The following is a 144,179-nucleotide window of genomic DNA, read 5'->3' as shown; positions in this document are numbered from 1 at the left end:
TTTTGGTTTTTGGAGACGGCATGCGTTCAATAGCTTCGATATTTTTCGGGTTAGCCTTGATTCCCCGAGTGGTAATCACGCGCCCCAAGAACGATCCTTCTTCCCAAAAACTGCACTTTAATGGTTTAAGCTTCATGTTAACGCTGCGCAGGGTATCAAAAGTTTTGAGGATGTCTGTTAGTAGCTGTTCCTCAATGTTACTTTTTATGACCAGGTCGTCGACATATGCTTCCAGGCTGTGACCAATCTGTTTAGCGAAAGTTGTGTCGATCATGCCCTGATAAGTGGCACCAGCATTTTTAAGTCCAAACAGAATTTTGTGTAACAGCATATGTCATGGTCCGTATGAAACGCTGTCTTTTCTTCGTCTTCCAGCGCCATGGAGATTTAGTGATAGCCATTGTATGCGTCTAAGAAACATTTAAATCTGAACCCAGTGAGAGACTCTGTAGTGACCCGAACTTTTCCATGATTATATATTAAATGAAAATTATATTTGCATGATTAAACGTTTCCAACATGTTAACCAATCAAACTTTTTAAAACTTGATTATTTGAAATAGGTTTCATGTAGTCAATTGACCACCCAAGTTGACCGGCAATTCACGAACGTTAAAACTTGTAAAAACTATATGATAATATATATATATATATATATATATATATATATATATATATATATATAGTTAACATGATATTATGGTAAGTAAATATCTCAAAAAGTATATTAACAAAGAGTTACATGCATAAAATGAGACTACTAAGTTAAGAAACTCGAAACGATATATATAACAATTATCGTTATAACAACGTCATACTAAATACATATGTATCATATTAAGATATTGTTACACTATATTTAACATGATAAGATGATAATTATATATATCATTAAGTATGTTAACAATGAACTACATATGAAAAACAAGACTACTAACTTAAGAATTGCAAAACGAGGCATATATGTAACGATTATCGTTGTAACGACATTTTAATGTATATATATCATATTAAGATATATTCATACATCATAATATCATGATAATGTAATAATTTAATATCTCATTAGATATAATAAACAATGGGTTAACAACATTAAATGAGATCGTTAACTTAAAGGTTTCAAAACAACATTTACATGTAACGACTAACGATGATTTAACGACTCAGTTAAAATGTATATACATGTAGTATATTAAGATGTATTAGTACACTTTTGAAAGATTTCAAGACACATATCAAAGTACTTCTATTTAACAAAAATGCTTACAATTGCATTCTCACTCATTTTCATCAACAATTCTACTTGTATACACTCGTATTCGTACTCGTACAATACACAGCTTATAAATGTATTTACTATTGGTATATACACTCTAATGATCAGCTCTTAGCAGCCCTTGTGAGTCACCAAGACATGTGGGAACCATCATTTGGCAACTAGCATGAAATATCTAACAAAAATACAAACTAATGGAACCTTATATTCAAGAGTAGAATCACGTTTTTCTTCACCAACCATAACACTTTCATTATTCAACTTTCATGCATCAAACTTATCTCTCTCAAGTTCTCTCTTGGTGTTCTAAGTGTTCTTCATCATTTTCAACAAAATCTAGCTCAATCTAGTTCATAAATCCTAACCTAGATCAACTTTCAAAACAACTAATCAAGTAAACTTCAAGAACACTTTCAAGTTTGCAAGTCTACTTCCAAGCTTTCTAATCCATTCTAAGTAATCATCTGAGATGAAGACACCTCTGTTATTTATAGTAGGGTATCATTCTAATTCAAGGTAATACTCATATTCAAACTTTGATTCAATTTCTATAACTATAACAATCTTAATTCGAGTAGAAATCTTACTTGAATTTGTTTTCGTGTCATGATTCTACTTCAAGAACTTTCAAGCCATCCAAGATCCTTTGACGCTAAATCATTTCTTGTCACTTCTAGTAGGTTTACCCACTAAACTTGAGGTAGTAATTATGTTCATAACATCATTCGATTCATATATATATAACTATCTTATTCGAAGATTTAAACTTGTAATAACTAGAACATAGTTTAGTTAATTCTAAACTTGTTCGCAAACAAAGTTAATCCTTCTAACTTGACTTTTAAAATCAACTAAACACATGTTCTATATTTATATGATATGCTAACTTAATGGTTTAAAACCTGGAAACACGAAGAACACCGTAAAACCGGACATACGCCGTCGTAGTGAAACCGGGGGCTGTTTTGGGTTAGATAATTAAAAACTATGATAAATTTGGAACAACCATAGACACTCTATATGCGATAATGTTCGAGTTAGCTATACAGGGTTAAGGTTGATTCCAAAATAATATATATACTTTGAGTTGTGATCGAGTCTGCGACTTGTATACACAGGGTCGTGGATTGATTCGAGATAATATATATTGATTTATTTCTGTACTACTAACCATGGACAACTAATTGTGGACTACGAACGTTGGACTGTTAATTTAATAAACTTAAATCATTAAAACATAATAAAACATATTGTGAATATATTTCGATCATACTTTGATATATATGTATATATTTATTATAGGTTCGTGAATTGACCAGTGGCCAAGTGTTATTTTTCGACGAAGTAATAATCTGTGAAAGTGAGTTATAGTCCTTCTTTTAAAATCTATTATTTTTGGGATGAGAATACATGCAGTTTTATAAATGTTTTACAAAATAGACACAAGTGATCAAAATTACATTCTATGCTGAATTATCGAACCGAATATACCCCTTTTTAGCTTGGTAGCCTAAGAATTGGTGTTTATTATAATTGCCATCAATTGACACGAATCCTAAAGATAGATCTATTTAGCCCAACAAGCCTCATCCGAGTTACAGATGCTTTAGTACTTCGATTTATCATATCCGATGAGAGTCCCGGAATGATGGGGATATTCTATATGCATCCTGTTAAGGTCGGTTGTAACACCCAAATATTTATGGTACATAGAGTTATAATGATGTACGTTTAGTGGGTGAAGCATAGTGTAAAAGTTAAAAGGTCAGAATCTGCCCAGACATGGGTGCGCGCCGCGCACCATAAGGTGTGCGCGTCGCGTACATGCCCAGCGACAGAATTCTGTCTTTTTCTATTTTAAGTTTAATGAGGGGCTTTTTGGTCTTTTCATTTGAGGCCGGATCTCAGGCCTTATCAGCTGGTTTGGATCCACTTTTGGATCATTTTCACATCCATTCATCACTCTCAAGTATCTTAGAGAGAGAGGGAGAATTCTAGTGAGAGAATTGGGGTTTTGGAGAGGAAGGAGCTTGAATTGATCAAAGTCTCGGGTTTTAAAGTTGTTAACCTCGTTCCTAGCTACGTTTTGGTTGTTGTGGTAAGTTCTAACTCCGAATTTCATTATTTGATTTGATATTCAAAGTTAGGGTTTGAACTTGATTTGTAGAGAAACCCATTTAAAACTCTTGAAGTGAGTTTGTTGATGCTAGTAATCGGGTTTATTGTTATTGTTGGTGGATTTTGGGTTGGCGAACAAATTGGTGTTGTAGCTAGTGGTATCGCAATTGTACGGTAAGCTTAGTTTTGCTTGCTATATGCTCGGATGATCCGGTATGTGTTATTTGATATTGTGTGGCGTGTCCATTTTATGCATATATATGTATGTAGTATATTCTCACTCACTAAGCGTTAGCTTACCCTCTCGTTGTTTACATTTTTATAGATTTGCTTGGAGACGGTGGCTCGGGTAAGCGTGGGAACTAGTGGACTCGCATAGTTGCTTTAGAAGATCTTGCTTTTGGATTGATTAGGATTGGGTAGCGTATCCCCAATCGCCATGCTCGGTCTTTATTTTGTGCTAAAAATCATGTGGTCGAAAACTTGTAGTTTGTACGAAAGTTGTAAAACGGCCGATGTGGGCCCGATCTCGTAAAACTCATTTTATTATTGAAACGTATTAGTTTTAACTAATATAAATTGTTGTGAAGAGCGTTTGGTCTAAAAGTGTCGGGAAGCAAGAGATCTTTTTGCTAAAATTGGAAAAAGTGGACAGCGGGCTGTCAGGCCCTGTGCGCGCCGCGCACCCCATCTGGACAGCTCAGTTTTAATTTTTTTTTATGCTGCGTTTTTGGTCGGTTAACGGGTTGGGTTGTTACAAGTGGTATCAGAGCATGGTCTAAGGGATTTAGGTGACTTGAGATAGGGGCCTCGACTTAGACTTTTGTGTGTGCTTATTTGTTGCGGGACTTGTAGGATTACGGGTCGGAATGGGTTATAGTTAGTGCCTTGTTTGTAAGTGGACTAACGTTTATATTAGTAATGCGGATATTATTAATATATTATTGTATTGTGATAATAATTCTCGCGTGTGTTGTTGTTGCGTGGAATTTGTTTGTCTTTGTTTATGACATCAAGCGAGGCGGTCGTTGTACTAACAAGTTGATACGGCGTGTAGGCGTAATAAGGACTTGCAAACCTCATTACGGGTGCAAATTGTAGTGACCCGAACTTTTCCATGTTTATATATATTAATTGAGATTGATATTTACATGATTAAATGTTTCCAACATGTTAAGCAATCAAACTTGTTAAGACTTGATTAATTGAAATATGTTTCATATAGACAATTGACCACCCAAGTTGACCGGTGATTCACGAACGTTAAAACTTGTAAAAACTATATGATGAAATATATATGGATATATATATATATAGTTAACATGATACTATGATAAGTAAACATATCATTAAGTATATTAACAATGAACTACATATGTAAAAACAAGACTACTAACTTAATGATTTTTAAACGAGACATATATGTAACGATTATTGTTGTAAAGACATTTAATGTATATATATCATATTAAGAGATATTCATACATGATAATATCATGATAATATAATAATTTAAAATCTCATTTGATATTATAAACATTGGGTTAACAACATTTAACAAGATCGTTAACCTAAAGGTTTCAAAACAACACTTACATGTAACGACTAACGATGACTTAACGACTCAGTTAAAATGTATATACATGTAGTGTTTTAATATGTATTTATACACTTTTGAAAGAATTCAATACACTTATCAAAATAGTTCTACTTAACAAAAATGCTTACAATTACATCCTCGTTCAGTTTCATCAACAATTCTACTCGTATACACCCGTATTCGTACTCGTACAATACACAGCTTTTAGATGTATGTACTATTGGTATATACACTCCAATGATCAGCTCTTAGCATCCCATGTGAGTCACCTAACACATGTGGGAACCATCATTTGGCAACTAGCATGAAATATCTCATAAAATTACAAAAATATGAGTAATCATTCATGACTTATTTACATGAAAACAAAATTACATATCCTTTATATCTAATCCATACACCAACAACCAAAAACACCTACAAACACTTTCATTCATCAATTTTCTTCATCTAATTGATCTCTCTCAAGTTCTATCTTCAAGTTCTAAGTGTTCTTCATATATTCTACAAGTTCTAGTTACATAAAATCAAGAATACTTTCAAGTTTGCTAGCTCACTTCCAATCTTGTAAGGTGATCATCCAACCTCAAGAAATCTTTGTTTCTTACAGTAGGTTATCATTCTAATACAAGGTAATAATCATATTCAAACTTTGGTTCAATTTCTATAACTATAACAATCTTATTTCAAGTGATGATCTTACTTGAACTTGTTTTCGTGTCATGATTCTGCTTCAAGAACTTTGAGCCATCCAAGGATCCGTTGAAGCTAGATCCATTTTTCTCTTTTCCAGTAGGTTTATCCAAGGAACTTAAGGTAGTAATGATGTTCATAACATCATTCGATTCATACATATAAAGCTATCTTATTCGAAGGTTTAAACTTGTAATCACTAGAACATAGTTTAGTTAATTCTAAACTTGTTCGCAAACAAAAGTTAATCCTTCTAACTTGACTTTTAAAATCAAATAAACACATGTTCTATATCTATATGATATGCTAACTTAATGATTTAAAACCTAGAAACACGAAAAACACCGTAAAACCGAATTTACGCTGTCGTAGTAACACCGCGGGCTGTTTTGGGTTAGTTAATTAAAAACTATGATATATTTTGATTTAAAAGTTGTTATTCTGAGAAAATGATTTTTATTATGAACATGAAACTATATCCAAAAATTATGGTTAAACTCAAAGTGGAAGTATGTTTTCTAAAATGGTCATCTAGACGTCGTTCTTTCGACTGAAATGACTACCTTTACAAAAATGACTTGTAACTTATTTTTCCGACTATAAACCTATACTTTTTCTGTTTAGATTCATAAAATAGAGTTCAATATGAAACCATAGCAATTTGATTCACTCAAAACGGATTTAAAATGAAGAAGTTATGGGTAAAACAAGATTGGATAATTTTTCTCATTTTAGCTACGTGAAAATTGGTAACAAATCTATTCCAACCATAACTTAATCAACTTGTATTATATATTATGTAATCTTGAGATACCATAGACACGTATACAATGTTTCAACCTATCATGTCGACACATCTATATATATTTCGGAACAACCATAGACACTCTATATGTGAATGTTGGAGTTAGCTATACAGGGTTGAGGTTGATTCCAAAATATATATAGTTTGAGTTGTGATCAATACTGAGATACGTATACACTGGGTCGTGGATTGATTCAAGATAATATTTATCGATTTATTTCTATACATCTAACTGTGGACAACTAGTTGTAGGTTACTAACGAGGACAGCTGACTTAATAAACTTAAAACATCAAAATATATTAAAAGTGTTCTAAATATATTTTGAACATACTTTGATATATATGTATATATTGTTATAGGTTCGTGAATCAACCAGTGGCCAAGTCTTACTTCCCGACGAAGTAAAAATCTGTGAAAGTGAGTTATAGTCCCACTTTTAAAATCTAATATTTTTGGGATGAGAATACATGCAGGTTTTATAAATGATTTACAAAATAGACACAAGTACGTGAAACTACATTCTATGGTTGAATTATCGAAATCGAATATGCCCCTTTTTATTAAGTCTGGTAATCTAAGAATTAGGGAACAGACACCCTAATTGACGCGAATCCTAAAGATAGATCTATTGGGCCTAACAAACCCCATCCAAAGTACCGGATGCTTTAGTACTTCGAAATTTATATCATATCCGAAGGGTGTCCCGGAATGATGGGGATATTATTATATATGCATCTTGTTAATGTCGGTTACCAGGTGTTCACCATATGAATGATTTTTATCTCTATGTATGGGATGTGTATTGAAATATGAAATCTTGTGGTCTATTATTATGATTTGATATATATAGGTTAAACCTATAACTCACCAACATTTTTGTTGACGTTTTAAGCATGTTTATTCTCAGGTGATTTTTAAGAGCTTCCGCCGTCGCATACTTAAATAAGGACGAGATTTGGAGTCCATGCTTGTATGATATTGTGTAAAAACTACATTCAAGAAACTTATTTTGTTGTAACATATTTGTATTGTAAACCATTATGTAATGGTCGTGTGTAAACAGGATATTTTAGATTATCATTATTTGATAATCTACGTAAAGCTTTTTAAAACCTTTATCTATGAAATAAAGGTTATGGTTTGTTTTAAAAATGAATGCAGTCTTTGAAAAAAGTCTCATATAGAGGTCAAAACCTCGCAACGAAATCAATTAATATGGAACGTTTTTAATCAATAAGAACGGGACATTTCAGTTGGTATCCGAGCGTTGGTCTTAGAGAACTAGAATTTTGCATTAGTGTGTCTTATCGAGTTTGTTAGGATGCATTAGTGAGTCTGGACTTCGACCGTGTTTACTTGAAAAATGATTGCTTAACAAATTTTGTTGGAAACTATATATTTTTAACATGTGAATATTATGTGATATATTAATCTCTTAACGCGTTTGATATTATGTGATAGATGTCTACCTCTAGAACAAGTCCCATTGACTCACCTAATAATAATGAAGAGTCAAATGTAAATTGGAATGATTCGTGGACTGATTCACAAGTTCCTGAAGAGGAACCGGAAGAAGAGTCGGAATCGGAAGAAGAATCGGAACCGGAAGAAGAATCGGAACCGGATGAAGAAATAGAACCGGTGGGGAAAATAATAAAACGGTTAAGTAAAAGAAAATCCTCAACCAACCGACCAAGGTTAATTATGGTCAATGGTGTTTCCGCCAAGGAAGCAAAATATTGGGAGGATTACCAATTCTCTGATGAATTGGATTCCGACGAGAATTCCGATGATGTTATAGAAATTACCCCAACTGAATTTAAAAAGGCAAAAGAAAATAATAAGGGAAAGGGCATAAAAATAGAGAAATCTAATTCCAACCCCGATGAACTTTATATGTATCGTCAACCCCCGAAGTCCTTAAGTTGTAACAATGACCCGGGAACCTCTAAACCACGAGGTTTTTCTAAATCAATGTGGAAAACGACGGCTCGTATTAGGGGAACATCATATATCCCTAGAAACTTGGCAAAACGAACCAAAACCGAAGAATAAGAAACAAGCGAGTCTGAATAAGATAGTTGTATTCGTGTGGTGTAATATATGTAATATAGTGTGCTTATGCTTTATGATATATGTAAAAATTGCTTGATTAATAAGTATTTTTTTTTATGAATCTAACTCTTGTCTATTTTACAGTATAAAAACACAAAATGGATAGACAACCCAATATTTTAAGAGACCTACCCGGAGACATGTGAAATGTCCCGTTCTTATTGATTAAAAACGTTCCATATTAATTGATTTCGTTGCGAGGTTTTGACCTCTATATGAGACGTTTTTCAAAGACTGCATTTATTTTTAAAACAAACCATAACCTTTATTTCATAAATAAAGGTTTAAAAAGCTTTACGTAGATTATCAAATAGTGATAATCTAAAATATCCTGTTTACACACGACCATTACATAATGGTTTACAATACAAATATGTTACATCGAAATCAGTTTTTTTGAATGCAGTTTTTACACAATATCATACAAACATGGACTCCAAATCTTGTCCTTATTTTAGTATGCAACAGCGGAAGCTCTTAGTATTCACCTGAGAATAAACATGCTTTAAACGTCAACAAAAATGTTGGTGAGTTTTAGGTTTAACCTATATATATCAAATCGTAACAATAGACCACAAGATTTCATATTTCAATACACATCCCATACATAGAGATAAAAATCATTCATATGGTGAACACCTGGTAACCGACATTAACAAGATGCATATATATAAGAATATCCCCATCATTCCGGGACACCCTTCGGATATGATATAAATTTCGAAGTACTAAAGCATCCGGTACTTTGGATGGGGTTTATTAGGCCCAATAGATCTATCTTTAGGATTCGCGTCAATTAGGGTGTCTGTTCCCTAATTCTTAGATTACCAGACTTAATAAAAAGGGGCATATTCGATTTCGATAATTCAACCATAGAATGTAGTTTCACGTACTTGTGTCTATTTTGTAAATCATTTGTAAAACCTGCATGTATTCTCATCCCAAAAATATTAGATTTTAAAAGTGGGACTATAACTCACTTTCACATATTCTTACTTCGTCGGGAAGTAAGACTTGGCCACTGGTTGATTCACGAACCTATAACAATATATACATATATATCAAAGTATGTTCAAAATATATTTACAACACTTTTAATATATTTTGATGTTTTAAGTTTATTAAGTCAGCTGTCCTCGTTAGTAACCTACAACTAGTTGTCCACAGTTAGATGTACAGAAATAAATCGATAAATATTATCTTGAATCAATCCACGACCCAGTGTATACGTATCTCAGTATTGATCACAACTCAAACTATATATATTTTGGAATCAACCTCAACCCTGTATAGCTAACTCCAACATTCACATATAGAGTGTCTATGGTTGTTCCGAAATATATATAGATGTGTCGACATGATAGGTCGAAACATTGTATACGTGTCTATGGTATCTCAAGATTACATAACATACAATACAAGTTGATTAAGTTATGGTTGGAATAGATTTGTTACCAATTTTCACGTAGCTAAAATGAGAAAAATTATCCAATCTTGTTTTACCCATAACTTCTTCATTTTAAATCCGTTTTGAGTGAATCAAATTGCTGTGGTTTCATATTGAACTCTATTTTATGAATCTAAACAGAAAAAGTATAGGTTTATAGTCGGAAAAATAAGTTACAAGTCATTTTTGTAAAGGTAGTCATTTCAGTCGAAAGAACGACGTCTAGATGACCATTTTAGGAAACATACTTCCACTTTGAGTTTAACCATAATTTTTGGATATAGTTTCATGTTCATAATAAAAATCATTTTCCCAGAATAACAATTTTTAAATCAAAGTTTATCATAGTTTTTAATTAACTAACCCAAAACAGCCTGCGGTGTTACTACGACGGCGTAAATCCGGTTTTACGGTGTTTTTCGTGTTTCCAGGTTTTAAATCATTAAGTTAGAATATCATATAGATATAGAACATGTGTTTAGTTGATTTTAAAAGTCAAGTTAGAAGGATTAACTTTTATTTGCGAACAAGTTTAGAATTAACTAAACTATGTTCTAGTGATTACAAGTTTAAACCTTCGAATAAGATAGCTTTATATGTATGAATCGAATGATATTATGAACATCATTACTACCTCAAGTTCCTTGGATAAAACTACTGGAAATGAGAAAAATAGATCTAGCTTCAAAGGATCCTTGGATGGCTTGAAAGTTCTTGAAGCAGAATCATGACACGAAAACAATTTCAAGTAAGATTTCCACTCGAAATAAGATTGTTATAGTTATAGAAATTGAATTAAAGTTCGAATATGATTATTACCTTGTATTAGAAAGATAACCTACTGTAAGTAACAAAGGTTTCTTGATCTTGGATGATTACTTGGAATGGATTTAGAAAACTTGGAAGTAAACTTGCAATCTTGGAAGTATTCTTGATTTTATGAAACTAGAACTTTTGGAATTTATGAAGAACACTTAGAACTTGAAGATAGAACTTGAGAGAGATCAATTAGATGAAGAAAATTGAAGAATGAAAGTGTTTGTAGGTGTTTTTGGTCGTTGGTGTATGGATTAGATATAAAGGATATGTAATTTTGTTTTCATGTAAATAAGTCATGAATGATTACTCATATTTTTGTAATTTTATGAGATATTTCATGCTAGTTGCCAAATGATGGTTCCCACATGTGTTAGGTGACTCACATGGGCTGCTAAGAGCTGATCATTGGAGTGTATATACCAATAGTACATACATCTAAAAGCTGTGTATTGTACGAGTACGAATACGGGTGCATACGAGTAGAATTGTTGATGAAAATGAACGAGGATGTAATTGTAAGCATTTTTGTTAAGTAGAAGTATTTTGATAAGTGTATTGAAGTCTTTCAAAAGTGTATAAATACATATTAAAACACTACATGTATATACATTTTAACTTAGTCGTTAAGTCATCGTTAGTCGTTACATGTAAATGTTGTTTTGAAACCTTTAGGTTAACGATCTTGTTGAATGTTGTTAACCCATTGTTTATTATAACAAATGAGATGTTAAATTATTATATTATCATGATATTATGATATATAATATATCTTAGTATGATGTATATACAGTTAAATGTCGTTACAACGATAATCGTTACATATATGTCTCGTTTCGAAATCATTAAGTTAGTAGTCTTATTTTTACATATGTATTTCATTGTTAATACACTTGATAATATATTTACTTATCATTTAACATAATTAACCAAGTGTATCAATATCTTAATATGATTCATATGTACCTAGTAAGACGTTGTTATAACGATAATCGTTATATATATCGTTTTCGAGTTTCTTAAATTAATAGTCTCATTTTTATGTATATAACTCATTGTTAAAATACCTAATGAGATACATACTTATAATAAAAACATGTTAACTATATATATAACCATATATATGTCATTGTATAGTTTTTACAAGTTTTAACGTTCGTGAATCACCGGTCAACTTGGGTGGTCAATTGTCTATATGAAACCTATTTCAATTAATCAAGTCTTAACAAGTTTGATTGCTTAACATGTTGGAAACACTTAATCATGTAAATAACAATTTCATTTAATATATATATATATATAAACATGGAAAAGTTCGGGTCACTACAGTACCTACCCGTTAAATAAATTTCGTCCCGAAATTTTAAGCAGTTGGAGGTGTTGACGTATCTTCTGGAAATAAAAGCGGGTATTTCTTCTTCATCTGATCTTCACGTTCCCAGGTGAACTCGGGTCCTCTACGAGCATTCCATCGAACCTTAACAATCGGTATCTTGTTTTGTTTAAGTCTCTTAACCTCACGATCCATTATTTCGACGGGTTCTTCAATGAATTGAAGTTTTTCATTGATTTGGATTTCGTCCAACGGAATAGTGAGATCTTCTTTAGCAAAACATTTCTTCAAATTTGAGACGTGGAAAGTGTTATGTACAGCCGCGAGTTGTTGAGGTAACTCAAGTCGGTAAGCTACTGGTCCGACACGATCAATAATCTTGAATGGTCCAATATACCTTGGATTTAATTTCCCTCGTTTACCAAATCGAACAACGCCTTTCCAAGGTGCAACTTTAAGCATGACCATCTCTCCAATTTCAAATTCTATATCTTTTCTTTTAATGTCAGCGTAGCTCTTTTGTCGACTTTGGGCGGTTTTCAACCGTTGTTGAATTTGGATGATCTTCTCGGTAGTTTCTTGTATAATCTCCGGACCCGTAATCTGTCTATCCCCCACTTCACTCCAACAAATCGGAGACCTGCACTTTCTACCATAAAGTGCTTCAAACGGCGCCATCTCAATGCTTGAATGGTAGCTGTTGTTGTAGGAAAATTCTGCTAACGGTAGATGTCGATCCCAACTGTTTCCGAAATCAATAACACATGCTCGTAGCATGTCTTCAAGCGTTCGTATCGTCCTTTCGCTCTGCCCATCAGTTTGTGGATGATAGGCAGTACTCATGTCTAGACGAGTTCCTAATGCTTGCTGTAATGTCTGCCAGAATCTTGAAATAAATCTGCCATCCCTATCAGAGATAATAGAGATTGGTATTCCATGTCTGGAGACGACTTCCTTCAAATACAGTCGTGCTAACTTCTCCATCTTGTCATCTTCTCTTATTGGCAGGAAGTGTGCTGATTTGGTGAGACGATCAACTATTACCCAAATAGTATCAAAACCACTTGCAGTCCTTGGCAATTTAGTGATGAAATCCATGGTAATGTTTTCCCATTTCCATTCCGGGATTTCGGGTTGTTGAAGTAGACCTGATGGTTTCTGATGTTCAGCTTTGACCTTAGAACACGTCAAACATTCTCCTACGTATTTAGCAACATCGGCTTTCATACCCAGCCACCAAAAATGTTTCTTGAGATCCTTGTACATCTTCCCCGTTCCAGGATGTATTGAGTATCTGGTTTTATGAGCTTCTCTAAGTACCATTTCTCTCATATCTCCAAATTTTGGTACCCAAATCCTTTCAGCCCTATACCGGGTTCCGTCTTCCTGAATATTAAGATGCTTCTCCGATCCTTTGGGTATTTCATCCTTTAAATTTCCCTCTTTTAAAACTCCTTGTTGCGCCTCCTTTATTTGAGTAGTAAGGTTATTATGAATCATTATATTCATAGATTTTACTCGAATGGGTTCTCTGTCCTTCCTGCTCAAGGCATCGGCTACCACATTTGCCTTCCCCGGGTGGTAACGAATCTCAAAGTCGTAATCATTCAACAATTCAATCCACCTACGCTGCCTCATATTCAGTTGTTTCTGATTAAATATGTGTTGAAGACTTTTGTGGTCGGTATATATAATACTTTTGATCCCATATAAGTAGTGCCTCCAAGTCTTTAATGCAAAAACAACCGCTCCTAATTCCAAATCATGCGTCGTATAATTTTGTTCGTGAATCTTCAATTGTCTAGACGCATAAGCAATCACCTTCGTTCGTTGCATTAATACACAACCGAGACCTTGCTTTGATGCGTCACAATAAATCACAAAATCATCATTCCCTTCAGGCAATGACAATATAGGTGCCTTAGTTAGCTTTTTCTTCAATAACTGAAACGCTTTCTCTTGTTCATCATTCCATTCAAATTTCTTCCCTTTATGCGTTAATGCAGTCAAGGGTTTTCCTATTCTGGAAAAATCTTGGATGAACCTTCTGTAGTAACCAGCTAGTCCTAAAAACTGGCGTATGTGTTTCGGAGTTTTCGGGGTTTCCCACTTTTCAACAGTTTCTATCTTTGCCGGATCCACCTTAATACCTTCTTTGTTCACTATGTGACCGAGGAATTGAACTTCTTCCAACCAAAATGCACACTTTGAAAACTTAGCGTACAATTCTTCCTTCCTCAATACTTCTAACACCTTTCTCAAATGTTCACCGTGTTCTTGGTCATTCTTTGAGTAAATAAGTATGTCATCAATGAAAACAATGACAAACTTGTCAAGGTATGGTCCACACACTCGGTTCATAAGGTCCATGAACACAGCTGGTGCATTAGTTAAACCAAACGGCATGACCATAAACTCGTAATGACCGTAACATGTTCTGAAAGCAGTCTTTAGAATATCATCTTCTTTCACCCGCATTTGATGATACCCGGAACGTAAGTCAATCTTTGAATAAACAGACGAGCCTTGTAGTTGATCAAATAAGTCGTCGATTCTCGGTAGTGGGTATCGGTTCTTGATGGTAAGTTTGTTCAACTCTCGGTAGTCGATACACAACCTGAATGTACCATCTTTCTTCTTGACAAACAAAACAGGAGCTCCCCACGGTGATGTGCTTGGTCGAATGAAACCACGCTCTAAAAGTTCTTGTAATTGGCTTTGCAGTTCTTTCATCTCGCTGGGTGCGAGTCTGTAAGGAGCACGAGCTATTGGTGCAGCTCCTGGTACAAGATCTATTTGAAATTCAACAGATCGATGTGGGGTAATCCCGGTAATTCTTTCGGAAATACATCGGGAAATTCTTTTGCAATGGGAACATCATTGATGCTCTTTTCTTCAGTTTGTACTTTCTCGACGTGTGCTAGAACAGCATAGCAACCTTTTCTTATTAGTTTTTGTGCCTTCAAATTACTAATAAGATGTAGCTTCGTGTTGCCCTTTTCTCCGTACACCATTAAGGGTTTTCCTTTTTCTCGTATAATGCGAATTGAATTTTTGTAACAGACGATCTCTGCTTTCACTTCTTTCAACCAGTCCATACCGATTATCACATCAAAACTCCCTAACTCTACTGGTATCAAATCAATCTTAAATGTTTCGCTAACCAGTTTAATTTCTCGATTCCGACATATATTATCTGCTGAAATTAATTTACCATTTGCTAATTCGAGTAAAAATTTACTATCCAAAGGCGTCAATGGACAACTTAATTTAGCACAAAAATCTCTACTCATATAGCTTCTATCCGCACCCGAATCAAATAAAACGTAAGCAGATTTATTGTCAATAAGAAACGTACCCGTAACAAGCTCCGGATCTTCCTGTGCCTCTGCCGCATTAATATTGAAAACTCTTTGGCGGCCTTGTCCATTCGTGTTCTCCTGGTTCGGGCAATTTCTAATAATGTGGCCCGGTTTTCCACATTTATAACAAACTACATTGGCATAACTTGCTCCGACACTACTTGCTCCGCCATTACTCGTTCCGACACCATTTGTTCCTTTCGTTCTATTAACCCCTGGTCCGTAGACCTCACACTTTGCCGCGCTATGACCATTTCTTTTACACTTGTTGCAAAATTTGGTGCAGAACCCCGAGTGATACTTTTCACACCTTTGGCATAGCTGCTTCTGATTGTTGTTGTTGTTGCGGTTATTATTGTTACTGGGATGATTGTTGTAGTTGCTGTTGTTGTTGTTGTTGTTGTTGGGCCGTTTGTTGTAGTTGCGATTGATGTTGCGATTGTTGGGATAATTGTTGCGATTATTGTTGTAATTGCTGTTGTTGTTGTATTGGTGATTCTTATCACCGTTTTCCTCCCACTTTCTTTTGACTTGCTTCACATTGGCCTCTTCAGCAGTCTGTTCTTTAATTCTTTCTTCAATCTGGTTCACTAGTTTGTGAGCCATTCTACATGCCTGTTGTATGGAGGCGGGCTCGTGTGAACTTATATCTTCTTGGATTCTTTCCGGTAATCCTTTCACAAACGCGTCGATCTTCTCTTCCACATCTTCGAACGCTCCCGGACACAATAGGCACAATTCTGTGAATTGTCTTTCGTACGTGGTAATATCAAATCCTTGGGTTCGTAACCCTCTAAGTTCTGTCTTGAGCTTATTGACCTCGGTTCTGGGACGGTACTTCTCGTTCATCAAGTGCTTGAATGCTGACCACGGTAGTGCGTACGCATCGTCTTGTCCCACTTGCTCTAGATAGGTATTCCACCATGTTAACGCAGAACCTGTGAAGGTATGCGTAGCGTACTTCACTTTGTCCTCTTCAGTACACTTACTTATGGCAAACACCGATTCGACCTTCTCGGTCCACCGTTTCAATCCGATCGGTCCTTCGGTTCCATCAAATTCCAAAGGTTTGCAGGCAGTGAATTCTTTGTAGGTGCATCCTACACGATTTCCTGTACTGCTAGATCCAAGGTTATTGTTGGTATGTAGCGCAGCCTGTACTGCGGCTATGTTTGAAGCTAGAAAAGTACGGAATTCCTCTTCATTCATATTCACGGTGTGTCGAGTAGTCAGTACCATTTCCTTCAAAATATTCAAATGGAACAAGTTAATCATACAGAATATTAAGAGTAGTTAATAGTATTTCGTAGCATAATATGAACTCATTTATAAAAGCTTTTTCTTCATATTAGCGTTTTATAAGTTTAAATTCGGGTAGTACCTACCCGTTAAGTTCATACTTAGTAGCTAATATACAATTCAACTGCTACAATTCTATATGAAAAACTGATTATAATAATATTTCGCGTTCAAACTTTTATACAATATTTTACAAACTTACAATACCGCTTATTTTACATAAAGCATGAAATATAGCACGTAATAACTTTGATACAAGATAGTTGTGAAGATAATTCTAGCTAGTACACAAGTCGTTCAGCAAAGGCAATAAAGACACGTAATTCATACGTCCAGAAACAAGTCATGCATTCTGGTTTTACTAGGATTACTTCCCATCCTTGGTCTTGTGGAACATAACCGTTATGGCCGTTGATAAGACAGCGTGTTGTAACGTCGTCAAAAGGACGGGGGTTACGTAATGTCCAACAGTCCCGTAACAATCTAAAAACCTCATTTCTTACCCCAATTACCGACTCCGTCACTTGTGGAAACGTTTTGTTTAATAGTTGTAGCCCGATGTTCTTGTTCTCACTTTGGTGAGAAGCGAACATTACTAATCCGTAAGCATAACATGCTTCTTTATGTTGCATGTTAGCCGCTTTTTCTAAATCACGAAGTCCAATATTCGGATATATTGAGTCAAAATAATTTCTTAACCCATTGCGTAAAATAGCATTTGGGTTCCCCGCAATATATGCGTCAAAGTAAACACATCGTAACTTATGGGTTTCCCAATGTGATATCCCCCATCTTTCAAACGAAAGTCTCTTATAAACCAAGACATTCTTGGAACGTTCTTCGAATGTCTTACAAACTGATCTCGCCTTAAATAGTTGTGCCGAGGAATTTTGACCGACTCTAGACAAGATTTCATCAATCATGTCTCCGGGTAGGTCTCTTAAAATATTGGGTTGTCTATCCATTTTGTGTTTTTAAACTGTAAAATAGACAAGAGTTAGATTCATAAAAAAATACTTATTAATACAAGCAATTTTTACATATATCATAAAGCATAAGCACACTATATTACATATATTACACCACACGAATACAACTATCTTATTCCGACTCGCTCATTTCTTCTTCTTCGGTTTTGGTTCGTTTTGCCAAGTTTCTAGGGATATATGATGTTCCCCTAATACTAACTGTCTTTGTCCACATTGGTTTAGAAAAACCTGGTGGTTTAGAGGTTCCCGGGTCATTGTTACAACTTAAGGACTTCGGAGGTTGACGATACATATAAAGTTCATCGGGGTTGGAATTAGATTTCTCTATTTTTATGCCCTTTCCCTTATTATTTTCTTTTGCCTTTTTAAATTCAGTTGGGGTAATTTCTATAACATCATCGGAATTCTCGTCGGAATCCGATTCATCGGAGAATTGGTAATCCTCCCAATATTTTGCTTCCTCGGCGGAAACACCGTTGAGCATAATTAACTTTGGTCGGTTGGTTGAGGATTTTCTTCTACTTAACCGTTTTATTATTTTCCCCACTGGTTCTTCTTCCGGTTCCGATTCTTCTTCCGGTTCCGATTCTTCTTCCGGTTCCGACTCTTCTTCCGGTTCCTCTTCGGGAACTTGTGAATCAGTCCACGAATCATTCCAATTTACATTTGACTCTTCATTATTATTAGGTGAGTCAATGGGACTAGTTCTAGAGGTAGACATCTATCACATAATATCAAACACGTTAAGAGATTAATATATCACATAATATTCACATGTTAAAAATATATAGTTTCCAACAAAATTTGTTAAGCAATCTATTTTTTTTTTCAAGTAAACACGGTCGAAGTCCAGACTCACTAATGCATCCTAACAAACTTGATAAGACACACTAATGCAAAATTCTGGTTCTCTAAGACCAACGCTCGGATACCAACTGAAATGTCCCGTTCTTATTGATTAAAAACGTTCCATATTAATTGATTTCGTTGCGAGGTTTTGACCTCTATATGAGACGTTTTTCAAAGACTGCATTTATTTTTAAAACAAACCATAACCTTTATTTCATAAATAAAGGTTTAAAAAGCTTTACGTAGATTATCAAATAGTGATAATCTAAAATATCCTGTTTACACACGACCATTACATAATGGTTTACAATACAAATATGTTACATCGAAATCAGTTTTTTTGAATGCAGTTTTTACACAATATCATACAAACATGGACTCCAAATCTTGTCCTTATTTTAGTATGCAACAGCGGAAGCTCTTAGTATTCACCTGAGAATAAACATGCTTTAAAGGTCAACAAAAATGTTGGTGAGTTTTAGGTTTAACCTATATATATCAAATCGTAACAATAGACCACAAGATTTCATATTTCAATACACATCCCATACATAGAGATAAAAATCATTCATATGGTGAACACCTGGTAACCGACATTAACAAGATGCATATATATAAGAATATCCCCATCATTCCGGGACACCCTTCGGATATGATATAAATTTCGAAGTACTAAAGCATCCGGTACTTTGGATGGGGTTTATTAGGCCCAATAGATCAATCTTTAGGATTCGTGTCAATTAGGGTGTCTGTTCCCTAATTCTTAGATTACCAGACTTAATAAAAAGGGGCATATTCGATTTTGATAATTCAACCATAGAATGTAGTTTCACGTACTTGTGTCTATTTTGTAAATCATTTGTAAAACCTGCATGTATTCTCATCCCAAAAATATTAGATTTTAAAAGTGGGACTATAACTCACTTTCACATATTCTTACTTCATCGGGAAGTAAGACTTGGCCACTGGTTGATTCACGAACCTATAACAATATATACATATATATCAAAGTATGTTCAAAATATATTTACAACACTTTTAATATATTTTGATGTTTTAAGTTTATTAAGTCAGCTGTCCTCGTTAGTAACCTACAACTAGTTGTCCACAGTTAGATGTACAGAAATAAATCGATAAATATTATCTTGAATCAATCCACGACCCAGTGTATACGTATCTCAGTATTGATCACAACTCAAACTATATATATTTTGGAATCAACCTCAACCCTGTATAGCTAACTCCAACATTCACATATAGAGTGTCTATGGTTGTTCCGAAATATATATAGATGTGTCGACATGATAGGTCGAAACATTGTATACGTGTCTATGGTATCTCAAGATTACATAACATACAATACAAGTTGATTAAGTTATGGTTGGAATAGATTTGTTACCAATTTTCACGTAGCTAAAATGAGAAAAATTATCCAATCTTGTTTTACCCATAACTTCTTCATTTTAAATCCGTTTTGAGTGAATCAAATTGCTGTGGTTTCATATTGAACTCTATTTTATGAATCTAAATAGAAAAAGTATAGGTTTATAGTCGGAAAAAGAAGTTACAAGTCGTTTTTGTAAAGGTAGTCATTTCAGTCGAAAGAACGACGTCTAGATGACCATTTTAGAAAACATACTTCCACTTTGAGTTTAACCATAATTTTTGGATATAGTTTCATGTTCATAATAAAAATAATTTTCCCAGAATAACAATTTTTAAATCAAAGTTTATCATAGTTTTTAATTAACTAACCCAAAACAGCCCGCGGTGTTACTACGACGGCGTAAATCCGATTTTACGGTGTTTTTCGTGTTTCCAGGTTTTAAATCATTAAGTTAGAATATCATATAGATATAGAACATGTGTTTAGTTAATTTTAAAAGTCAAGTTAGAAGGATTAACTTTTATTTGCGAACAAGTTTAGAATTAACTAAACTATGTTCTATTGATTACAAGTTTAAACCTTCGAATAAGATAGCTTTATATGTATGAATCGAATGATATTATGAACATCATTACTAGCTCAAGTTCCTTGGATAAAACTACTGGAAATGAGAAAAATAGATCTAGCTTCAAAGGATCCTTGGATGGCTTGAAAGTTCTTGAAGCAGAATCATGACACGAAAACAATTTCAAGTAAGATTTCCACTCGAAATAAGATTGTTATAGTTATAGAAATTGAATTAAAGTTCGAATATGATTATTACCTTGTATTAGAAAGATAACCTACTGTAAGTAACAAAGGTTTCTTGATCTTGGATGATTACTAGGAATGGATTTAGAAAACTTGGAAGTAAACTTGCAATCTTGGAAGTATTCTTGATTTTATGAAACTAGAACTTTTGGAATTAATGAAGAACACTTAGAACTTGAAGATAGAACTTGAGAGAGATCAATTAGATTAAGAAAATTGAAGAATGAAAGTGTTTGTAGGTGTTTTTGGTCGTTGGTGTATCGATTAGATATAAAGGATATGTAATTTTGTTTTCATGTAAATAAGTCATGAATGATTACTCATATTTTTGTAATTTTATGAGATATTTCATGCTAGTTGCCAAATGATGGTTCCCACATGTATTAGGTGACTCACATGGGCTGCTAAGAGCTGATCATTGGAGTGTATATACCAATAGTACATACATCTAAAAGCTGTGTATTGTACGAGTACGAATACGGGTGCATACGAGTAGAATTGTTGATGAAACTGAACGAGGATGTAATTGTAAGCATTTTTGTTAAGTAGAATTATTTTGATAAGTGTCTTTAAGTCTTTCAAAAGTGTATGAATACATATTAAAACACTACATGTATATACATTTTAACTGAGTCGTTAAGTCATCGTTAGTCGTTACATGTAAATGTTGTTTTGAAACCTTTAGGTTAACGATCTTGTTGAATGTTGTTAACCCATTGTTTATTATAACAAATGAGATGTTAAATTATTATATTATCATGATATTATGATATATAATATATCTTAGTATGATGTATATACAGTTAAATGTCGTTACAACGATAATCGTTACATATATGTCTCGTTTCGAAATCATTAAGTTAGTAGTCTTATTTTTACATATGTATTTCATTGTTAATACACTTAATAATATATTTACTTATCATTTAACATAATTAACCAAGTGTATCAATATCTTAATATGATTCATATGTACCTAGTAAGACGTTGTTATAACGATAATCGTTATATATATCGTTTTCGAGTTTCTTAAATTAATAGTCTCATTTTTATGTATATAACTCATTGTTAAAATAACTAATGAGATACATACTTATAATAAAAACATGTTAACTATATATATAACCATATATATGTCATTGTATAGTATTTACAAGTTTTAACGTTCGTGAATCACCGGTCAACTTGGGTGGTCAATTGTCTATATGAAACCTATTTCAATTAATCAAGTCTTAACAAGTTTGATTGCTTAACATGTTGGAAACACTTAATCATGTAAATAACAATTTCATTTAATATATATATATATAAACATGGAAAAGTTCGGGTCACTACAACATGATTGATGAAATCTTGTCTAGAGTCGGTTAGAATTCTTCGGCATAACTATTTAAGGCGAGATCAGTTTGTAAGACATTCGAAGAACGTTCCAAGAATGCCTAGGTTTATAAAAGGCTTTCGTTCAAAAGATGGGGGATATCACATTGGGAAATCCATAAGTTACGATGTGTTTACTTTGACGCATATATTGCGGGGAACCCAAATGATATTTTACGCAATGGGTTAAGAAATTATTTTGACTCAATATATCCGAATATTGGACTTCATGATTTAGAAAAAGCGACTAACATGCAACATAAAGAAGCATGTTATGCTTACGGATTAGTAATGTTCGCTTCTCACCAAAGTGAGAACAAGAACATCGGGCTACAACTATTAAACAAAACGTTTCCACAAGTGACGGAGTCGGTAATTGGGGTAAGAAATGAGGTTTTTAGATTGTTACGGGACTGTTGGACATTACGTAACCTTCGTCCCTTTGACGACGTTACAACACGCTGTCTTATCAACGGCCATAACGGTTATGTTCCACAAGACCAAGGATGGGAAGTAATCCTAGTAAAACCAGAATGCATGACTTGTTTCTGGACGTATGAATTACGTGTCTTTATTGCCTTTGCTGAACGACTTGTGTACTAGCTAGAATTATCTTCACAACCATCTTGTATCAAATTTATTGTGTGCTATATTTCATGCTATATGTAAAATAAGCGGTATTGTAAGTTTGTAAAATATTGTGTAAAAGTTTGAACGCGAAATATTATTATAATCAGTTTTTCATATAGAATTGTAGTAGTTGAATTGTATATTAGCTACTAAGTATGAACTTAACGGGTAGGTACTACCCGAATTTAAACTTATAAAACGCTAATATGAAGAAAAAGCTTTTATAAATGAGTTCATATTATGCTACGAAATACTATTAACTACTCTTAATATTCTGTATGATTAACTTGTTCCATTTGACTATTTTGAAGGAAATGGCACCGACTACTCGACACACCGTGAATATGAATGAAGAGGAATTCCGTACTTTTCTAGCTTCAAACATAGCCGCAGTACATGCTGCGCTACATACCAACAATAACCTTGGATCTAGCAGTACAGGAAATCGTGTAGGATGCACCTACAAAGAATTTATTGCCTGCAAACCTTTGGAATTTGATGGAACTGAAGGACCGATCGGATTGAAATGGTGGACCAAGAAGGTCGAATCGGTGTTTGCCATAAGTAAGTGTACTGAAGAGGACAAAGTGAAGTACGCTACGCATACCTTCACAGGTTCTGCGTTAACATGGTGGAATACCTATCTAGAGCAAGTGGGACAAGACGATGCGTACACACTACCGTGGTCAGCATTCAAGCACTTGATGAACGAGAAGTACCGTCCCAGAACCGAGGTCAATAAGCTCAAGACAGAACTTAGAGGGTTACGAACCCAAGGATTTGATATTACCACGTACGAAAGACTATTCACAGAATTGTGCCTATTGTGTCCGAGAGCATTCGAAGATGAGGAAGAGAAGATCGACGCGTTTGTGAAAGGATTACCGGAAAGAATCCAAGAAGATATAAGTTCACACGAGCCCGCCTCCATACAACAGGCATGTAGAATGGCTCACAAACTAGTGAACCAGATTGAAGAAAGAATTAAAGAACAGACTGTTGAAGAGGCCAATGTGAAGCAAGTCAAAAGAAAGTGGGAGGAAAACGGTGATAAGAATCACCAATACAACAACAACAGCAATTACAACAATAATCGCAACAATTATCCCAACAATCGCAACATCAATCGCAACTACAATAAACGGCCCAACAACAACAACAACAACAACAACAACAACAACAACAACAACAACAACAACAACAACTACAACAATCATCCCAACAACAATAATAACCGCAACAACAACAACAATCAGAAGCAGCTATGCCAAAGGTGTGAAAAGTATCACTCGGGGTTCTGCACCAAATTTTGCAACAAGTGTAAAAGAAAGGGTCATAGCGCGGCGAAGTGTGAGGTCTACGGACCAGGGGTTAATAGAACGAAAGGAACAAATGGTGTCGGAACGAGTAATGGCGGAGCAAGTAGTGTCGGAGCAAGTTATGCCAATGTAGTTTGTTATAAATGTGGAAAACCGGGCTACATTATCAGAAATTGCCCGAACCAGGAGAACACGAATGGACAAGGCCGCGGAAGAGTTTTCAATATTAATGCGGCAGAGGCTCAGGAAGACCCGGAGCTTGTTACGGGTACGTTTCTTATTGACAATAAATCTGCTTACGTTTTATTTGATTCGGGTGCGGATAGAAGCTATATGAGTAGAGATTTTTTGTGCTAAATTAAGTTGTCCATTGACGCCTTTGGATAGTAAATTTTTACTCGAATTAGCAAATGGTAAATTAATTTCAGCAGATAATATATGTCGGAATCAAGAAATTAAACTGGTTAGCGAAACATTTAAGATTGATTTGATACCAGTAGAGTTAGGGAGTTTTGATGTGATAATCGGTATGGACTGGTTGAAAGAAGTGAAAGCAGAGATCGTTTGTTACAAAAATGCAATTCGCATTATACGAGAAAAAGGAAAACCCTTAATGGTGTACGGAGAAAAGGGCAACACGAAGCTACATCTTATTAGTAATTTGAAGGCACAAAAACTAATAAGAAAAGGTTGCTATGCTATTCTAGCACACGTCGAGAAAGTACAAACTGAAGAAAAGAGCATCAATGATGTTCCCATTGCAAAAGAATTTCCCGATGTATTTCCGAAAGAATTACCGGGATTACCCCTACATCGTTACGTCAAATTTCAAATAGATCTTGTACCAGGAGCTGCACCAATAGCTCGTGCTCCTTACAGACTCGCACCCAGCGAGATGAAAGAATTGCAAAGCCAATTACAAGAACTTTTAGAGCGTGGTTTCATTCGACCAAGCACATCACCGTGGGGAGCTCCTGTTTTGTTTGTCAAGAAGAAAGATGGTACATTCAGGTTGTGTATTGACTACCGAGAGTTGAACAAACTTACCATCAAGAACCGCTATCCACTACCGAGAATCGACGACTTATTTGATCAACTACAAGGCTCGTCTGTTTATTCAAAGATTTACTTACGTTCCGGGTATCATCAAATGCGGGTGAAAGAAGATGATATTCCAAAGACTGCTTTCAGAACACGTTACGGTCATTACGAGTTTATGGTCATGCCGTTTGGTTTAACTAATGCACCAGCTGTGTTCATGGACCTTATGAACCGAGTGTGTGGACCATACCTTGACAAATTTGTCATTGTTTTCATTGATGACATACTTATTTACTCAAAGAATGGCCAAGAACACGGTGAACATTTGAGAAAGGTGTTAGAAGTATTGAGGAAGGAAGAATTGTACGCTAAGTTTTCAAAGTGTGCATTTTGGTTGGAAGAAGTTCAATTCCTCGGTCACATAGTGAACAAAGAAGGTATTAAGGTGGATCCGGCAAAGATAGAAACTGTTGAAAAGTGGGAAACCCCGAAAACTCCGAAACACATACGCCAGTTTTTAGGACTAGCTGGTTACTACAGAAGGTTCATCCAAGACTTTTCCAGAATAGCAAAACCCTTGACTGCATTAACGCATAAAGGGAAGAAATTTGAATGGAATGATGAACAAGAGAAAGCGTTTCAGTTATTGAAGAAAAAGCTAACTACGGCACCTATATTGTCATTGCCTGAAGGGAATGATGATTTTGTGATTTATTGTGACGCATCAAAGCAAGGTCTCGGTTGTGTATTAATGCAACGAACGAAGGTGATTGCTTATGCGTCTAGACAATTGAAGATTCACGAACAAAATTATACGACGCATGATTTGGAATTAGGCGCGGTTGTTTTTGCATTAAAGACTTGGAGGCACTACTTATATGGGGTCAAAAGTATTATATATACCGACCACAAAAGTCATCAACACATATTTAATCAGAAACAACTGAATATGAGGCAGCGTAGGTGGATTGAATTATTGAATGATTACGACTTTGAGATTCGTTACCACCCGGGGAAGGCAAATCTGGTAGCCGATGCCTTGAGCAGGAAGGACAGAGAACCCATTCGAGTAAAATCTATGAATATAATGATTCATAATAACCTTACTACTCAAATAAATGAGGCGCAACAAGGAGTTTTAAAAAAAAGAAAATTTAAAGGATGAAATACCCAAAGGATCGGAGAAGCATCTTAATATTCGGGAAGACGGAACCCGGTATAGGGCTGAAAGGATTTGGGAACCAAAATTTGGAGATATGAGAGAAATGGTACTTAGAGAAGCTCATAAAACTAGATACTCAATACATCCTGGAACGGGGAAGATGTACAAGGATCTCAAGAAACATTTTTGGTGGCCGGGTATGAAAGCCGGTGTTGCTAAATACGTAGGAGAATGTTTGACGTGTTCTAAGGTCAAAGCTGAGCATCAGAAACCATCAGGTCTACTTCAACAACCCGAAATCCCGGAATGGAAATGGGAAAACATTACCATGGATTTCATCACTAAATTGCCAAGGACTGCAAGTGGTTTTGATACTATTTGGGTAATAGTTGATCGTCTCACCAAATCAGCACACTTCCTGTCAATAAGAGAAGATGACAAGATGGAGAAGTTAGCACGACTGTATTTGAAGGAAGTCGACTCCAGACATGGAATACCAATCTCTATTATCTCTGATAGGGATGGCAGATTTATTTCAAGATTCTGGCAGACATTACAGCAAGCATTAGGAACTCGTCTAGACATGAGTACTGCCTATCATCCACAAACTGATGGGCAGAGCGAAAGGACGATACAAACGCTTGAAGACATGCTACGAGCATGTGTTATTGATTTCGGAAACAGTTGGGATCGACATCTACTGTTAGCAGAATTTTCCTACAACAACAGCTACCATTCAAGCATTGAGATGGCGCCGTTTGAAGCACTTTATGGTAGAAAGTGCAGGTCTCCGATTTGTTGGAGTGAAGTGGGGGATAGACAGATTACAGGTCCGGAGGTTATACAAGAAACTACCGAGAAGATCATCCAAATTCAACAACGGTTGAAAACCGCCCAAAGTCGACAAAAGAGCTACGCTGACATTAAAAGAAAAGATATAGAATTTGAAATTGGAGAGATGGTCATGCTTAAAGTTGCACCTTGGAAAGGCATTGTTCGATTTGGTAAACGAGGGAAATTAAATCCAAGGTATATTGGACCATTCAAGATTATTGATCGTGTCGGACCAGTAGCTTACCGACTTGAGTTACCTCAACAACCCGCGGCTGTACATAACACTTTCCACGTCTCGAATTTGAAGAAATGTTTTGCTAAAGAAGATCTCACTATTCCGTTAGATGAAATCCAAATCAACGAAAAACTTCAATTCATCGAAGAACCCGTCGAAATAATGGATCGTGAGGTTAAAAGACTTAAGCAAAACAAGATACCAATTGTTAAGGTTCGATGGAATGCTCGTAGAGGACCCGAGTTCACCTGGGAGCGTGAAGATCAGATGAAGAAGAAATACCTGCATCTATTTCTAGAAGATTCGTCAACACCTTCAACAGCTTAAAATTTCGGGACGAAATTTATTTAACGGGTAGGTACTGTAGTGACCCGAACTTTTCCATGTTTATATATATTAATTGAGATTGATATTTACATGATTAAATGTTTCCAACATGTTAAGCAATCAAACTTATTAAGACTTGATTAATTGAAATATGTTTCATATAGACAATTGACCACCCAAGTTGACCGGTGATTCACGAACGTTAAAACTTGTAAAAACTATATGATGACATATATATGGATATATATATAGTTAACATGATACTATGATAAGTAAACATATCATTAATTATATTAACAATGAACTACATATGTAAAAAGAAGACTACTAACTTAATAATTTTTAAACAAGACATATATGTAACGATTATCGTTGTAAAGACATTTAATGTATATATATCATATTAAGAGTTATTCATACATGATAATATCATGATAATATAATAATTTAAAATCTCATTTGATATTATAAACATTGGGTTAACAAAATTTAACAAGATCGTTAACCTAAAGGTTTCAAAACAACACTTACATGTAACGACTAACGATGACTTAACGACTCAGTTAAAATGTATATACATGTAGTGTTTTAATATGTATTTATACACTTTTGAAAGACTTCAATACACTTATCAAAATACTTCTACTTAACAAAAATGCTTACAATTACATCCTCGTTCAGTTTCATCAACAATTCTACTCGTATGCACCCGTATTCGTACTCGTACAATACACAGCTTTTAGATGTATGTACTATTGGTATATACACTCCAATGATCAGCTCTTAGCAGCCCATGTGAGTCACCTAACACATGTAGGAACCATCATTTGGCAACTAGCATGAAATATCTCATAAAATTACAAAAATATGAGTAATCATTCATGACTTATTTACATGAAAACAAAATTACATATCCTTTATATCTAATCCATACACCAACGACCAAAAACACCTACAACCACTTTCATTCTTCAATTTTATTCATCTAATTGATCTCTCTCAAGTTCTATCTTCAAGTTATAAGTGTTCTTCATATATTCTACAAGTTCTAGTTACATAAAATCAAGAATACTTTCAAGTTTGCTAGCTCACTTCCAATCTTGTAAGGTGATCATCCAACCTCAAGAAATCTTTGTTTCTTATAGTAGGTTATCATTCTAATATAAGGTAATAATCATATTCAAACTTTGGTTCAATTTCTATAACTATAACAATCTTATTTCAAGTGATGATCTTACTTGAACTTGTTTTCGTGTCATGATTCTGCTTCAAGAACTTCGAGCCATCCAAGGATCCGTTGAAGCTAGATCCATTTTTCTCTTTTCCAGTAGGTTTATCCAAGGAACTTAAGTTAGTAATGATGTTCATAACATCATTCGATTCATACATATAAAGCTATCTTATTCGAAGGTTTAAACTTGTAATCACTAGAACATAGTTTAGTTAATTCTAAACTTGTTCGCAAACAAAAGTTAATCCTTCTAACTTGACTTTTAAAATCAACTAAACACATGTTCTATATCTATATGATATTGTAAGACCCGAATATTTATTTTGTATACTTGTTTATAAAAGACATATGAGATCGGGCTTCGTTTAATATTTATATGGAATTAATATGCAAAGGAATCTGGTTCAGCTGTGTTGCGCGCCGCGCAGGGTTGGGGCACGCCGCGCCGATTGCTGCTGACAGAACCCTCTTTATTTTTAATTGCTTTAATGAGGGGTAAAAGGGTAAAATCACATGGGGCCGGATTTGTGAGGCTTATGAGCTAGTTTGGATCAGTTTTGGATCCCATTCACATCCACTTATCATCTTCATCCATTCTTAGAGAGAGAGAGAGAGGCTTAGAGAGAGATTGAAGGTTTTGGTGAGGAAGAAGCTCGAATCGTTCAAAGTCTCGGGTTTTAAAGTTGTTCTCCTCATTCCTAGCTACGTTGTGGTGGTATTGGTAAGCTCAAACTCCGAATTTCATTTGTTTAACTTGATATTCAATTTAGGGTTTTGAGTTAATTTGTTGAGTAACCCACTTAGGTGATGAAATGGGTTTATGGTGACTAGTTATTCTTGTCACTTGGCGGGTTTTGGGTTGGATGACGTTTTGGCCTTGATTAGGCTTTGGTTTGGAGTTTAATCACTTGGATTAGTGATTATGGAAGTATTGGAACCCATTTAGGGTAATTTGGGTGACTAATTGTGACTTTGGGTCAAATTAGGTTTTGGTGGTAATTATGACCCGATTGGCGAATTAATGAGGTTTATAAACTTAAAATGGATTAAGTTGAAGTATTAAACCGAGTTAAATGTGTTTTGGTGTCAAACTTGTAAAGGATGAGATTTTGACCTTTATGGGTCAAAATTAGGGTTTAAGTGTCAAAATGGGTATGACACGTGTTTAACACTTGAGTTCGGGTTTATTTAGCATATTATGACCATTCTCACTTGTGTTAGTGATTATTGGTTAGTTCGGATACGGTTTGTGCTTGGAAGTGCATTTGGGTCGAAATTACACTAAGGGTCGAATTGGGTGGTTTGTAAATCCATCCTAATTGTGTTGTGATATTTGTGATAATGGAATAGGTACTTTCCATTGACGAGTTGCGGATTTCTTGGAAGCTTTCTTCAAGACTTCAAGGTGAGTGATAATATCCTATGTGCATATGTATGTGTAGGATGGGTGCAGGTCGGGTGAAGTGATTCTCGGTTATAGAGCTCACTTCACATATAGGTGGACTTGATGGACTTGTGTATAAGTCCAATTGGCACGGTTGTGCGTTTTGGTTGACCATCTTCGGCGAGGTGCACATTTTGTGTGCACATTATCACACATGGTTGTGATTTGGTTGTTATAACCCTAATGGCGAAGGGTTGATATGGTTGTGTTGTGGATGACCCCGATGTGGTGGATTTTATAATCCCGTGACCGTGGGCTTTAGTAATGAGAAATGAATCTCGGGTAGTGCGGATTCATGGTGACTCGGGTTGTTCGGTCACCTTATTGAGGTAGTGGATCTCGGGTAGTGCGGATTCACGATGACTCGGGTTGTTCGGTCATCTTATGGTTGAGAAGTGAATTTCGGGTTGTGCGAATTCACAAGGCTCGGGTTGTTCGGCCAATGTTCGTGTGATTGAGGTTAAGGGGTTAACCTTGTGTATTATTATTATTGTATTATATTAATGTGTTGTTGTGTTGTAGCTAACCCTCCGGGTGTAGCTATTTGGCGATGTTTACTTTGTCGTTGGTGGACTATCTTTTGTGTTGTATCTTTAGCTCATTGCTTAGATCGTACGGTATGCTTAGTGTAGATGCTTTATACTTTGATGCTTCGGTATGCGGTATTTGTTTTGTGTGGCGTATTCAATTTATACATATATATGTATGTAGTATATTATCATTCACTAAGCATTAGCTTACCCTCTCGTTGTTGACTCTTTTTATAGATTGCATGCGGATGGTGGCTCGGGTAAGCGTGAGGACTAGAAGACTTGCATAGTTGCTTTAGTGACTTGCTTTTGGATTGTTTAGGATTGGGTAGTGTATTCCCGATCGCCATGCTCGGCTTTGTTTTGTATTAAAATCTTAAAGTCGAAAATTGTATTTTTGGTACTTAAGGTGGTAATATGGGTCGATGTCGGACCTACTCCGTAAACTTAATTTTATTAATTAAACGTGCTAGTTTTATATATATGAATTCATGGTTGAAAGCGTTTTGGCTAAAAATGTCGGGAACTAGTCGAACATTTTCGTTAAATTGACTTCCGGGGACAGCGGGCTATCCAGGTGGTTTGGCGCGCCGCGCACCCACCTGGCGCGCCGCGCAATTGAACTGCACCAGAAATTTTTTTTTTGTTGTTGTAAAATTTAACGGGAATTGTCATTTTTTGGTTTGGGTTGTTACAAGTGGTATCAGAGCATGGTCTAAGGGATTTAGGTGACTTGAGATAGGTGCCTAGACTTAGACTTTTGTGTGCGCGTAATTTGTTGCAGGACTTGTAGGATTACGGGTCAGGAACGGGTTTAGTTAGTGCCTTGTTTATAGGTCGACTAACGTTTATATTAGTAATGCGGATATTATTAATATATTATTTGTGTTGTGGTGTAATTCTCGCGTGTGCTTCTATCGCGTAGAATTTTGCTTGTGTTTGTTTATAGCATCGAGCGAGGCGGTCGTTGTACTAACGAGTCGATGCGGCGTGCGTGCGTAATAAGAACTTGCAGACCTTATTACGGGTGCAAATCGTGTCTAACAAGTGATGTACGACGAGTGTTTAGCAAGATGGGAGGGTGTTGTGCGTGTCGTTTTATACGTGCGTGGACTAATCGTTTTGCATTCTTTAGAATGACGACGCGAAACGAGACCGAGATGAACGACACGGAATTTAACGCTAGAGTTACGGCCGCCGTTGCGGAGCAAATGAGGGCGTTTCGAGAAGAAATGGATGGGAAGTATTCCGAATTCCAAAATAGGGGTGAAATGGAGCGTTGTCTTAAGAGCTTCATGAGGACTAAACCCCCTATGTATGATGGGAAACCGGATCCTTTGGTGAGTACGACTTGGGTTTCGGATGTCGAAGGGTGTTTTCGTACTATGGAATGCCCACCCGAGAAAAAGACGAGACTCGCTACTAGTTTGTTGCGAGGTAGGGCGAAGGATTGGTTGGATGGCAAGATTGATCTTGTCGGTGGTGAGACGTTTATGGCATTATCATGGGACGAATTTAAGGAGGAATTCTTCGAGGAGTTCCGAACTTCAGCCGATTTATCGGAATTGCGTTGTGAGTTTCGAAATTTGCAACAGGGTTCTATGGACTTGAATACTTTAAAGACGACTTTTATGTCGAAGGTTCGTTTTTGCCCGGAATATTTGGGGAACGATCGTTTGTTGATGGAGGATTTCTATCGAACTTTGAGCGATGACTTGAAAAGCAAAATTAGCCGGGGTTACGCGAAGTCGTTTGCGGAGTTATTTGCGGTGGCTAGAGGTTTCGAGTCTTATACGCGATCGAAAAAGGCCGAACCTTCAAGTGAGAGAAGGGTTATTACTTATGGTGCTCCGAGTAAGAGGACTAAGGGTCCGAGTGCGAGTACGAGTAATGTGGTAAAGGGCGCGGTGGATTCTCGTGCACCTAGGTGTTTCAATTGTGGCGTTAGGGGTCACAAGTTGTGGGAATGCACAATGCCGAGAAGTGATGACGGAATGTGCTACTATTGTCATAAAGAGGGACATCGCAAGCCGGATTGTCCCGAGTTGGCGGCGGCGAATGCCGCAAGGAGACGTTGAGGTACGTTTCGTTTTAATAAATATGTCTTTTGAATATTTATTTATGTGGCGTTTAGGTTCGGATTTGTTAGATGCATTGTGTTGTGCATGTTACTGTTAAGGGTGACGTTCCTAATGGAAGTACCCTGTGACGATGTTTGATTTTTGGGACGAAGGGCGTAAGACTTGGTGCAACCAAGCATTCCTTAGTATTTGGGAAATGTTACTACCAAGCCACGGAAATGGATTTGGTGTTCGATTGTTAAGCGCGTGTTCGCTTCTGTGTTGAAGTGATGAACCATGGGGTTCGTCGGGTGATTGGAACCTTTGAGATCGAGTGTTTAAAATCTTGACGTATGTTGGTAATGGAGTCTTTATGACGCGACATTAGGTGCCTCTTTTATACCTACTAGCGTGGTGTCGACTCCGATTGTGTTGTGGTTACATTGTACTTAGGGTCCCGGGAGAAACCCTTAGGTACATGAGTGACTAAGTGAAACTTGACAAACTAAAGCAATTGGATAATTGCGAGGGTATGGTTTGTGTAATCGTGCTACACTTTTCGTTCGAAGTGTTTAAGGATTGATTGAAATCCTTTGTATGCTCAAGGTTGGAGCAAGGTGTAGTGATGGGTCGTGTGTACCCAATCGTAGGTAAAGTCTACCTTTGGTAGCATTGTACGGTTGTACGAGTTGTGAGATAGGAACGTGGTTCCAAGTGGGGGAGTCGCACTCCCGCACGAGGAAGTTTTAGTGTGATATTTCGGATGATGCTTTTGGTAGATCCGGAAATTTTTGTCGAGACCTAGTTTTAGTCGATTTGTGGTAGGGTACGATTTCGGATAAATTGTACTTATGGTTTGGATTGGAATTACCACCGAGGTGGTAATGTGGTAAATCTCGTTGAGAGATAATGGACGTGTTTGGTGAGCAAGGTGAAATCCTTCGGTTAAGGAAGGTGTGTGTCGGGTACTCTTTTGGAGAATTCTTGTTCGGTACCTATGCTTGATATAGGTGGTTCTTGCTCGATTATGGTATGTGATTGATGAAGCATGACTTTCGGAGTTCACTGACTTCATCATGGGATTGACGATTAATGAAGCATGATCTTCGGGTCCGCTGACTTCATTATGGTATGGTTGATTGATGGAGCATGATCTTTAGGGTCCGCTGACTTCATCATGGGAGTACGTGATTGATGGAGCATGATCTTTAGGGTCCGCTGACTTCGTCATGAGCGTGGTGTTGAGATCGGTGACGCATGATCTTCGGGTCCGCTGACTTCATCCGGTATTGAGATTGGTGGAGCATGACCTTCGGGGTCCGCTGACTTCATCAAGAGAGTTGTGTTGTGGGACGTGAATATCGGGTTGTTCGTATTCACAATATTTCGGGTAGTACGATTGTCCCTGTTGGTTGGGCTCATAGTTTGAGGTAGTGAATGTCGGGTAGTTCGGATTCACTAAGGCTCGGGTTGTACGGCCATCCTCGGTTACACTATGTGGCAGTGGTAGTGAATATCGGTTTGCGCGTATTCACGATGACTCGGGTTGTGCGGTCATTCTGTTGTGAGATATATGGATTGGGTTGGTGGATTTCGGGTTGTGCGAATTCACTAAGGTTCGGGTTGTTTCGACCATCCTCCATATGTGTTTTGGCTCGGGTTGTTTCGGCCATGTTGAGTTGTGATCTATCGGTTGTTTTATACACCGATGGTGGGGTCATGAGGACCGTGTGGTTTGATCTATTGGTTGTTTTATACGCTGGTAGTGGGGTCGTGAGGACCATGTTGTGTGATTAGTGATGCGATAGCCGTGTTTCGCTCACATGTTGTCACGGGTGTGACGAGAGTTGATTTTGTACACCTTCGGGTTTAGCGTTGCCATAGTCGTTTTGGACGCTATCGGTTTCTAACCGTTGGATTATGATGTTACAGTAGTGGCGTATTGGTCGTATAGCGCACTACAAAGGATGTCTAGTGATTTGGTGTTATCCGCAAGGATTCGTTTGGTTCGGTCTTCATCGTTTCGGATTGTTGACTTTAGGTTGAGACTTGGTTGCTTTTAGCGTTGTACTCGGTAATAGTACACTAAGGAATTAATATCTCGGTATGAGATTGGTTGGGTTTTTCCCAGTGTTAGGGAATGAGCATGGTGTTAGTGCTCGGATTGTGGATTTGATAAATCGCGGGTGACGATTTAGTTGTGGAAGGCGATTCGTTGGGAAAAATTGCTTAGGAAAGTCGGATTGGACTTATGTTGAGGACCGTAGAGTGGAGTCCGTTTGGTCAAGTGATGAGGATCACGAGGACGTGATCGAGTTTTAAGTGGGGGAGAGTTGTAAGACCCGAATATTTATTTTGTATACTTGTTTATAAAAGACATATGAGATCGGGCTTCGTTTAATATTTATATGGAATTAATATGCAAAGGAATCTGGTTCAGCTGTGTTGCGCGCCGCGCAGGGTTGGGGCGCGCCGCGCCGATTGCTGCTGACAGAACCCTCTTTATTTTTAATTGCTTTAATGAGGGGTAAAAGGGTAAAATCACATGGAGCCGGATTTGTGAGGCTTATGAGCTAGTTTGGATCAGTTTTGGATCCCATTCACATCCACTTATCATCTTCATCCATTCTTAGAGAGAGAGAGAGAGAGGCTTAGAGAGAGATTGAAGGTTTTGGTGAGGAAGAAGCTCGAATCGTTCAAAGTCTTGGGTTTTAAAGTTGTTCTCCTCGTTCCTAGCTACGTTGTGGTGGTATTGGTAAGCTCAAACTCCGAATTTCATTTGTTTAACTTGATATTCAATTTAGGGTTTTGAGTTAATTTGTTGAGTAACCCACTTAGGTGATGAAATGGGTTTATGGTGACTAGTTATTCTTGTCACTTGGCGGGTTTTGGGTTGGATGACGTTTTGGCCTTGATTAGGCTTTGGTTTGGAGTTTAATCACTTGGATTAGTGATTATGGAAGTATTGGAACCCATTTAGGGTAATTTGGGTGACTAATTGTGACTTTGGGTCAAATTAGGTTTTGGTGGTAATTATGACCCGATTGGCTAATTAATGAGGTTTATAAACTTAAAATGGATTAAGTTGAAGTATTAAACCGAGTTAAATGTGTTTTGGTGTCAAACTTGTAAAGGATGAGATTTTGACCTTTATGGGTCAAAATTAGGGTTTAAGTGTCAAAATGGGTATGACACGTGTTTAACACTTGAGTTCGGGTTTATTTAGCATATTATGACCATTCTCACTTGTGTTAGTGATTATTGGTTAGTTCGGATACGGTTTGTGCTTGGAAGTGCATTTGGGTCGAAATTACACTAAGGGTCGAATTGGGTGGTTTGTAAATCCATCCTAATTGTGTTGTGATATTTGTGATAATGGAATAGGTACTTTCCATTGACGAGTTGCGGATTTCTTGGAAGCTTTCTTCAAGACTTCAAGGTGAGTGATAATATCCTATGTGCATATGTATGTGTAGGATGGGTGCGGGTCGGGTGAAGTGATTCTCGGTTATAGAGCTCAATTCACATATAGGTAGACTTGATGGACTTGTGTATAAGTCCAATTGGCACGGTTGTGCGTTTTGGTTGACCATCTTCGGCGAGGTGCACATTTTGTGTGCACATTATCACACATGGTTGTGATTTGGTTGTTATAACCCTAATGGCGAAGGGTTGATATGGTTGTGTTGTGGATGACCCCAATGTGGTGGATTTTATAATCCCGTGACCGTGGGCTTTAGTAATGAGAAATGAATCTCGGGTAGTGCGGATTCATGGTGACTCGGGTTGTTCGGTCACCTTATTGAGGTAGTGGATCTCGGGTAGTGCGGATTCACGATGACTCGGGTTGTTCGGTCATCTTATGGTTGAGAAGTGAATTTCGGGTTGTGCGAAATCACAAGGCTCGGGTTGTTCGGCCAATGTTCGTGTGATTGAGGTTAAGGGGTTGACCTTGTGTATTATTATTATTGTATTATATTAATGTGTTGTTGTGTTGTAGCTAACCCTCCGGGTGTAGCTATTTGGCGATGTTTACTTTGTCGTTGGTGGACTATCTTTTGTGTTGTATCTTTAGCTCATTGCTTAGATCGTACGGTATGCTTAGTGTAGATGCTTTATACTTTGATGCTTCGGTATGCGGTATTTGTTTTGTGTGGCGTATTCATTTTATACATATATATGTATGTAGTATATTATCATTCACTAAGCATTAGCTTACCCTCTCGTTGTTGACTCTTTTTATAGATTGCATGCGGATGGTGGCTCGGGTAAGCGTGAGGACTAGAAGACTTGCATAGTTGCTTTAGTGACTTGCTTTTGGATTGTTTAGGATTGGGTAGTGTATTCCCGATCGCCATGCTCGGCTTTGTTTTGTATTAAAATCTTAAAGTCGAAAATTGTATTTTTGGTACTTAAGGTGGTAATATGGGTCGATGTCGGACCTACTCCGTAAACTTAATTTTATTAATTAAACGTGCTAGTTTTATATATATGAATTCATGGTTGAAAGCGTTTTGGCTAAAAATGTCGGGAACTAGTCGAACATTTTCGTTAAATTGACTTCCGGGGACAGCGGGCTGTCCAGGTGGTTTGGCGCGCCGCGCACCCACCTGGCGCGCCAGGCAATTGAACTGCACCAGAATTTTTTTTTTTGTTGTAAAATTTAACGGGAATTGTCGTGGTTTGGTTTGGGTTGTTACAGATATGCTAACTTAATGATTTAAAACCTGGAAACACGAAAAACACCGTAAAACCGGATTTACGCTGTCGTAGTAACACCGCGGGCTGTTTTGGGTTAGTTAATTAAAAACTATGATAAACTTTGATTTAAAAGTTGTTATTCTGAGAAAATGATTTTTATTATGAACATGAAACTATATCCAAAAATTATGGTTAAACTCAAAGTGGAAGTATGTTTTCTAAAATGGTCATCTAGACGTCGTTCTTTCGACTGAAATGACTACCTTTACAAAAACGACTTGTAACTTATTTTTCTGACTATAAACCTATACTTTTTCTGTTTAGATTCATAAAATAGAGTTCAATATGAAACCATAGCAATTTGATTCACTCAAAACGGATTTAAAATGAAGAAGTTATGGGTAAAACAAGATTGGATAATTTTTCTCATTTTAGCTACGTGAAAATTGGTAACAAATCTATTTCAACCATAACTTAATCAACTTGTATTGTATATTATGTAATCTTGAGATACCATAGACACGTATACAATGTTTCGACCTATCATGTCGACACATCTATATATATTTCGGAACAACCATAGACACTCTATATGTGAATGTTGGAGTTAGCTATACAGGGTTGAGGTTGATTCCAAAATATATATAGTTTGAGTTGTGATCAATACTGAGATACGTATACACTGGGTCGTGGATTGATTCAAGATAATATTTATCGATTTATTTCTGTACATCTAACTGTGGACAACTAGTTGTAGGTTACTAACGAGGACAGCTGACTTAATAAACTTAAAACATCAAAATATATTAAAAGTGTTGTAAATATATTTTGAACATACTTTGATATATATGTATATATTGTTATAGGTTCGTGAATCAACCAGTGGCCAAGTCTTACTTCCCAACGAAGTAAAAATCTGTGAAAGTGAGTTATAGTCCCACTTTTAAAATCTAATATTTTTGGGATGAGAATACATGCTGGTTTTATAAATGATTTACAAAATAGACACAAGTACGTGAAACTACATTCTATGGTTGAATTATCGAAATCGAATATGCCCCTTTTTATTAAGTCTGGTAATCTAAGAATTAGGGAACAGACACCCTAATTGACGCGAATCCTAAAGATAGATCTATTGGGCCTAACAAACCCCATCCAAAGTACCGGATGCTTTAGTACTTCGAAATTTATATCATATCCGAAGGGTGTCCCGGAATGATGGGGATATTCTTATATATGCATCTTGTTAATGTTGGTTACCAGGTGTTCACCATATGAATGATTTTTATCTCTATATATGGGATGTGTATTGAAATATGAAATCTTGTGGTCTATTATTATGATTTGATATATATATAGGTTAAACCTATAACTCACCAACATTTTTGTTGACGTTTTAAGCATGTTTATTCTCAGGTAATTATTAAGAGCTTCCGCTGTCGCATACTTAAATAAGGACGAGATTTGGAGTCCATGATTGTATGATATTGTGTAAAAACTGCATTCAAGAAACTTATTTTTTTGTAACATATTTGTATTGTAAACCATTATGTAATGGTCGTGTGTAAACAAGATATTTTAGATTATCATTATTTGATAATCTACGTAAAGCTTTTTTAAAACCTTTATCTATGAAATAAAGGTTATGGTTTGTTTTAAAAATGAATGCAGTCTTTGAAAAATGTCTCATATAGAGGTCAAAACCTCGCAACGAAATCAATTAATATGGAACGTTTTTAATTAATAAGAATGGGACATTTCACAAATCATGTCTAACAAGTGATGTACGACGAGTGTTTAGCAAGATGGGACGGTGTTGTGCGTGTGGTTTATACGTTCGTGATCTAATCGTTTACATTCCTTAGAATGAAAACGGAAGATGGATGCGGAACGAGTGAGCCTATTCACGAAGAGAAGGATGAGTTAACGTTAAAGATTGAGGCCGTGTTTGAACAATATGTCTCGGTTTTCACCGGCAAAGTTAGGGAAGTAACCAAGGAGTTGGTCAGAGGACAAATGACGGAAATGGTCCGAGACCAAGTGACTAATGTTGTAAAGGAAGAGTTTGAAAAGAGGTTTCCCAAACCTCGAGGTAGTGATGATGAAGATGTACTTGCAAGGTTAGGATTACATGGTGCTCATGGTAAGAGGGCACGAAGTACGCCTGAAGGCGTCGGGAATGTGAAGAAGAAGAGTAAGAAGGGTTACAAGCTCACGTGCTTTAAGTGTGGGGAACGGGGTCATTTGGCACAAGATTGTACGGTGGTGCCTTTAGACTCAATCAGGTGTTTCATTTGCCAGATGGAGGGACACCGGAAGTCAGAGTGTTCCGAATCGCATGACGATCGGGTTAGGAGGTTAGAGCGCGAATACATGATGGGTAGTGGTGCACGGAAGCCCAACAGCGCTACATCAGGTACCTTTAGTACGAAATTATATGTTGTTCGTTTGTAATAACATGCGGTATGTGCGTAAGTCTTAGCTAAACTTTATTCTCCGTTGGAGATAATTCGTAGCAAGCGGGCGGTTTACGTTTATGGTTCCGGTTTGCTCTCAGTAGAGTGTATAAGTGGTGTGTTGTGCCTTGATCCTATGGTGCGAATCCTTGGGTGCTTAAGCATTTTGGTTGGTATCGGGTCGTTAAGCTCATTTGAGTGAGACCCTTAAAGTCTCAATGGTGTTGTGCATGTTATTGATATGGGTGACGTTCCTAATGGAAGTACCCTATGGTGACGTTTGATTGTCGGGCGATGGGCGTAAGACTTGGTGCAACCAAGCATTCCTTAGTATTTGGGAAATGTTTCTACCAAACCATGGAAATGGGTTTTGGTGTTCGGTCGTTAAGTACGTGTTCGCTTTTGTGTTGAAGTTGATGAACCATGAGGTTCGTCGGGTGGATTGAAACTCTTGAAATCGATTGTGTTGCGGTTACATTATACTTAGGGTACCGAAGTGAAACCCTTAGGTTCATGAGCGATCGGGTGAAATTCGACAAACTAAAGCAATTGGATGATTGCGAGTGTATAGTTCGTGTAATTTGTGGTACACTTTTTGTTCGAAGTGTTTAAGGATAGGTTAGGATCCTTGGTATGCTCAAAGTTGAAGCAAGACGTGGTGATGGGCCGTGTGAACCCAATTATTGGTAAAGTCTACCTTTGGTAGCATTGTGCGGGTGTACGAGATGCGGTTATGGAACGTAGTTCCAAGTGGGGGAGTTACACTCCCGCACGAGGAGGTTTTAGTGTGAGATTTCGGACAATGCTTTTGGTAGATCCGAAATTTGTGTCGGGACCTAGATTTGGTCGATTTGTGGTAGGGTACAATTTCGATTAAATTGTACTTATGATTTTGGATTTGAAATATCACCAAGGTAGTAATGTGGTAAATCTCGTTGAGAGATAATGGACGGGTATGGTGAGTAAGGTGAAATCCCTCGGTTAAGGGATGTGCGTATCGGATCCTCTTTTAGAGAATTATTGTTTTGTGCCTATGTTTGATATAGGCGGTTCTTGCTCGATTTTGTGAATAGGTAGTGGTATCCGTTAGGATTCACTATGGCGTAGCAGAGCGCGATGTTACGCTACTCGTTGTTCGAGGCCAAAAGGGATCGTTGACTGGTGAAGCATGACCTTTGGGGTCCTCTGACTTCATCATGAGATCATTGATTGGAGAAGCATGACCTTCGGGGTCCGCTGACTTCATCATGGGATCGTTGATTGGTGGAGCATGACCTTCAGGGTCCTCTGACTTCATCATGAGATCATTGATTGGTGAAGCATGACCTTCGGGGTCCGCTGACTTCATCATGGGATCGTTGATTGGTGGAGCATGACCTTCGGGGTGCTCTGACTTCATCATGAGATCATTGATTGGTGAAGCATGACCTTCGAGGTCCACTGACTTCATCATGGGATCGTTGATTGGTGGAGCATGACCTTCAGGGTCCTCTGACTTCATCATGAGATCATTGATTGGTGAAGCATGACCTTCGGGGTCCGCTGACTTCATCATGGGATCGTTGATTGGTGGAGCATGACCTTCGGGGTCCTCTGACTTCATCATAAGATCATTGATTGGTGAAGCATGACCTTCGGGGTCCGCTGACTTCATCATGGGATCGTTGATTGGTGGAGCATGACCTTCAGGGTCCTCTGACTTCATCATGAGATCATTGATTAGTGAAGCATGACCTTCGGGGTCCGCTGACTTCATCATGGGATTGTTGATTGGTGAAGCATGACCTTCAGGGTCCTCTGAATTCATCATGAGATCATTGATTGGTGAAGCATGACCTTCGGGGTCCGCTGACTTCATCATGGGATCGTGGATTGGTGGAGCATGACCTTCGGGGTCCTCTGACTTCATCATGAGATCATTGATTGGTGAAGCATGACCTTCGGGGTCCGCTGACTTCATCATGGGATCGTTGATTGGTGGAGCATGACCTTCGGGGTCCGCTGACTTCATCATGAGATCGTTGATTCGTGAAGCATGACCTTCGGGGTCCGCTGACTTCATCATGGGTGTAGTGTTATATCGGTGAAGCATGACCGTTGACGGGATCCGCTGACTTCATTCGGTGTTGAGATTTGGGAAGTGGGTCGTGTGTAGTTTTTTGCCAGCCTTCTTGTTGTTGGATGTGTGATCTATTGGTTGTTTTATACGCCAATGGTGGGGTCGTAAGGGCCACGTTGTGTGAACTAACGGTGGTTTTATACGCCGATGGTGGGGTCGTGGGGACCATGTCGTGGGATTAGTGAGGCGATAGCCGTGTTTAGCTCACATGTTGTTACGGGTGTAACACTAGTCGATTTTTTGTGCACCTTCGGTTTAGCGTTGCGATAGTCGTTTTGGACGCTTTCGGTCTTAGCCATTGCTTATGATGTTAGGATAGTGGCGTATTGGTTGTATTGCGCGCTACAAAGGATGTTTAGTGGTAAGCGTATCCGTAAGGATTTTTTTTTGTTCGGTCTTCATCGTTTCAGGTTGTTGACCTTAGGTTGAGACTTGGCTGCTTTTAGCATTGTACTCGGTAAGGGTACGCTAAGGGATTGATACCTCGGTAAGAGATTGGTTGAGTTTTTCCCGATGTGAGGGATTGAGCAAGTTTTAGTGCTCGGATTTGAGGACTTGATAAATCACGGATGACGATTTAGTGTTAAAGGCGGTTCATTGGGGAGGATTGCCTAGAGAGATTGGAAGGAAACATGATGTTTTCGCGAATGTTAAGCGATTGTGGTAGTTTTCGGATGTCGTGTGTATTGCATGTCTCGAAATGCGTGCACGTGTGTAATTGGTAAATGGTTTAATCTTCGAGTTTATGATAATTGTGGTAGGAGTCGGTTTGGAACGTATGTTTGAGGACCGTAGAGTGTGGGTCCGTTTGGTTTCGTGACGAGGATCACGAGGACGTGATCGATTCTAAGTGGGGGAGAATTGTAACACCCAAATATTTATGGTACATAGAGTTATAATGATGTACGTTTAGTGGGTGAAGCATAGTGTAAAAGTTAAAAGGTCAGAATCTGCCCAGACATGGGTGCGCGCCGCGCACATGCCCAGCGACAGAATTCTGTCTTTTTCTATTTTAAGTTTAATGAGGGGCTTTTTGGTCTTTTCACTTGAGGCCGGACCTCAGGCCTTATCAGCTGGTTTGGATCCACTTTTGGATCATTTTCACATCCATTCATCACTCTCAAGTATCTTAGAGAGAGAGGGAGAATTCTAGTGAGAGAATTGGGGTTTTGGAGAGGAAGGAGCTTGAATTGATCAAAGTCTCAGGTTTTAAAGTTGTTCACCTCGTTTCTAGCTACGTTTTGGTTGTTGTGGTAAGTTCTAACTCCGAATTTCATTGTTTGATTTGATATTCAAAGTTAGGGTTTGAACTTGATTTGTAGAGAAACCCATTTAAAACTCTTGAAGTGAGTTTGTTGATGCTAGTAATCGGGTTTATTGTTATTGTTGGTGGATTTTGGGTTGGCGAATAAATTGGTCTTGTTTATGACTTGTAATTGGGTTTAATCACTAGGTTTAGTGATTATGGAAGTATTGGAACCCTTTTGGTGTGTTTGAAAGACTAATTTTGGAATTGAGTCAAAATTAGGGTTTTTGGGTGATTTTGAGATTGATAAGTGTTAAACACTTAAGTTTGGGTTCTTTTGGCTTATTAGGACCATTTTCACTTGTGATTAGTGATTAGTGGTTAGTTTGGACGCATTTGGTGTTTGTAAGTGCAATTGGTCGAATTTGCACTAAGTGTCGAATTGAGTTGGTTTGTAAATCCACTCTAAGTGTGTTATTGTATTTGTGATAATGGATTAGGTACTTTCCATTGACGTGTTGCGGAATTACTCGGTTGCATTCATCAAGGCGAAAAGGTGAGTGTTAATATCCTATGTGCATATGTATGTGTAGGATGGGTGCGGGTCGGGTGAAGCGGTTCTCGGTTATAGAGATCACTTCACATATAGGTTCATGATGGCTCGGTTTGCACGATCATCTTATTGTTAAGTTGTGAATTTCGGTTAGAGCGGATTCATGGTGACTCGGTTTATACGGTCATCTTATTGTTAAGGTTAAGTGTTTAGCCTTGGGTTGTAGGTTCGGGGATATTATATTATCTTATGTTTTGATATTGATGTGTTGTAGCTAGCCCTTCGGGTGTAGCTTAGTAGTGTTGTTCATAACGTTGTGAGTGAACTTACATTGATGTTGTAGCTAGTGGTATCGCAATTGTACGGTAAGCTTAGTTTTGCTTGCTATATGCTCGGATGATCCGGTATGTGTTATTTGATATTGTGTGGCGTGTCCATTTTATGCATATATATGTATGTAGTATATTCTCACTCACTAAGCGTTAGCTTACCCTCTCATTGTTTACATTTTTATAGATTTGCTTGGAGACGGTGGCTCGGGTAAGCGTGGGAACTAGTGGACTCGCATAGTTGCTTTAGAAGATCTTGCTTTTGGATTGATTAGGATTGGGTAGCGTATCCCCAATCGCCATGCTCGGTCTTTATTTTGTGCTAAAAATCATGTGGTCGAAAACTTGTAGTTTGTACGAAAGTCGTAAAACGGCCGATGTGGGCCCGATCTCGTAAAACTCATTTTATTATTGGAACGTATTAGTTTTAACTAATATAAATTGTTGTGAAGAGCGTTTGGTCTAAAAGTGTCGGGAAGCAAGAGATCTTTTTGCGAAAATTGGAAAAAGTGGACAGCGGGCTGTCAGGCCCTGTGCGCGCCGCGCACAGGTGTGGGTGCGCGCCGCGCACCCCATCTGGACAGCTCAGTTTTATTTTTTTTTATGCTGCGTTTTTGGTCGGTTAACGGGTTGGGTTGTTACATCGGTTACCGGGTGTTCATCATATGAATGATTTTTTTATGCAGATTGCATGTTGTTTATGAGAAACGAAAATATGAAATCTTGTGGTCTATTATTACGTTTTGATAAATATATCGGTTAAACCTATAACTCACCAACATTTTTGTTGACGTTTAAAGCATGTTTATTCTCAGGTGATTATTAAGAGCTTTCGCTGTTGCATGTTAAATAAAGACAAGATTGGAGTCTGCATGCTTGTATTATATTGTTTTAAAACTACATTCGAAGACTTAAGTTGATGTGTAATATTATTGTAAACCATTATGTAATGGCCGTGTGAAAACACTATATTTTAGATTATCATTATTTGATAATCGTCGTAATATTTTTAAACCTTTATCGATAAAATAAAGGTTATGGTTGTTTTAAAAATCGAATGCAGTGTTTGAAAAATGTCTCATATAGAGGTCAAAACCTCGCAACGAAATCAATTAATATGAAACGTTTATAATCGATATGAACGGGACATTTCAGACTCAACATTCCAGTCGATTTCTGGTAGAGGGTAGTTATCCTTTGGACAAGCCTTGTTAATATCCTTAAAGTCGTCACACAAGCGCATGATCCGTCGTCCTTAGGGACCAGGACCGGATTAGCTACCCACATTTGATAATTGGCTTTGCGCAGGATGTTTGCTTTAACTAGTTTGTTTACTTCCCCGCACAGCCACTCACTTCTGTCGGGCGCCATGGGCCTCTTCTTTTGTCGGACAGGTGTCATGTTTACGTTAGCATTAAGCCGGTGTTGCGCAACATCTCGCGGAACGCCTGTCATATCTGTGTCGCACCAGCAAAATACGTCTAAGTTGGTCAGAATAACTGGAGTTTATTACGATGTGACATCCTGATGATGTCTCACTCATTGATTTCTCTTCCTCTTTCACCGTGACAGAAGTGCATAGTGCCTCAGGTGGGTTTGACTCGAGAGTAGCAATTCCTTTCTTTGTCAAAAATTTTACTAATCCATGAACCGTTGATGGTATTGCTCCAAACCTTTGAAGGGATATTCTTCCTAGTATGGCGTTATACCTGGATTGTGCGCGCATTACACAGAACTCAACATCTTCAGTGCGCGTCTTAAACTTATCCTTGTCATCTCTTAATTCTAGTTTCAGGTCCAGGGTGCCTATGGGCCATGCCGATTACCCTGAGAATCCAGAGAGCGCCATAGTCGAAGGTTAGATGGATTGCTTTACAGACTCTGGCAATTGTCTGAAACATTGCTCATACATTATATCCACGCTACTATCGGTGTCCATATGTAAAACCTTCTGTCCCAATTTCCACCAATTTTAGTTTGACCACTTCGAGGCATCCATAATTTATGAAAACTATTTAAACATGCTTAGAATAGTTGCCTCCTTCATACCCAAAGGAGTTTTGGTCACTAGAACACTAATCTTGGTTAATCACACCTAATGACGCCTTAATGACGATTAAACCTTGATTAAGGAATAACACATAAGTGTTGTAGGAAAACATGTACATCTAAAATGTATTTAGACATACTTAGGATGGTCATCAAGTCTCAACCAAGAATTTCTCCTTCCTTGTACATGTGTTGGACATTAATGTATACTTATACATTAATCTTGCAAATGCGACTTTGCAATTAAAACTTACATAGCCTTAGTTCAATGCCATGTTATCACTATATGTTTAATCCTAGATTAATTAGTGATCTCTTGCTAGTTAATACATGAGTATTATTTGACTATGTGTTAAATGCTAACTTGCTAAGTACTTACTTAATATGTTATGTATGAATCTTGTCTTGCTATGAGTTACAAGTTGGAATTTCATCAACTTGTATTTGGACTACTTCAATATATGTTTATGATTCTTGGATAATGCTTAACATGTCATAATCTAATAATCTTAAAAGATAATGAATCATTAACACACATATGTTTGCTTAAGTCTAAAATCTAGTTTATGAATGATTTAGACTTGGTTTACTTGATGTCTTATAACATGCTTAATTGATATTACATGCTCAAATTGTTAAGACATCATGAACACACTTAATTAATTCACAAACAAGATTAAATTTGAATACTAGTGTGCTTTGTGATTAAAGTGGGTTGTTCTCATCAATGACATGTTGACCAACCAATAGGGAATTAGCAAATGTGTTAATTACAAATAAAATATTATTGCAAAACTGAGATTGCCTCAAATGATAATCATGAGTTGTATCCAAGAATGTTAGACTTTCCATTTTAAGCATGAGAAGTCACTATCATGGCAATACATCCAAGATAAATGAACACTTAATGCATATGGAACTTGTATAGGATGTTGGGTATCTTTTGCAGGTGTTAAATGAAGAAAAGAGTCAAAAAATTGAAGTCCAAAACTGATTCAAACGGCTATACGACGGATAGGAATTTTGGACTGGACCGCATGCGGTCAACCCACGGTCGACCATGCTCCCAGCCGCAACAACGGCTACTTTTTTATCTCTCCATATAAATAGCAAGACTTGGAGAACTTTAAAGACTTGGAACTCTTGCATGCTACAACTCAAAATCATCAGAGAAACACAAGAGCATAACAGTTATACATATGTTTGTGATTAGGAAAAGAAGTTCTATAATCTTATAGATTATAGAAAGGGTTGTAAACTTACTCTCAAATTACTATCTTTGTGAGTTTACATAGTGTTGTATTAATTCTTAGAATTGTCTTAAGATTGTCATCACTAGAAAGGGTGGGTCTTGTACTTTGTAACTAGAAGCATATGCCGGCTTAGCTATCATCTTTCTTAAAGGGAACTAGGGAGTTGATTAATTCCATTGGGGATTAATACTTGTCCAAGGTCAAGACAAGTTGATCTAAGTTAGAGGCAATCATTCAACGGGATAGAAGGATTAGATTTGTTGTCTAAGAATAAGTACAAGGCTTGTAAATCGGATCTCCGTTGAATTTGGAGAAAGGTGTTTAGTGAAGCAAAACTCTCGATTAGTGAATCGGGGGTGTGGATTAAGGTAGATTAGTTAACATCCACCCGAACCACTATAAATCTTTGTGTTTATGTTCTTTACTTTACATTCCGCATTACTACAAACATAAACACTACACAAATTGGTTTAAGTTGATTAAAGTGATCAAGGATTGTTCAAATCTTGTTGATCATTGAAAAAGTGTTAAAAATCGTATTAAGTAACTATTCACCCCTAGTTACTTACAGATATACCTATCCCTAACTATATATATATATATATATATATATATATATATATATATATATATATATATATATATATATATATATATATATATATATATATATATATATATTAAACACCCCATATTTTTTTTAAAAATACAACGGAAGGCCTATTTACATATACATAATATAAACATGTATATCTATATAAAATCCCATTAATAATAAACACGTTAATAAATAAACGACCTGGTGTTATACTAAACATTAATACAACTTTAATAGAAAAGACGCGACAGCAGAGTTCCGACTAGTCAAACATATCTCCCAACAATCCGTCTCCCTAGAATCTATCAAGTATGCAACAGTCAACCTGTAAGGAAGAAGGGAAGAGGATGGGGTTAGCACGAAGCTAAGTGAGTGCAACTAACTTCAGCTAATAGCATGCAGAACTGTTATACTAATCATGTCACATAGTCTAACACATAAACATCACCCAAGTGCCGTCTACAGAGACTCTGGCGGCTCGGCCAAACCATACAGAACTGTTATACTAATCATGTCACATAGTCTACATTCATGTATATATTCTTATATATATATATATATATATATATATATATATATATATATATATATATATATATATATATATATATATATATATATATATATATAATAAGTCCAAATGAACGGGTCGCAACCAACAACTAAGTTCACTACAAAATATGTATTCATGACAAAATCGCAATTAAACAATTAAAGACCATAACAAAACCCCCAAATTGGTCATGGGTCCAAATGGGCGATATAAGCAACTAAAACCTACATAAATAATCGAAATTAGTCGGGGTCCAAACGGGTCAACGAACCAAGCATTTCTCCAAGAGTCCACATATACCAAACACTACCCAAATTAACTTACAAAAATTGGGTCATGGACTAAAAATGACAAAACCGATACAAACATAATTAATTCAAACGGGTCGGGGTCAAAACAATCAAGTTAAACCGTCTCGTGCACCAAAAATCGACAAACACCGCCAACGACCGCCAACCACCACCACTGGCCGATAGCAGCGGTGGTGACAGCCACCCCAAAATAGTAGCAGCAGCTACGGCTGCTGCCTTCCATATGGTGACCCCCAGTTTTTGTTATTTCTTGCATTTTTAAGTAATAATCAAACCCACAATTGTTTACTAGCAATTATCTAACTTAAATCTAACATTTATCAAGCAATTTCATCACTAAAAAATCAAGATTCAAGCACCCATTTTATCAATTAAAAACAACTAGCAAAACCTTAAGTAAACAAGAATTTAGTACAAATTATGAACAATCCTTGAAGCTAGACGTTAAAGGAAGCAAGAATCCCAATTTTAGTTCATGAAATCATCATCTTCTTCATTAATAAAAAACTAGGGTTTGATGGTGGTGGTGGGTAGGTGCGTGCGTGAGAGAGGGAGGAAGAAGGAGAGGGAAGAACAAACTCACTAATCTACTCTTCCATTTCATCTTTCATGTTCATTAAGTTAATTTAGGGCTTTGTATGTGTGTATGTGTGAGCATCGATATGTATGAATCAAGGGAGAAAGGAAGAACAAAAATGAAAACCATGTACTGCACTAATTAAAACCACGCATGTCATTTTATTTATTTAAGTGGGTTTTAAACCCATACCCGATAAAACACGGGTATTTACCAGTTTATTAAAACGCAACGCACCTCTTAAATAACCCAAACGGGGTCTAAAATTAATAAATAAATTATTTTCATGTCCCATCATAAAACGCACCCGCTGGAATAATAATTAAATATGCGCAATTTAAAAATAATTATCATATTTTATTTTACTTTAAAATATTTAAAGGGTAAAAAGTAAATTCATATTTTATAGCATAACAGTTCATATAACAAACAATTCACAAAAGCATGACACAATATCACAAAGGTCATATCTATGAAGTCTCACAGAACATGGCCGTCAGTCTATGGGAATAAAATCCCGATAGTGGCAAGGGTAGATCCAGACACAGTTGTCGTAACTGGATCCATCAACTGTCATCTACTTCTATCTTACAGGAATAATCAATCAATCGCAAATAGAAACACTAATCATCACAGATTATCATTACAACAAACACAAAATTCATCAAAGATAGGAACACAATCTACAGGTAAAATAATAATAATAATTACAGTAATGTAACAAGTATGTACCTTTATGAATAAGAAGACATCTTCTGTATCTATCAACACCTTGATCGCACCCGCACCTTTGACCCTCTATTATTATGCAACTGAAGCCTCAACCTTGAAGCCATGGTAACTGATACTCGTCAAGTCCTTAATCCCACTCAGTATGAAACCCGTCCACCGAAGTTTTGTCAACGTTGAGGGTCAATGGGGCATCAGCAGGGTGGAATCGATCTTCGTACCTGTCTTATCACAACTTCTCACACACAAAAGCTTAGTAGATAATCTATTAGCTTCTATCAACTAACACATCGAACCCTACTTCATTCACTTAACCCATCCCTGAGATATGTTTGACTCAACTCATGGTTTGGGAACATGTCACTTTCGTGCGCATGTTGCCAAACCTACGCTCTGATACCAAGTTTTAACACCCCATATATTTTATTTAAAATACAACGGAAGGCCTATTTACAGATACATAATATAAACATGTATATCTATATAAAATCCCATTAATAATAAACACGTTAATAAATAAATGACCGGGTGTTATACTAAACATTAATACAACTTTAATAGAAAAGACGCGACATCAGAGTTTCGACTAGTCAAACATATCTCCCAACAATCTGTCTCCCTGGAATCTATCAGGTATGCAACAGTCAACCTGTAGGGAAGAAGGGAAGAGGAGGGGGTTAGCACGAAGCTAAGTGAGTGCAACTAACTTCAGGTAATAGCATACAGAACTGTTATACTAATCATGTCACATAGTCTAACACATAAACATCATCCAAGTGCCGTCTACAGAGACTCTGGCGGTTTGGCCAAACCACTAACCACCAGTTGATCGGACTGGGGCTTACCAGAAGTTCCTCCACCACCATGTTGTATATATATAATCTACACGCGACGGATACGTCATTCTCACATATATGCACCACGATTTTCTAGGCTACCACATGAGGAAACCAACCTGCAGGTTGATCTCTCCTACCGAGGCTACCACACAATAGGGACGCACTGGGCTCCAGCAGACAAGCATCAACTAACATGCAGTCATCATAACATACTAACTAACGGTAACATTAAGCATATCTAACAAGCATGACAATCATAATATAACATACTACTCTATACTATATACTCCAATTAGTCCCACTCACCGATACCGGCATCACTCGGTAGTCTAATGTCACCGAGTCTTCTCCTTGTCCGTATCACCTGAGAACAATACCCATAAGTTAGTAAATCGTATCCCAATTACTAACAATATCACAATCACTGTATATATATACACAACACTTCATACATACACACACACACACACACACACACACACACACATATATATATATATATATATATATATATATATATATATATATATATATATATATATATATATATATATATATATATACACACACATATCTACATGTACATAAATATATATACACGCACTTGCGAATCAACTCGCTCGTCAAACAAATGGTCAACGTCAAACGGGTGATTACACATTTATGCATATACGTATATTCTTCTTGTATACATATACATATATATAAACTTGCATATATATCAATATATATATACACTAAAATATATACACACATGTATATATATTCTTATATATATACTCATATATGCACGCACATGTCTATATATATATACACACACACTACGTCCGAATGAGCGAGTCTCACTAATTACACAAAGCACACTATAATTGACACATCTCACAATCCCACAATTTATCATACTGAACTATTAAAAACTCAAGTCAATACCACAAGCGAGTCAAAGTTAAACGGACAATCGAACTTATATATATACTCCTATATATATTTATATATATTCTTGCATATATATATATATATATATATATATATATATATATATATATATATATATATATATATATATATATATATATATAAAATAAGTCCAAATGAACGGGTCGCAACCAACAACTAAGTTACTACAAATTATGTATTCATGACAAAATCTCAATTAAACAATTAAAGACCATAACAAAACCCCCAAATTGGTCATGGGTCCAAATGGGCGATATAAGCAACTAAAACCTACATAAATAATCGAAATGAGTCGGGGTCCAAACGGGTCAACGAACCAAGCATTTCTCCAAGAGTCCACATATACCAAACACTACCCAAATTAACTTACAAAAATTGGGTCATGGACTAAAAATGACAAAACCGATACAAACATAATTAATTCAAACGGGTCGGGGTCAAAACAATCAAGTTAAACCGTCTCGTGCACCAAAAATCGACAAACACCGCCAACGACCGCCAACCACCACCACTGGCCGATAGCAGCGGTGGCGACAGCCACCCCAAAATAGTAGCAGCAGCTACGGCTGCTGCCGTCCATATGGTGACCCCCAATTTTTGTTATTTCTTGCATTTTCAAGTAATAATCAAACCCACATTTGTTTACTAGCAATTATCTAACTTAAATCTAACATTTATCAAGCAATTTCATCACTAAAAAAAATCAAGATTCAAGCACTCATTTTATCAATTAAAAACAACTAGCAAAACCTTAAGTAAACAAGAATTTAGTACAAATTATGAACAAACCTTGAAGCTAGATGTTAAAGGAAGCAAGAATCCCAATTTTAGTTCATGAAATCATCATCTTCTTCATCAATAAAAAACTAGGGTTTCATGGTGGTGGTGGGTAGGTGCGTACGTGAGAGAGGGAGGAAGAAGGAGAGGGAAGAACAAACTCACTAATCTACTCTTCCATTTCATCTTTCATGTTCATCAAGTTAATTTAGGGCTTTGTATGTGTGTATGTATGAGCATCGATATGTATGAATCAAGGGAGAAAGGAAGAACAAAAATGAAAACCATGTACTGCACTAATTAAAACCACGCATGTCATTTTATTTATTTAAGTGTTAAACCCATACACGATAAAACACGGGTATTTACCAGTTTACTAAAACGCAACGCACCTCTTAAATAACCCAAACGGGGTCCAAAATTAATAAATAAATTATTATCGTGTCCCATCATAAAACGCACCCGCTGGAATAATAATTAAATATGCGCAATTTAAAAATAATTATCATATTTTATTTTACTTTAAAATATTTAAAGGGTAAAAAGTAAATTCATCTAAGCCCGGTTTGAGGATGTACAATATATATATATATATATATGTATATATATATATATATATATATATATATATATATATATATATATATATATATATTACGTATTAGTTAAGTAGGTAGGTATAAAACAAAAAAACGCAACACAAAAAATATTCAACAACTATATTATAAACAGATAAGCGTAAAAGTACTCACAAAAATATAATAAAACATTAAGTTAAGTCCAGAATACGAAACCTTGTAATTCTCGTCAAACTGTTGAGTCACGTGACGACCCTAGGTTATACCTACACTATCTAGTCATTAGATAACTGTGAGTACAAGCCCATGCCTAGCTCTTATAAATATTAATACCTTTAAATGTACTCATGCGACAGGTCTCGCTCTCTGAAAAGCTGAAAGGCACAGCTCTTCAAAATACCAAAGAGACGCAACCGGGACCGACCGTCGCGAGTAAAACCCAGGAGACCATCTAGTTTACCCCGCCATCCACCGTCCATCAATTCATCAATTCTGCGGGATAAAAAGACATGATGAATCCAAGCGCATCAGGTCATGCTTTTTGAACTTTTTTTTATTGAACCAAGAGAATATTGAAATCATCATGATAGTACAAATTACCATCATCGTCACATTTTTCTTTTAATATTATTATTATTAATCGTATTATTAGTAGTAGTATTATTATTATTATTATTAGGTATTATACATAAAATACTACGACGAGGTTATGTTCAAATAATTTCAAAATGATTTTTCGAGCTGGATAGAGCTAAGGAAATTATGGGTTATAGCTAAGGAGGTTATGGGTATTGTTCGGGGATATTGCTCGCGAGGTCAAACTAGTGTTTATCATCTCTGTTGCGTCTACGTACTTTCCTGCAATATTGAATCTCAATATTGATACGTGAGCATTCATATCTTATCTTTTATATATTAATAGTGTATCCCTGACTAGTGCTCGAGTATATATGATTATGCATGTTTGAATGTATTATATAATTTTTGATAAATCATGAATTTAATACATATGCTACTGAGATAACGTATATGATATGCATGTCGTTTAAAAGCTGGCGAAAAATTAATAACTTTTTATTTAGAAGTCGTGTGGTTTCGATGAACGGATTAAAAGATATGACCAATTGAATTATCATTAATTTTCATATTATTATTAAAAATGATTACAATCATCATTATTATTATTATCTAATTATTATTATTATTATTATTATTATTATTATTATTATTATTATTATTATTATTATTATTATTATTATTATTATTATCATTATTGTTATTAATATAAGTATTATCATTAAAAATTGTTATTGCTATTATTATTACTATCATTACTATTATTAAAGTTATTATTAATAATATCGTTGTTATTATTATTATTATTATCATCATCATCATCATTATTATTATTATTATTATTATTATTATTATGATTATTATTATTATTATTATTATTATTATTAAGATTAATATTATTATTATTATTATTATTATTATTATTATTATTATTATTATTATTATTATTATTATTATTATTATTAGTATTATCATTAATATTATTATAATATTTATTATCATTATCATTAAAACTAATATTAGTATCATCTAATTATTATAATTGCTAGTATTATTATCATTATTATGAATGGGATTTAAAAGTGGACTAAAATCTATTAAATAAATCGATTAGGAAATAACGAGTATAAGTATCATGATGAAATTAAAATATTTTATGATATTGATTTAGATAAAAATATCGTTTTCATTATTTTTATCAATATTATTATTAAAAGTATCATTAATATTAAAACTATCATTTTCATTAAAATTATCATTTATCATTATTACTATCATTTTATATTATTATTAAAAATTATCATTTTTAAAATTATTATTGTTATATAAAAATATTATTATTTAAAAAGTATCGTTATTATTAAAATTATCATGATTAGAATTATCATTTTATCATAATTGTTATCATTATTAGTAAATATAAATATTTTTATTATTATTAGTAGAATAATAATAATTATTATTATTACAAAATAATACAACTTTTATTTATTATTATTTTGATCAATATTATCTTATCAAAAAAATATGTAATACAAAGATATTTTTACCACATGTAATATAATAATACATACCACTATATTTTTATGATATTAAGTGAACTATATAAACTATATTACTTAAGATATATAAAAGCATATTTTTATCATATATAAAATTTTAATATAAATTTTTATTTATTAATAAATAACTTGTATTATTTACTTTAATAACATCTGATAAATATATTTAAATATAAAACGACTATTTAAGTTATATAATAAACATGTATTGATTTTTAAAGTCATTTTAGTCAAATTGACTTTTGTTGACTTTTGCATGATAATCTCGAGCATTAGGATTGTGATACACTACCACTTGACCTAAATTGTTAGACAGATATTAACCAACATATAATATATATATATATATATATATATATATATATATATATATATATATATATATATATATATATATATATATATATATATACTTAATGTAGGTTCGTGAATCCGAGGCCAACCTTGCATTTGTCAATGCAGTCATATGTATTTTTACTACGAAATACAGTATTGTGAGTTTCATTTGTTCCTTTTTTAAATGCTTTTGCAATATATATTTTTGGGACTGAGAATACATGCGCTGCTTTTATAAATGTTTTACGAAATAGACACAAGTAATCAAAATTACATTCTATTGTTGGATTATTAAACCGAATATCGCCCCTTCAAGTCTGGTAACCTAAGAATTAGGGAAATGACCCCTAATTGACGCGAATCCTAAAGATAGATCTATCGGGCCCAACGAGTGAAATGTCCCGTTCTTATTGATTAAAAACGTTCCATATTAATTGATTTCGTTGCGAGGTTTTGACCTCTATATGAGACGTTTTTCAAAGACTGCATTCATTTTTAAAACAAACCATAACTTTTATTTCATAGATAAAGGTTTTAAAAAGCTTTACGTAGATTATCAAATAATGATAATCTAAAATATCCTGTTTACACACGACCATTACATAATGGTTTACAATACAAATATGTTACAACAAAATAAGTTTCTTGAATGCAGTTTTTACACAATATCATACAAGCATGGACTCCAAATCTCGTCCTTATTTAAGTATGCGACAGCAGAAGCTCTTAATAATCACCTGAGAATAAACATGCTTAAAACGTCAACAAAAATGTTGGTGAGTTATAGGTTTAACCTATATATATATCAAATCATAATAATAGACCACAAGATTTCATATTTCAATACACATCCCATACATAGAGATAAAAATCATTCATATGGTGAACACCTGATAACCGACATTAACAAGATGCATATATAAGAATATCCCCATCATTCCGGGACACCCTTCGGATATGATATAAATTTTAAAGTACTAAAGCATCCGGTACTTTGGATGGGGTTTGTTAGGCCCAATAGATCTATCTTTAGGATTCGCGTCAATTAGGGTGTCTGTTCCCTAATTCTTAGATTACCAGACTTAATAAAAAGGGGCATATTCGATTTCGATAATTCAACCATAGAATGTAGTTTCACGTACTTGTGTCTATTTTGTAAATCATTTATAAAACCTGCATGTATTCTCATCCCAAAAATATTAGATTTTAAAAGTGGGACTATAACTCACTTTCACAGATTTTTACTTCGTCGGGAAGTAAGACTTGGCCACTGGTTGATTCACGAACCTATAACAATATATACATATATATCAAAGTATGTTCAAAATATATTTACAACTTTTAATATATTTTGATGTTTTAAGTTTATTAAGTCAGCTGTCCTCGTTAGTAACCTACAACTAGTTGTCCACAGTTAGATGTACAGAAATAAATCGATAAATATTATCTTGAATCAATCCACGACCCAGTGTATACGTATCTCAGTATTGATCACAACTCAAACTATATATATTTTGGAATCAACCTCAACCCTGTATAGCTAACTCCAACATTCACATATAGAGTGTCTATGGTTGTTCCGAAATATATATAGATGTGTCGACATGATAGGTCGAAACATTGTATACGTGTCTACGGTATCTCAAGATTACATAATATACAATACAAGTTGATTAAGTTATGGTTGGAATAGATTTGTTACCAATTTTCACGTAGCTAAAAAGAGAAAAATTATCCAATCTTGTTTTACCCATAACTTCTTCATTTTAAATCCGTTTTGAGTGAATCAAATTGCTATGGTTTCATATTGAACTCTATTTTATGAATCTAAACAGAAAAAGTATAGGTTTATAGTCGGAAAAATAAGTTACAAGTCGTTTTTGTAAAGGTAGTCATTTCAGTCGAAAGAACGACGTCTAGATGACCATTTTAGAAAACATACTTCCACTTTGAGTTTAACCATAATTTTTGGATATAGTTTCATGTTCATAATAAAAATTATTTTCTCAGAATAACAACTTTTAAATCAAAGTTTATCATAGTTTTTAATTAACTAACCCAAAACAGCCCGCGGTGTTACTCTGACGGCGTAAATCCGGTTTTACGGTGTTTTTCGTGTTTCCAGGTTTTAAATCATTAAGTTAGCATATCATATAGATATAGAACATGTGTTTAGTTGATTTTAAAAGTCAAGTTAGAAGGATTAACTTTTGTTTGCGAACAAGTTTAGAATTAACTAAACTATGTTCTAGTGATTACAAGTTTAAACCTTTGAATAAGATAGCTTTATATGTATGAATCGAATGATGTTATGAACATCATTACTACCTTAAGTTCCTTGGATAAACCTACTGGAAAAGAGAAAAATGGATCTAGCTTCAACGGATCCTTGGATGGCTCGAAGTTCTTGAAGCAGAATCATGACACGAAAACAAGTTCAAGTAAGATCATCACTTGAAATAAGATTGTTATAGTTATAGAAATTGAACCAAAGTTTGAATATGATTATTACCTTGTATTGGAATGATAACCTAATGTAAGAAACAAATATTTCTTGAGGTTGGATGATCACCTTACAAGATTGGAAGTGAGCTAGCAAACTTGAAAGTATTCTTGATTTTATGTAACTAGAACTTGTAGAATATATGAAGAACACTTAGAACTTGAAGATAGAACTTGAGATAGATCAATTATATGAAGAAAATTGAAGAATGAAAGTGTTTGTAGGTGTTTTTGGTCGTTGGTGTGTGGATTAGATATAAAGGATATGTAATTTTGTTTTCATGTAAATAAGTCATGAATGATTACTCATATTTTTGTAATTTTATGAGATATTTCATGCTAGTTGCCAAATGATGGTTCACACATGTGTTAGGTGACTCACATGGGCTGCTAAGAGCTGATCATTGGAGTGTATATACCAATATTACATACATCTAAAAGCTGTGTATTGTACGAGTACGAATACGGGTGCATACGAGTAGAATTGTTGATGAAAATGAACGAGGATGTAATTGTAAGCATTTTTGTTAAGTAGAAGTATTTTGATAAGCGTATTGAAGTCTTTCAAAAGTGTATAAATACATATTAAAACACTACATGTATATACATTTTAACTGAGTCGTTAAGTCATCGTTAGTCGTTACATGTAAGTGTTGTTTTGAAACCTTTAGGTTAACGATCTTGTTAAATGTTGTTAACCCAATGTTTATATTATCAAATGAGATTTTAAATTATTATATTATCATGAAATTATCATGTATGAATATCTCTTAATATGATATATATACATTAAATGTCTTTACAACGATAATCGTTACATATATGTCTCGTTTAAAAATCATTAAGTTAGTAGTCTTGTTTTAACATATGTAGTTCATTGTTAATATACTTAATGATATGTTTACTTATCATAGTATCATGTTAACAATATATATATCCATATATATATGTCATCATATAGTTTTTACAAGTTTTAACGTTCGTGAATCACCGGTCAACTTGGGTGGTCAATTGTCTATATGAAACATATTTCAATTAATCAAGTCTTAACAAATTTGATTGCTTAACATGTTGGAAACATTTAATCATGTAAATATCAATCTCAATTAATATATATAAACATGGAAAAGTTCGGGTCACTACAGTACCTACCCGTTAAATAAATTTCGTCCCGAAATTTTAAGCTGTTGAAGGTGTTGACGAATCTTCTGGAAATAGATGCGGGTATTTCTTATTCATCTGATCTTCACGCTCCCAGGTGAACTCGGGTCCTCTACGACCATTCCATCGAACCTTAACAATTGGTATCTTGTTTTGCTTAAGTCTTTTAACCTCACGATCCATTATTTCGACAGGTTCTTCGATGAATTGAAGTTTTTCGTTGATTTGGATTTCATCTAACGGAATAGTGAGATCTTCTTTAGCAAAACATTTCTTCAAATTCGAGACGTGGAAAGTGTTATGTACAGCCGCGAGTTGTTGAGGTAACTCAAGTCGGTAAGCTACTGGTCCGACACGATCAATAATCTTGAATGGTCCAATATACCTTGGATTTAATTTCCCTCGTTTACCAAATCGAACAACGCCTTTCCAAGGTGCAACTTTAAGCATGACCATCTCTCCAATTTCAAATTCTATATCTTTTCTTTTAATGTCAGCGTAGCTCTTTTGTCGACTTTGGGCGGTTTTCAACCGTTGAATTTGGATGATCTTCTCGGTAGTTTCTTGTATAATCTCCGGACCCATAATCTGTCTATCCCCCACTTCACTCCAACAAATCAGAGACCTGCACTTTCTACCATAAAGTGCTTCAAACGGCGCCATCTCAATGCTTGAATGGTAGCTGTTGTTGTAGGAAAATTCTACTAACGGTAGATGTCGATCCCAACTGTTTCCGAAATCAATAACACATGCTCGTAGCATGTCTTCAAGCGTTTGTATCGTCCTTTCGCTCTGCCCATCAGTTTGTGGATGATAGGCAGTACTCATGTCTAGACGAGTTCCTAATGCTTGCTGTAATGTCTGCCAGAATCTTGAAATAAATCTACCATCCCTATCAGAGATAATAGAGATTGGTATTCTATGTCTGGAGACGACTTCCTTCAAATACTGTCGTGCTAACTTCTCCATCTTGTCATCTTCTCTTATTGGCAGAAAGTGTGCTGATTTGGTGAGACGATCAACTATTACCCAAATAGTATCAAAACCACTTGCAGTCCTTGGCAATTTAGTGATGAAATCCATGGTAATGTTTTCCCATTTCCATTCCGGGATTTCGGGTTGTTAAAGTAGACCTGATGGTTTCTGATGCTCAGCTTTGACCTTAGAACACGTCAAACATTCTCCTACGTATTTAGCAACATCGGCTTTCATACCCGGCCACCAAAAATGTTTCTTGAGATCCTTGTACATCTTCCCCGTTCCAGGATGTATTGAGTATCTGGTTTTATGAGCTTCTCTAAGTACCATTTCTCTCATATCTCCAAATTTTGGTACCCAAATCCTTTCAGCCTTATACCGGGTTCCGTCTTCCCGAATATTAAGATGCTTTTCTGATACTTTGGGTATTTCATCCTTTAAATTTCCCTCTTTTAAAACTCCTTGTTGCGCCTCCTTTATTTGAGTAGTAAGGTTATTATGAATCATTATATTCATAGATTTTACTCGAATGGGTTCTCTGTCCTTCCTGCTCAAGGCATTGGCTACCACATTTGCCTTCCCCGGGTGGTAACGAATCTCAAAGTCGTAATCATTCAACAATTCAATCCACCTACGCTGCCTCATATTCAGTTGTTTCTGATTAAATATGTGTTGAAGACTTTTGTGGTCGGTATATATAATACTTTTGACCACATATAAGTAGTGCCTCCAAGTCTTTAATGCAAAAACAACCGCGCCTAATTCCAAATCATGCATCGTATAATTTTGTTCGTGAATCTTCAATTGTCTAGACGCATAAGCAATCAACTTCGTTCATTGCGTTAATACACAACCGAGACCTTGCTTTGATGCGTCACAATAAATCACAAAATCATCATTCCCTTCAGGCAATGACAATATAGGTGGCGTAGTTAGCTTTTTCTTCAATAACTGAAACGCTTTCTCTTGTTCATCATTCCATTCAAATTTCTTCCCTTTATGCGTTAATGCAGTCAAGGGTTTTGCTATTCTGGAAAAGTCTTGGATGAACCTTCTGTAGTAACCAGCTAGTCCTAAAAACTGGCGTATGTGTTTCGGAGTTTTCGGGGTTTCCCACTTTTCAACAGTTTCTATCTTTGCCGGATCCACCTTAATACCTTCTTTGTTCACTATGTGACCGAGGAATTGAACTTCTTCCAACCAAAATGCACACTTTGAAAACTTAGCGTACAATTCTTCCTTCCTCAATACTTCTAACACCTTTCTCAAATGTTCACCGTGTTCTTGGTCATTCTTTGAGTAAATAAGTATGTCATCAATGAAAACAATGACAAACTTGTCAAGGTATGGTCCACACACTCGGTTCATAAGGTCCATGAACACAGCTGGTGCATTAGTTAAACCAAACGGCATGACCATAAACTCGTAATGACCGTAACGTGTTCTGAAAGCAGTCTTTGGAATATCATCTTCTTTCACCCGCATTTGATGATACCCGGAACGTAAGTCAATCTTTGAATAAACAGACGAGCCTTGTAGTTGATCAAATAAGTCGTCGATTCTCGGTAGTGGGTAGCTGTTCTTGATGGTAAGTTTTTTCAACTCTCGATAGTCGATACACAACCTGAATGTACCATCTTTCTTCTTGACAAACAAAACACGAGCTCCCCATGGTGATGTGCTTGGTCGAATGAAACCACGCTCTAAAAGTTCTTGTAATTGGCTTTGCAGTTCTTTCATCTCGCTGGGTGCGAGTCTGTAAGGAGCACGAGCTATTGGTGCAGCTCCTGGTACAAGATCTATTTGAAATTCAACGGATCGATGTGGGGGTAATCCCGGTAATTCTTTCGGAAATACATCGGGAAATTCTTTTGCAATGGGAACATCATTGATGCTCTTTTCTTCAGTTTGTACTTTCTCGACGTGTGCTAGAACAGCATAGCAACCTTTTCTTATTAGTTTTTGTGCCTTCAAATTACTAATAAGATGTAGCTTCGTGTTGCCCTTTTCTCCGTACACCATTAAGGGTTTTCCTTTTTCTCGTATAATGCGAATTGCATTTTTGTAACAAACGATCTCTGCTTTCACTTCTTTCATCCAGTCCATACCGATTATCACATCAAAACTCCCTAACTCTACTGGTATCAAATCAATTTTAAATGTTTCGCTAACCAGTTTAATTTCTCGATTCCGACATATATTATCTGCTGAAATTAATTTACCATTTGCTAATTCGAGTAAAAATTTACTATCCAAAGGCGTCAATGGATAACTTAATTTAGCACAAAAATCTCTACTCATATAGCTTCTATCCGCACCCGAATCAAATAAAACGTAAGCAGATTTATTGTCAATAAGAAACGTACCCGTAACAAGTTTCGGGTCTTCCTGTGCCTCTGCCGCATTAATATTGAAAACTCTTCCGCGGCCTTGTCCATTCGTGTTCTCCTGGTTCGGGCAATTTCTAATAATGTGGCCCGGTTTTCCACATTTATAACAAACTACATTGGCATAACTTGCTCCGACAATACTTGCTCCGCCATTACTCGTTCCGACACCATTTGTTCCTTTCGTTCTATAAACCCCTGGTCCGTAGACCTCACACTTCGTCGCGCTATGACCATTTCTTTTACACTTGTTGCAAAATTTGGTGCAGAACCCCTAGTGATACTTTTCACACCTTTGGCATAGCTGCTTCTGATTGTTGTTGTTGTTGCGGTTATTATTGTTGTTGGGATGATTATTGTAGTAGTAGTTGTTGTTGTTGTTGTTGTTGTTGTTGTTGTTGTTGGGTCGTTTGTTGTAGTTGCAATTGATTTTGCGATTGTTGGGATAATTGTTGCGATTATTGTTGTAATTGCTGTTGTTGTTGTATTGGTGATTCTTATCACCGTTTTCCTCCCACTTTCTTTTGACTTGCTTCACATTGGCCTCTTCAGTAGTCTGTTCTTTAATTCTTTCTTCAATCTGGTTCACTAGTTTGTGAGCCATTCTACATGCCTGTTGTATGGAGGCGGGCTCGTGTGAACTTATATCTTCTTGGATTCTTTCCGGTAATCCTTTCACAAACGCGTCGATCTTCTCTTCCTCATCTTCGAATGCTCCCGGACACAATAGGCACAATTCTGTGAATCGTCTTTCGTACGTGGTAATATCAAATCCTTGGGTTCGTAACCCTCTAAGTTCTGTCTTGAGCTTATTGACCTCGGTTCTGGGACGGTACTTCTCGTTCATCAAGTGCTTGAATGCTGACCACGGTAGTGCGTACGCATCGTCTTGTCCCACTTGCTCTAGATAGGTATTCCACCATGTTAACGCAGAACCTGTGAAGGTATGCGTAGCGTACTTCACTTTGTCCTCTTCAGTACACTTACTTATGGCAAACACCGATTCGACCTTCTCGGTCCACCGTTTCAATCCGATCGGTCCTTCGGTTCCATCAAATTCTAAAGGTTTGCAGGCAGTGAATTCTTTGTAGGTGCATCCTACACGATTTCCTGTACTGCTAGATCCAAGGTTATTGTTGGTATGTAGCGCAGCCTGTACTGCGGCTATGTTTGAAGCTAGAAAAGTACGGAATTCCTCTTCATTCATATTCACGGTGTGTCGAGTAGTCGGTGCCATTTCCTTCAAAATAGTCAAATGGAACAAGTTAATCATACAGAATATTAAGAGTAGTTAATAGTATTTCGTAGCATAATATGAACTCATTTATAAAAGCTTTTTCTTCATATTAGCGTTTTATAAGTTTAAATTCGGGTAGTACCTACCCGTTAAGTTCATACTTAGTAGCTAATATACAATTCAACTACTACAATTCTATATGAAAAACTGATTATAATAATATTTCGCGTTCAAACTTTTACACAATATTTTACAAACTTACAATACCGCTTATTTTACATATAGCATGAAATATAGCACACAATAAATTTGATACAAGATGGTTGTGAAGATAATTCTAGCTAGTACACAAGTCGTTCAGCAAAGGTAATAAAGACACATAATTCATACGTCCAGAAACAAGTCATGCATTCTGGTTTTACTAGGATTATTTCCCATCCTTGGTCTTGTGGAACATAACCGTTATGGCCGTTGATTAGACAGCGTGTTGTAACGTCGTCAAAGGGACGAGGGTTACGTAATGTCCAACAGTCCCGTAACAATCTAAAAACCTCATTTCTTACCCCAATTACCGACTCCGTCACTTGTGGAAACGTTTTGTTTAATAGTTGTAGCCCGATGTTCTTGTTCTCACTTTGGTGAGAAGCGAACATTACTAATCCGTAAGCATAACATGCTTCTTTATGTTGCATGTTAGCCGCTTTTTCTAAATCACGAAGTCCAATATTCGGATATATTGAGTCAAAATAATTTCTTAACCCATTGCGTAAAATAGCATTTGGGTTCCCCGCAATATATGCGTCAAAGTAAACACATCGTAACTTATGGATTTCCCAATGTGATATCCCCCATCTTTCGAACGAAAGCCTTTTATAAACCAAGGCATTCTTGGAACGTTCTTCGAATGTCTTACAAACTGATCTCGCCTTAAATAGTTGTGCCGAAGAATTCTGACCGACTCTAGACAAGATTTCATCAATCATGCCTCCGGGTAGGTCTCTTAAAATATTGGGTTGTCTATCCATTTTGTGTTTTTATACTGTAAAATAGACAAGAGTTAGATTCATAAAAAAAATACTTATTAATACAAGCAATTTTTACATATATCATAAAGCATAAGCACACTATATTACATATATTACACTACACGAATACAACTATCTTATTCCGACTCGCTTGTTTGTTCTTCTTTGGTTTTGGTTCGTTTTGCCAAGTTTCTAGGGATATATGATGTTCCCCTAATACGAGCCGTCATTTTCCACATTGGTTTAGAAAAACCTGGTGGTTTAGAGGTTCCCGGGTCATTGTTACAACTTAAGGACTTCGGGGGTTGACGATACATATAAAGTTCATCGGGGTTGGAATTAGATTTCTCTATTTTTATGCCCTTTCCCTTATTATTTTCTTTTGCCTTTTTAAATTTAGTTGGGGTAATTTCTATAACATCATCGGAATTCTCGTCGGAATCCGATTCATCGGAGAATTGGTAATCCTCCCAATATTTTGCTTCCTTGGCGGAAACACCATTGACCATAATTAACCTTGGTCGGTTGGTTGAGGATTTTCTTTTACTTAACTGTTTTATTATTTCCCTCACCGGTTCTATTTCTTCATCCGGTTCCGATTCTTCTTCCGGTTCCGATTCTTCTTCCGGTTCCGACTCTTCTTCCGGTTCCTCTTCGGGAACTTGTGAATCAGTCCACGAATCATTCCAATTTACATTTGACTCTTCATTATTATTAGGTGAGTCAATGGGACTTGTTCTAGAGGTAGACATCTATCACATAATATCAAACGCGTTAAGAGATTAATATATCACATAATATTCACATGTTAAAAATATATAGTTTCCAACAAAATTTGTTAAGCAATCATTTTTCAAGTAAACACGGTCGAAGTCCAGACTCACTAATGCATCCTAACAAACTCGATAAGACACACTAATGCAAAATTCTGGTTCTCTAAGACCAACGCTCGGATACCAACTGAAATGTCCCGTTCTTATTGATTAAAAACGTTCCATATTAATTGATTTCGTTGCGAGGTTTTGACCTCTATATGAGACGTTTTTCAAAGACTGCATTCATTTTTAAAACAAACCATAACTTTTATTTCATAGATAAAGGTTTTAAAAAGCTTTACGTAGATTATCAAATAATGATAATCTAAAATATCCTGTTTACACACGACCATTACATAATGGTTTACAATACAAATATGTTACAACAAAATAAGTTTCTTGAATGCAGTTTTTACACAATATCATACAAGCATGGACTCCAAATCTCGTCCTTATTTAAGTATGCGACAGCGGAAGCTCTTAATAATCACCTGAGAATAAACATGCTTAAAACGTCAACAAAAATGTTGGTGAATTATAGGTTTAACCTATATATATATCAAATCATAATAATAGACCACAAGATTTCATATTTCAATACACATCCCATACATAGAGATAAAAATCATTCATATGGTGAACACCTGGTAACCGACATTAACAAGATGCATATATAAGAATATCCCCATCATTCCGGGACACCCTTCGGATATGATATAAATTTCAAAGTACTAAAGCATCCGGTACTTTGGATGGGGTTTGTTAGGCCCAATAGATCTATCTTTAGGATTCGCGTCAATTAGGGTGTCTGTTCCCTAATTCTTAGATTACCAGACTTAATAAAAAGGGGCATATTCGATTTCGATAATTCAACCATAGAATGTAGTTTCACGTACTTGTGTCTATTTTGTAAATCATTTATAAAACCTGCATGTATTCTCATCCCAAAAATATTAGATTTTAAAAGTGGGACTATAACTCACTTTCACAGATTTTTACTTCGTCGGGAAGTAAGACTTGGCCACTGGTTGATTCACGAACAACAACAACAACAACAACAACAACAATACCCAATCCCACACTTGTAGGGTATGGGGGAGGTGAGACGTAGACAATCCTACCTCTACCCTAGGACAAAGAGAAGTCATTTCACCACCCCGAGTGAAACACTCACAAGGGTAGAGAAAGTCCTCCCTCTCTATGTTCGACGGATAAAGAGATTGCTTGCAACGGACCTCCGGCCAAAAAAAAAAAAAAAAAAAAAAAAAAAAAAATTAAATGCCAACGCCATGAAAATGGTGGAACGAATTTCCATGGGTTTTAAAATGTTGCCTGGGATTCGATTTAGGCTCTAAGCGACAGTCAAGTCGCCAATAATTAGACGCTTGCTGATGGCTCCCGAAACAGCGCCGTAAAAAAGAAAAAAGAAAAACGTACCTTAGAGTGTACTGCGGAGCACAGGACGAATAAAGTAAAGCTGCATTAAATGAGAAATAAACATATATGTCCACATACAGATAAAAACACAACATAGCAAGCCATTCTATAAGAATTAACATACAAACATACATAAAACAGTATCTACCCAACAAGCATACATACGGGAAAACCAACATACGCATACATAGATATAAAACATACAAACATACGAATATACATACCAACATACGGATATACATACAAACATACGAATATACATACAACCAAACATATAACTATACATACATATAAACATACAACCATACATAAATACAAACATACATAAATACATAAATACAATCAAAGACAAGCAGAAAAGCAAAACAAGCGAACATACAAACAAACAAACATAAACCTGCGAACAAAGTTAAATACATACATACAAACACGAACATCCATACATACACATAGAAACCCACATGTCCAAACTTACACCATCGATGCATGGGTCTAGAGAGAGAGAAAAAAAAAAAAAAAAAAAAAAAAAAAGGTCGCACAAAAAAAAAAAAAAAATACATACAAAAAAAAAAAAAAAAAAAAAAAAAAAAAAACAACAAACCAGCAAACAGCAAAGAGCAGAGTGAAAGAAGATACCCACACAGACCCACAAAACCACAAACACACAAACAAAACCAAAAAACCTACTCGTCTATTCTAATTCTAGTCCTCCACGCAACCCTATCAGAGGTCATGTCCTCGGTCAATAAGAGCTCCTTAAAGTCTAGCTTTATCCTATCTTCCCACCTACGCGTAGGTCTACCCCTTCTTCTTACGCCGTCAACCGTAAGTGTCTCGACCCTCCTAACAGGGGCAGTAGGAGGTCGTCTTCTCACATGCCCAAACCATCGAAGTCGTTCTTCTCTAAGCTTGTCGATGATGCTTCTAACTTTCAGGTTCTCCCTAAAAACACTATTAGGAATCATATCTAACATGGTTTTACCACATGTCCACCTAAGCATCCTCATCTCTGCCACCTCCATCCTCCTCTCTTGTGCTTTCGTCATAGGCCAACACTCTGATCCGTATAACATGGCAGGTCTAATTGCCACCTTGAAGAATTTCCCTTTCAGCTTAAGGGGGATCTTCTTGTCGCATAAGACTCCAGTCGCTGCTCTCCACTTCACCCACCCTACCTTAATTCGGTGCGACACGTCTTCATCTATCCTCCCCGATTTGTGTAACACCGAGCCCAGGTATCTAAACGAAGTTTGTGGATGCAAGATCTGGTCTCCAATACAGATGTTCACTCCATCACTTTGTTCATCAACATTCCTATCAAAATCGCAACTAAGATATTCTGTCTTTTGTCTACTAATGTATAGACCGTTACTTTCTAAGGCCACCCTCCATTGCTCCAGCCTTCTATTAAGCTCCTCCTTAGAATCCGAAACGAGCACAATATCATCGGCAAAAATCAGGCACCAAGGGATGCATTCTTGTATCCCTCGAGAAAGTTCATCAATGATCAAAGCGAAAAGGAAAGGGCTAAGGGCCGATCCCTGGTGCAGGCCTACTTCTATTGGGAAAACTTCAGTATTTCCCACCGGTGTTCGAACACAAGACTTCGCCCCTTCGTACATATCTCTAATAACATTAATATACCTACTCGAGATACTTCTGCCCTTAAGGGTCTTCCAAATCAAGTTTCGTGGCACGCAATCGTAGGCCTTCTCTAAGTCTAAGAAGACCATCTCTAGGTTCTTTTGCTTTTCTCTATACTTCTCCATAAGGTTCCTAATAATATGGATTGCCTCTATCGAAGAGCGCTTTGGCATAAAACCAAATTGGTTCTCCGAAACATCGGTTTCGCGTCGAAGTCTAGTCTCAATCACTTTCTCCCAAAGCTTCATAGTATGACTAAGTAATTTTATGCCTCTATAGTTACCGCAACATTGAGCATCCCCCTTGTTCTTATAGATGGGAATAGTCTCACTCAGTCTCCATTCCATAGGCATTTTAGAGCTTCGAAACGTCTTGTTAAAAAGGCAAGTCAGCCATCTAACACCAGTGTCGCCCAGGCACCACCACGCCTCAATAGGGATCTGATCCGGTCCCACTGATTTATTTCTCCCCATCTTTCGTAGTGCCAATCTTACTTCCTCTTCGCTAATCCTCTCGCAATCTATGCTGTTATGGGATTGTTCTATATCAGCGTCTTGTAAGTCCTCGTGGCGCTCTGGTCTTCCCACTACGAAGAGAGATGAGAAATACTCTTCCCATCTTTTCCTAATTTCGTCTTCCTTAACTAAAGTTTGACCATCTTCATTTTTGATAAACTTGATGTTATCAAGATCCATGCGTCTTCGCTCCCTAGCTTTGGCTATCTTGTAAATATCATTAGCTCCCTCTTTGGAGTCAAGTTTCTTATACAGATCTTCATATGCATTTTCTTTTGCTAGGGCTACAGCCTTCTTAGCTTCTCTTTTGGCTTCTTTATATCTCTCTACAGCCCTAATTCTATCCGTCGGAGTCCCCTCCCCACCAGCGATGAGCTCCCTAAACCTTAGTTTCTTAAGCGCAACTTTGCTTTGAACCTCTTCACTGAACCACCATGATTCTCTAACAGCCCTATGGCCTCTACATGTACCTAGAGCCACACCTAGGGTTTCCTTGGCTACCTCTCTAATGGAGGACGCCAGACAATTCCACATCTGATCCGTGTCATCATTGGATATCATTTCTAATTCAGCATCCACTCTACCTATAACCGTAGTTTTAAAGGTCTCTGCCTTCTCTCCGTTCAACTTCTTCCACAAGATCTTAGGTTGGGCTTGTCTCACACTCTTGGTGGCCCGTCTCTGGAGAACCAAATCCATGACCAACAGTCTGTGCTGGGAGGAGCATGTCCAGGCAGTCAGGACCTTACAGTCTCCACAAGTCCTAAGATCCCCTTTGCGAATTAACAGGTAGTCAATCTGGGTACTATGACCTCCGCTATGAAAAGTTGCTAACTGAGCATCCCTCTTCTTGAAAAACGAATTCACAACTGCCAAGTCGTGGGCAACAGCAAATTCAAGAATAGAGAGTCCTTCCTCATTTCTAGCTCCGTACCCAAAACCCCCGTGGACTCCCGCATATCCCTCAACATCAGATCCTATATGGCCATTGAGATCTCCACCAATAAGTAAACTATGGTCCGAAGGGCACATCCTCACAACCGCGTCTAACGATTCCCAGAAGTGTCTCTTTTCAGCATCTCCACGGCCCGCATGGGGTGCGTAAGCGCAAATTACCGTGAAAGTCACCTCCTGAATAACCAACCTAACCGACATAATCCTGTCGCTCCGTCTACCTACATCCACAACATACTCGTTGTAGGGTGGGCCAATAATGATTCCAACCCCATTCCTAGCTACTCTCGATCCCGAGAACCACAACTTGTAGTCATTGATCCTAGCCGCCCCTCGACCTTTCCATCTAGTCTCTTGGACGCACAAAATGTCCACTTTGCATTCTCGTAAAGTCTCGACCAGTTCATACCGCTTGCCGGTCAAAGTTCCCACATTCCAACTACCTACTCTAATCCTACCCAACCTCGCTAACCTATTGCCGCTTCTAGGCCCAACCGACCTACCCGCCCCAGAACCAGAAGGACATGACCTTAAGAAATCATAAGAACGTCTAGTGTCTATCTTACCAAACTACGAGCAGCTAGTAGTAAAAAAGATAAAGTAATAATAACTATAAGCAAGTAGAAGAAATATAAATAAAAAACAGGGAGTAAATAACAACGAAATTACACCAACGAAAAACAGTAGGTAAATTATTATATTATATATATTATATATAGAATTATAAGTAACCTAACCAAAAATTTAGCTTATAACAAATTAGAAGGAAAAATACAACAATTATAATATGAAATAAAAGATGAGAAAAAAAGTTGTTATATATATTAATATAATACAGTAATAAACTATCAAAAAAGCACAAATAGCATCCCAATACACAATCTACGATTAAAAAGATATGAAATAATAAGTTATTAATTTAATACTTAATTATAAATATAAAAATGGATAAAATAACTATCTATCTTGATCAAAGTACCGGCCAGTCAACCAAAACAGTTTCCAAAAAATACTAACAAAGAGGCAATTACTTGCTAACAAGATTAAAATAATTATATGAACATGTGCAAATAAAATAAGCAGCAAAGCAAAGTTAAAAAAAACAGCAAATAGCAGGTAACTAGATAAGCGTAAGACAGAAGAGGTGGATGTAACCGGCCGACAGGATTTAAGATTTTCCGGCAGCGTGGCCGTCAGTCGTCTAGCAACCGCGGTCCGGGAAAAACTGCACCACAACGTAGATCTCTCCGTAGGCCGATTTGTAGGCGATGATGCAGTACTCGCCGTAAAATAGGCCGGAAAGCAAACACCAAATTTTGCAAGCAAAATTCCGGCGCGTTACTGGTCAATATTCAGTGAAACTTGGTGTACTAGGTTCGTGCCAGTAAGATGCGAATTTTGGAGTTGGTGGTGTATCACAATTTGAAGTAATTTAGATGGAATGGTTGATTCACGAACCTATAACAATATATACATATATATCAAAGTATCTTCAAAATATATTTACAACTTTTAATATATTTTGATGTTTTAAGTTTATTAAGTCAGCTGTCCTCGTTAGTAACCTACAACTAGTTGTCCACAGTTAGATGTACAGAAATAAATCGATAAATATTATCTTGAATCAATCCACGACCCAGTGTATACGTATCTCAGTATTGATCACAACTCAAACTATATATATTTTGGAATCAACCTCAACCCTGTATAGCTAACTCCAACATTCACATATAGAGTGTCTATGGTTGTTCCGAAATATATATAGATGTGTCGACATGATAGGTCGAAACATTGTATACGTGTCTATGGTATCTCAAGATTACATAATATACAATACAAGTTGATTAAGTTATGGTTGGAATAGATTTGTTACCAATTTTCACGTAGCTAAAAAGAGAAAAATTATCCAATCTTGTTTTACCCATAACTTCTTCATTTTAAATCCGTTTTGAGTGAATCAAATTGCTATGGTTTCATATTGAACTCTATTTTATGAATATAAACAGAAAAAGTATAGGTTTATAGTCGGAAAAATAAGTTACAAGTCATTTTTGTAAAGGTAGTCATTTCAGTCGAAAGAACGACGTCTAGATGACCATTTTAGAAAACATACTTCCACTTTGAGTTTAACCATAATTTTTGGATATAGTTTCATGTTCATAATAAAAATTATTTTCTCAGAATAACAACTTTTAAATCAAAGTTTATCATTGTTTTTAATTAACTAACCCAAAACAGCCCGCGGTGTTACTCTGACGGCGTAAATCCGGTTTTACGGTGTTTTTCGTGTTTCCAGGTTTTAAATCATTAAGTTAGCATATCATATAGATATAGAACATGTGTTTAGTTGATTTTAAAAGTCAAGTTAGAAGGATTAACTTTTGTTTGCGAACAAGTTTAGAATTAACTAAACTATGTTCTAGTGATTACAAGTTTAAACCTTTGAATAAGATAGCTTTATATGTATGAATCGAATGATGTTATGAACATCATTACTACCTTAAGTTCCTTGGATAAACCTACTGGAAAAGAGAAAAATGGATCTAGCTTCAACGGATCCTTGGATGGCTCGAAGTTCTTGAAGCAGAATCATGACACGAAAACAAGTTCAAGTAAGATCATCACTTGAAATAAGATTGTTATAGTTATAGAAATTGAACCAAATGTTTGAATATGATTATTACCTTGTATTAGAATGATAACCTACTGTAAGAAACAAATATTTCTTGAGGTTGGATGATCACCTTACAAGATTGGAAGTGAGCTAGCAAACTTGAAAGTATTCTTGATTTTATGTAACTAGAACTTGTAGAATATATGAAGAACACTTAGAACTTGAAGATAGAACTTGAGATAGATCAATTAGATGAAGAAAATTGAAGAATGAAAGTGTTTGTAGGTGTTTTTGGTCGTTGGTGTATGGATTAGATATAAAGGATATGTAATTTTGTTTTCATGTAAATAAGTCATGAATGATTACTCATATTTTTGTAATTTTATGAGATATTTCATGCTAGTTGCCAAATGATGGTTCCCACATGTGTTAGGTGACTCACATGGGCTGCTAAGAGCTGATCATTGGAGTGTATATACCAATAGTACATACATCTAAAAGCTGTGTATTGTACGAGTACGAATACGGGTGCATACGAGTAGAATTGTTGATGAAAATGAACGAGGATGTAATTGTAAGTATTTTTGTTAAGTAGAAGTATTTTGATAAGTGTATTGAAGTCTTTCAAAAGTGTATAAATACATATTAAAACACTACATGTATATACATTTTAACTGAGTCGTTAAGTCATCGTTAGTCGTTACATGTAAGTGTTGTTTTGAAACCTTTAGGTTAACGATCTTGTTAAATGTTGTTAACCCAATGTTTATAATATCAAATGAGATTTTAAATTATTATATTATCATGAAATTATCATGTATGAATATCTCTTAATATGATATATATACATTAAATGTCTTTACAACGATAATCGTTACATATATGTCTCGTTTAAAAATCATTAAGTTAGTAGTCTTGTTTTAACATATGTAGTTCATTGTTAATATACTTAATGATATGTTTACTTATCATAGTATCATGTTAACAATATATATATCCATATATATATGTCATCATATAGTTTTTACAAGTTTTAACGTTCGTGAATCACCGGTCAACTTGGGTGGTCAATTGTCTATATGAAACATATTTCAATTAATCAAGTCTTAACAAGTTTGATTGCTTAACATGTTGGAAACATTTAATCATGTAAATATCAATCTCAATTAATATATATAAACATGGAAAAGTTTGGGTCACTACAGTGAGCCCCATCCAGGGTATGGATGTGATAATGCTAAAAATGAACATATATTTCATTGCATTATCCCTCAAGAAAGACAAACTTTTAGTTGCAATTGTTCTATTTACAAGTGATATTCGTTTAAATATTAAAAGGTGAAGACAAAAGACAGATTCGACGATTTGAAGACGCAAACGACCAAAAAGCTAAAAAGTAGAAAGTACAAATCACGAGGTTCAAATTATTGATGAGAAACGTCTAAAAGTTACAAGAGTACGAGCCGCAAAACGCAAAGTACAAGATATTAAATTGTACGCAAGGACGTTCGAAAATCCGAAACCGGGACCAGAGTCAACTCTCAACGCGCGACGCAACGGAGCTAAAATTACAAGTCAACAGAGTACAAGAATATAATATAATATATAATTAATTATATAAAATTATATATATTATATTATATATATTATATAAAACTCGAGCAGCCCACGTTTTTGGAAGCATATGTCACCAGGAAAAGGCGGCCATGCGTTCGCATGGCCGGCAGTGTAAAAGCCATGCGGTCGCATGGCATACTATATCAGCTCAGGTCCTAAAAAGTTAGCGTGTTTTGGCCGAATTTTTACACAATTTTTCAATCTCTCTCACTCACGATATATATATATATATATATATATATATATATATATATATATATATATATATATATATATATATATATATATATATATATATATATATATATATATATATATATATATATATATATATATATATATATATATATATATATATATATATAATTTATAATTTTAATTTTAATTTAAGATTAATAATAATAAGCGTATGTTAGCGAATGTTGTAAGTGTGTAAGTCGAAATTCTGTCCGTGTAACGCTACGCTATTATTAATCATTGTAAGTTATGTTCAACCTTTTTAAATTAATGTCTCCTAGCTAAGTTATTATTATGCTTATTTAAATCGAAGTAATCGTGATGTTGGGCTAAATATTAAAGACGGGGTAATTAGGCTTTGTACCATAATTGGGGTTTGGACAAAAGAACGACACTTGTGGAAATTAAACTATGGGCTATTAATGGGCTTTATATTAACTAAACGATACCTCATTAATTTAATGTAAACATTACAATTTGACGTATCTATTTATAACCACATACGCTTAATCGGGTACGGTGGGCGGGATATCTATAAATACGAATTATCGTTCATTTAACCGGACACGGGGATAGATTAATAATCAATAGACTTGTTGAAACAGGGGTGAATTACATACAAGGGTAATTGGTGTAATTGTTAACAAAGTAATAAAACCTTGGATTACACGCAGTCGATAACCTGGTGTATTCATTAAACAAAGTATTAAGACCTTGTTACAGTTCGAATCCCCAATTAGTTGGAATATTTGACTTTGGGTATAAGGATAATTTGACGAAGACTCTCGCACTTTATATTTATGACTGATGGACTGTTATGGACAAAACCATATGGACATATAGAATAATCCAGGACAAAAGACAATTAACCCATGGTAATAAATTAAAATCAACACGTCAAACATCATGATTACGAAAGTTTAAATAAGCATAATTCCTTTATTTCATATTTTATCGCACTTTTATTTACTGTCATTTTATTTATTGCACTTTTAATTATCGTACTTTTTAATTATCGCAATTTTATTTATCGCACTTTAATTTTGTCATTTACTTTACGCTTTAAATTAAGTTATATTTATTTTTAATATTTTACATTAGGTTTTAACTGCGACTAAAGTTTTAAAATCGACAAACCGGTCACTAAATGGTAAAAACTCCCTTTTATAATAATAATACTACTTGTATATATATATATTTATATTTATATACAAATATAGTTTTAAAAAATATAGCGTTAAACTTGCTAGTTCCCTGTGGACGAATCGAACTTACTAAAAATTACACTACTGTACGATTAGGTACACTGCCTATAAGTGTTGTAGCAAGGTTTAGGTATATCCACTCTATAAATAAATAAATAACTTGTGTAAAATTGTATCGTATTTAATAGTATTTCGTAGTAAATATATAACTATTTTGTATACACCTCTGCACACATCAAGTATTTTTGGCGCCGCTGCCGGGGACATCTTAAACGCCAAAAGCGAAACGCTATAATAATAAAAAATAAAAAAAGATTTTTATTAAGTTCTAATTTCTTTTTGTAAAAATACGTTTTAAATATTAAAAATACAAAAAAAATATAGAAAGAAAAACGATATATATTTTTTAGAGTTTGTTTAAAATATATAAAATTATAAAGTATTTCTATTTCTATTTTAGTTTTTAAAATATAAGTTTTTAATTTATTTTATATAAATATAAATATTTTATATAAAATTAAAAACAGAAAAAAGTAAAAAAATAATCGGGCCCAACTGTAGCGGCCCATCAGCTGGCCTGGATCCACAACTCATGCGACCGCATGAACCCGTAGGCTAAAACTCATGCGACCGCATGAGACAGTCTGACACGCCTGGTCTGAACCTGGTACTGCATTAATTACGGAGTATAATTTAATTATTATTATTATAAAACCTAATTAGGGTTAATTATTATATTAATTAATTTTAGTTTTAATTAATTCGTAATATTTAGTTTAAATTAGTTTTATTAGTTTTAAAATTGATACTTTTATAAAATAAATAATATAAAAATAATATTTTTATAAAACTGTATTTTTATAACTTTAAACTTATTTTATATTTTGTATCTTTTTATTAGTTAAAGCGTAATTTTATAATTTTTCGTTCGTAATTAGTTCGTAACTTAGTATTTTGCCGTAGTATTTTATATTTCTAGATTTTTAGGCTTTGCCGTAAAATCCCTTAAGTACTTTTTCTTTAGACTAAGATTTAGGTGCTTTAGAATTTTGCGACGCCGTTATAAGATTTTAGTACTTTTTAAGTTATTTCCGTTTTGAATTTAGAATTCCTTTTAAGCTTTAATACCTTTAGACGTAAGTTTTTATATTTAGTTTTTAGACTTTTAAGTTTTGACGCTGCATTTTATTATTTTTTGACGCTTATTTTTCGACCTTTTATTTTTCGACGTTTTTCGACGCGCTCTTTTTCTTTCTTATTTCTCGATGCTCTAGTTTTTAGGACATAGAATTTTCTATTTCTTCTCTAAAATTTCAAAACGAAAAATTATTTTAAGTGGTTAAATTCATAGACATCCAAAATTTTCTGATTCGTAGTAATAGTTGGATTTGTTAGTAGCGAGTTGTGGGCTTCCGATTTAAAGGGTCCTGGCTACCTGCTGCATCTATTGGCTATTCGAAACGTGGGCAAAATCAGAAAAGTCTATTAATTTGATTACGTATATAATTTTTATTTTTATAACTAATAGGATATTCAGTGAATGCACCGAGCAAAACGTTCACCACCTTTTATATGTTCACCACCTGTAACTCGATCAAGACATCTAGCCAATATTGTCGCCGTTGATTTTTCTTTAGAATCATCGTCAAGTCGACCAAGTACTCCAATTCAAATTTTCGATAATCCATTTTTTGAACCCGAGCTCACAATTGAGAATCCAGAGGATATTCAGGGACAATTCAGAGATCCTGAACCACTAATCATTCCTCATGAAACACAAATCACTCACTCAGAAATTGTCAAGGAAGAAACCATTAAATCAGAATCCTCTAGTGATTCAGATTCAACAAATTCAACCATGGAGAATCTGGAACCTCTAAGTATGGAAGACTGAATGAGGGCTAAACGCACTGGCCAAGGTCATGCAATTACTCAACCAGACATTAATGCGCCAGATTATGAAATCAAAGGACAAATCCTACACATGGTAACTAATCAATGCCAATTTAGTGGTGCGCCGAAGGAAGATCCAAACGAACATCTTCGTACCTTTAATAGGATCTGTACTCTATTTAAAATCAGAGAAGTGGAGGATGAACAGATCTATCTCATGTTATTTCCCTGGACTTTAAAGGGAGAAGCCAAAGATTGGTTAGAATCGTTACCTGAAGGGGCGATTGATACATGGGATGTCTTAGTTGAAAAATTTCTTAAACAATTTTTTCCGGCATCTAAAGCCGTGAGACTTCAAGGAGAAATTGTTACGTTCACACAAAAGCCAAACGAAACTCTATATGAAGCGTGGACAAGATTTGGAAAGTTATTGAGAGGATGTTCGCAACATGGTTTAGACACTTATCAAATAGTAAAAATATTCTACCAAGGATGTGACATCACTACAAGAAAAGACATCGACATAGCAGCTGGTGGTTCCATTATGAAGAAAACCACAACTGAAGCTTACAAAATTATTGATAACACTGCTTCCCACTCACATGAGTGGCACCAAGAAAAAGATATCGTTAGATCATCTAAAGCGGCTAGAGCCGATTCTAGCCATGACTTTGATTCCATGTCCGCAAAGATAGATGCTGTCGAGAGACGAATGGAAAAGATGACTAAAGATATTCACTCAATACGAATTAGTTGTGAGCATTGTGGAGGACCACATTTGACAAAAGATTATCTCAGTATTGAACAAACAATGGAACAAAGAGAGAATGTTTCATACATGAACCAAAGGCCTGGAAATAATTATCAGAATAATTATCAACCGCCAAGACCAATCTACAATCAAACCAGAATTATAACCGAAATGTTCCATACAACAATCAACAAGGTCCTTGCAATCAACAAGTATCTAATAATACCTACAATCAGCAAAGACCTATTTTTCCAAACAAACCACCACAAACCGATGATAAAAAGCCAAATTTAGAAGACATGATGTCGAAGCTAGTTGAATCTCAAAATCAATTTTTCACATCTCAGAAGCAAACCAATGAACAAAATGCTCAAGCATTTAGAAATCAACAAGCTTCTATTCAAAATCTGGAACAAGAAGTAAGCAACCTAGCAAGGTTGATAGGTGAAAGAAAATCGGGAAGTCTACCTAGCGATACAAATGCTAACCCCCGGAATGAAACGGCTAAAGCCATTACCACGAGAAGTGGTATTACACTTAAACCACCTGAAATACCTGTAATTTCTTATAACGCTATTCCTACTCCACAGACACCACAGCCTGAGCAAGATAAGGAAACAGAACCGGTAGTTGAAAAGGTTAATGAAGAAAACACAGTTAAGGCTAAACCTTATGTTAAACCATACCAACCACCACTTCCTTACCCGAGTAAAATGAGAAAAGAAAGACTTGAAGCCGAGCAATCCAAATTCTTAGATATGTTTAAACAAATAAATGTAAATCTTCCTTTCATTGATGTGATTTCAGGAATGCCTAGATATGCTAAATTCTTGAAAGATCTAATCACAAAAAGAAAGAAAATGGAAGAACTCTCGGCTGTAAATATGAATGCTAATTGTTCTGCAGTGCTGTTGAATAAGATACCAGAAAAACTCTCTGATCCAGGAAGTTTCACAATTCCATGTTTTCTGGGTAGTCTTAGTTCAATAGAAGCATTGGCAGATTTAGGTGCTAGTATAAATTTAATGTCGTATTCATTATACGCTAAACTAGACCTTGGAGAATTGAAACCAACAAGAATAAGCATACAACTAGCCGATCGATCAGTAAAATATCCTAGAGGGATAATGGAAAACATGCTAGTTAAAGTTGGTACTTTAGTATTTCCAGTAGATTTTTTTATTCTGGACATGGAAGAAGATTCTCGAGTTCCTCTCATATTAGGAAGACCATTCTTAAACACGGCTAAAGCAATAATAGACGTGTTCGGTAAGAAACTTACCCTAAGTATAGAGGACGAGAATGTTACCTTTTCTGTTGATAGAGCCATGCAACAACCACAATCTACAGATGATGCATGTTATTATATTCAAACTATAGATTCACATGCAGAATTGTTAGAAGAATTTCCAGAATTACAAGGAACAGGAGAATGTTCTTTAGGAGAAGGAACTGAACCAATTAATGAAGCTGAAATGTTAGCTACACTCATGGCTAATGGATATGAACCAACAACAGAAGAAATTCAAATGTTAAAAGAAGAAGACAGATATCGATATAAATCATCGATAGAAGAACCACCGACATTAGAGTTAAAGCCACTTCCAAACCATTTGGAATATGCTTATTTACATGGTGAATCTGACTTACCTGTAATATTATCATCTTCTCTTACTGAAAATGAAAAATCTCAACTCATTTCTGTGCTAAAAGCTCATAAACCAGCTATTGCATGGAAGATTCATGACATTAAAGGCATAAGTAATTCGTATTGCACACATAAAATCCTTATGGAAGAAGGCCATAAAACGTATGTGCAAAACCAATGAAGACTAAATCCTAATATGCAAGATGTTGTTAAGAAAGAAATTATTAAACTGCTCGATGCAGGTTTAATTTATCCAATCTCTGATAGTCCATGGATAAGCCCAGTTCAATGTGTACCTAAGAAGGGTGGCATGACTGTCATCACAAATGAGAAAAATGAGCTTATTCCTACTAGGACTGTAACAGGATGGTGTGTTTGTATTGATTATAGAAAATTAAATGATGCCACCAGAAAAGATCACTTTCCCTTACCTTTCATTGATCAAATGTTGGAAATATTACCTGGAAATAGTTACTATTGTTTTCTTGACGGTTTTTCCGGATATTTTCAAATCCCAATAGCACCCGAGGACCAAGAGAAAACCACGTTCATGTGCCCTTATGGTACTTTTGCTTACAAACGCATGCCATTTAGACTTTGCAACGCCCCTTCAACCTTTCAAATGTGTATGATGGCGATTTTTCATGACATGATAGAAGAATGCATGGAAGTTTTCATGGATGACTTTTCAGTCTTCGGTGATACTTTTGAATCATGTCTAGTTAATCTTGAACGAATGCTTATTAGATGCGAGCAATCAAATCTAGTACTTAATTGGGAGAAATGTCATTTCATGGTTAGAGAAGGCATCGTTCTTGGTCATAAAATTTCAAAGGAAGGAATTGAAGTGGATAGAGCTAAAGTAGATGTAATTGCTAAACTTCCACATCCCACCAATGTTAGAGGAGTTAGGAGTTTTCTAGGACATGCCGGTTTTTACCAACGTTTCATAAAAGATTTTTCTAAAATTGCCACTCCGATGAATAAACTCCTAGAAAAGGATGCTCCATTCATCTTTTCAGATGAATGCATCAAATCTTTTAATATTCTTAAAGAAAAACTCATTAATGCGCCGATCATGATAACTCCAAATTGGAATCTACCATTTGAACTCATGTGCGATGCAAGTGATTTTGCAATGGGAGCCGTTTTAGGACAAAGGATTGAAAAACGATTTCAACATATTTATTATGCTAGTAAGACGTTACAAGGAGCAAAAACGAATTACACAACTACTGAAAAAGAACTCCTTGCTATTGTCTTTGCTTTTGACAAATTTCGTTCATATCTCGTTCTAGCTAAAACGGTGGTCTATACCGACCATTCTGCTCTTAGATACCTATTTTCGAAACAAGATTCCAAACCACGATTAATCCGTTAGATCTTACTCTTACAAGAGTTCGATATTGAAATCCGAGATAAAAAGGGAGCAGAAAATCTCGCCGCTGATCATCTTTCTCGTCTTGAAAATCCTGAATTAGAAGTTCTAAATGAATCGGCCATACAAGATAACTTTCCTGATAAATATCTATTGAAGATCGATTATAATGAAATTCCATGGTTTGCAGACTATGCAAACTATTTAGTATGTGGATTCCTTGAAAAAGGGTTGTCGTACCAAAAACGAAAGAAATTCTTTAGTGATATAAAACACTATTTCTGGGAAGATCCACATTTGTTTAAAAGTTGTCCCGATGGAATAATACTCCGATGTGTATTCGGGGATGAAGCTAGTTAAATCTTAAATCATTGTCACACAGGACCAACAGGAGGGCATTATAGGCCTCAACTCACAACAAGAAAAGTCTACAATGCTGGATTCTATTGGCCTACAATTTTTCAAAGACGCACACCTTCTTTGCAAATCCTGTGATGCTTGTCAAAGGGCCGAAAAAATAAGTCAACGTGATGAAATGCCATAAAATGTCATTCAAGTATGTGAAGTATTTGACGTTTGGGGTATTGACTTTATAGGTCCATTTCCAAAATCTCATAATAATCTCTACATTCTCGTTGCCATTGATTATGTATCTAAATGGGCGGAAGCACAAGCTCTCCCAACTAACGATGCATGAGTTGTAGTCAACTTCTTAAAACATCTTTTTGCTAGGTTCGGAACACCGAAAGCTTTAATAAGTGATCGGGGTACTCATTTTTGTAATAATCAACTTGAGAAAGTTCTCAAAAGATATGGAGTAACTCATAAAATTTCAACCGCGTATCATTCACAAACAAGTGGACAAGTTGAAAATACCAACCGAGTATTAAAACGTATTTTAGAGAAAACCGTAGGATCAAATCCAAAGGAATGGTCCATGAAATTGGATGATGTACTCTGGGCTTTTAGAACAGCCTACAAAACTCCAATCGGCACCACACCTTTTAAACTCATTTACGGAAAAGCATGTCACCTTCTAGTAGAAATTGAGCATAAAGCATTTTAGGCTTTGAAGACATGTAATCTTGATTTACATGAAGCTGGACGTCTACGGTTAAGTCAACTTAATGAATTAGAAGAATTAAGACATGAAGCATACGAAAATTCGTTAAACTATAAGGAAAGAATGAAGAAATGGCATGATAAAAGAATCAGAAGTTCAAAAGAATTTAAAAAAGGAGACAGAGTTCTTCTTTTCAATTCACGATTCAAGCTATTTCCTAGAAAATTGAAATCAAGATGGTCTGGACCATTCATAGTCAAAAGAGTTTTCCCATATGGAACAATAGAGTTAATAAATTCAAATGGAATTGAATTTAAAGTTAATGGTCACAGAATTAAACATTACAAACATGGTCCGATGGAAGTTGACAATGAAGTCAATCATAATTTCACCACCCAAGAAAACCCTCAGAATGAAAACATAAATATGTTATCAACAACATATGAAAAACCAAAATTGGAAGACGGGGAAGCTTCAAATTGGAGTGATGAAGAAGAATTCCTATACAAACCTCCCATTCCAAGAAACGAAGAAAAATGTGAACAAAAAGTTCAAGTAGAAATGAAAGAACCAAGAAAAGATCATTTGGAAAAGGTTAACAAACCAACTCTACTTACTAAAGAAGGAGACCCAGGTGAATTTATCATTTCTTGCTTGCTTAACGATGGTGCTATGTATAATGGACTCGCAGATTTAGGAGCAAGTGCAAATGTTATGCCTCTTTTCTTATACAAAAGATTAGGTGTGGGTAAATTAAGACCAACCAGAATAGGTGTTCAATTATTTGATCAAACCATTAAACACCCGGTTGGAATAGCAAACAATTTACTTGTTAAAGTGGGAAGTTTGACCTTTGTTGCAAATTTCATAGTTATTAATATGGAGGAAGACCTTGATATTCCTCTAATTTTAGGTCGCCCATTTTTAGCAACCACCGAGGCATTCATTGATGTAAGATAAGGTAGAATGACACTAAGGGATGGTGGCAAATCGGTCACCTTTGTGAACCGAAAGTTTAGATCTCCACCAACCAAAATTATTGAAACAATAAAAATGCCTAAGTGTGGGGAAGATGAAGCAACAACCAATGATGACCTGATAACAAAGAACCCCGTTGTTGATACGAAATTAGATGAACCCGTTTTTAACAGTTCAACGAAGAAACTTTATAAACGGATTCAAGATGCTAGGATTAAGGGGAACTTTAAGTTATGTAATCGATTAGTATCTAATTTGTTGCCTAAAAAAAAGGCAATGTTAGTTGAATTTGTGAAAGTTACAGAGGAAATCAACAATTGGCTTGAAGCAAAAGTCAGAGATATACAAGTTGTTGATAGTCCAATTGAAAATGAAGTTAATCACAATTTTGACACCACAGCTAACTAAGTGTGGGGAGAATCAAGTCTTTTAAGGATAATATATATTTCTGTTAGAGTTAGATATTCTGTTTTCGTGTAGTTCTCGAGAATGGAATCCGAATGGTCTTTCCCTAGCAGACCCTAAAGAACTAGTCTTCTCCCTCCATTCTGAATTTTTATTTTTTTTAGGTTTTACGAGATGAAGAATTCCTTTGATCTGAACCATGGTCTACTACTACACGCTATGATTACTAAACGTAATAATAACATCTTTCCGAGTGAACTGGTATCATTAATAAGAGGCAAAATGGACGAAGTGAGGAAAGAACTCAGGAAAGATCATCATAAGATACATTTTGGTAAAGGAAAATCAAAATCCGCAACAAAAAGAAGAGCACGACACCTTGAAAGATGTCATAAATACGGAAAATGGTCACACGAAGGTAAATGTTCGAACAATCAAACATATTCAAATATCGAATTTGTTACTCTATGCAGAGAAGGACCGTTCATATGTTTAGAAGAAAAGTTATTGAAGAATCGAGGTTTTCTTATGTAGCTATGGAAAACCAAATCATACGACTCTCCTATGAGTCAGCTAAAGCAGGCCTCTGAGAATTTTATCACAGGTAAGTATGTACAGTTTTTATTTGTTTTTATTTGTTTTTATTTGTTTTTATTTGTTTTTATTGCGTTTAACCTTTTAATAATAAACGCTGAATCGTTCGCTATAAAGTATTAAATTGGTATTCAATAAAATTAGGTATGCGAAACCGAAATTATTGATATCTTACACAAAAATTTATTACATCACTGTGAAATTTACCGTTTATTCTTAATGTATAAATATCTTTAATCAATCAACCCAAAATATTTCAAAAATTCGTCAGGAGTAAAACTAGGTTATGGAACCGAATTTACTTTACCGAAAAGAGGGGCGTATATTTTTGATAATATTTGATTGATTAAAGTGGGATAAAAAGATCAAAAAGATTTTTAATTTTAATTTTTACCTTGTTTTTAAAATTAATATATAAATATTAAATTAATATTCTAAACTTTTTAAAATCAATATATTTAAGTTTGTAAATATTTAAAAAATTAATATTTTTAATATAAGTTTGTATGTATAAAAATATTAATAATATGAATTTTTAATTTTATGCATTTTAAATATAAGTTTGGTGTGAATTTAAAAACAAAATGTACTTTATTTCATTAAGTTAAAAATTTGATACCTAAAATTCGTCGTGAGTTGAAAACTAGGTCGTTGAACCGAAATTGATTTACCCAAGGACGGGACGAGAAGTTTTGTTATCATTATTTTTAATCTTATTGATTTAAAGTATACCAAAAATATTTAAAAAAACTCAAAAATCTTTGCTTTTAAAACAAACGCTTTAAAATGACAAATTTTAAAATTTTGTCGAGGGACGGACTAGGTCAACGTACCGAAACGCCCTCATTATAGAACAAAACAAAATTTTAAAATTAATTAATTATTTGTTTTATAAGTTAAAGATTTAAAAAAAAAGCCAATATGTTTGGAAACTTTGGTAAAATTTAATCATTTTTCTACGCTAATCACCCTCAATAATTTAAATTATACTGATTTCTTGTAAATGAGGGCATTGCAAGATCTTAAGTGTGGGAAGGGGTTAAATTCTTTCAGATTTTTAAAATTTTAAATTTAAACACTTGGTTACCATTAAAAATACTAGTAACGCAGTAGTTGTATTAGAATCTAGTGCTCTCTGATAATAAAGAACAGCCCTAGTCTTATATACTGACTACCCAATTCTAGTAAAATTTTTCAAAATTTTCAAATAAATGAATTCAAAATCATATTTATACATATTTATGAACGATAAAACTAGGTGTTAACACCGAAATTATTGTTACCTCAGAAAGGACATAAATTGAGAAACAATCCAAAATATTAGAATTCATTTAAAATAGAATAGAGGAAAATAAAAAGGCAAAGAAAGGAAAATAAAAACCAAGTGTGGGAAAAATTTACCAAGTTATTTAGAACATATGTCACATATTTTTGTACAAATAATTGAAGATACTTTTGTTTTGGACAATTTTATCAGTTTTACCCGATTTCTTATAATATATTTGAAAGAAATGTGCCACTTGATTTAAAAGGAAGTAAAGTCTTCTGAGAGAAAAATACACGCGCTTCTTGATTTAGGTCAGGAAGTTGTCATCCAGACCAGTTGTAGAGTCTACGAAAAACCTTGAAAAGTTTTCTCGAAAATCAGGTGGAAATCCACGGACCTCAGCCTCAAACAGGGTCGCCAAGTGGTCAGACTTATCCTAACCATGAGAGGATCTGTCTCGTACAATGGGGGGACACCATGCAAATTAGCTTATAAGACTAATGAATCAGATCCCCAGAAAGGATAATCTCCTTAAAGATCAAAAATCAGCTTTTAAGACTGATATTACTCAATCCTTGAGATTGACCTTAAAGATTGAGAATTCAAACTCATGGAATTCAATGATATCTAAACTCGAGCTTGAACGTGAAAATATTTTGATCAAAATTACAAACTGATTTGTTTTCTGAAACCCTATTTTCAATGCGTTCATTACCGTTGAACGTAAAATCCTAGGAATTAACCTGGAATTCATTAGGTCACCTGAACCAAATCGGGTGTCAACCGTAAGAACGGTGGTTGCATAGCATGGTCAAAGACAGGACCTTGTGCCAGATCGAAAAATTATAGGGTAATCTTTACTATTGCTCCTACAAAGGATAGTAATTGCATCCGACACGTTATAGACCATAATCAAAAGCATGTCACGGGACATTGCCTTAACAGTTGCTTGTTCAACGCTTTCCTTTACAACCGGACGGTAGTTTACCGAAAAGTAATATACGGAGCAAGTATACTGGACGTGTTGCTTTCCTAATACAAGGTTAGAAAGTGGGTGACACAAAACCAGAAGTTTTGAGCTAAAATTTTCAAATCTGAAACCCACAAAACCTACAAAGATATTTTGCAAACATCGGTGAAGGGTTATTCTGGAAAACTTATCTAGGGTAAAAGCTAGATTGAATTTTCAAAAGATCAAATATTTTCATAAAGATCCAATTTCCTAAAGGATCTAAATTTTCATAGTCATGTGGGACTGTAAACCACAACGTTACTATCATTGTTCATACCGCCAAATAGAAATAACTGATGTACAAAGTGTGAAGAATAAAGAAGTGATTCTAGTATTTTTATTTCAAGACTATATTGCTTGAGGACAAGCAACACTCAAGTGTGGGAATATTTGATAATGCTAAAAACGAACATATATTTCATAGCATTATCCCTCAAGAAAGACAAGCTTTTAGTTGCAATTGTTCTATTTACAAGTGATATTCGTTTAAATATTAAAAGGTGAAGACAAAAGGCAGATTCGACGATTTGAAGACGCAAACAACCAAAAAGCTAAAAAGTACAAAGTACAAATCACGAGGTTCAAATTATTGATGAGAAACGTCTAAAAGTTACAAGAGTACGAGCCGCAAAACGCAAAGTACACGATATTAAATTGTACGCAAGGACGTTCGAAAATCCGGAACCGGGACCAGAGTCAACTCTCAACGCGCGACGCAACGGAGCTAAAATTACAAGTCAACGGAGTACAAGAATATAATATAATATATAATTAATTATATAAAATTATATATATTATATTATATATATTATATAAAACTCGAGCAGCCCATGTTTTTGGAAGCATATGTCACCAGGAAAAGGCAGCCATGTGATCGCATGGCCAGGCAGTGTAAAAGCCATGCGGTCGCATGGCATACTGTATCAGGTGTTTTGGCCGAATTTTTACACAATTTTTCAATCTCTCTCTCTCTCACGATATATATATATATATATATATATATATATATATATATATATATATATATATATATATATATATATATATATATATATATAATTTATAATTTTAATTTTAATTTTAATTTAAGATTAATAATAATAAGGGTATGTTAGCGAATGTTGTAAGTGTGTAAGTCAAAATTCTGTCCTTGTAACGCTACGCTATTATTAATCATTGTAAGTTATGTTCAACCTTTTTAAATTAATGTCTCGTAGCTAAGTTATTATTATGATTATTCAAATCGAAGTAATCGTGATGTTGGGCTAAATATTAAAGACGGGGTAATTAGGCTTTGTACCATAATTGGGGTTTGGACAAAAGAACGACACTTGTGGAAATTAGACTATGGGCTATTAATGGACTTTATATTAACTAAACGATACCTCGTTAATTTAATATAATGATTACAATTTGACGTATCTATTTATAACCACATACGCTTAATCGGGTACGGTGGGTGGGATATCTATAAATACGAATTATCGTTCATTTGACCGGACACGGGGATGGATTAATAATCAATAGACTTGTTGAAACAGGGGTGAATTACATACAAGGGTATTTGGTGTAATTGTTAACAAAGTAATAAAACCTTAGATTACACGCAGTCAATAACCTGGTGTATTCATTAAACAAATTATTAAGACCTTGTTACAGTTCGAATCCCCAATTAGTTGGAATATTTGACTTCGGGTATAAGGATAATTTGACAAAGACTCTCGCACTTTATATTTATGACTGATGGACTATTATGGACATAACCGTATGGACATATCGAATAATCCAGGACAAAGGACAATTAACCCATGGTAATAAATTAAAATCAACACGTCAAATATCATGATTACGAAAGTTTAAATAAGCATAATTCCTTTATTTCATATTTTATCGCACTTTTATTTACCGTCATTTTATTTATTGCACTTTTAATTATCGTACGTTTTAATTATCGCAATTTTATTTATCGCACTTTAATTATTGTCATTTACTTTACGCTTTAAATTAAGTTATATTTATTTTTAATATTTTACATTAGGTTTTAACTGCGACTAAAGTTTTAAAATCGACAAACCGGTCACTAAACAGTAAAAACCCCATTTTATAATAATAATACTACTTGTATATATATATATATATATATATATATATTTATATACAAATATAGTTTTAAAAAAATATAGCGTTAAACTTGGCTAGTTCCCTGTGGACGAACCGGACTTACTAAAAACTACACTACTGTACGATTAGGTACACTGCCTATAAGTGTTGTAGCAAGGTTTAGGTATATCCACTCTATAAATAAATAAATAACTTGTGTAAAATTGTATCGTATTTAATTGTATTTCGTAGTAAATATATAACTATTTCGTATACACCTCTGCACACATCAGGATGCTTTAGTACTTCGAGGTATTATTTAGTATATTAGCCGCGCGCTGTATACTGGGGATATTTTATATGCATCTTGTTAAGGTCGGTTATCAGGTGTTCAATCCATATGAATGATTTTTATGCAATTGCTATATGCATGTATGATGTTTATGAGAAATGAAATGAAATCTTGTGGTCTATTAAAATTATGAAAATGATTGATTACGATAAACTAATAAACTCACCAACCTTTTTGTTGACACTTGTAAGCATGTTTATTCTCAGGTATTAAAGAAATCTTTCGGTGAGCATTTGCTCATTTTAAAGATATTACTTGGAGCCATTCATGGCATATTTCGAAAGACGTTGCATTCCAGTCATTGAGTTCATCAAGATTAATAATAAGTCATTCATAGTTTGGATATATTATGAGATGGTATGCATGCCTGTCAACTTTCGTTGTAATGAAAGTTTGTCTTTTAAAAACGAATGCAATGTTTGTAAAATGTATCATATAGAGGTCAAATACCTCGCAATGTAATCATATGTTATTGTATTCGTCCTTATGGATTAGGACGGGTCGTTTCATGTCGTATCAGAGCGGTGGTCTTAGCAAACCAGGTCTAGCATTAGTGTGTCTAACTGATAGATATTAAGATGCATTAATGAGTCTGGACTTCGACCGTGTCTGCATGTCAAAAGTTTTGCTTATCATTTCTTGTCGGAAAATTACATGCTTATCATTCTTAGTCTAGACACATTTTACTTCATTGATTGCATGAATAATGTATAGACAAAATTCATATCTTAGCGTATCTACTAATTCATATCTTAGCGTATCTATTACTGTAAACTTTGCCTGACATATTCTGCAAATTCCTCCGTAATCTACGAAATCATTTGGTCTATATATATAGATATTCTATATAATTAGAATACTATCTGATAACCGGAAATCATTTCATATCAAAAAATTCTTTATTCAATTGTACAAAATGGAATTCGCCACTAGTTCAAGTCCCTCGGATTCTGATATGGAGTTTCACTCAAGCTCCGAAAGTAGTGTGACCGGAATAGATCAACCAATTAGCCATCATCTATTCTGGATGAATTGGGGATGGGTTCGTAGTCTACTAAATCATTGGAGATAAGAAGAAGGTGATCCCTTCCATCCACCACATTGCCCTCTTGGCGATGAACCTGAAGCACTTACAGGCGAACATGTTCGAGACACCATTTTCTCTCTCATTTTCAGAGTATCTCGTCATGATTATATACTATCTCAAATTCTAGATCTTATTCATCTACTCGTTCGAACCGACAATCACCCCGATATAATAGAAGAAGTCAACAAGCTTCGCGCTCGGGTAGTGGCTTTAGAGAACATGGTGCAAAGGTTACAAGCACCAACAGCAACACCGGCATCAACAGAACCACCATCATCAACGCCAACAGTACCATTACCACCAACCACAACCGCGTCATAAACCTCAACTTTACAATCTGTCCCACGAGTACCAATGTCATACGCCCTATAGATACCAAGGAATACCAACAACAACAAACGATGAAGTATTAATTCATAACTTCATTGGAGAAATATTCTACGGCGATTATGTAATCCCTAAAGTCTTAGAGATTATCTATTCTAGCCTTAACCATAAATCAGATGAATAGAAACCCTGACCGGAATAATGCGTGATTTACAAACGACACATGTTACACAAGCATTAACAGCAGTACCGTCAGCATCATTAGCACCAGCAGTACCGTCAGCATCACCAGCACTAACAGTACCGCCGACATCATCAACAGTATTACCGGCACCAGCAATGTGATGACCCGGAAATTTTCGACCAAATTTAAACTTAATCTTTGTATGATTTCGACACGATAAGCAAAGTCTGTAAAGTTGAGTCTCAAAAAGTTTGAACTATTTTCATATATTCATGTGACCTTCGACTGTTCCCGATGATATACGAACATTGCTTGTAAATATGTGGATATATATAAATATGTGTATATATAAATATATGTATAATATATATAATAACATGAACATTAATAAACTACTATATACATTTATTGTTATAAATAAATATGTAAAATAAATTCCATTGTAATAAAAACTATTATTTTATATGTATATTTCTTGTATATATATATTGTTATATTTAATTTAATTATTTAATATATATTTATTTGCGTAGTAAATTTTGTTATTTAATACTATTTATATATATACAGTGTATATTAAATATATTAAATTTTGAGCTTAAATGGTAAATGTCTGTAACTTTCGGTTGACGTTTAATTATTTTTAAAATAGGTCTAATATATATATATATATATATATATATATATATATATATATATATATATATATATATATATATATATATATATATATATATATATATATATATATATATATATATATATATATATATATATATATATATATGAAGTTTTAAAATAAAAGTTGGTCCAAAAATTTGATTAAAAAGATTATAGTTTTGATAAATATTTTTATTACCTTTTCAATCTAAGTTTTTGTACTCCGTACATATAAAATGGAACAGAAAATAAGTAATTATCGAATCTTTTTGATTAGATTTCAAACAGGTAATGACTGAAATAAATAAATGGACTTAATTTTAAAATATGGGATTTTTCCGAATTAAATTAGCCGTAACTATTTAGCAATGGACACACCCCATGAAAACTGTCGGTAATTAAAAACCAAATATAGTGATGGCTACTGTACTAGTACACGTTTTATATTAATTATCATTATTATATTTATTTACTTTATATGATTGTCAAACATATAATCCTGGTGATATGATCATAGAAACCATTCATTCACATCTTCTATCTCCTTCAACCGATCGTCATCAACTCCGGCTTCCTCCATACGCCACCACCACCGTACCACTATCCTCTTCACCGTGAACTCGCCATTTCTTGTTTCATGATCAGCACAAACACCATCATCTTATCCTTACTCGCCACCTTGAAGCACCTATGATCACCACACGTCACCACCTCTTCACCTTCCTTCTTCTCCTTCATAAATCATTGTGTTTAAACTGCTGCAACTGCTATACTCTTTTGTTTTCTATCAACATGTTTAAAACCCAATCCTTTAAACCTACTAATAGTGTTTCCTAGTTATATCTCTGTTAGGGTTCGACAACTAAGAGGCATCACCATTAACCTTTAACTAATTCGCTGCCTCCTTATTACAACTGGACTGGTTATATTTTTTTTTCGATTACAACCTACCAACAACAACCCTTGATCATCACCTTCGGTCTTCCATTCCGACCACAACAAATCACTTGTTCACCTTGTTTACTGTTCAAAAAGACCCACAACCATTAAAATCCACCATCAAACCACCCATTAAACCATTTGAACTGTTGCACCTACAGCTGCTCGTTAATCTTTCTTCTTCCTTTCTGTTTTCGAAACCATTATCAAACAACCCATTAAATTACTGCTGTACAGTGATAATGATATCTATGATGGTAACGGTACATGTTGAGTTTACGAAGATGATGATTTTAGATTTAAAACAATGATGATAATGTTTAAGAAGATGATGATGATGGAAAGAAAAAAAAGGAACGGCTACTGTATTACGGAGTATTATTTTTTTCTGTTTTAATCATACTCAACCACACCGATGCTTTCTTTTCTTTCTTAATAAACGTTAGGCTTATCTATTTTATAGTTTGGGCTCATCAAATTACTGGACGTAATCTTTTTTTTTATTGGGCCAAAGTGTTTAATTATGAGGATGGAAGAAGATAATTATCGGGTTAAATAGATTAAAGATATGAAGCATAACAGAAAGAAACGAGTTATAAAAATTTTGTTTGGGTATTAAACTGAAAAACAGTCATGGCGTGTTGGTTGGGTGTTTGATGGGTGAGCAGGAGGTCGCGGGTTCGAGCCCCCTTGTGGGCAATTTTTTTAGGAAAGCTTTCAAAAGGGTATACACATTTATATTTTATTATTATTATTATTATTATTATTATTATTATTATTATTATTATTATTATTATTATTATTATTATTATTATTATTATTATTATTATTATTATTATTATTAGTAATTATTATGATTATTAATGATATTAGTATTATAAATATAATTATTATTGTTATCATTATAATCATTAATATTGTTAGAATATGTATTATAATTCGTATTATAATTAGTGTTATAAGTATCCTAAATGTTGTTATTATTATAATTATTAATACTAATTTTATTACTAATATATGTATCATTATTATTATTATTATTATTATTATTATTATTATTATTATTATTATTATTATTATTATTATTATTATTATTATTATTATTATTATTATTATTATTAATATTATTAGGCTTATTATTAGTATTATGATAAACATAATAAAAGTTATCATTTATTATTACTAACAAGTAAAAATTTCAAATATGACTACTATTATTATTATCATTATCATTGCTAGTAATATTATATTAGTATTAATATTATCATTAGCATTACTAAAAGTAAATACTAATATTAATAATCTTAGCATTTTAATATTATTATCAATATTATGAATATGATTAGTATTATTAATATTATTATAAAAACGATACAATTTATTAATACTTTCATAAAAATTAGTATTATTATCATTTTTAAAAATAGTATAACTATTAATATTAACATAAGTATATTAATAACGTTATTATCATTATTTTTTTTTATCATTACCAATATTAACTTAGTATAATTAGAACTACTGTTTGGTTAAACGAATACAATAGATAAATATGTATATTCAACACCTTTAACATAACAAAATATTTTCTTATTATATAAAAATGAAATATAAATATATTATTAATATAAAAATAACATCATTTAATAAGTTATATATATAAACTTATTCGATTATGAGTATGTGTATTAATATATATACACAAATGATATAGGTTCGTGAATCCGAGGCCAACCCTGCATTGTTTAGTTGTTCAATATAGTCATATGTATTTTTACTACAAAATACACTAGCTGAGTTCATTTACTCCCTTTTACTCTTTACATTTTTGGGACTGAGAATACATGCGCTGTTTTTACAACTGATTTATTAAATGCTTTTGAGATACATTTTTGAACTGCGAATACATGAAATGCTTTTATAAATGTTTGACGAGATAGACACAAGCAAAACATTCCTCGAATGAATTATTATGCAGACAGAAGTTCTGTGGATTATTATTGAATTAGTTGGACGTGATAATTGCCACTAATTGTTATGAATATTTTTCCCCTGATTATTATTGCTTGGTAACCTAAGAATTAGAAACGGGTATGGCCCTAATTCACGCGAATCCTAAAGGTAGCTACCGGGTTTAACACCCCCACCCAGAATGTTCACTAGACGGAAGAGCTAGTGGGCGTGGTTTTTAGTACTTCGAGGTTTATATATTATACAGACGAGATGTTCTGTTTTTGGCGATATTATTTATGCGAATTATATGTTAAGGTCAGTTACCAAGCCAAGCAATGAATGAAAAGTGAATGTTATATATTGAGAGAATGATTTTATACATGGGTTATGTGTATGATATTTTTGTACACGAGATATGTGTACGATTACTAAGATTTATGAAAATGGTTTCGTACACGAGATAGGTGTACTGTATTTGAATCTTGTGGTCTATTAAAATGATGAATTTTTTATTGTTTACAATAAACTTATGAACTCATCAACCTTTTGGTTGACACTTTAAAGCACGTTTATTCTCAGGTATGAAAGAAATCTTCCGTTGTGCATTTGCTCATTCTAGAGATATTATTTGGAGTCATTCATGACATATTTCAAAAGACGTTGCATTCGAGTCGTCGAGTTCATCAAGATTATTATTAAGTCAATTATAGTTGGATATATTATAAAATGGTATGCATGCCGTCAATTTTCGAAGAAATGAAAGTTTGTCTATTAAAAACGAATGAAATGTTTGTAAAATGTATCATATAGAGGTCAAGTACCTCGCGATATAACCAAATGTAATGTATTCGTCCAGATGGATTAGGACGGGTCGTTATAAGCAACGCCTACAACACCACAAATTCCGTAAACTCTATAACCACCTCAGATATCAACACCATTATCACCAACAGATATATTATAATAACGAGTTATGAAGTATTAACTCATTCCCTCTGAAGAATTTATATGTATAATTTATATATATAAATTTTTAAACCACAATATATCTTTTCGTACTAAGCTATTACATGTGAATTTTAAAGAGTAGATAATACTCGGCAAATTCTAATCATTAATATGCTATGATGTACATTCTTCGTTAACAACTTAACAATCATTAAAATCTGCTTCAACTCAATAGATTCCATTTTATAATAAACCAAGTATATTATTCAAATACATGTTCGATTTTACACTTTCATTTTCGATATACTCGAAATTTTCTAGAAAATCATCATTCATATCTTGCGAAGTTCGCAAGAATTCCACGAGCACCAACATCATTCATTGAAGATAAATCAATAACAATGAATAATGAAATATTGATTCATGATTTCATTTACGTTGAAGAAATAATCCGCGAAGATTACGTAAATTCTAAAGTTTTAGAGATTATTCATTTCTAGTTCCAGCTGAAAATCAAATGAGCTTAATACGATATTAACTCATTAAATCTGTATTACATTTGAAGAAAATATACATATTAATATTTTCATAAAAATTGTAATAAAATTCTCTCGTACAAAAGATTACTTGTGAAACTTTTAACGGGTAGGTAATACCCGAAAGATATATAAATTCACAATTAATATGTTACATTCTTAGATTCTGATTCAGCAAATCATCCACTATACTCCCTACTTTCCCAACAATATACATTCTTTTACAGAAATCAAAACAACCATACTCATTCAAATCCAATTACATATTCTGATTTTGAAATCCCAGAATTCAATTCGAGATATAACCGGTATCATCACTTTTAGATTCCTATGTCTTTCAAAGCTATACTTTGACTTCAAAACTGTACTAGAACATCATTTCTATTCATAGAACCCAGAAAAATATTTGTATCATTCAAAATCCTAGAACATCATATGTAGATTAACAATTACAATCTATGTTCAAACCCCTCAAAATTCCTGAAGACACTTCAATAATGAACAATCGAGATGATGATCCAACCACATGTTACCAATGGTCATGCACCTGAAAAACTCTCGAAACCAAAGTCATAGTTTAACACGTATCCGTGTCAGATCTTTTGGCATTTATTACTAAAAATAACTTTTCAATCCCTTTTCAAAATAGACAGTTTTGTCACAGCTCCAGCAAATCAACTTCAATTGTTCATTCGAATAAGCCTTATTACAACCATTACCCCTAGATCATTGTTACCGAGGAACCTTTTATATCTCGCCACATTAGCAGTAAACTTACCAACAGCTTCATTGATCTTCAAGCCTCTCTGAAAAATCACTATACATATTCATTGAAACCCTATCATGTACTCATCTGCATCTTGTAATAGTAGTTGCCATACCAAAAAGCTTGAATCATTATTCTTGAATTTCGCAGCAATTCTACGCCAACAGTTATATATATATACATATAACGTCTATCTCCAAGACTTACATACTTCGAATGTGAAGTTTCTGAAAAACACCTTAAACTGCGAACTAGTTCTCGAAAGTTTGAAAAATGCTGATGAAGCAGCAAAAACTGTAAACGATATTAACAGTCAAAAGTTTGATGATAAAGAATAGTATGTTGGCAAAGCTCAGAAAAAGAGAAGGTTTAGAACTGGAAAACGGATTGAGCAAACCATGAAGGAGGCTGTGGACAAATCACAAAGACTAAACCTGCCTTTAAAGAATCTAAATGATTCAGTGTCTGCTGAAATTATTATCGAATACCTTGCTCATGACTTTAAACCTTTAAGGACAAATCTTCATCATCATCCATCGATGTTAGAAATTCTAAGATATCATCATATCTTTCAATATAAATATCTTCGATGTTCCTGAAGATATCTTCATAACTATTGTTATCCGAAATCATTTACCTCTTCGCGCTATCTGTGTTACATCATAAAAGAAACTATTTTAATTTCTAAATTCTGAAACCTTCAGTTTAAAATATGAATGTTTTTGAAGTATTGTTGGGAACTGAAGCATGAGTTAGTATAATATAATGACACTTAATCAACGTGATTATATTACGGTAAGTCATGCTGAGTTTCTAATGGAACATGATGATTCACAGACCATACCATCATCATGTGCCATAATACATGACTCTGGTATTCTATTTAATCTCTAAAAATATCAAGAAAATATTTTCTTGATGATTCGGTCTTTTCCGGATATTCTGGTAATTTGACAAATCAAGATCGTGCCATTACAAATTCAACATTAACTATGTTCATTCCGAAATTCATATCGACGAATTCTGGACCATTACATACGGTGCTTAATGGCAAGAAGAGAAAACAAAAGAATGAAGCTCTGAAATAGAAATTGGAGTATAAATTGCAGCAAATAGGAGAGAGCATTAACTGTGGATGACAATGATTATAGAAGACAGAAGCAAGGACTTTGAAATATAAGGGAAGGTATAAAGCCCGACAACAATACTTAAATTACAAACTATGTATATCATTATGTATTGCAACATAAAGACACGGGAGAATTAAAAACACTATAACCCCAAGGTAATAGTAAAAGTAAATAAAATCCTCCGGTGGTAGATGAAAAAGAAGAACGACAGATATGAAACTTAGGAGTATATCAAGAATCAGAATGGGATGGAGCATATTAACGAATACTTTAAAGTATGAATTGAGGAAGAAAGAATAAAAGATGTGAGTTGTGGAAATAAGGAAACAAAGGGGGTGCATTTATAGCGAAATATCAGACAGAGCAATCGAGACAGATTATCGCATTTAACCAAAGAGGATCCTAATTTCCTTAATTACCGAAGAACCAAATCTTATTACGAAGATTTCCTCCATATTCCTTGATTTCCAGAAATCAACCGTGACTACGTCATCGGTTAAGACAAACCTGCATTTACTCATTTCACTCTTTTGTGATAGCTTCACTCGTACTCTTCACAAAATCAAATTGTTATATCTATATTACTCAATGATGATAAAACTCTAAAACTCTAATTTCTAGCTCGTATGCGTCATGAAAACATACTTATTGTCAGCCATGACCATCCCAATCAAATTTCGGGACGAAATTTCTTTAAAGGGTAGGTACTGTGACAACCCGAAAATTTCTGACCAAATTTAAACTTAATCTTTATATGTTTCCGACACGATAAGCAAAGTCTGTAATGTTGAGTCTTGAAAGTTTTGGAAATATATTCATGTAAACAATTACCCTTTGACCGTGCTCGACGATTCACGAACAATATATATATAACTGGATGTGCATATATGATTATATATATAAATATTATTGAAAACATTAACAAAGTATTGGATGTTTAATACTTTACATGAACGTATTTGTTTCAATATATTATTTAATATATTTATCGACGGAATTAAAGATAATATCAAATGATTGAATTATCAGATACATGATGAATTTGTTACGGGTCTCTGTTACGAGGTCCACATTGATTTGAGAAATTATTCCTTTTTAACGATATTCGAAAAAATTGGTAAAGTGATATACAAGTGAAAACAAGATGTTAATTAACGAGTGTTAGACAAAAGTTAGTGGAAATTTCTGTTTGATTTTTAATGCAAGCTTTACAATAATTCCCTAGTTACTTTTGATAAAATAACAATTTAGTTTTCATATTTGTTAAGGTGAAAGTGAAATTAGAGAATATAGATAACTTAGAAAATAGGTATCGACAAGTTAAGTAAATCGACATTTTACATTAAGATAATTTCATAAGTTTATTTAACCTTTGGATCTTATCCCACGCTTCAACAGCAAATTGTAATTTAAAAACTTGAAACCTATTATAATAATATATAATTTTACCTTCCTAAAACGTTTTATGATATAACGATTTCCATTATTTTAATCTTTTAACAAAAATGATTTTTAATTATACTTAGTTTTGGAAAACCAATTATCATATTTAGTTATTTTAGTTTCAAACGTACAGAAACGTTTTCAGTTTAAAAGAACCTTATTGCTAAAACGTTTTATGAGATAATTTGTTTATGAGATTTGAAAAACTTAATTAAAGCTTTGTATTATAAATATTACAAATATATATACATATGGTTTCAAAAACATAAGCGTGATATGATATAATAATTTCTATTATTTAAACGATTCTAAAATGAACTTTGAAATATAATTAGTTTCAAAAAACTAAATTTTATATTATTAAATAAATATTTCGAATTTATATTTCAAAATGAAAGTATATATATATATATATATATATATATATATATATATATATATATATACCAATGTAATAAGATTTAATATTAATTTATTTATAAAATATTTTATTTAAATAATACTATTATATACTTATGTATATATAATGAGATGTCGATTTATAGAAGCAAATGACCAAAACGCTCGAACGTTCAAGTTACATTTAGAAGGATATAGGTTATTTGCAATTTAAGCCTATTTATCGATAAAGGTACACATTGCGTATTATTTAACACAAGTTTTCTAAGCGTAGAGACATCATTTGAAAAACCAAAACCGGGACTTTAGTCGAGTGTTAACGTACGAGTCATTGGAACTAAATTTACAAGTTAACCTTAAGCATAAATATTATATATATATATATATATATATATATATATATATATATATATATATATATATATATATATATATATATATATATATATATATATATTTATTAATTATTAAAAACTGTCGGCAACCTCAAAATTAATGGATGTTAGCTGGATCAGAGGGCCATGCGAGCAAACACCCTTGAACCCATGCGATCGCATGGCAGTGGGGGACAGGCAATGTGTATAAAGCTCGATCAAATTCTGATTCAGTTTCACTCATTCATTTCTTGATCCCAATCTCACTTCTCTAAACATATATTATTATTATTATTATTATTATTATTATTATTATTATTATTATTATTATTATAATTATTATTATTATTATTATTATTATTATTATTATTATTATTATTATTATTATTATTATTATTTGTAGTGACCCGAACTTTTCCATGTTTATATATATTAATTGAGATTGATATTTACATGACTAAATGTTTCCAACGTGTTAAGCAATCAAACTTGTTAAGACTTGATTAATTGAAATAGGTTTCATATAGACAATTGACCACCCAAGTTGACCGGTGATTCACGAACGTTAAAACTTGTAAAAACTATATGATGACATATATATGGATACATATATAGTTAACATGATATTATGATAAGTAAACATATCATTAAGTATATTAACAATGAACTACATATGTAAAAACAAGACTACTAACTTAATGATTTTGAAACGAGACATATATGTAACGATTATCGTTGTAACGACATTTAATGTATATATATATATATATCATATTAAGAGATATTCATACATCATAATATCATGATAATATAATAATTTAAAATCTCATTTGATATTATAAACATTGGGTTAACAACATTTAACAAGATCGTTAACCTAAAGGTTTCAAAACAACACTTACATGTAACGACTAACGATGACTTAACGACTCAGTTAAAATATATACATGTATTGTTTTAATATGTATTTATACACTTTTAAAAGACTTCAATACACTTATCAAAATACTTCTACTTAACAAAAATGCTTACAATTACATCCTCGTTCAGTTTCATCAACAATTCTACTCGTATGCACCCGTATTCGTACTCGTACAATACACAGCTTTTAGATGTATGTACTATTGGTATACACACTCCAATGATTAGCTCTTAGCAGCCCATATGAGTCACCTAACACATGTGGGAACCATCATTTGGCAACTAGCATGAAATATCTCATAAAATTACAAAAATATGAGTAATCATTCATGACTTATTTACATGAAAACAAAATTACATATCCTTTATATCTAATCCATACACCAACGACCAAAAACACCTACAAACACTTTCATTCTTCAATTTTCTTCATCTAATTGATCTCTCTCAAGTTCTATCTTCAAGTTCTAAGTGTTCTTCATATATTCTACAAGTTCTAGTTACATAAAATCAAGAATACTTTCAAGTTTGCTAGCTCACTTCTAATCTTGTAAGGTGATCATCCAACCTCAAGAAATCTTTGTTTCTTACAGTAGGTTATCATTCTAATACAAGATAATAATCATATTCAAACTTTGGTTCAATTTCTATAACTATAACAATCTTATTTCAAGTGATGATCTTACTTGAACTTGTTTTCGTGTCATGATTCTGCTTCAAGAACTTCGAGCCATCCAAGGATCCGTTGAAGCTAGATCCATTTTTCTCTTTTCCAGTAGGTTTATCCAAGGAACTTAAGGTAGTAATAATGTTCATAACATCATTCGATTCATACATATAAAGCTATCTTATTCGAAGGTTTAAACTTGTAATCACTAGAACATAGTTTAGTTAATTCTAAACTTGTTCGCAAACAAAAGTTAATCCTTCTAAATTGACTTTTAAAATCAACTAAACACATGTTCAATATCTATATGATATGCTAACTTAATGATTTAAAATCTGGAAACACGAAAAACACCGTAAAACCGGATTTACGCCGTCGTAGTAACACCGCGGGCTGTTTTGGGTTAGTTAATTAAAAACTATGATAAACTTTGATTTAAAAGTTGTTATTCTGAGAAAATGATTTTTATTATGAACATGAAACTATATCCAAAAATTATGGTTAAACTCAAAGTGGAAGTATGTTTTCTAAAATGGTCATCTAGACGTCGTTCTTTCGACTGAAATGACTAGCTTTACAAAAATGACTTGTAACTTATTTTTCCGACTATAAACCTATACTTTTTCTATTTAGATTCATAAAATAGAGTTCAATATGAAACCATAGAAATTTGGTTCACTCAAAACGGATTTAAAATGAAGAAGTTATGGGTAAAACAAGATTGGATAATTTTTCTCATTTTAGCTACGTGAAAATTGGTAACAAATCTATTCCAACCATAACTTAATCAACTTGTATTGTATATTATGTAATCTTGATATACCATAGACACGTATACAATGTTTCGACCTATCATGCCGACACATCTATATATATTTCGGAACAACCATAGACACTCTATATGTGAATGTTGGAGTTAGCTATACAGGGTTGAGGTTGATTCCAAAATATATATAGTTTGAGTTGTGATCAATACTGAGATACGTATACACTGGGTCGTGGATTGATTCAAGATAATATTTATCGATTTATTTCTGTACATCTAACTGTGGACAACTAGTTGTAGGTTACTAACGAGGACAGCTGACTTAATAAACTTAAAACATCAAAATATATTAAAAGTGTTGTAAATATATTTTGAACATACTTTGATATATATGTATATATTGTTATAGGTTCGTGAATCAACCAGTGGCCAAGTCTTACTTCCCGACGAAGTAAAAATCTGTGAAAGTGAGTTATAGTCCCACTTTTAAAATCTAATATTTTTGGGATGAGAATACATGCAGGTTTTATAAATGATTTACAAAATAGACACAAGTACGTGAAACTACATTCTATGGTTAAATTATCGAAATCGAATATGCCCCTTTTTATTAAGTCTGGTAATCTAAGAATTAGGGAACAGACACCCTAATTGACGCGAATCCTAAAGATAGATCTATTGGGCCTAACAGACCCCATCCAAAGTACTGGATGCTTTAGTACTTCGAAATTTATATCATATCCGAAGGGTGTCCCGGAATGATGGGGATATTCTTATATATGCATCTTGTTAATGTCGATTACCAGGTGTTCACCATATGAATGATTTTTATCTCTATGTATGGGATGTGTATTGAAATATGAAATCTTGTGGTCTATTATTATGATTTGATATATATAGGTTAAACCTATAACTCACCAACATTTTTGTTGACGTTTTAAGCATGTTTATTCTCAGGTGATTATTAAGAGCTTCCGCTGTCGCATACTTAAATAAGGACGAGATTTGGAGTCCATGCTTGTATGATATTATGTAAAAACTGCATTCAAGAAACTTATTTTGTTGTAACATATTTGTATTGTAAACCATTATGTAATGATCGTGTGTAAACAGGATATTTTAGATTATCATTATTTGATAATCTACGTAAGGCTTTTTAAAACCTTTATCTATGAAATAAAGGTTATGGTTTGTTTTAAAAATGAATGCAGTCTTTGAAAAACGTCTCATATAGAGGTCAAAACCTCGCAACGAAATCAATTAATATGGAACGTTTTTAATCAATAATAACGGGACATTTCATTATTATTATTATTATTATTATTATTATTATTATTATTATTATTATTATTATTATTATTATTATTATTATTATTATTATAATTATTATTATTATTATTAAGATTAATATTATTATTATTAATCGTATTATTAGTAGTAGTATTATTATTATTATTATTAGGTATTATACATAAAATACTACGACGAGGTTATGTCCAAATAATTTCAAAATGATTTTTCGAGCGGGATAGAGCTAAGGAAATTATGGGTTATAGCTAAGGAGGTTATGGGTATTGTTCGGGGATATTGCTCGCGAGGTCAAACTAGTGTTTATCATCTCCGTTGCATCTACGTACTTTCCTGCAATATTGAATCTCAATATTGAAACGTGAGCATTCATATCTTATCTTTTATATATTAATAGTGTATCCCTGACTAGTGCTCGAGTATATATGATTATGCATGTTTGAATGTGTTATATAATTTATGATAAATCATGAATTTAATACATATGCTACTGAGATAAGGTATATGATATGCATGTCGTTGAAAAGTGGCCGAAAAATTAATAACTTTTCATTTAGAAGTCGTGTGGTTTCGATGAACGGAGTAAAAGATATGACTAACTGAATTTATCATTAATTTTCGTATTATTATTAAAAATGATTACTATCGTCGTTATTATCGTCGTTATTATTATTATCTAATTATTATTATTATTATTATTATTATTATTATTATTATTATTATTATTATTATTATTATTATTATTATCATTATTGTTATTAATATTATCATTAAAAATTGTTATTGCTATTATTATTACTATCGTTACTATTATTAAAGTTATTATTAATAATATCGTTATTATTATTATTATTATTATTATTATTATTATTATTATTATTATTATTATTATTATTAAGATTAATATTATTATTAATATTAATATTAATATTATTATTATTATTATTATTATTATTATTATTATTATTATTATTATTATTATTAGTATTATCATTAATATTATTATAATATTTATTATCATTATCATTAAAACTAATATTAGTATCATCTAATTATTATAATTGCTATTATTATTATCATTATTATGAATGCGATTTAAAAGTGGACTAAAAGCTATTAAACAAATCGATTAGGAAATAACGAGTATAAATATCATGATGAAATTAAAATATTGTATGATATTGATTTAGATAAAAATATGGTTTTCATTATTTTTATCAATATTATTATTAAAAGTATCATTAATATTAAAACTATTATTTTCATTAAAATTATCATTTATCATTATTACTATAATTTTAGTATTATTATTAAAAATTATCATTTTTAAAATTATTATTGTTATATATAAATATTATTATTTAAAAATTATCGTTATTATTAAAATTATCATGATTAGAATTATCATTTTATCATAATTGTTATCATTATTAGTAAATATAAATATTGTTATTATTATTATTATTAGTAGAATAATAATAATTATTATTACTACAAAATAATACAACTTTTATTTATTATTATTATCAATATTATCTTATCAAAAAATATGTAATACAAAGATATTTTTACCACATGTAATATAATAATACATACCACTATATTTTTATGATATTAAGTGAAATATATAAACTATATTACTTAAGATATATAAAAGCATATTTTTATCATATAAAAAATTTTAATATAAATTTTTATTTATTAATAAATGACTTGTATTATTTACTTTAATAACATCTGATAAATATATTTAAATATAAAACGACTATTTAAGTTATATAATAAACATGTATTGATTTTTAAAGTCATTTAGGTCAAATTGACTTTTGTTGAATTTTGCATGATAATCTCGAGCATTAGGATTGTGATACACTACGACTTGACCTAAATTGTTAGATAGATATTAACCAACATATAAATATATATATACTTAATGTAGGTTCGTGAATCCAAGGCCAACCTTGCATTTGTCAATGCCGTCATATGTATTTTTACTACGAAATACAGTATTGTGAGTTTCATTTGCTCCCTTTTTAAATGCTTTTGCAATATATATTTTTAGGACTGAGAATACATGCGCTGCTTTTATAAATATTTTATGAAATAGACACAAGTAATCAAAATTACATTCTATGGTTGGATTATTAAACTGAATATCGCCCCTTCAAGTCTGGTAACCTAAGAATTAGGGAAATGGCCCCTAATTGACGCGAATCCTAAAGATAGATCTATCGTGCCCAACGATCCCCATCAAGGGTATGGATGCTTTAGTACTTCGAGGTATTATTTAGTATATTAGCTGCGCGCTGTATACTGGGGGATATTCTATATGCATCTTGTTAAGGTCTGTTACCAGGTGTTCAATCCATATGAATGATTTTTATGCAGATTGCTATATGCATGCATGATGTTTATGAGAAATGAAATGAATTCATGTGGTCTATTAAAATTATGGAAATGATTGATTACGATAAACTAATGAACTCACCAACCTTTTGGTTGACACTTGTAAGCATGTTTATTCTCAGGTATTAAAGAAATCTTCCGCTAAGCATTTGCTCATTTTAAAGATATTACTTGGAACCATTCATGGCATATTTCGAAAGACGTTGCATTTGAGTCGTTGAGTTCATCAAGATTAATAATAAGTCATTCATAGTTTGGATATATTATGAGATGATATGCATGCCTGTCAACTTTCGTTGTAATGAAAGTTTGTCTTTTAAAAATGAAAGCAATGTTTGTAAAATGTATCATATAGAGATCAAATGCCTCGCAATGTTAACATATGTTATTGTATTCATCCTTATGGATTAGGACGGGTCGTTTCAGTATCAGACGCCTTTTCAAAATAGATTTTAAACATCAATGCCTTCTTTTACGCTTTTTTTCACCAAGAAATCACTTCATTAATCATGAGAGGACCATCTAGGATTTTCCTGCCCTTTATGAATGCTGTCTGATTCGGGCCTATTACCACATCAATCACTGAAGCAACTCTATTTGCCAAAATCTTTGCTATTATCTAATATTGGATTCTAATTAGACTAATGGGTCAAAAGTCTTGAATATGAATCGGATTTTCTTTTTTGGAATAAGAGAAAAAAACGAGCTGTTTCAACCTCTAGGGATAAAAGCATTAATCATAAAGTCATGTACCATATTGATCGTATCTTACTTGATGAGCTCCCAAAAATGCTTCATGAATTGAACATGAATCCGTCCGGACTGGGAGACTTGTCATTCCCACAAGACCATACAACCATCTTGATTTTGGCTTCTATGAAAACTACACCGATCGAGTCATTCTTCTCAGATGGTAAAGTTCGATTATGAGGGCTTGGATGAATTAAAGAAGCATGAGCCAAACTTTTGAATTTAACTATAAAGAATTACTGAAACTCCTCCTTCACATGAACTGGATTGGAGATCCAAATGCCATCAAACATGACTCCTTCAACTTGTAACTTTTTCCTTTTTCGGCTGATGGCCGTGTGGAAAAAAAATTTGTTCTCATCTCCCAACGAGTGTACATGTTTTTTATATTTTTGAGTCTCGTTACTTGCCTCCAAAGAATCCATTTTTTTCTAGAGCATTTATGCATTCACATCTTTTTGAAGCAAGTTGGAATGGGTCAGCAGCCCCATTAAGGCGTGAATCAATGGATTCAATTTCTTGGAGTAATTTTTCTTTTTCTCCATAATGTTTCGACGTGTGTGTGCCTTATACCAAGTTTTTAGAGCCTCTTTCACTTGCTTTAATTTATCTTTGAATCGATGTTGTGGGTTGTTGCTTTGTAGCAAAGAATTATCATTCCACGCCTTTGTAACTACATCATCACAACCATCAATCTCGAACCACGAGTGAAAAAGTTTAAAAGGGATAGGACTGTAATCTATCATCTCATTGCGAAGGATGATAGGGCAATGATCCGACCACAAATTTGATAAAATGAAATCGGAAAGAGAAGGAAACAAGGCCAAAATGCCATCCGAAACAAGGAATCTATCTACCAAAGATCATTTGGTGAATGACTTGTTGAACCTAGTGAATGATCTTCCACCGAAATTAATATCAATTAGATTGCAATCTTGAATAAAACAATTGAAGTCAGTCGCATCTAAGTGTTTAAAACTCGAACCATATTTTTCATGAAGGAAACGAACGAAGTTAAAATCTCCAAAAACAATGAATTCGCCTGCATTATTCGACATGAAATTGTGAATATAATGCCACAATCGTTTCTTTTTTACCCTTTATTGAGGTACATAAATGTTAATAAAAAAGATCTTAGTATCATGGCCAACAAAAACTCCTTCAACAATAAGCATATTATCAAAGGAAATAGTACACTACTTTCGAAGAATCTTGGGTCCTAAATGGTAAGGATGCCTCTAGATCGTCCAGAGACTGAAGAAGAAGGAACCTTGAAGTTAAAATTACCCCACATAGCTTTGACAGCAAACTGGCTAAGGCTCGAGAGTTTGGTCTCTTGAATTCCCAATATATTTATACAATGTTTCATACATAATCTGCTCACCCATCTTTGTTTCATATTGTAAAGCATCCCTCCTCCAATGTTCAGAGATATTAAATTCATGAGACGGTTTTAAAACCTCTCATACTAATGACCACTTTGTTAAGATCAAATGAAGATGCGTCTAAGTTGTATCCAAGCATCTTTCCCATCTTTTGGAGCTTGGTCCGAAAGAGGTTATGTGACTCACCTGAGGAATTAGTGGAGCTAATTATAGGTGAATGGAAACACTCTCCATTAAGGCCAGGTGGTTTAGAAAGCGAAGAAGAACCCGAATCCAATAGGTCCTTTTTATTTTCATCAACTACAACATCGTTGTTGTCTACTACAACAACTGGTTGCGATAGAATGCTATATGCTACAAATGTACCATTGTAAGAACTTTGTGAATCCTCCACTTGCTCGTCAATCTTTGTTTCGTTTGTGTCATTATTCCTAACAGAGTCTACATTATGCAAAATGATGGGTTCAATGGGTGGATCATCCAATACCTTATCAGAGTTCAATGATGATTCTTCAGAATACTCATCTTCACCATCTGATGATTCCCCTTCTTCTAAGTCGAGAACATTCACATTCCAGTTAGATGTTTCTTTGACAAGAACATTATATGCCTTTTTCTTAATCATTACTGATATCATATCATGAATATAATCTATTATGTTAGTAACAATTCCTAACTTTCCAACTCCAGCCTTTCCATTTGAAGTGGCAAAGAATGATTTACTACCAAAAGAACTTGCGATCCTTTTGTAAACTGAATCGTTCCAGGAACCTGCTGGCAATTCGGTAATGTCAATCCAAATTGCCCTTTCATTTACCACAAAGTTTTCATCAAACTCTTGTATACTTCAATGTGTGAGAAAATCTTTTCGTTACATTTGAATTTTTCAAAGGAACTTTTATTAGGAAAAACCACATCCACCCAGGATCCTCTAATATGATGAATATGAAGGTTATCAAACCCTTCTATATTCCACATGCATTTAATGTGTGGAATTAAGGTGGTGCTTTTTATATTTACGAACAGTAGCAATGGAGCCTAAGTACCTCATATCAGTTCTTCATCTGGGATGCTAATATACTTCAATCCAGTCTTAATAACAATCGGAGTATGAAAGACATTTTCATTTACAGCCGAAGCATATGAGGGTTTATCAAGAGTAGGAAATTCCACAAAATTGGGAATCCTAGTGGGATGAATAGGATACGATTGAACATGTTGCTTACCTGGTTGTTTGTTTGCATCACTACGATCGAATCGTGCCTTAGCAGCGTAGAGATGGTAGTTTCCAACCCAGACGTTTGAAAGGTTTTTTTCAGTGAAGAAATCGAATAGACATTCAGGAATCGGGCGAAGGCGAATCTCTTGCCTTGTTTAGACAATTTCCTTGCAATATAAACATCCAATAACTTACCCTGCTCTTTACAGACTTCTCGTAGATCATTGATTCCGAAGGATGGCGGAAAATTTGTAATAAAAATTGATGAAGTAATCTTCGCTGTGTTTATGTGGTCATGCTGGAGAGACATGAAGAATTGATTGGGGGTTACACAGCGTTTTATCCCGCTGGTAATGGATTGGGGAAACGAAACGTCAAAATCGCCGATCGCCAAAACCCTAGGTTTTTATTTGATAGTGATTGGGTAATTACATTCAAGTTTCTTAATATTCATCAAATTAAGTGTTATACAGTGCTTTGCTTTCTACTAAAAGTTATTTGTATGTATTAACTCATTTGAAATATATATATATATAATCAAGAGATAAATACTTTTTTGGGGAAGTGAGGGGAAGTAAATTTTTTAAAATAATATTTTCGTTTTTCATCGAATAATTTTGCAAACATCAAGATCACATGAAAATATTAACATTTAAAAAAGACACTTTGTGACGAATGTTGTTATTTTGACGGAAAAACACTCAAAGAAATAAATGATAACATGCATCATGTGCAATGATTTAATTAGAGTTTTTATTCGTCGTTTTGTTTTTCATCTTATGTGAAGGGTTTAGGGATTAGTGTTTTGAGTTTAGTCCCTAAACCCAATACCCAAAACCCTAAAATCTAAACCGTCCGTGTTAAAAATTCAATCTAAACCATAATTTTTAAACCCAAAACCGCAATTTCTAAACTCTAAACTATAATTTCTAAACCCTAATATCTAAACCCTAATTTATAAATCCTAGTTTATAAATCCTAATTTCTAAACCCTTAAAAAAAAACTCTAATTAAAACGTTACAAATGATGTATGTTATTATTTATTTTTTATATCGTTTTTCCGTCAAAATAATAACATTTATCACAAAGTGTATTTTATAAATGTTTATATTTTCATGTGATGTTGATGTTTGAAAAAAAAAATCAAATAACAAAAAAAAAAATCTCAATATTCTCATATCGATAATTTGCAGGTCTAAACCAACCAGGGTCGGCCCGAATCTGATCCAATTTCACGGGCCCATACATAGAATATTTGAGCTTGCGTGGTCTAATTTCTATAATAACAGTCCATGGCCGAAAATAAATCTAATATTCAGGCGAAATAATTATTTTTTCAACATAATTTACAATTTTCTTTAGTTCTTAGTCTATTTCTATAGAAGGAAGGATAGGCTGAGTGGGTGTGTGTGATAACGTTTCCCACTCTATTAGTTCTTACAATTTTCTTTACTTCTTTATTTCTTAGTCTTCATGCTTTCACTTTTTTATTATTTATCTTTTTCTATATATAATAATGCTAGAACTTAAATTGAACCAACATGATGATTCTTTGTTAAATGATTATAATGTTAGCAATATTTATATATTCAAACCTTGCCCCCTTGAACGTATTGATATGATGTTAGTTGTCGTTTTTCTAAATAACATATATTATTCGTTGATGGGCGTAAGGGCCTTTTTTCACCTCACTTTAGATCCCTAAATTCTCGGGACCGGCCCTGAAACCAACTTTAGCATATTCTTAATCCGTGCAAAACTTTAAAACATAAACTTGGGTCACAAGGTTTAGAAGATCGGAAGATATATATGTTTTCAAAAAATAATAAAAGAAAAGAAAAAGGAAGCCTACAACATTGCACACAAGGTTCACCCTTTAATTAACTTTGAATTCCACTTAAAAGTGTCTTTCGCACATCGCGATGACGGCAATGGCGGAGCCAATAGGGATGCTTCGGGGTGCTGAGCATCCCCTATTGAGCCCATATACTTCTAGTCTTTTACCATTTCCATAATGCTAATTGTTTTGAGCATCCCCTATTGAGCCCATATACTTCTACTGGCGGAGGGGCGGATCTTAAGGGGGTATCGAGGGGTGTTGGCCCTTACAAGATCTTGTATAAACAGTGTAGAATATTCATTTGATTTAGAGAAAAAGAGTAACTCAAAGCTTAAATTTTTATGGAGAAATTTTTAATACAGTGATGGAGGAAAGTGATTAACAGAGAGAAGGAAGGAGACTATATCAAATGTACTTTTTTACCTTCAAACCCCTCTACTTTTAAAAGAAATACTCCGTACACTTTTGATCCTATCAATTAGGAAGGAGACCGTATCAAATTTACTTTTTTACCTTCAAACCCCTCTACTTTTTTAAGAAATACACTTTTGATCCTATCAATTTAAACTGTTGATATTGATATTCATTCTAAAACAAAAATCCTTAAGCATATAAAACAAATACTCCGTACTTAATAAGGATAACGATCAATCATTTAGAAAATAACGTTTAATATAATACGAGTAGTTTCAACCATTTAGAAAATAACGTTTAATATAATACGAGTAATTTCAAATTCATATTTTTAGTGTAGAAAATTTTGGATTTTTCGACTTTAACTCCGGTGGATTTTTTTTACTCCAAAACCATCAAATTTTTTCCATAATTCTTCAAATTTTGGCCCAAAACTTCCATAATTTGCCTAAAATCCTCCATTTTTTGCCTCAAAATCTCCATATTTTACCAAAAAATTGCTACGGTTTTAATTTTTTTTACCCCTGGTAAAAAAAATCATGCTTCCGCCACCGTGCGTAAGCCACCCCTATGTTAAAATCCTGGCTTCGCCATTGGATGACGGGTCAGTGGGAGAGGAGTTTTACCGTCATGCCCTCGGATTAGGTCGAATTTCTTCTTGAGCAGCAGTTGAGAACGAATTATGCAACTGTAAAAGTTGAACGCGTGAGTAGTTAAGTCCCATAAATAATCCCATGGTTCTGTTAAAAAAAAATTGAAGTAGAGAAGCAACCTGCAGATGCAGCTGTCGGTTGGAAGAAAATAAGTGGCTTCCTGGGAAACCACCCAAAAAGAGTAATTGGCACAAACACGTACGGAAAGATACGGAAATCTGTACCCTCAATTATGCATCTATATTTACTAACGCTCAATATGAATATAAAATGGGAAGTGATATGTACACAACCATTTTTTATACATACACAATCAAACACGCTTTACATTGTTGTACTGTACAACACTGTAAAGCGCATTTGATTGTGTATATATCATCACCCATATAAAATTAATCATTAAAATTAAATATATACAGTTGATATAGAATTCTAAAACAATAATAATAGAGATAGAGAGTACGTTATCCAGAAGATAGTAGGGTACGCAAGGAGTAGGAAGTTGCATCAGTCACAAATAGTAGCACACGGAAAAGGGCAGCTCACTGCAAGCTGGAATTAAGTACAAACCACACTGCATAATGGAGTATCTTTCATCATTTTTGTTAACTCCACTCCCAACCATGACGTCGTCATGGGCACTTCCTTAGCGTCACATGAAATGTCCCGTTCTTATTGATTAAAAACGTTCCATATTAATTGATTTCGTTGCGAGGTTTTGACCTCTATATGAGACGTTTTTCAAAGACTGCATTCATTTTAAAACAAACCATTACCTTTATTTCATCAATAAAGGTTTAAAAAGCTTTACGTAGATTATCAAATAATGATAATCTAAAATATCCTGTTTACACACGACCATTACATAATGGTTTACAATACAAATATGTTACAACAAAATAAGTTTCTTGAATGCAGTTTTTACATAATATCATACAAGCATGGACTCCAAATCTCGTCCTTATTTAAGTATGCGACAGCGGAAGCTCTTAATAATCACCTGAGAATAAACATGCTTAAAACGTCAACAAAAATGTTGGTGAGTTATAGGTTTAACCTATATATATCAAATCATAATAATAGACCACAAGATTTCATATTTCAATACACATCCCATACATAGAGATAAAAATCATTCATATGGTGAACACCTGGTAACCGACATTAACAAAATGCATATATAAGAATATCCCCATCATTCCGGGACACCCTTCGGATATGATATAAATTTCGAAGTACTAAAGCATCCGGTACTTTGGATGGGGCTTGTTGGGCCCGATAGATCTATCTTTAGGATTCGCGTCAATTAGGGTGTCTGTTTCCTAATTCTTAGATTACCAGACTTAATAAAAAGGGGCATATTCGATTTCGATAATTCAACCATAGAATGTAGTTTCACGTACTTGTGTCTATTTTGTAAATCATTTATAAAACCTGCATGTATTCTCATCCCAAAAATATTAGATTTTAAAAGTGGGACTATAACTCACTTTCACAGATTTTTACTTCGTCGGGAAGTAAGACTTGGCCACTGGTTGATTCACGAACCTATAACAATATATACATATATATCAAAGTATGTTCAAAATATATTTACAACACTTTTAATATATTTTGATGTTTTAAGTTTATTAAGTCAGCTGTCCTCGTTAGTAACCTACAACTAGTTGTCCACAGTTAGATGTACAGAAATAAATCGATAAATATTATCTTGAATCAATCCACGACCCAGTGTATACGTATCTCAGTATTGATCACAACTCAAACTATATATATTTTGGAATCAACCTCAACCCTGTATAGCTAACTCCAACATTCACATATAGAGTGTCTATGGTTGTTCCGAAATATATATAGATGTGTCGACATGATAGGTCGAAACATTGTATACGTGTCTATGGTATCTCAAGATTACATAATATACAATACAAGTTGATTAAGTTATGGTTGGAATAAATTTGTTACCAATTTTCACGTAGCTAAAATGAGAAAAATTATCCAATCTTGTTTTACCCATAACTTCTTCATTTTAAATCCGTTTTGAGTGAATCAAATTGCTATGGTTTCATATTGAACTCTATTTTATGAATCTAAACAGAAAAAGTATAGGTTTATAGTCGGAAAAATAAGTTACAAGTCGTTTTTGTAAAGGTAGTCATTTCAGTCGAAAGAACGACGTCTAGATGACCATTTTAGAAAACATACTTCCACTTTGAGTTTAACCATAATTTTTGGATATAGTTTCATGTTCATAATAAAAATCATTTTCTCAGAATAACAACTTTTAAATCAAAGTTTATCATAGTTTTTAATTAACTAACCCAAAACAGCCCGCGGTGTTACTACGACGGCGTAAATCCGGTTTTACGGTGTTTTTCGTGTTTCCAGGTTTTAAATCATTAAGTTAGCATATCATATAGATATAGAACATGTGTTTAGTTGATTTTAAAAGTCAAGTTAGAAGGATTAACTTTTGTTTGCGAACAAGTTTAGAATTAACTAAACTATGTTCTAGTGATTACAAGTTTAAACCTTCGAATAAGATAGCTTTATATGTATGAATCGAATGATGTTATGAACATCATTAATACCTTAAGTTCCTTGGATGAACCTACTGGAAAAGAGAAAAATGGATCTAGCTTCAATGGATCCTTGGATGGCTCAAAGTTCTTGAAGCAAAATCATGACACGAAAACAAGTTCAAGTAAGATCATCACTTGAAATAAGATTGTTATAGTTATAGAAATTGAACCAAAGTTTGAATATGATTATTACCTTGTATTATAATGATAACCTACTGTAAGAAACAAAGATTTCTTGAGGTTGGATGATCACCTTACAAGATTGGAAGTGAGCTAGCAATCTTGAAAGTATTCTTGATTTTATGAAACTAGAACTTTTGGAATTTATGAAGAACACTTAGAACTTGAAGATAAAACTTGAGAGAGATCAATTAGATGAAGAAAATTGAAGAATGAAAGTGTTTGTAGGTGTTTTTGGTCGTTGGTGTATGGATTAGATATAAAGGATATGTAATTTTGTTTTCATGTAAATAAGTCATGAATGATTACTCATATTTTTGTAATTTTATGAGATATTTCATGCTAGTTGCCAAATGATGGTTCCCACATGTGTTAGGTGACTCACATGGGCTGCTAAGAGCTGATCATTGGAGTGTATATACCAATAGTACATACATCTAAAAGCTGTGTATTGTACGAGTACGAATACGGGTGCATACGAGTAGAATTGTTGATGAAACTGAACGAGGATGTAATTGTAAGCATTTTTGTTAAGTAGAAGTATTTTGATAAGTGTCTTGAAGTCTTTCAAAAGTGTATGAATACATATTAAAACAATACATGTATATACATTTTAACTGAGTCGTTAAGTCATCGTTAGTCGTTACATGTAAATGTTGTTTTGAAACCTTTAGGTTAACGATCTTGTTAAATGTTGTTAACCCAATGTTTATAATATCAAAAGAGATTTTAAATTATTATATTATCATGATATTATGATGTACGAATATCTCTTAATATGATATATATACATTAAATGTCGTTACAACGATAATCGTTACATATATGTCTCGTTTCAAAATCATTAAGTTAGTAGTCTTGTTTTTACATATGTAGTTCATTGTTAATATACTTAATGATATGTTTACATATCATAATATCATGTTAACTATATATATAACCATATATATGTCATCATATAGTTTTTACAAGTTTTAACGTTCGTGAATCACCGGTCAACTTGGGTGGTCAATTGTCTATATGAAACCTATTTCAATTAATCAAGTCTTAACAAGTTTGATTGCTTAACATGTTGGAAACATTTAATCATGTAAATATCAATCTCAATTAATATATATAAACATGGAAAAGTTCGGGTCACTACAGTACCTACCCGTTAAATAAATTTCGTCCCGAAATTTTAAGTTGTTGAAGGTGTTGACGAATCTTCTGGAAATAGATGCGGGTATTTCTTCTTCATCTGATCTTCACGCTCCCAGGTGAACTCGGGTCCTCTACGAGCATTCCATCGAACCTTAACAATTGGTATCTTGTTTTGCTTAAGTCTTTTAACCTCACGATCCATTATTTCGACGGGTTCTTCGATGAATTGGAGTTTTTCGTTGATTTGGATTTCATCTAACGGAATAGTGAGATCTTCTTTAGCAAAACATTTCTTCAAATTCGAGACGTGGAAAGTGTTATGTACAGCCGCGAGTTGTTGAGGTAACTCAAGTCGGTAAGCTACTGGTCCGACACGATCAATAATCTTGAATGGTCCAATATACCTTGGATTTAATTTCCCTCGTTTACCAAATCGAACAACGCCTTTCCAAGGTGCAACTTTAAGCATGACCATCTCTCCAATTTCAAATTCTATATCTTTTCTTTTAATGTCAGCGTAGCTCTTTTGTCGACTTTGGGCGGTTTTCAACCGTTGTTGAATTTGGATGATCTTATCGGTAGTTTCTTGTATAATCTCCGGACCCGTAATCTGTCTATCCCCCACTTCACTCCAACAAATCGGAGACCTGCACTTTCTACCATAAAGTGCTTCAAACGGCGCCATCTCAATGCTTGAATGGTAGCTGTTGTTGTAGGAAAATTCTGCTAACGGTAGATGTCGATCCCAACTGTTTCCGAAATCAATAACACATGCTCGTAGCATGTCTTCAAGCGTTTGTATCGTCCTTTCGCTCTGCCCATCAGTTTGTGGATGATAGGCAGTACTCATGTCTAGACGAGTTCCTAATGCTTGCTGTAATGTCTGCCAGAATCTTGAAATAAATCTGCCATCCCTATCAGAGATAATAGAGATTGGTATTCCATGTCTGGAGACGACTTCCTTCAAATACAGTCGTGCTAACTTCTCCATCTTGTCATCTTCTCTTATTGGCAGGAAGTGTGCTGATTTGGTGAGACGATCAACTATTACCCAAATAGTATCAAAACCACTTGCAGTCCTTGGCAATTTAGTGATGAAATCCATGGTAATGTTTTCCCATTTCCATTCTGGGATTTCGGGTTGTTGAAGTAGACCTGATGGTTTCTGATGCTCAGCTTTGACCTTAGAACACGTCAAACATTCTCCTACGTATTTAGCAACATCGGCTTTCATACCCGGCCACCAAAAATGTTTCTTGAGATCCTTATACATCTTCCCCATTCCAGGATGCATTGAGTATCTGGTTTTATGAGCTTCTCTAAGTACCATTTCTCTCATATCTCCAAATTTTGGTACCCAAATCCTTTCAGCCCTATACCGGGTTTCGTCTTCCCGAATATTAAGATGCTTCTCCTATCCTTTGGGTATTTCATCCTTTAAATTTCCCTCTTTTAAAACTCCTTGTTGCGCCTCCTTTATTTGAGTAGTAAGGTTATTATGAATCATTATATTCATAGATTTTACTCGAATGGGTTCTCTGTCCTTCCTGCTCAAGGCATCGGCTACCACATTTGCCTTCCCCGGGTGGTAACGAATCTCAAAGTCGTAATCATTCAATAATTCAATCCACCTACGCTGCCTCATATTCAGTTGTTTCTGATTAAATATGTGTTGAAGACTTTTGTGGTCGGTATATATAATACTTTTGACCCCATATAAGTAGTGCCTCCAAGTCTTTAATGCAAAAACAACCGCGCCTAATTCCAAATCATGCGTCGTATAATTTTGTTCGTGAATCTTCAATTGTCTTGACGCATAAGCAATCACCTTCGTTCGTTGCATTAATACACAACCGATACCTTGCTTTGATGCGTCACAATAAATCACAAAATCATCATTCCCTTCAGGCAATGACAATATAGGTGCCGTAGTTAGCTTTTTCTTTAATAACTGAAACGCTTTCTCTTGTTCATCCTTCCATTCAAATTTCTTCCCTTTATGCGTTAATGCAGTCAAGGGTTTTGCTATTCTGGAAAAGTCTTGGATGAACCTTCTGTAGTAACCAGCTAGTCCTAAAAACTGGCGTATGTGTTTCGGAGTTTTCGGGGTTTCCCACTTTTCAACAGTTTCTATCTTTGCTGGATCCACCTTAATACCTTCTTTGTTCACTATGTGACCGAGGAATTGAACTTCTTCCAACCAAAATGCACACTTTGAAAACTTAGCGTACAATTCTTCCTTCCTCAATACTTCTAACACCTTTCTCAAATGTTCACCGTGTTCTTGGTCATTCTTTGAGTAAATAAGTATGTCATCAATGAAAACAATGACAAACTTGTCAAGGTATGGTCCACACACTCGGTTCATAAGGTCCATGAACACAGCTGGTGCATTAGTTAAACCAAACGGCATGACCATAAACTCATAATGACCGTAACGTGTTCTGAAAGCAGTCTTTGGAATATCATCTTCTTTCACCCGCATTTGATGATACCCGGAACGTAAGTCAATCTTTGAATAAACAGACGAGCCTTGTAGTTGATCAAATAAGTCGTCGATTCTCGGTAGTGGGTAGCGGTTCTTGATGGTAAGTTTGTTCAACTCTCGGTAGTCGATACACAACCTGAATGTACCATCTTTCTTCTTGACAAACAAAACAGGAGCTCCCCAAGGTGATGTGCTTGGTCGAATGAAACCACGCTCTAAAAGTTCTTGTAATTGGCTTTGCAGTTCTTTCATCTCGCTGGGTGCGAGTCTGTAAGGAGCACGAGCTATTGGTGCAGCTCCTGGTACAAGATCTATTTGAAATTCAACGGATCGATGTGGGGGTAGTCCCGGTAATTCTTTCGGAAATACATCGGGAAATTCTTTTGCGACGGGAACATCATTGATGCTCTTTTCTTCAGTTTGTACTTTCTCGACGTGTGCTAGAACAGCATAGCAACCTTTTCTTATTAGTTTTTGTGCCTTCAAATTACTAATAAGATGTAGCTTCGTGTTGCCCTTTTCTCCGTACACCATTAAGGGTTTTCCTTTTTCTCGTATAATGCGAATTGCATTTTTGTAACAAACGATCTCTGCTTTCACTTCTTTCAACCAGTCCATACCGATTATCACATCAAAACTCCCTAACTCTACTGGTATCAAGTCAATCTTAAATGTTTCGCTAACCAGTTTAATTTCTCGATTCCGACATATATTATCTGCTGAAATTAATTTACCATTTGCTAATTCGAGTAAAAATTTACTATCCAAAGGCGTCAATGGACAACTTAATTTAGCACAAAAATCTCTACTCATATAGCTTCTATCCGCACCCGAATCAAATAAAACGTAAGCAAATTTATTGTCAATAAGAAACGTACCCGTAACAAGCTCCGGGTCTTCTTGTGCCTCTGCCGCATTAATATTGAAAACTCTTCAGCGGCCTTGTCCATTCGTGTTCTCCTGGTTCGGGCAATTTCTAATAATGTGGCCCGGTTTTCCACATTTATAACAAACTACATTGGCATAACTTGCTCCGACACTACTTGCTCCGCCATTACTCGTTCCGACACCATTTGTTCCTTTCGTTCTATTAACCCCTGGTCCGTAGACCTCACACTTCACCGCGCTATGACCATTTCTTTTACATTTGTTGCAAAATTTGGTGCAGAACCCCGAGTGATTCTTTTCACACCTTTGGCATAGCTGCTTCTGATTGTTGTTGTTGTTGCGGTTATTATTGTTGTTGGGATGATTGTTGTAGTTGCTCTTGTTGTTGTTGTTGTTGTTGTTGTTGTTGTTGTTGTTGTTGTTGTTGTTGTTGTTGTTGGGCCGTTTGTTGTAGTTGCGATTGATGTTGCGATTGTTGGGATAATTGTTGCGATTATTGTTGTAATTGCTGTTGTTGTTGTATTGGTGATTCTTATCATCGTTTTCCTCCCACTTTCTTTTGACTTGCTTCACATTGGCCTCTTCAACAGTCTTTTCTTTAATTCTTTCTTCAATCTGGTTCACTAGTTTGTGAGCCATTCTACATGCCTGTTGTATGGAGGCGGGCTCGTGTGAACTTATATCTTCTTGGATTCTTTCCGGTAATCCTTTCACAAACGCGTCGATCTTCTCTTCCTCATCTTCGAACGCTCCCGGACACAATAGGCACAATTCTGTGAATCGTCTTTCGTACGTGGTAATATCAAATCCTTGGGTTCGTAACCCTCTAAGTTCTGTCTTGAGCTTATTGACCTCGGTTCTGGGACGGTACTTCTCGTTCATCAAGTGCTTGAATGCTGACCACGGTAGTGCGTACGCATCGTCTTGTCCCACTTGCTCTAGATAGGTATTCCACCATGTTAATGCAGAACCTGTGAAGGTATGCGTAGCGTACTTCACTTTGTCCTCTTCAGTACACTTACTTATGGCAAACACCGATTCGACCTTCTCGGTCCACCGTTTCAATCCGATCGGTCCTTCGGTTCCATCAAATTCCAAATGTTTGCAGGCAGTGAATTCTTTGTAGGTGCATCCTACACGATTTCCTGTACTGCTAGATCCAAGGTTATTGTTGGTATGTAGCGCAGCCTGTACTGCGGCTATGTTTGAAGCTAGAAAAGTACGGAATTCCTCTTCATTCATATTCACGGTGTGTCGAGTATTCGGTGCCATTTCCTTCAAAATAGTCAAATGGAACAAGTTAATCATACAGAATATTAAGAGTAGTTAATAGTATTTCGTAGCATAATATGAACTCATTTATAAAAGCTTTTTCTTCATATTAGCGTTTTATAAGTTTAAATTCGGGTAGTACCTACCCGTTAAGTTCATACTTAGTAGCTAATATACAATTCAACTACTACAATTCTATATGAAAAACTGATTATAATAATATTTCACGTTCAAACTTTTATACAATATTTTACAAACTTACAATACCGCTTATTTTACATAAAGCATGAAATATAGCACACAATAACTTTGATACAAGATAGTTGTGAAGATAATTCTAGCTAGTACACAAGTCGTTCAGCAAAGGCAATAAAGACACGTAATTCATACGTCCAGAAACAAGTCATGCATTCTGGTTTTACTAGGATTACTTCCCATCCTTGGTCTTGTGGAACATAACCGTTATGGCCGTTGATAAGACAGCGTGTTGTAACGTCGTCAAAGGGACGAGGGTTACGTAATGTCCAACAGTCCCGTAACAATCTAAAAACCTCATTTCTTACCCCAATTACCGACTCCGTCACTTGTGGAAACGTTTTGTTTAATAGTTGTAGCCCGATGTTCTTGTTCTCACTTTGGTGAGAAGCGAACATTACTAATCCGTAAGCATAACATGCTTCTTTATGTTGCATGTTAGCCGCTTTTTCTAAATCACGAAGTCCAATATTCGGATATATTGAGTCAAAATAATTTCTTAACCCGTTGCGTAAAATAGCATTTGGGTTCCCCGCAATATATGTGTCAAAGTAAACACATCGTAACTTATGGGTTTCCCAATGTGATATTCCCCATCTTTCAAACGAAAGTCTCTTATAAACCAAGGCATTCTTGGAACGTTCTTCGAATGTCTTACAAACTGATCTCGCCTTAAATAGTTGTGCCGAGGAATTCTGACCGACTCTAGACAAGATTTCATCAATCATGTCTCCGGGTAGGTCTCTTAAAATATTGGGTTGTCTATCCATTTTGTGTTTTTAAACTGTAAAATAGACAAGAGTTAGATTCATAAGAAAATACTTATTAATACAAGCAATTTTTACATATATCATAAAGCATAAGCACACTATATTACATATATTACACCACACGAATACAACTATCTTATTCCGACTCGCTCGTTTCTTCTTCTTCGGTTTTGGTTCGTTTTGCCAAGTTTCTAGGGATATATGATGTTCCCCTAATACGAGCCGTAATTTTCCACATTGGTTTAGAAAAACCTGGTGGTTTAGAGGTTCCCGGGTCATTGTTACAACTTAAGGACTTCGGGGGTTGACGATACATATAAAGTTCATCGGGGTTGGAATTAGATTTCTCTATTTTTATGCCCTTTCCCTTATTATTTTCTTTTGCCTTTTTAAATTCAGTTGGGGTAATTTCTATAACATCATCGGAATTCTCGTCGGAATCCGATTCATCGGAGAATTGGTAATCCTCCCAATATTTTGCTTCCTTGGCGGAAACACCATTGACCATAATTAACCTTGGTCGGTTGGTTGAGGATTTTCTTTTACTTAACCGTTTTATTATTTCCCCCACCGGTTCTATTTCTTCATCCGGTTCCGATTCTTCTTCCGGTTCCGATTCTTCTTCCGGTTCCGACTCTTCTTCCGGTTCCTCTTCGAGAACTTGTGAATCAGTCCACGAATCATTCCAATTTACATTTGACTCTTCATTATTATTAGGTGAGTCAATGGGACTTGTTCTAGAGGTAGACATCTATCACATAATATCAAACGCGTTAAGAGATTAATATATCACATAATATTCACATGTTAAAAATATATAGTTTCCAACAAAATTTGTTAAGCAATCATTTTTCAACTAAACACGGTCGAAGTCCAGACTCACTAATGCATCCTAACAAACTCGATAAGACACACTAATGCAAAATTCTGGTTCTCTAAGACCAACGCTCGGATACCAACTGAAATGTCCCGTTCTTATTGATTAAAAACGTTCCATATTAATTGATTTCGTTGCGAGGTTTTGACCTCTATATGAGACGTTTTTCAAAGACTGCATTCATTTTAAAACAAACCATTACCTTTATTTCATCAATAAAGGTTTAAAAAGCTTTACGTAGATTATCAAATAATGATAATCTAAAATATCATGTTTACACACGACCATTACATAATGGTTTACAATACAAATATGTTACAACAAAATAAGTTTCTTGAATGCAGTTTTTACATAATATCATACAAGCATGGACTCCAAATCTCGTCCTTATTTAAGTATGCGACAGCGGAAGCTCTTAATAATCACCTGAGAATAAACATGCTTAAAACGTCAACAAAAATGTTGGTGAGTTATAGGTTTAACCTATATATATCAAATCATAATAATAGACCACAAGATTTCATATTTCAATACACATCCCATACATAGAGATAAAAATCATTCATATGGTGAACACCTGGTAACCGACATTAACAAAATGCATATATAAGAATATCCCCATTATTCCGGGACACCCTTCGGATATGATATAAATTTCGAAGTACTAAAGCATCCGGTACTTTAGATGGGGCTTGTTGGGCCCGATAGATCTATCTTTAGGATTCGTGTCAATTAGGGTGTCTGTTCCCTAATTCTTAGATTACCAGACTTAATAAAAAGGGGCATATTCGATTTTGATAATTCAACCATAGAATGTAGTTTCACGTACTTGTGTCTATTTTGTAAATCATTTATAAAACCTGCATGTATTCTCATTCCAAAAATATTAGATTTTAAAAGTGGGACTATAACTCACTTTCACAGATTTTTACTTCGTCGGGAAGTAAGACTTGGCCACTGGTTGATTCACGAACCTTTAACAATATATACATATATATCAAAGTATGTTCAAAATATATTTACAACACTTTTAATATATTTTGATGTTTTAAATTTATTAAGTCAGCTGTCCTCGTTAGTAACCTACAACAAGTTGTCCACAGTTAGATGTACAGAAATAAATTGATAAATATTATCTTGAATCAATCCACGACCCAGTGTATACGTATCTCAGTATTGATCACAACTCAAACTATATATATTTTGGAATCAACCTCAACCCTGTATAGCTAACTCCAACATTCACATATAGAGTGTCTATGGTTGTTCCGAAATATATATAGATGTGTCGACATGATAGGTCGAAACATTGTATACGTGTCTATGGTATCTCAAGATTACATAATATACAATACAAGTTGATTAAGTTATGGTTGGAATAAATTTGTTACCAATTTTCACGTAGCTAAAATGAGAAAAATTATCCAATCTTGTTTTACCCATAACTTCTTCATTTTAAATCCGTTTTGAGTGAATCAAATTGCTATGATTTCATATTGAACTCTATTTTATGAATCTAAACAGAAAAAGTATAGGTTTATAGTCGGAAAAATAAGTTACAAGTCGTTTTTGTAAAGGTAGTCATTTCAGTCGAAAGAACGACGTCTAGATGACCATTTTAGAAAACATACTTCCACTTTGAGTTTAATCATAATTTTTGGATATAGTTTCATGTTCATAATAAAAATCATTTTCTCAGAATAACAACTTTTAAATCAAAGTTTATCATAGTTTTTAATTAACTAACCCAAAACAGCCCGCGGTGTTACTACGACGGCGTAAATCCGGTTTTACGGTATTTTTCGTGTTTCCAGGTTTTAAATCATTAAGTTAGCATATCATATAGATATAGAACATGTGTTTAGTTGATTTTAAAAGTCAAGTTAGAAGGATTAACTTTTGTTTGCGAACAAGTTTAGAATTAACTAAACTATGTTCTAGTGATTACAAGTTTAAACCTTCGAATAAGATAGCTTTATATGTATGAATCGAATGATGTTATGAACATCATTACTACCTTAAGTTCCTTGGATGAACCTACTGGAAAAGAGAAAAATGGATCTAGCTTCAATGGATCCTTGGATGGCTCAAAGTTCTTGAAGCAAAATCATGACACGAAAACAAGTTCAAGTAAGATCATCACTTGAAATAAGATTGTTATAGTTATAGAAATTGAACCAAAGTTTGAATATGATTATTACCTTGTATTATAATGATAACCTACTGTAATAAACAAAGATTTCTTGAGGTTGGATGATCACCTTACAAGATTGGAAGTGAGCTAGCAATCTTGAAAGTATTCTTGATTTTATGAAACTAGAACTTTTGGAATTTATGAAGAACACTTAGAACTTGAAGATAGAACTTGAGAGAGATCAATTAGATGAAGAAAATTGAAGAATGAAAGTGTTTGTAGGTGTTTTTGGTCGTTGGTGTATGGATTAGATATAAAGGATATGTAATTTTGTTTTCATGTAAATAAGTCATGAATGATTACTCATATTTTTGTAATTTTATGAGATATTTCATGCTAGTTGCCAAATGATGGTTCCCACATGTGTTAGGTGACTCACATGGGCTGCTAAGAGCTGATCATTGGAGTGTATATACCAATAGTACATACATCTAAAAGCTGTGTATTGTACGAGTACGAATACGGGTGCATACGAGTAGAATTGTTGATGAAACTGAACGAGGATGTAATTGTAAGCATTTTTGTTAAGTAGAAGTATTTTGATAAGTGTCTTGAAGTATTTCAAAAGTGTATGAATACATATTAAAACACTACATGTATATACATTTTAACTGAGTCGTTAAGTCATCGTTAGTCGTTACATGTAAATGTTGTTTTGAAACCTTTAGGTTAACGATCTTGTTAAATGTTGTTAACCCAATGTTTATAATATCAAAAGAGATTTTAAATTATTATATTATCATGATATTATGATGTACGAATATCTCTTAATATGATATATATACATTAAATGTCGTTACAACGATAATCGTTACATATATGTCTCGTTTCAAAATCATTAAGTTAGTAGTCTTGTTTTTACATATGTAGTTCATTGTTAATATACTTAATGATATGTTTACATATCATAATATCATGTTAACTATATATATAACCATATATATGTCATCATATAGTTTTTACAAGTTTTAACGTTCGTGAATCACCGGTCAACTTGGGTGGTCAATTGTCTATATGAAACCTATTTCAATTAATCAAGTCTTAACAAGTTTGATTGCTTAACATGTTGGAAACATTTAATCATGTAAATATCAATCTCAATTAATATATATAAACATGGAAAAGTTCGGGTCACTACATCACATCAGCTTTCTCTCTCCTCTTTTTTTCACCACTTCCTCTTATAACACTCCCAGAACACACCATTGCCAATCATGACATACTCTCTCCTCATTACATACCCCACAAATTAATTAAATAAATTAAAGTACAAGTTTATTTGCTTATGTACAAGTAATTAATTATTGCACATATACATGAAGAAAGAGAAAGAAATCCGTCCCGACATATGCTTGGTGAAGAAATAAACCAGGGCGAAGTCATTGAGGGCGGATGAGGGCTTGTGAGGGCATGGACAATGCCAATGGAGCCCTTGAGGAAATGGGTGGATGACATGGGTGAGGACGGTGGGTTGGGAGTGGTCTAATAAAAATATATTACTCGTGGTCTCTTATTTAAGGTTGTGTGATTGGTTGATCTCATGTTGGGTCTAAAATGCCCTAGAATAAGATTTGTGTTTAGACCATCTTTATCCCTGAAGGGGATGATGGGCGTGTTGCTGGGTGGGATGGAGTGCTTGATGAGCGTGCTGCTATACCAGTGTGTAATGGGTGGAGTGTTAAGTGACGTGTTGAGTGATGTGTTAAAATCTGATTGGAAGTTAGGTGAAAAGGGGATAAAAATTAATTAAAAAATGAGGAAAAATGCAACACGCGTACAAAATGTTCGGTGCTCACTTGAAGCACGCCGCTAGCACATGAAGCAGCACACCATGGTTATAGGCGTGTTGGCCAACACATGACCCAACACGCCAGGGTTAAAGAGGGTCTTAGTGATGACTTACACGTAGTTAAGTATCTTACATGACTTATATTATAAATATATCAAAGCTTTTGGGTCAGCTGCGGCTACTGTGACGGACCCTTATTTTTTATGCTATAAATTATTTTAGTATCTAACTATATTTTAATAAAAATATTTTATATTGAATAAATTTAACATAATCCAAGAGACATAATTTGTTTTAACATACGAAGCATTTAATACAATTGTAAACAAAATGTAGCATCGTTTTTTGCTTTTTTTCCTTTGATCATATACTAACTATTTATATATGTGATATACAATGGGTAAAGAAATTAAAAAAAAATAAATAAATAGTTGTTGGAAAAATTGTAAAAAATATTGACGTTCTTTTCCTTTCGATTATACATTTATGTAACAACCTCAATCCGTTTAACCAAAAACGGAGCACATTTTTTTTATTATTTGTTAGGTCCCAATAGCATCCAAGTACACAACCATTTCAAAGTAATTTTCCGTATACAATTTATCATAATAACACGTTAATGTTTTATCTCGACTCTTGGTTTACAAACGACACCATACATCCTTACGAGAATGTATATCACACACAAAGTTTGACTTAACACAACCAAACAGTGCGACCTCGAAACATTTACACAACACCACGGTTAAGACACAATAGCCCAACCCGATACCAAGAGCATAATCCCGAGGATCTACCAAATCCCCAATCCACATACGTATCTGAAGGTACCCCATCGAGCCCAAGCGCTCCTACGCATCTAGTCTAACAACTTGCTAGATTCACAATCACAATACCTGTAAAAAGGTAAACAACGAGAGGGGTAAGCTAACGCTTAGTGAATGCAATAATTATACATATACATATATAATCTACTTACTTGCAAACACTTACACAATACCACATACAAGCTAGCAATTCGACAACCATGCAAACATCATGCATAAACTACTATCCACAATTCACAAGAAGCTAGCAACAACAATAGCATATAGTTCACAATTTAATATGCTAAATACAAATTCACTCAACCATGGTTAACCAATCATATACGGGAACGGTACTTGTAAAAGACCGTCGGAGTTCATAACATCCATTAGTGTTACTTAATCACCGCGTAATCACTAATCCCCTGGGTGATGTCTTGAACACCGCGACTAACTCATCCCCATGACAATGTGGCGTCTTGAACACCGCGACGATTCCACGTGTCAATCAAAACAATGAGTGGTGTCTTGAACACCGCGACAATTCCACTCCCATGACAATGTGGTGTCTTGAACACCGCGACAATACCACATGTCAATCAAACCAATGAGTGGTGTCTTAAACACCGCGACAATACCACTCATTACTTAGAATGTGGTGTCTTGAACACCGCGACAATTCCACATTCATACCACACAAATAAGTACATTATATACGTACACGCATAATTATTCCACTCACCCCGAGATGCATGCACAAGTCATGTATGTAAAGTCGCCACCAAACGCAACCGAGCAAGCTTTTACCTATAATATACATATAGGTATTCACACAATCAACACACATTCCCTTCAAGAGAATTTGACGCAAACGCCCTTAACCAAGGGTTTATACCTACCTCCACAATCTGCCCATTTAGACACCTAAAGTGCAAGGTACACCTTTTATACATTTAATGACACCCGAAGGTCCAAAATAACGAGACTAGTTCCCGTGTTTCTGAAATATCAAAATACAATAACTTTAGCCTTTAAACGCATACTATCTCGTATATTACACAAAAACCCGTTTCATGGTTGACCAAGTTTGACTTTATGGTTAAAATACCAATTTTAACCCGAAATCATTTCTCACGTTTACTTTCATTCAAAAACGCCTTTAACACTTAATAAAAGTGTTTAACATCCATTTAATCCAATTTAGTGTCATCATCAATTTTGACCCAATTCAAATTACCCATTTTGACCAAAGTCATAAAAATGCTCCATCATCACTAACGACTAGTGATTATATTTCCAAAACACCAATTAGCAACTAAATCAAGTATTTACACACTTGATTCACCAAAACTTGACTCAAAACTCATTTTGACACCAAACCTAGTCAACACCCATTTTGACTAGTAAACTTGTTCCTAAGAACATCAAAATCACTAACAAACTCACAAACTAGTGATTTAACACCCGAACCATGACAAATACTTCCAAATTCGTCATCAAACCCAAAACCCTCAATAATCGGGTTTACCTACACAATACATACAACAAAAACCCCCAATTTCATGAGAAATGGGGTTTATAACCCTAACTAGCTCAAACCCCAAACATGAACAAAAATCATAAACAACAAAATTCGGAGTTAGAAAATACCAACACTACCACAACGTAGCTGTGAACGAGGAGAACAACTTTAATACTCTGACCTTTGATCGATTCAAGCTTCTCCTTCCCCAAATCTCTAACTCTCTCACTAGAAATCTCCCTCTCTCTCTAAGATGAGATGAGAGAGTTGTGTGGATGTGAAAATGATCCAAAATTGGATCCCAAACTGATATTATGGCTACAAATCCGTCTACAAGTGAAAAGACACAAATACCCTTCATTAAAACTCAAAATATCAAGAAAATCACCAAAAATGCGTTTCCAGCTGCAAATTGCGCCTACTGGCCGCAAATTACGGCCAGCCGCAAAAACGGCCGACCAAAGGCGCCCATTTGGCACCTGAATGGATTTTTGACCCCCAGCCAGCCGCAAATTGCGCCTGGCAGCCGCAATTTGCGCCTGGCACATTTCTTCCCGGTTTCTGAACTTGTTTTGGCCATAACTTTTTGACCGAAACTCCGTTTTCGATGAATCAAATATCGTTGGAAACGTAATAAGATTTCCTTTCTAATGGTAAGGTTTTGAAACATCAACTAAAACTTTATTTAGTGTCAAAAAGGTACGTACACACCTTGTAACTCAAACAACGTCCAGTTTTCTTCGACATTCGAGCAAGTAACACGTACATGCTTGGTACCCTTCATACACACTTCGTACAATCATCTTTATACAATTATACAACCAAGTATGAACATTCTAAAGATCAATTACGTAACTCAAACATGTATGATGAAAAACGGGATGTTACAACTCTCCCCCACTTATTTCGATTACGTCCTCGTGATCCTAGTCACTTAACCAATCCGAACCTACACTCTATAGTCCTTCGACACACATCCAAACCCAATGTCCGCAACAATTCCAATAACAATTTTCATTAATCCAAAGTTTTCACCACACGCTAATAATCACTAGCGTGCATCACCGCAACCAGCGGTATCTCATACATTCAACTTCCACAATGCCCACTTAGGAAATACGGAAAAACACCATGTATCCCTACCAGTTCTCTCGGGCTATAACCCGCAATAAGCTACGTCCATACTTATATAGCACCAACGCGATCTACTAAGCCCACTACGCTGTGAACCAAGTCTTGCATTAATCCAAATCGAGAAGGATTCAGGCCGCGTTAAAACTCCGTGCTTCACCGGTTCATAAACGCACATCCACTTATGCACAACATTTGTTTTCCAACCCATAAAACCTGTGATTCTCAATTTTCCACGTCGATGCCAACGGGGCAATCGGCACACTACTCCGATGAGTACTTCTTACAGTCACCACACCCGGGCTATTCCTTCAACGAAGAAGTTTCGGTATCACCAAATAATCACACCAGGGACTCAAACTTTCCCATCAATCGATCCGCACATGACCGTCAGTCTCTGGATTAATCCAGGATGACATTAGTACACCACGGACTAGGCAAAACATCAACACTCGACATAGGGTTCTCCCTTAAACCCTATAACACATCCATACACTACAGCTTCCCAGTACTAGTATGGAAACTATTCGTGTACCAGAATCCCGTCAACAGCGAATTATCATCATAACAACTCGCGATTTGCCACACGGACCCACAAATATATTCACCTATGCAGGGTGAATCCTCCTACCTAGACAGTCCATTAAGGATGGCCTCGACATTTCCATGCCACCAACGGGTCGCATCGCTAGGGAACACACTCTCACAAACAAACAACAACCGCGTGTCTCTATGTGAGACAATCTGGACCGGCACTCCCCGCCTCACAATCTTCCACGAAGTGGAATAATCCACTGACAATTTCCACGATCACGTTTCCCGATAGGGAATAAATACAACAACCACCACGATATCGAACTCGTTCCCATTCAATAATACTGTCCGAGTTTCACGACAATCCATATTTTCACTACGAGAGCACCCGCAATGACAGCTTCACTCTCTCACTTCCGTGATCTCAAACTTCACACTTGGTCTCATACCACACTTTGGTACTACACGACCACCTTACATAAGAAGTCTAACACTTCACTTGATCTAGTACCACGGGAGCTTCCTCGGGCGTTAGTAAAAACTCCCCCACTTTGGATTCAGCTCCACATTCTCACCGCCAAGATGATAACATCCCGCGGAATTTCCATTCCACAACACACATGATCATTCTCACCACTAATCATAAACACCGAATCACTGCAATTTCACTTTAGGCTCTCAGAGCCATCATACACAATCACTCGAAATGTCTTACACGCGACGAGATCGCGCCTTCGTACCACAAATCACGATGAATTGCCTTAATCGTTCGCAAAGCGAACTTCATCAAAGTCCCACATCCGTCTCTTTGCCTGAGCATATTGTAGTGACCCGAACTTTTCCATGTTTATATATATTAATTGAGATTGATATTTACATGATTAAATGTTTCCAACATGTTAAGCAATCAAACTTGTTAAGACTTGATTAATTGAAATAGGTTTCATATAGACAATTGACCACCCAAGTTGACCGGTGATTCACGAACGTTAAAACTTGTAAAAACTATATGATGACATATATATGGTTATATATATAGTTAACATGATATTATGATATGTAAACATATCATTAAGTATATTAACAACGAACTACATATGTAAAAACAAGACTACTAACTTAATGATTTTGAAACGAGACATATATGTAACGATTATCGTTGTAACGACATTTAATGTATATATATCATATTAAGAGATATTCGTACATCATAATATCATGATAATATAATAATTTAAAATCTCTTTTGATATTATAAACATTGGGTTAACAACATTTAACAATATCGTTAACCTAAAGGTTTCAAAATAACATTTACATGTAACGACTAACGATGACTTAACGACTCAGTTAAAATGTATATACATGTAGTGTTTTAATATGTATTCATACACTTTTGAAAGACTTCAATACACTTATCAAAATACTTCTACTTAACAAAAATGCTTACAATTACATCCTCGTTCAGTTTTCATCAACAATTCTACTCGTATGCACCCGTATTCGTACTCGTACAATACACAGCTTTTAGATGTATGTACTATTGGTATATACACTCCAATGATCAGCTCTTAGCAGCCCATGTGAGTCACCTAACACATGTGGGAACCATCATTTGGCAACTAGCATGAAATATCTCATAAAATTACAAAAATATGAGTAATCATTCATGACTTATTTACATGAAAACAAAATTACATATCCTTTATATCTAATCCATACACCAACGACCAAAAACACCTACAAACACTTTCATTCTTCAATTTTCTTCATCTAATTGATCTCTCTCAAGTTCTATCTTCAAGTTCTAAGTGTTCTTCATAAATTCCAAAAGTTCTAGTTTCATAAAATCAAGAATACTTTCAAGATTGCTAGCTCACTTCCAATCTTGTAAGGTGATCATCCAACCTCAAGAAATCTTTGTTTCTTACAGTAGGTTATCATTCTAATACAAGGTAATAATCATATTCAAACTTTGGTTCAATTTCTATAACTATAACAATCTTATTTCAAGTGATGATCTTACTTGAACTTGTTTTCGTGTCATGATTTTGCTTCAAGAACTTTGAGCCATCCAAGGATCCATTGAAGCTAGATCCATTTTTCTCTTTTCCAGTAGGTTCATCCAAGGAACTTAAGGTAGTAATGATGTTCATAACATCATTCGATTCATACATATAAAGCTATCTTATTCGAAGGTTTAAACTTGTAATCACTAGAACATAGTTTAGTTAATTCTAAACTTGTTCGCAAACAAAAGTTAATCCTTCTAACTTGACTTTTAAAATCAACTAAACACATGTTCTATATCTATATGATATGCTAACTTAATGATTTAAAACCTGGAAACACGAAAAACACCGTAAAACCGGATTTACGCCGTCGTAGTAACACCGCGGGCTGTTTTGGGTTAGTTAATTAAAAACTATGATAAACTTTGATTTAAAAGTTGTTATTCTGAGAAAATGATTTTTATTATGAACATGAAACTATATCCAAAAATTATGGTTAAACTCAAAGTGGAAGTATGTTTTCTAAAATGGTCATCTAGACGTCGTTCTTTCGACTGAAATGACTACCTTTACAAAAACGACTTGTAACTTATTTTTCCGACTATAAACCTATACTTTTTCTGTTTAGATTCATAAAATAGAGTTCAATATGAAACCATAGCAATTTGATTCACTCAAAACGGATTTAAAATGAAGAAGTTATGGGTAAAACAAGATTGGATAATTTTTCTCATTTTAGCTACGTGAAAATTGGTAACAAATCTATTCCAACCATAACTTAATCAACTTGTATTGTATATTATGTAATCTTGAGATACCATAGACACGTATACAATGTTTCGACCTATCATGTCGACACATCTATATATATTTCGGAACAACCATAGACACTCTATATGTGAATGTTGGAGTTAGCTATACAGCGTTGAGGTTGATTCCAAAATATATATAGTTTGAGTTGTGATCAATACTGAGATACGTATACACTGGGTCGTGGATTGATTCAAGATAATATTTATCGATTTATTTCTGTACATCTAACTGTGGACAACTAGTTGTAGGTTACTAACGAGGACAGCTGACTTAATAAACTTAAAACTTCAAAATATATTAAAAGTGTTGTAAATATATTTTGAACATACTTTGATATATATGTATATATTGTTATAGGTTCGTGAATCAACCAGTGGTCAAGTCTTACTTCCCGACGAAGTAAAAATCTGTGAAAGTGAGTTATAGTCCCACTTTTAAAATCTAATATTTTTGGGATGAGAATACATGCAGGTTTTATAAATGATTTACAAAATAGACACAAGTACGTGAAACTACATTCTATGGTTGAATTATCGAAATTGAATATGCCCTTTTTTATTAAGTCTGGTAATCTAAGAATTAGGGAACAGACACCCTAATTGACGCGAATCCTAAAGATAGATCTATCGGGCCCAACAAGCCCCATCCAAAGTACCGGATGCTTTAGTACTTCGAAATTTATATCATATCCGAAGGGTGTCCCGGAATGATGGGGATATTCTTATATATGCATTTTGTTAATGTCGGTTACCAGGTGTTCACCATATGAATGATTTTTATCTCTATGTATGGGATGTGTATTGAAATATGAAATCTTGTGGTCTATTATTATGATTTGATATATATAGGTTAAACCTATAACTCACCAACATTTTTGTTGACGTTTTAAGCATGTTTATTCTCAGGTGATTATTAAGAGCTTCCGCTGTCGCATACTTAAATAAGGACGAGATTTGGAGTCCATGCTTGTATGATATTGTGTAAAAACTGCATTCAAGAAATTTATTTTGTTGTAACATATTTGTATTGTAAACCATTATGTAATGGTCGTGTGTAAACAGGATATTTTAGATTATCATTATTTGATAATCTACGTAAAGCTTTTTAAACCTTTATTTATGAAATAAAGGTTATGGTTTGTTTTAAAAATGAATGCAGTCTTTGAAAAACGTCTCATATAGAGGTCAAAACCTCGCAACGAAATCAATTAATATGGAACGTTTTTAATCAATAAGAACGGGACATTTCAGTTGGTATCCGAGCGTTGGTCTTAGAGAACCAGAAAATTTGCATTAGTGTGTCTTATCGAGTTTGTTAGGATGCATTAGTGAGTCTGGACTTCGACCGTGTTTTCTTTAAAAATGATTGCTTAACATTTTTGTTGGAAACTATGTATTTTTAACATATGAATATTATGTGATATATTAATCTCTTATCGTGTTTGATATTATGTGATAGATGTCTACCTCTAGAACAAGTCCCATTGACTCACCTAATAATAATGAAGAGTTAAATGTAAATTGGAATGATTCGTGGACTGATTCACAAGTTCCCGAAGAGGAACCGGAAGAAGAGTCGGAACCGGAAGAAGAATCGGAACCGGAAGAAGAATCGGAACCGGAAGAAGAAATAGAATCGGTGGGGGAAATAATAAAACGGTTAAGTAAAAGAGAATCCTCAACCAACCGACCAAGGTTAATCATGGTCAATGGTGTTTCCTCCAAGGAAGCAAAATATTGGGAGGATTACCAATTCTCCGATGAATCGGATTCCGACGAGAATTCCGATGATGTTATAGAAATTACCCCAACTGAATTTAAAAAGGCAAAAGAAAATAATAAGGGAAAGGGCATAAAAATAGAGAAATCTAATTCCAACCCCGATGAACTTTATATGTATCGTCAACCCCCGAAGTCCTTAAGTTGTAACAATGACCCGGGATCCTCTAAACCACCAGGTTTTTCTAAACCAATGTGGATAACGACGGCTCGTATTAGGGGAACATCATATATCCCTAGAAACTTGGCAAAACGAACCAAAACCGAACAAGAAGAAATGAGCGAGTCGGAATAAGATAGTTATATTCGTGTGGTGTAATATATGTAATATAGTGTGCTTATGCTTTATGATATATGTAAAAATTGCTTGTATTAATAAGTATTTTTTTTTATGAATCTAACTCTTGTCTATTTTACAGTATAAAAACACAAAATGGATAGACAACCCAATATTTTAAGAGACCTACCCGGAGACATGATTGATGAAATCTTGTCTAGAGTCGGTCAGAATTCCTCAGCACAACTATTTAAGGCAAGATCAGTTTGTAAGACATTCAAAGAACGTTCCAAGAATGCCTTGGTTTATAAAAGGCTTTGGTTCGGAAGATGGGGAATATCACATTGGGAAATCCATAAGTTACGATGTGTTTACTTTGACGCATATATTGCGGGGAACCCAAATGCTATTTTACGCAACGGGTTAAGAAATTATTTTGACTCAGTATATCCGAATATAGGACTTCGTGATTTAGAAAAAGCGGCTAACATGCAACATAAAGAAGCATGTTATGCTTACGGGTTAGTAATGTTCGCTTCTCACCAAAGTGAGAACAAGAACATCGGGCTACAACTATTAAACAAAATGTTCCCACAAGTGACGGAGTCGGTAATTGGGGTAAGAAATGAGGTTTTTAGGTCATTACGAGACTGTTGGTCATTACGTAACCCTCGTCCCTTTGATGACGTTACAACACGCTGTCTTATCAACGGCCATAACGGTTATGTTCCACAAGACCAAGGATGGGAAGTAGTCCTAGTAAAACCAGAATGCATGACTTGTTTCTGGACGTATGAATTACGTGTCTTTATTGCCTTTGCTGAACAACTTGTGTACTAGCTAGAATTATCTTCACAACTATCTTGTATCGAAGTTATTGTGTGCTATATTTCATGCTTTATGTAAAATAAGCGGTATTGTAAGTTTGTAAAATATTGTATAAAAGTTTGAACGCGAAATATTATTATAATCAGTTTTTCATATAGAATTGTAGTAGTTGAATTGTATATTAGCTACTAAGTATGAACTTAACGGGTAGGTACTACCCGAATTTAAACTTATAAAACGCTAATATGAAGAAAAAGCTTTTATAAATGAGTTCATATTATGCTACGAAATACTATTAACTACTCTTAATATTCTGTATGATTAACTTGTTCCATTTGACTATTTTGAAGGAAATGGCACCGACTACTCGACACACTGTGAATATGAATGAAGAGGAATTCCGTACTTTTCTAGCTTCAAACATAGCCGCAGTACAGGCTGCGCTACATACCAACAATAACCTTGGATCTAGCAGTACAGGAAATCGTGTAGGATGCACCTACAAAGAATTCACTGCCTGCAAACCTTTGGAATTTGATGGAACCGAAGGACAAATCGGATTGAAACGGTGGACCGAGAAGGTCGAATCGGTGTTTGCCATAAGTAAGTGTACTGAAGAGGACAAAGTGAAGTACGCTACGCATACCTTCACAGGTTCTGCGTTAACATGGTGGAATACCTATCTAGAGCAAGTGGGACAAGACGATGCGTACGCACTACCGTGGTCAGCATTCAAGCACTTGATGAACGAGAAGTACCGTCCCAGAACCGAGGTCAATAAGCTCAAGACAGAACTTAGAGGGTTACGAACCCAAGGATTTGATATTACCACGTACGAAAGATGATTCACAGAATTGTGCCTATTGTGTCCGGGAGCATTCGAAGATGAGGAAGAGAAGATCGACGCGTTTGTGAAAGGATTACCGGAAAGAATCCAAGAAGATATAAGTTCACACGAGCCCGCCTCCATACAACAGGCATGTAGAATGGCTCACAAACTAGTGAACCAGATTGAAGAAAGAATTAAAGAACAGACTGCTGAAGAGGCCAATGTGAAGCAAATCAAAAGAAAGTGGGAGGAAAACGGTGATAAGAATCACCAATACAACAACAACAGCAATTACAACAATAATCGCAACAATTATCCCAACAATCGCAACATCAATCGCAACTACAACAAACGGCCCAACAACAACAACAACAACAACAACAACAACAGCAACTACAACAATCATCCCAACAACAATAATAACCGCAACAACAACAACAACAATCAGAAGCAGCTATGCCAAAGGTGTGAAAAGTATCACTCGGGGTTCTGCACCAAATTTTGCAACAAGTGTAAAAGAAATGGTCATAGCGCGGCGAAGTGTGAAGTCTACGGACCAGGGGTTAATAGAACGAAAGGAACAAATGGTGTCGGAACGAGTAATGGCGGAGCAAGTAGTGTCGGAGCAAGTTATGCCAATGTAGTTTGTTATAAATGTGGAAAACCGGGCCACATCATTAGAAATTTCCCGAACCAGGAGAACACGAATGGACAAGGCCGCGGAAGAGTTTTCAATATTAATGCGGCAGAGGCACAGGAAGACCCGGAGCTTGTTACGGGTACGTTTCTTATTGACAATAAATCTGCTTACGTTTTATTTGATTCGGGTGCGGATAGAAGCTATATGAGTAGAGATTTTTGTGCTAAATTAAGTTGTCCATTGACGCCTTTGGATAGTAAATTTTTACTCGAATTAGCAAATGGTAAATTAATTTCAGCAGATAATATATGTCGGAATCGAGAAATTAAACTGGTTAGCGAAACATTTAAGATTGATTTGATACCAGTAGAGTTAGGGAGTTTTGATGTGATAATCGGTATGGACTGGTTGAAAGAAGTGAAAGCGGAGATCGTTTGTTACAAAAATGCAATTCGCATTATACGAGAAAAAGGAAAACCCTTAATGGTGTACGGAGAAAAGGGCAACACGAAGCTACATCTTATTAGTAATTTGAAAGCACAAAAACTAATAAGAAAAGGTTGCTATGCTGTTCTAGCACACGTCGAGAAAGTACAAACTGAAGACAAGAGCATCAATGATGTTCCCGTTGCAAAAGAATTTCCTGATGTATTTCCGAAAGAATTACCGGGATTACCCCCACATCGATCCGTTGAATTTCAAATAGATCTTGTACCAGGAGCTGCACCAATAGCTCGTGCTTCTTACAGACTCGCACCCAGCGAGATGAAAGAACTACAAAGCCAATTACAAGAACTTTTAGAGCGTGGTTTCATTCGACCAAGCACATCACCGTGGGGAGCTCCTGTTTTGTTTGTCAAGAAGAAAGATGGTACATTCAGGTTGTGTATCGACTACCGAGAGTTGAACAAACTTACCATCAAGAACCGCTACCCACTACCGAGAATCGACGACTTATTTGATCAACTACAAGGCTCGTCTGTTTATTCAAAGATTGACTTACGTTCCGGGTATCATCAAATGCGGGTGAAAGAAGATGATATTCCAAAGACTGCTTTCAGAACACGTTACGGTCATTATGAGTTTATGGTCATGCCGTTTGGTTTAACTAATGCACCAGTTGTGTTCATGGACCTTATGAACCGAGTGTGTGGACCATACCTTGACAAGTTTGTCATTGTTTTCATTGATGACATACTTATTTACTCAAAGAATGACCAAGAACACGGTGAACATTTGAGAAAGGTGTTAGAAGTATTGAGGAAGGAAGAATTGTACGCTAAGTTTTCAAAGTGTGCATTTTGGTTGGAAGAAGTTCAATTCCTCGGTCACATAGTGAACAAAGAAGGTATTAAGGTGGATCCGGCAAAGATAGAAACTGTTGAAAAGTGGGAAACCCCGAAAACTCCGAAACACATACGCCAGTTTTTAGGACTAGCTGGTTACTACAGAAGGTTCATCCAAGACTTTTCCAGAATAACAAAACCCTTGACTGCATTAACGCATAAAGGGAAGAAATTTGAATGGAATGATGAACAAGAGAAAGCGTTTCAGTTATTGAAGAAAAAGCTAACTACGGCACCTATATTGTCATTTCCTGAAGGGAATGATGATTTTGTGATTTATTGTGACGCATCAAAGCAAGGTCTCGGTTGTGTATTAATGCAACGAATGAAGGTGATTGCTTATGCGTCTAGACAATTGAAGATTCACGAACAAAATTATACGACGCATGATTTGGAATTAGGCGCGGTTGTTTTTGCATTAAAGACTTGGAGGCACTACTTATATGGGGTCAAAAGTATTATATATACCGACCACAAAAGTCTTCAACACATATTTAATCAGAAACAACTGAATATGAGGCAGCGTAGGTGGATTGAATTATTGAATGATTACGACTTTGAGATTCGTTACCACCCGGGGAAGGCAAATGTGGTAGCCGATGCCTTGAGCAGGAAGGACAGAGAACCCATTCGAGTAAAATCTATGAATATAATGATTCATAATAACCTTACTACTCAAATAAAGGAGGCGCAACAAGGAGTTTTAAAAAAGGGAAATTTAAAGGATGAAATACCCAAAGGATCGGAGAAGCATCTTAATATTCGGGAAGACGGAACCCGGTATAGGGCTGAAAGGATTTGGGTACCAAAATTTGGAGATATGAGAGAAATGGTACTTAGAGAAGCTCATAAAACCAGATACTCAATACATCCTGGAACGGGAAAGATGTACAAGGATCTCAAGAAACATTTTTGGTGGCCGGGTATGAAAGCCGATGTTGCTAAATACGTAGGAGAATGTTTGACGTGTTCTAAAGTCAAAGCTGAGCATCAGAAACCATCAGGTCTACTTCAACAACCCGAAATCCCAGAATGGAAATGGGAAAACATTACCATGGATTTCATCACTAAATTGCCAAGGACTGCAAGTGGTTTTGATACTATTTGGGTAATAGTTGATCGTCTCACCAAATCAGCACACTTCCTGCCAATAAGAGAAGATGACAAGATGGAGAAGTTAGCACGACTGTATTTGAAGGAAGTCGTCTCCAGACATGGAATACCAATCTCTATTATCTCTGATAGGGATGGTAGATTTATTTCAAGATTCTGGCAGACATTACAGCAAGCATTAGGAACTCGTCTAGACATGAGTACTGCCTATCATCCACAAACTGATGGGCAGAGCGAAAGGACGATACAAACGCTTGAAGACATGCTACGAGCATGTGTTATTGATTTCGGAAACAGTTGGGATCGACATCTACCATTAGCAGAATTTTCCTACAACAACAGCTACCATTCAAGCATTGAGATGGCGCCGTTTGAAGCACTTTATGGTAGAAAATGCAGGTCTCCGATTTGTTGGAGTGAAGTGGGGGATAGACAGATTACGGGTCCGGAGATTATACAAGAAACTACCGAGAAGATCATCCAAATTCAACAACGGTTGAAAACCGCCCAAAGTCGACAAAAGAGCTACGCTGACATTAAAAGAAAAGATATAGAATTTGAAATTGGAGAGATGGTCATGCTTAAAGTTGCACCTTGGAAAGGCGTTGTTCGATTTGGTAAACGAGGGAAATTAAATCCAAGGTATATTGGACCATTCAAGATTATTGATCGTGTCGGACCAGTAGCTTACCGACTAGAGTTACCTCAACAACCCGCGGCTGTACATAACACTTTCCACGTCTCGAATTTGAAGAAATGTTTTGCTAAAGAAGATCTCACTATTCCGTTAGATGAAATCCAAATCAACGAAAAACTTCAATTCATCGAAGAACCCGTCGAAATAATGGATCGTGAGGTTAAAAGACTTAAGCAAAACAAGATACCAATTGTTAAGGTTCGATGGAATGCTCGTAGAGGACCCGAGTTCACCTGGGAGCGTGAAGATCAGATGAAGAAGAAATACCCGCATCTATTTCCAGAAGATTCGTCAACACCTTCAACAGCTTAAAATTTCGGGACGAAATTTATTTAACGGGTAGGTACTGTAGTGACCCGAAGTTTTCCATGTTTATATATATTAATTGAGATTGATATTTACGTGATTAAATTTTTCCAACATGTTAAGCAATCAAACTTGTTAAGACTTGATTAATTGAAATAGGTTTCATATAGACAATTGACCACCCAAGTTGACCGGTGATTCACGAACGTTAAAACTTGTAAAAACTATATGATGACATATATATGGTTATATATATAGTTAACATGATATTATGATATGTAAACATATCATTAAGTATATTAACAATGAACTACATATGTAAAAACAAGACTACTAACTTAATGATTTTGAAACGAGACATATATGTAACGATTATCGTTGTAACGACATTTAATGTATATATATCATATTAAGAGATATTCGTACATCATAATATCATGATAATATAATAATTTAAAATCTCTTTTGATATTATAAACATTGGGTTAACAACATTTAACAAGATCGTTAACCTAAAGGTTTCAAAACAACATTTACATGTAACGACTAACGATGACTTAACGACTCAGTTAAAATGTATATACATGTAGTGTTTTAATATGTATTCATACACTTTTGAAAGACTTCAATACACTTATCAAAATACTTCTACTTAACAAAAATGCTTACAATTACATCCTCGTTCAGTTTTCATCAACAATTCTACTCGTATGCACCCGTATTCGTACTCGTACAATACACAGCTTTTAGATGTATGTACTATTGGTATATACACTCCAATGATCAGCTCTTAGCAGCCCATGTGAGTCACCTAACACATGTGGAAACCATCATTTGGCAACTAGCATGAAATATCTCATAAAATTACAAAAATATGAGTAATCATTCATGACTTATTTACATGAAAACAAAATTACATATCCTTTATATCTAATCCATACACCAACGACCAAAAACACCTACAAACACTTTCATTCTTCAATTTTCTTCATCTAATTGATCTCTCTCAAGTTCTATCTTCAAGTTCTAAGTGTTCTTCATAAATTCCAAAAGTTCTAGTTTCATAAAATCAAGAATACTTTCAAGATTGCTAGCTCACTTCCAATCTTGTAAGGTGATCATCCAACCTCAAGAAATCTTTGTTTCTTACAGTAGGTTATCATTCTAATACAAGGTAATAATCATATTCAAACTTTGGTTCAATTTCTATAACTATAACAATCTTATTTCAAGTGATGATCTTACTTGAACTTGTTTTCGTGTCATGATTTTGCTTCAAGAACTTTGAGCCATCCAAGGATCCATTGAAGCTAGATCCATTTTTCTCTTTTCCAGTAGGTTCATCCAAGGAACTTAAGGTAGTAATGATGTTCATAACATCATTCGATTCATACATATAAAGCTATCTTATTCGAAGGTTTAAACTTGTAATCACTAGAACATAGTTTAGTTAATTCTAAACTTGTTCGCAAACAAAAGTTAATCCTTCTAACTTGAATTTTAAAATCAACTAAACACATGTTCTATATCTATATGATATGCTAACTTAATGATTTAAAACCTGGAAACACGAAAAACACCGTAAAACCGGATTTACGCCGTCGTAGTAACACCGCGGGCTGTTTTGGGTTATGATAATGCTAAAAACGAACATATATTTCATAGCATTATTCCCCAAGAAAGACAAGATTTTAGTTGGTATTGTTCGATTTACAAGCAATATTCGTTTAAATATTAAAAAGTGAAGACAAAAGGCAGATTCGACAAATTGAAGACAAAAAGGTCCAAAGAGCTAAAAAGTACAAGATACAACTAAAAAGGTTCAAAATATTGATGAGGAACGTCTCAAAATGACAAGAGTACAAGTTACAAGACGCAAAGTACGCGATATAAAATAATACGCGAAGACGTCCGAAAATCCGGAACCGGGACCTGAGCCAAGAAGAAACGCCCGACGCAACGGACCAAAAATATCTAGTCTACTATGCACAAGAATATAATATAATATATATATAATTATATATAATTATATATTATATATATTATTATTATTATATTACGTCGGCAAGAA

General features: G+C 34.6%; 1 protein-coding gene across 1 annotated transcript; it reads right to left on the bottom strand.

Moving 5' to 3' along the window:
* Window positions 1-45,912: 45,912 nt before the first annotated feature.
* On the bottom strand, window positions 45,913-107,951 carry LOC139888406 (uncharacterized). Its single transcript, XM_071871415.1, has 6 exons — window positions 107,767-107,951; window positions 69,663-71,377; window positions 68,171-68,227; window positions 67,960-68,013; window positions 67,736-67,841; window positions 45,913-46,207 (listed from the first exon to the last, which is right to left on the bottom strand). Exons 1-6 carry the CDS (start codon window positions 107,949-107,951, stop codon window positions 45,913-45,915), a joined length of 2,412 nt encoding a protein of 803 aa, XP_071727516.1.
* Window positions 107,952-144,179: the final 36,228 nt, after the last annotated feature.

This window comes from Rutidosis leptorrhynchoides, chromosome 2 (genome assembly GCF_046630445.1).
Source record: "Rutidosis leptorrhynchoides isolate AG116_Rl617_1_P2 chromosome 2, CSIRO_AGI_Rlap_v1, whole genome shotgun sequence".
NCBI lineage: Eukaryota > Viridiplantae > Streptophyta > Magnoliopsida > Asterales > Asteraceae > Rutidosis > Rutidosis leptorrhynchoides.
The sequence above is the reverse complement of the archived record's forward strand: the minus strand, read 5'-3'. Positions and strand labels throughout refer to the sequence as shown.

Bases quoted from the DNA above. Each gene is read 5' to 3' on its own strand.
- LOC139888406 (XM_071871415.1), bottom strand. From the start codon at position 107,951: ATGGATTCTTTGGAGGCAAGTAACGAGACTCAAAAATATAAAAAACAT. The intron at 68,228-69,662 runs GTAACTATAGAG...CTCTCTCTCTAG, and splicing joins GGGGGATGCTCAATGTTGCG to ACCCATGCATCGATGGTGTA. The intron at 46,208-67,735 runs GTACGTTTTTCT...CGCACAATCCAG, and splicing joins GCTCCGCAGTACACTCTAAG to GTATAACGCCATACTAGGAA.